This window comes from Heterodontus francisci, chromosome 1 (assembly GCF_036365525.1).
Source record: "Heterodontus francisci isolate sHetFra1 chromosome 1, sHetFra1.hap1, whole genome shotgun sequence".
Taxonomy (NCBI): Eukaryota; Metazoa; Chordata; class Chondrichthyes; order Heterodontiformes; family Heterodontidae; genus Heterodontus; species Heterodontus francisci.
In genome coordinates this window covers 262,320,226-262,464,404 of record NC_090371.1, presented here as the reverse complement: position 1 = coordinate 262,464,404, position 144,179 = coordinate 262,320,226, and positions in this window count along the sequence as shown.

Sequence of the window (144,179 nt, the reverse complement as noted above, 5' to 3'; positions counted from 1 at the left end):
GGACCAAACAGCTTAACTTCTTTCAATATTCAAACTATTTTTTAATTGTCTGATGGAATGAAATATAGTTCAATATAATCTAAATACTCTTAATTCCTATACAGATCCACTGGAGCTCTATAAACCAAACTAATTTCCTCCTGAGACTCACATAACAATATTATTCTGCCATGATGACATCTCCGTAATTTCTTACAGTCACAATATTAGCTTCACTTTCAGCTGTCATGAGCCTTATTATCATTTTAATTGAGATCAAAATATGTATTACTTAAAGAGAAAGGAACAAAAAGAATTATTCTAAACCTGTAATTTAATTTCAGAATTCACATAACATTTACATACCATTTTGCTTTTCTGGTCTACGATGTCAGATGAACTCTTAAATTAAACTGCGATTATTCAGTCCTAACTACTCATTATAGATCTTAATTATTAAGAACAGAAAATCTTAACCAAATTAATATTTCTTCTATGTTTGTGTGGTGTAATAAAAATCATACTTCATTGAACATGCTGGGGGAGAAAAAAAGAGTTTTTAAGGTGTTACCTTGATCTTGGCCCAGGAGGGGGAAGAAGAGCACCTTCTGGTGTTGTATTGTTTTAAATGTTTCAGTGTTGTTTTTATAGGCATACCTTAAATGGCTGTCCATCACCCAGACAGGATATGATGCACAGACCCCTGCAACCTCAAGGCACCCACTGCAGGCAGCTAGAGCAGTAACAACCAAGTAAAGGACCTGCCCAGTATTGTTGTGAAAGTTAGTATCTTCACTAAAAGAACCTTTTGGATTCACTGATCATGTCCATGAGAATCACATAACACCTGGCTCCACAACAGGCCTGAAGACTGCTATTGCCTCGTTTTAGCCACCCTACTATTCTCCACGCCCCCCCCACCCACTGTCCACTGACCTACTTGAGGCCCACAGATGAGACAGCCAACCCAACATGGACCCACACTGATTGACGAGGTATCTCTGGAAGCACAATAGGTGCCAGCAGCTCATTGCAATTATTAAAATGACAGCCCAGGCCCAATTCTGAGGGAAGCCTCTGGCCTCCAGCTTCTAAGGTGCAAGCCATCCTTTTTAGGTCAGAAAATGGGGCTGCAGCAATTTCTATCTTACTGTTTTTAATGGAGAGTATGAAATGTTCTAGATGGGAGGAAAGGAGTGTGCTAGGACCATTTAGAAATGGTCCCAAAAATTAAATTGGCTTTGCACTCTTAAGCCGAAATCTGTGCCTGTAGATCAACTGCAATGCTGACCCTGGGTGATTGGTAGGGTCTGCTCATTTTAATATCAATTGGCAGTTCTACAGTGCAAATCCCTTGTTAAATGAAATATAGTGCTGGGGTTGCTTAGCAATTAGAGTGCAGCCCCTCAGAAGCCAGATGTGGCTGAAGATTGCAGCAGATTGCTCCTGGGGAGCACCAGGTAAGTCCAAGGAAGGAAAGAGGGAGTGGTCAAGCATTACCTTGTCTGCCCTTGTCAAGTCATTGAACTTCTTGTTGCATTGGTCGCATGGGTACTCACCTAAAAAGATTATTCAAAAAACATAATTTCTTATGTGCAGGCTCTGAGGTCAGTCTCCAGGGATGTTCGGCATCTGACAATCATGATTGTGAAGACTGCAGCCCTTATTTGCAACAACATCACAGAAGCTTTTTTTTTTGCATTCACTTCTGAAAGATTGCTGCAATGAGATGATTCTGAAGCAAACCCTTAGGTTCTCTGAGGCCTCCACACTGGTTGAAGAGATAAGGGCAAGGATTAAAGTTCCGTTGTGGAAGGAAGATTCCCAAGCATGACATCCTCCAGGTCTGGAGTACGATGATTGAGATCATGAGCAGATTTCTGGCAGATGCCTCGGCCACCCAAATGAACTTTTGAGTTAAAATGGAAGACAGCAGGAAGGGTGTGGGAAGTCAAGTTGATCGATTTTAACAGAACTCCCAATCCCTCTAGGTCCATTCACACCCGGCAGGATGGGTTAAAATTAACACCTGTGAATCTGGAACTGGAGCTCCATGTTATCAAGAGGGGCTGAAATTAATTTAATTGAAAAAGATTTTGAGAGACAAGTTCCAGGCCTACAATAAAAGGTGTGTATAGTGTAGAACTAAATATTATTTAACTTGAGACGCATTTGAAGAACTAGGTGTTCAGGAACAACATTAACAAGGCTCAAGTGAGGCAGTAGATTGGAAGAATGCATTTCCACTCACCTTACCAATAGAAATGTTGAATAGACCTCTGCTAAAGCTGTATCAATGAATTTCTCTGTAGAAGAAGGATGTAAATGCATCGGAGGCGGTTCAGAGGAGGTTTACTAGATTGATACCTGGAATGAGCGAGTTGTCTTATGAGGAAAGGTTGGACAGGCTGGGCTTGTTTTCATTGGGGTTTAGAAGAGTGACGGGAGACTTGATTTAAGTATCTAAGATCCTGAACGGTCTTGAAAAGGTGGATGTAGAAAGGATGTTTCCTCGTGTGGGTGAGTCCAGAACTAGGGGGCACTGTTTTAAAATTAGGGGGTTGCCCTTTTAGGACAGAGATGAGGAGAATTTTTTTCTCTCAAAGGATTGTGTGACTTTGGAACTCTCTGCCTCAGAAGGTGGTGGAGGCGGGGTCATTGAATATTTTTAAGGCGGAGGTAGATAGATTCTTGATAGGCAAGAGAATCAAAGGTTATCGGGGGTAGATGGGAGTGTGGAATTCGAGACACAAACAGACCCACCATGATCTTACTGAATGCTGGAGCAGGCTCAAGGGGCCGAATGGCCTACTTCTGTTCCTAATTTGTATGTTCGTAACTGGATGGGGTAGTAAAGGGTTTGGTGATGCAGTGGGTTAATATAATATGCCTCCAACTCTGGAGCTTGGGTGTTTAATCCAGCCATGACTGATGAGATGAAAATTTCTTCTCCTTGGTGTCTGTAAAAGAATCCCAAGTTAAATGATTTGAACTGTCTGAACACACTTCCAAGTGGGTGGCCATGCTCCTCACAAATTGGGCCTAATTTAATGATTCCCACTTTTGAGTCAGGTCTCCGTGTGCACATTGAATGCTTGCATGCAAGACTGGGCACTGCTTGTGAGATTTCAACTTTTAATGTCATTTTCAAGTTAGAACAAGTGGACTAACCATGAGTTGTTTTCTATCATTAAAAATCTTAAACTTTTAAAACAATTCAGCTGGTCCACTGTACTGCCTTTAACTTCTAACCTTTGAAATTTCAGCCTCAAGTCAATCGCAGTTATACATAACTAAGGCTTTTGCACAATAAAAAGAACTTTGGCTTGGAACATCCTTAGAGCTGCTCCCAATATGCCACTGTTACTTTGTCGCGTACACCTGTAAACAGGGATCCCGTTGAGCTTCCGGCAAAGTAATGGCATTGAATTCAGAGCTGTTCCAAACAAATTTCTGGCCTTTTGAAAGAATTGCCTTCAGTAGAGTTATATTCCTCAACTTGTCCTCTGCACCCTTTGTGTAACAAAATAGTAAACCTGATCTTTATAAACAGCTTGCTGATTTTGTTACCTATAACCTAGAATGAATCTTACAGGCTTCTGTCAATCCAAAATTAAATGTATTTTGAATTGATGCATGACATGCAGTATAACCACACATTCATTTCTTTCCACAGGAAATAGAGATAACAATTCTCACCAAACTATATCAGATTTAAAAGGTTATAATTAAAACACAAGGAACTACATGTGCTTGAAGGGGTGAACTATCAAAGTGGCAATATCAAGAAGCTTAAATACCTGAATTCTGTGCTATTTACAGAAAATACCAATGGACAATATTTCATCCAGTAAAGAATGCAATGCGATAATGTGTTCACAAAGTCACTATAAGTATTGTTTCCAAGTGATGTGTTGATGTAATGCTTGTTACATGATAAAGAGGGCAGAATCTTCTGCTCCTAGAAATATTTCAGGCATCGGGACCATTTCCGGATCCCTATCACATACGGGTCAGAGGTGCGCCCACAGGGGGGAATCTTATGGGAGGCGGCCAATAAAGAGGTCACCTCTGCATTCATCATCCAATTAAGGATGGTGGATGGGTTCCCGAGATGGGAGCTCAGGACATCACAGGCCGCTCCAATGGAGGCCTGCAGCCCCCACTGCAAGACCAGTGCAAATGCTACAAGGGGCCACACTGAAGGAACGCACTGCAGCCGCTATTAACGACCATGGAGCACCTGAAAAGGTGAATGAATCTGGCCAGCGGTGACATCCATCTCCAATATATCAGGTCTTAAGGCAAGGCTATGATATGGGCAGTCAACAGCCTTGCCATTTACTGCTACTGAGCTGCTCTACAATGTGAACATTAACGATGCTCCAACCTTCCATTGTGAGGCAGCCTCCTGTCTCTTGCCGGGGGGTTGGGTGTCAACACAGTGCGCGATCTGTACGCCTTTCGCAAGATCACCTGGCACTCTGTTCAACTATTCCAAATTGCTCGTAAATTAGCCTAATTGTCTACCCTCTAATGCTGGATGGGCAGCTGCTGGCACTTTTATCCCACGTCCGGCAAAAGTGCACAGAGGTGGGAATGCATCGGGGAGCAGAACCGATGTGCAACTTTTCAAATTTACTGCCGCCCCCAACTCCAAATTTGCCTCCTCGGGACTGGCAAGATTCCTCCCATAGTGTCCAGCTGTTTGGAAATGTAATAACAACAACAACTTATCTTTATATAGTGCCTTTAACAGAATAAAACATGCCAAGATGCTTCACAGGAGCGTTTTAAAGCAAAATTAGACAATTAGACAAAATATAAAAAATAAAAAATATTAAATTGATATCTTATGAACTTTGGTATCATTCAAAACTGATTACAATGATTAACCTTTATGGGCTGAATTTTATGGGCCCCCTGAGTTGGGTTTGGAGGTGGGCGGGTGGGTGCATAGAATTGCAACAGAAGGCTCGTTGCCTCCCCATCGCAATGTGATTTTGTCGGGGTGGGATAGGCCAATGACAGCCTTCCAATCCAGAGGCCAATTAAGGCCCATAAGTGGCCTATGAACAATCACTTAAGGGCCTCTTCTGCCACCGCTGGGATTTAATTAGTAAAGTAATGTGACCTTCTGTGGGCTTGGGAGGGTTCCCACGGACTGCCCTCACCAGGTAAAGCTCTACCCCATAAACTCACCTTCCCCCTGCACTAAAAGCCCACTCTCCACCCCAAAGCCCTCATTGGGGCTGGCCAGTCTGGCACCAGCGACCCCGCCTCACCTACCAAAGTCTTAGAAGGGAAAGACGCAAATAACGTAAGATAAGAATCTCCTGAGGCCAGGGCAGGATCATCGACCAAATCTGTGAATGCCACAAGAGTAAGGTTTCACCAGAGAAACACACCAAACACAAGGGCAGAGAGGAAACTGAGAGAAAGGTCCGAGGCACGTCAAGGAAGACCAAGAAAAGGTGCCAATCTTATCACGGCAGAATATGCAATTGTTGTGGTGCATGTCCTCACTACAATATTTGTCCTGCAAGAGGAAAGAAGTGTAAAGCCTTTGGAAAAACAGGACATTTAGCAAGAGCATGCCAATTGAAGCCTACACAAGACATTAATAGAGTTAAGTGCCAGCAGGAAGATACATCTTTGTAGCACAAGAGATTTTTGATGCTCGCAACCACAAGTACTGACACCTACCCATGTGCAATGTGTTCATAGGCAATTGACTAAGAAGAAACGGTCAACATAATGTTTGCCCCGACATTCCAAGAGAAAACGGAAACTTCAATTGAACAAGCTGATATCTAAAATACTCTCCTATGGATCAGCCACCCCTCGACTGCTCCTAGGGATGATCCAAGTTGCTCTCAAATCCTCCCATGGGTCCACATGTCAGGCTGAGGTCCATGTTATAGACTCAAGCAAGGGAAATCTGCTAAGTTTTGAAATTGCCAGTGAATTGAAACTGTTCACAATCAACATCGTCAGAGAACAGAACTACCTGATGAAAGAAGATATCCTAAAGAAGTATCTACAATTTACACCTATACAGCCATACATGTACTCTGTGGAAAGCTTGAGAGGTAGAGATAAAAGTCAAAAACAGAGTATAAAGACGGATGCAGACCGACAGATACACACGAAAGATAGCAAGACAAAAGAAGGAGACAAAGTCCTGGTTCGGCAAGAGAAAGTGTTGAGAATTAGCTCACCATGGACCCAAGAGTACTTATGGTAGTTCAGAGAAAAGGAATCATGATCACAGTGAAGAAGGGAAACTACATTGTGAACAGAAATGTAACCTTCTTCAGAAAAACAATTGTAGAAGAAAGGGACAAAGATGAAGTTGATGACTTCGTGCCTGTGACAACTCAAGAAGCAGCTCAGCCAAATCGAGCACAGCTGAGATCGATACTGCAAGATCCACAGAGAAGATCATCGCGACATCATCGATTACCTGTCCAATTTAATGACTATATTGTGCATCGATGATGAAGGGAGCCAGGCGGAAAAACTTTTGGTATCGAGGGTGTGTGCCTGAAACGTCTCCCCTCCAAGTTTTCAAACTTCAGTCTGTAATGAGATGCATAGTCCAACCAAATTTTGTTCAATATAATTTTGCATGATTAAGTAGCTGGAGAGTAATTGTTAATTTTTAAAGAAAAGGGGGAAACTTTACATTTCAAGGAAGGGGGTAATGTAATGTAGTGTAATGGTGACCTCACTTTTGAGGAACTTTGCCTTCAAGAGACCAGGACACTGATGTAATTGATGACATCATCACATATGTAAGGAAGAGACACCATTTTGAGACACACACACACTTAAGAACCTAGCGCAACACTACATATGGTGGAATTATTTCATTATCTTGAGTGTAAAAACAAACACATTTTGCTGTGCTTTTATAATTGAATTTTTTTATGTGTTTATCCACTGGACAATATTTTTAATTAATTATATTATGAAATTCTTGAGTGTTCAAAACTTCAATCAGTTACGGTCAGATCTGGCAATGTCAATGAAGTGGCATTTAATCTCCTGAACCACAATAGATTGTGCAAACCCTTCCATGTATACTCTGCCTTGGCAATCCCTAAACTTCCTGACCCTTAGCAACCATAAGCCTTGCAGCTGCCTGAAATGTATTTGTATATTATGCTAATGATGTAATGACTGCTTGACAAAATCATCTAAATAAACGCTTCTTGAGCTATATGCTTGGTATCCATTGTCTCTGCGAGTGCCACCTGAATATATTGCAGAAAATGGCAATGAGGATGAGGTGAAAGTCTGTAACTATAGGCAGCAAACAGCAGTAGGGACTGCAGTGAACAAGGTCAGCCAGCTCCTGATGGCCTACCTGCTTGGATAACGGAGATTTTGGCTGGATAGTGTGAAGCTTGAGCCTTGAATTGTCTCCTTGAATGGGATGTGTATTAGATTCAAAGTGCTCATTTGAGTAAGAGAATATTTTCAACGAACAACTAAATTGGTTTATATGCCACTGTTACTGACAGCTGCAGTAAAGTGTTTACTGGGTTACTGTGAATTTGGAACTGTGACAGAGACAAATGGGTCTTTTTCATGTTGGCAAGCTGTATCTGCTGGAGTGCCACAGAGATCAGTGCTGGGACCTCAACTATTTACACTCTATATCAATGACTTGCATGAAGGGACTGAATGTCTGGTAGATAAATTTGCCCATGATACCAAGATAGGAAGGAAAGTTAGTTGTCAAGAAGAGGTAACAAGTCTACAAAGGGATATAGATAGGTTAAATGAGTGGGCAAAAATTTGGAAGGTGGAGTATAATGTGAGAAAATGTGAACTTTGGCAGGAAAATAGAAAAGCAGTATACGATTTAAACGGAGAGAGATTGCAAAACTCGGTTACAGAGGGATCTGGGTGTCCTGGTATATGGATCATAAAAAGTTAATGTGCAGGTACAGCAAGTGATTAGGAAGGTAAATGGAATGTTGGTAGTTATTGCAAAGGGAATCGAGTATAGAAGTATGGAAGTTTTACTGCAGCTGTACAGGACCCTGGTGAGACCACATCTGGAGTACTGTGACAAAAACAAGAAATGCTGGAATCACTCAGCAGGTCTGGCAGCATCTGTGGAAAGAGAAGCAGAGTTAACGTTTCGGGTCAGTGACCCTTCTGGAGTACTGTGTGCAGTTTTAGTTTCCTTATTTGTAAAAATTTGTACAATTGCATGAGTAGCAATTCAGAGAAGGTTCACTTAACTAATACCAGGGATTAAGGGCTTGTCTTATGAAGAAAGGTTGAACAGGTTGGGCCTACACCCATTGATGTTTTAGAAGAATGAGAGGTGATCTTATTGAAACATTTAAGATCCTGAGCAGACTTGATAGAGCGGTTACTGGGAGTGTGTTTCTTCTTGTGGGGGAGACTGGAACTAGGGGACACCGTTTAAGAAGAAGACATCTCCCTTTTAAGATGGAAATAAGAATATTTTTCTCTCAGAGGGTCGTTAGTTTGTGAAATTCTCTTCCCAAAAAGCAGTGAAGATTGGGTGATTGAATATATTCAAGGTTGTGTTAGATAGATTTTTTGATAGAGAAGGGAGTCAAAGCTTTTGGGGTACAGATAGAAAAGTGGAGTTGAGACCACAACCTGATCAGCCATGATCTTATAGAATGGCAGAGCAGGCTTACTCCTGCTCCTAAGTCCTATGTTCCATATGTGACAATATGGCTGTGCCCAAGGGATACATCAGAAGGCTAGGAACATATGAGAGGTAGAGTGCCATTCAGTTCGTATATTGAAAGAATGGACATGTTTTTCAGAACTAATAATAATTTGGAACTTGAAGGTAATAGTGAAGAGGTCAAGGCTCAGAATAAGGCAATTCCTGAGTGCCAGAAAGCAATTTTTCTAATGGAATTTGTCCCTAAAGTGTACAGAAAATGAACAAAGTTTTTCGCTCCAAACTAGGCAAAAGTTGTGCCATTCAAAACAATCATCACCAAGTGGGAGAAAGATTTCAGTCTTTGTACATTGTGGCAGTGAAGAATTTATCATTACTTTGCAACTTTGGCACATTCTTAGCCCATGCATTATGAGACAGACTTGTGTGTGGATTGGTGGATGAAGGAATCCAATCGAAGTTACTGGACACACAAAATTTTCTTTCTACGGAGCTAGCACCAAATAATGCTGAGGAATTTCATCCTATGTCAGTAACTAGTACAGCTTCTATCCACTGTCAGAAGGCTTCAGCCCAGCCTAAAGTAAATAGACCTAGTTAGAAGAATGCTCATGATAGAGGTATAAGGTGGAATTTTATTGGCTGTGCAAAAGCAGATTTGGTGGCGTGCAGGTGATATAATTACGTGGGAGGTGTTTTTTCGATTCCTGATGGCGGGATATTTTAGAGAAATTAAGTTGGCAACGTGTTTGCACATTCCAGCGTTCCCTCAGCACGGTGGCAGATTGCAGCTTTGCATTCATTTAAATAACATGAATACTCATTTCCCTACATATAGATACAATGCAGTCCTACCCTCCAGATTAAGTGAACGGCGAGTGCTATTCCCATGCCACCTGGTTCATGATTGTTTCAATGTGGCATGCAGCAGTTGGATTTGTGCAGTTGAGTCTCAGTTCTGTGCTCTTCTCGCTTTAACTCATCCACAAAACTAACACCAGCATTGAAATGGATATTTCCCTCCAGCAAGGATGAATCTTCTCAGAGGATGGCAGAGAAGGCATGGGGGTGAGTGGGGGTGGGGGGTGCTACATGGAGGATCAGAGCAGGATATTCAGAGAGGGAAGGGTGGAGTTGATTGGGTACATGGGGGATCTGGGCAGGTTACTCGGAGTAGGAAGGGTGAGGGGGAGGGGGGGAGGGTAGTTGGGAAGGGAAGCGTGGAGCGATCGGGTGCATGAAACAGCAGCGGAGGGTGGAGTAGAGCATCCAGAGTGTTGAATGGTTAATATTGACAGTGAAGATGCATTTTGTCAGCTGCAGGGGTGGTGGGTGGATTAGATTAATGCTGTATGAAGATACTTGGCAAGGGCCTAAACGGAGGGATGTGTGCTGTCAGCATTGGGGAGCTTCGGAACAAAATTAGGGTACTGGCTAGCAGAGGGAACAGTCAGTCAATGGGGGCAAATGGATTCTGTAGATGGGAGTGTGGAATTCGAGACACACAGATCAGCCATGATCATTTGAATGGCGGAGCAGACTAGAAGGGCTGAATGGCCTACTTCTGCTCCGAATTCATATGTTCATATGTTCTACCACAGAGGGCTGTGGAAGCTCAATCACTGAGTATGTTCAAGACAGAAATCGATAGATCTCTGGATACTAATGATATTAAGGGATGAGGGGATAGCGTGGGACAGTGGCGTTGATGTAGATGATCTAATTGAATGGCGGAGCAGGCTCGATGGACTGAATGGCCTACTCCTGCTCCTATGTTCCTGCGTGCCTATCTCCAAAGGGCTGGGAAAATTCAGCCCTATGTCTCTGTTTGTTAGATGTCCCCCGACACTAACGTGACCTACTTGACCGACTTTCACTGACTCTATCCAGTCTGCCATTTGTACTTTTTCCAGGGAAAATTGTGAGGAAAGGTGTTTAGTTCAGGGAAAAAGTTTTTTTACATAAAAGAGTGGAAAATAGGAATGACAGGACATGGAGAATTATTTTTTGTTACAAACTAGGATTATTTCAGTATTAAATTGTTTATGGTTAATACTTCAGTACCATGATAGGGTTCCCCTTCCATCCCACCAGCCTTCATAGTCAACGGATCATCCTCCACCATTTCTGCCACCTCCAGCGTGATGCTGCCACCAAACACATCTTCCCCTCCCCTTGCAGCATTCCAAAGGGACCGTTCCCTCCGTAACACCCTGGTCCACTCCTTAGTCAACCCCAAACAGCTCCCCCCTTTCCTATGACACTTTTCCATGCAAGTGCAGGAGTTGCAACACCTGCCCTTTTACCTCCTCACTTCTCACCATCCAGGGCTCCTTCCAAGTGAAACAGTGATTTACTTGTTCTTCTTTCAATTTAGTGTACTGTATTTTCTGCTTACAATGTAGTCCCCTCTACATTGGGGAGACTAAACACAGACTGGGTTACTACTTTATGGAACACCTCCATTCAGTCCACAAGCGCGACCCCAAGCTTCTTGTCGCTTGCCATTTTAATTCCTCATTTTGCTCTCACTCTGACCTTTCTGTCCTTCGCCTGCTACAGTTTTCCAATGAAGCTCAACACAAGCTCAAGGAACAGCATCACATCTTCGATTGGGCACTTTATAGCCTTCCGGACTCAACACTGAGTTCAATCATTTTAGATCATAAACTCTGCCCCTTTTTTTCCTTTTTTTGAGTTTTTTGCTGTTATGTCATTCCCCAATAAACACCGCCCCCCACCCCATGCTTCCCCCGCCCATCATTTCTTTCTTAATTCCTTTACTTTGCGTTCGGATGGTTGCTATACTGCCATCTACACCTCATCCAGACACATCTTTTGTTTCTTTATTTGGCTTTGTACTATGAAACCTTTTCTCATTTAATCTCTCCTGCCCTACTCCACTATCCCCCCTCCCCCTTTCACTTGCTTAAAACCTATTACATTTTTAACTTTTACTAGTTTTGATGAAAGGTCATCAACCTGAAACAGTAACTCTGCTTCTCGCTCCACAGGTGCTGCCTGACCTGCTGAGTATTTCCAGCATTTTCTGTTTTTGTTTTACTTCACTACTATTGTTGAGGTTTCACTAGCTTCACTAGCTTCATTGCTATAATAGTTACTGCAGCCTTTCATTCCTTCTGCCAATTTAATGATCAAGATTAAATCAAATAAAATAATCTCACTGGGCTATGGCAATATCAATCTATATTTTTATTGGGTCTGTAATTTGATCATCCTCACTTTATTCAGACTGATCCATTTCTTGCTTTTTGTCCTTAATTTTATTTCTTAAGTCCATATTTTCCACCATCATCTGGGAGGGCAATCTGACCAGGTCCTGGCCCATCCTCAACATTTTACATCAGTCTCCCCATTCCACCACTGCACAGAACCAATCACACTTCATGGGCAGAATCTATCTGGCCCCGCAGAGGCAGGGTTGGAGGTGGCAGTGGGAGCAAACTGTGGGAGTCACACGTTGGGTTGGCTCCCCGACACATTCCTTCCTCTGAGCAATCTTGCTGGAGGCATGGTCTATGTGGCAGCATCTACCGTCTGTCAACAGTAGGTAGCCAATTAAGGTCAATTAAGAACCCACTTAGGCCCAAAGTGTCGATGCTGCTGGATTCTCCTGGTATCGGACCAGCCGCACCCCACCCACCGCTGAGTTGGAATACTGGCAGCAACTGGAAGGCAGCCTCTCGGTGAGCAGCCAGAGAGCCATCAATCCCTCATCTCACTGGCCCCATTATTAAGCCACATGAATGCAAAGGACAGAGCTTGGGCTATGATCATTCCATGGAGGGATTTCCCCTCCACACTGTTGGCACTGAGAGCTGTGGGCCTTCTGTATTTTCAAATCTTAGGCTTCCAAGGGCACCTCCATCTTGCAGTGCCCTACACCCCCCACCCCCCACCTGCCTCAGCAGCACCCAACTCTCCTGGTGAGGCTGCTGTCCATCAAGTGCTACGGGCCCTCTGATTGGGACTCAAGCCTCGGGAACCCGCCCGCCGTCCTTAATTGGACGACGAATGCAGAGGCAGCCCCTTAATTGGTCGCCTCTCGGAAGATTCTCCCTGTCAGCTCCCCTCTGACCCATGCAGGGTTGGGAATCTGGAAATGGTCCCAACACCTGAAATATTTCAAAGTGTAAAAGATTCTACCCCATGAGAGCAAAAATGAGATTATATATCAGGCAAGACTGCAATTCAAACCCGATTCCTACTGCAGGACTGAGATACTCTTGCACTTCATAGCAATCAAAGATAATCAATTTTTCAGTGTGCCAAATCAAAATTACCTACAAATTTATAGTCCATGTACGTACAATGGACACACATCACTTTATTCAAAACATTGCAACAGCGAGTATTTCTGGTAAATTCAGTACCAATGAAGAGTTTTCACATTAAATTCAAAATTACTGACAGTTGTTACATTTAATTAGTTGAAATTGGGGTACCTAACAAATTGACCAGTTTTACATTGTTTCAATGTTAGTTCAACTTCAAAAATCTTGTAGTCCTACTTCGCAATTTGATATATCCTGAATCAGTTTGAGTAATATAAGGCAAGAGCTATAATATTGAAGTTAATATCCAACCTATAAAAACAATAGGGTAAATCTAATGCAATTTACTCCCCAGCACGGCCCCTGAAACTGAGCTTTAAGGCAAGATCTACAATTTCTTAAACATTTTTAAAATTTCTTAGTCGACAGTAAGGTCCTTCTATTAATTTCTTCAGATTTCAGCTGCCAAGTCTTTTCCTTAGAATTTAAGCTTCGGGAGCAGTTTCCAGACTGCAAGCTTCCAGTTGGAGAGTCTCGCTAGAGGCACTGAGTTTGAAAATTCCCTAAATCTTTTCAGTTAGAGTGCATGAATATTTTGCCAAAACCTTTACAGACGCAGATGAACTAGGTACAAACTTTTTGATAACATCTGCCGTGCATTCCTACTTTTACTGGGGAAAATAGCTTTAAGCCACCTTGCACAGGATGGGCTGAGGTTTAACTACGCACTGTATGAAGAATTTTTTTTTCTGTAAAAATTACAGTGTGGATATGCCTGTAGTTTAGAGATCAGTGCTACAGAATACAGTGTGGATATGCCTGTAGTTTAGAGATCAGTGCTACAGAATACATTGGACCAGGACTTGCTGCTAAAATAACAGCTTGTTGAGGATACATGCCGTTATTAATTTGCAAATCGGCCTGGTCATTTAGGCGTTTAAGGAATATGCTGTGAGTTGCAAATCCCTAGAAATTGCTGATCTATTTATACCACTCAACTATTTGCTTTGCCCAAACACCATCTTTAGCCTCCCCATTATTTTTAGGAACTTACTGGATTTGCTCATTAATTGCCTATTAGATGTTGAGAGGCTGAACTAGATGTCATCGTCTCAGAATAAGGAGCCGAGCATTTAAGACTGGTGTGTGGAGGAATTTCTTCACTCCGATGGTTGTGAATCTTTGGAATTCTCTACCTCAGAGGGTTGTGGCTCCTCAGTTGTTGTATATTCACAGCTGAGATAGATTTTTGGCCTGTCTGGGAATCCAGGAATATGGGGATCGGTTGGGAAAATGGAATTGAGTTCAAAGATCAGTCAAGATTTTATTGAATGGTGGAGCAGACTAGAGGGGCCATATGGCCTACTCTTACTCCTATTTGTTATGTTCTTGTATTAAACTCTCCACACAAAGTGAAGTCTAGTAATTAAGAGCATAGTACCCTTTTAAACAATATGACAATTGCTAATGACTGCCAATCAATGCCTCTGGCCCAAAAAGAAAACAATTGAAACGGTGGAGTCTCAATCCTTCAGGTTGAATTGTTCGGAGATTTAAAAAATTTAAAAATTGAACTTATTTTCTTACTCTTCATTTCTGTCTGTTTTGCCTCTCTCACCCTCTTAATCCAATCTTTCTTCCCCTCTCTATTTCCAGCACTTTGTTTTTATTTCAGATTTCCAGCATCTGCAGTATTTTGCTTTTATTCCCCTCTCTCTACTTTTCTTTCTGTATCTAAGTAGGCTCTAATTTACCCACTCTAATTCCACTTCTCTCTCAGTTGTTGCTCTATTTATTTCTCAGTCTTTAAATATCATTGTTTAAGGAGATACACTGTTGGTCCCACTATTCATTGAAGTCTCAGATGCCTCATTGCCCTCATCAGGCCTTCATTAGCTCACACTTGCAACAATTTAGAGTGCAAAAGTTTTTTGAGCTGAAGGGTGCAGGAAGAAGTCTAACAGTGTACACCATGTGATGCTCCACTCCAGCAAATTATGGCCTATTGTTTTATTTTGTTTGGAGGGGAATTTTTAAATAAATGCATCTTTTTAACCTAACAGCTTTCATCTGTTGAAGTTAAGTCGTTCCATTTTATTTCACTCTGCAGAGACCTGGCTCCCTCTCACTAGCACAGCAATCAGTAAAATCCTGAAGCTTGCTTTCAGAATCAGCTTAATGCTAACGACAGCCTGCACAGAATGCTGAAAGCAGAACGTGGGTTTTATTTAAAGATCATTACCATGATCGTGACCATTGTTACTGTAAGACAAATCCTGGAATTCAGAAAGGGCAGGTGTTCACTGTCAGCCAACTGCCAATCAAAGTCTTGCCAGTGGTTAAATGTCGGTTCTGCTCTGAAACTCGCTCCTTCTCCAACTGAGCTGCAACAGTCGGATGATTCTGCCTTTTTTTTTGCTCTGCTGATGTTACCAATTTAAATTCCGTGACCGGTTAAGTTTTGGGGGTTATCCTCTGTGCTGCTATTGCTGCCCAACTCCTGCATCCAAAAATAATAGCACACAATAGTAAACCTTGTACCACGAGGCTTTCAGAGTAGCTCACATATGTATGAAAAATTTGCAAGTTGCAAAAAAAGTCAATTTGCTCTAAGATGCTATCAGTGTTCTCGTACATTGATGCCCATCATCATAAAGTCATGGGCCTAGGATTTATTTGCCCATTGTGAGGGCAGTGTGCTGTTAACATGCACTAGTTGCAAAAAAGGGGCTCAGTGCACTGCGCAAATGGAGTGGAATCCCCTGTGATTGATAAACCATTTCGGGTGCTCATGTGAAACATGCAAATAGAGTGCATGCAATCAATGGAAATGTTGCACCATGGGGAAGCCTGCCATGCGGCGAAACCTAGTGCATTTTCATCCTGTACAAAAGAAAAATACTGGGGATGCTAGAAATCAGAAATAAAACAAGAAAATACTGGAAGCACTCAGCAGGTCCGGCAGCAATGGTGGAAAGAGAAACAGAGTCAACGTTTCAGGTCAATGATCTTTCATCAGAACTTTCTGATCTGATGAAAGGTCATCGACCTGAAATGCTAACTGTTTCTCTCTCCACAGATGCTGCCAGATCTACTGAGTATTTTCTGCATTCTCATCCTACTTCACTCTCAATCGCAAAGGAGCTGCAAGTGTTTTTCTTGGTGCAGACAGCCTCAGTGACCTCCCTCTTGTATCAGTGCACTGCAAGCTATGAGATGTTGCAACTGACACCTGAAAGAAGCCTGTGGCGTAAAAGTTGAGTCCAAGGGTGATCTTAACAGTTATAGGCAGTGCTGTCAAGGCCTTGGTTTGAGGCTGCAGTTGTGGCTGCAACAGCTGACATAGCTCAGTAACAACCTCCTTGGTAAAGCGAAGGTGCCTTGTACGTTGCTCATCACTGAAGTTGAGGTAGAAGAACTGCTGCCTGAAGCTCCTCTGTGGATATGGCTTCCTATTGAGTGTTGTCCTCTTCCATCATCTGCAGATAGTCTTGCTATGTGACAACTTCCTTGATGCTCCCTCTGTTGATCTATTCTTAGAGACTGCCCTACCAGACCTCTCATGCTCACAGGCAGACAATCTGTGAGGCAAACAACAAGAGCAATGCAAAAACAGTCAAACCTCTCTGTGCGCAGAGAAAGTGAACTCTGAAGAATCATTAAACATGGCATAAAATGCCTAGAAGTGAAAGTGTAGCCAGTAGTGAACAAGCAATTAACCTGTAAGTACTTCATGATCCTTTTAAATATCGCTGGCAAAGGAGCCTTCATGCCAGTTAGTGTTCCGTTGTGCGAAGCGATTCGGAGGGATGGCCCAAAATGCTGACTGCGTCCCTGCATGCAGGACCTGACCCTAAAATTCTGGCGTGTAAACCTAATGTGAACACGAACTGCTACACAAAATGGTGGGCTTCTTGGAGATGTGCGTGTGCATCAAGCCCTTGATCTTGGGTCTTAAAAAGGCTGCATAGTAAAATGTGTACCATGCAGTGCAATTTCTAAGCCACAGAATTGTACAGCACTGAATGAGGCCACTCAGCCCATCCTGTTCATGTTGGCTCTCTGAAAGAGCCATCTTCTTCATCCAGGTTCTCTGCTGCTGGGGAAAATACTTTCTCTTCTCCTATGAATGTGTTAATAAATCTATTTTTTTTTTGGTTGCATTCGATGTCTATCAATAAAAATGGTGAGTGCTCTTGGGTTTGCTTTGTTCTACACAGATGTATAAATCATCTGTGATGTCCTTGTCATTCACAGTTCCTCTGAAAAACAGAAAAAATATAATTTCATATAATTGCACTTTCTCACATAGTGAAACAAAAATAAACTGGATATGAAAAAAGCAGATTCTCTAAAGAAAAGCAGGATAAGCTCAAGATATTGGATTTTAAAACAGCACAAAGTCTTTGTGAGTATATTTTGGAAATATTGACGTATAGATTGATGATATGCTCCATTTTGACGAGTTACTTTGCTATAATGATTAATGCATCAGTCTTTTTTTAATCTAGTTTTGTCCAATTGTACTGACTCCTATTTGTGAAATGAATATTCTTGCCATTTTCAGTTGTTGTCTTCCCACTGTTCTTTGTTCCCTCCCAAATGCAATTTTTTAGGATCTTTCCACGTGCCCTATCATGAATTGAGGAATAAGCAAAAGCCCAGAGTCTTTGGTTCCGATAAGAATGGTACAGAAAAGTGATACTGTTAAGTATTATGAACTGCCCCGTGTCAATATGAGGGGTGGCGTATGAAAAATAATATGAGAATACAACAAGCCAAAGGGGAGTTAAACTCTCAAGCAATTATTCTAAAAGCTGACACCGCGCCTTGAACTTGACAGATTCTTACAAGTAGCTACAAATACCGAAACAGCTTATTAAATATAAGGCCGTAATATTCAACCACATGGGTAAGTCTCTACATAATTCACTTGACAATGACATGGTCATCGTTTGTGTCTGAAGACTTAAGTTCATCTGACACTGATGATTTGTCAGTGAGATGAGTTTTGTCTATGGGTAAGTTAATCCTTTTAAAAACTGAAGAATTTTTATGAGTGGAGAAGGCCATTAGGCCAACACTATCCCTTTCTGACCTATCAACCGATTTGCATTCTCACCATATTTTCTAATCCATTTGCTCTCCAGGGATCTAATTACCTCTTGATCTTATTTATAGTCCTAGTAATTGCTATGCAGCTAAGCATTATAGTGGCCTGCAATATGGGGAAGCTGGTATAATGCTCACTTAAGCATCCACCAATTGCCAAACTTGTTGTGAAGCTGTTAAGGATATTTTGTATTCATTTTCAGGGTGTGAATGTCACTGGCAATCAGGCATTTATTGCTCATTTCCATACAATAGAGTGGCTTGCTCGCCACTTCAGAGGGCAGTTAAGAGTCAATCATGTTGGTGTGGGTCTGTAGTCGCATCTAGGCTTTTACAGCAATTCGATAGCTTCATGGTCACTTTGACTGATACCATCATTTTATTTCTAGATTTTTGACAATTAATTTCAAACTACCCTGGTGGAATTTGAAAGATTTTTGGATTTTTTTTTTATTCCTGGGATATGAACACTGCTGGTAAGGCCAGCATTTATTGCCCACCCTTAACTGCCCCTGAGAAGGTGGTGGTGAGCCGCTTTCTTGAACCGCTGCAGTCCATGTGGTGTAGGTATACCCACAGTGCTGTTAGGAAGGGAGTGCTGGGATTTTGATCCAGCCACAGTGAAGGAACGGCGATATATTTCAAATCAGGATGGTGTGTGACTTGGAGGGGAACTTGTAGGCAGTGGTAATCTCATGTACCTGCTGCCCTTGTTCTTCTAAGTGGTCATGGTTACGCGTTTGGGAGATGCTGTCGAAGGAGTCTAGGTAGGCCTCTGGAAGAAAAGTTCTCAAATATAAGCACTACACGACCAGACCATGCCACACATAAGGCATGTCATAGCTTTGTTGTGGTGGTCACTGCTTGCATCATTGTTTGTTAAAGACAACGTGACACAAATTGTAGTCTTGCATTGCACATGGGGTCCACTTCTACTTTCCATGTGAATATAAGTCAGGTTCTTGCTTATTTGCTGGGACTCTGAAGGGAAAGTTGATTTCAAGGAGAAAATTCATTGCAACAGGGATTACTATCAGTGATCCCCAGGCACACGACTTAGCAAAGAAGGGTAAGCAGGAGTCGAGAAGGATTGTCAGAGATGTCAGCTAGCACCACCAAGCAAGCCTTTCACCATTACTTGACAGATTCTAAGTCCTTCCAGATCTTTCATGACCTTGCATGTTCTCTTCCCCATTAAGGTTGTTACTACTGTTAAGGTGCATGCAGCACACAGACTTTGGTGCTCCAATAACATGGCCCCAATGCACCTGCGAAACTTAGATCAGACCTGACAAAAAGATCAGGCACTAAGGTTGTATCCCAGTGTAATGCAGTTCTGATGTGCTATGCCTAGATTCCCCATGGCCAGCACTGCGAGAGGAATATTGGTTGTATTAATTCTTGCTAAAGTGTGCATTTTAGTTGCTATAATTTTTGTCATCACATGGTTCAATTTTTTCATTAAGATTGGTAAATTCTCTTGTCTAGCACAATCCAAGTAGTAATTATTTTCTGAGGAATAGTAACTCATCACCTGGCAGATGTGCAGATGGTGCTTGTGCAACAAGATCAGGTCAGAACAAAAGGAAAGGAATTACTTTTCTGCGATTAGAATTCAGTATAACAGCAAGTCTCTCTCGCTTTCAATTTCTTTCCAACATAAAATGCAGCCAAAAATGAGAAACTGTTGGAGAATTTCCTATGCTCACCTGTTTAACCTGGTTGCTGCCTACAACAATACCAGCAAGGAACCAGCACAGCCTAATGGCGGACACAGCATGAGTTAAAAGACAATTCTATTTTTGACACTTGTGCATTCATTGTTTGTCAGCAAGTGAGACTAAGTCAGATCTTCTTGGATTACTGAAAAAAGTTGCGCCAGATAAGGCACACTATTGCCTTTCTTTGCAGTTTAAAAACATGAGAGGGGAGAAAATGTACCCATCTTTTTAGGTGTAGCATGGGGATAAAATGTACCAAATTCCCAGTACTGGCTCTCCTACCCCAGGAGGCCTGAAGTACCTTCAAAGACACTTGGATTGGGCGATTTTCAGGCATCCCTGATAAATGTGTAAAACAAACGTTCAGCCCTTTGTATACGTTAGTAGGGGCTTAAAAACTGTTTTGGAGCTGATATCAATCTTCAATGGAAATGAAAATTGGAAGAGAGTGCAATAGACTGCCAATTCACTATCAACTATTTTACACTAATGCACAAAGTTAAAATCTACCTCAATGAATTTACTGTAGCAAATGGTGATAGTGCATCACAATTGAGTAAACAATGACCTTGTATTATGCAAAGTGCACTACAACCTTGATTGATTTGTTTACAAATACCTAAAACTGTTGTGTCATTTGATAATTAATTTATCAGGTCAAAAATTATGACTAGCTCCTCTGGCCTGTCTTTCCTCTCACTCTCCCAGGTAAGGAAAGGTTTGCCAGCAACTTTTTTCATTGCGATTTTCCCTGTAAAGTTTTAATTGAATTAATTTTTCAGAATACTTTTCAGAGAAGGCTAAGTTTAAAAGAAAAAAGTACTTCAGGCAACTTAGATATTTGGTCAATTTAAAAATGCAAAGAAGATTCAGTATTGAAATTTATGCCTAACATGTTTCATTCTTCCAAAGTGATTAAGGGGTGAGGGGTGATTTTCATGTCACCACTATCCTGTCTGTGCCTAAACTGAGCAGTTGTGGAACGTAAACCAAACAATGAGCAGTTGTGCTAACTTGCTGCTGGGTTAGGACCAACCCCAATTTTCAGGAGCACCTGCATCCTTTGGCCAGAGCTCACACCAGGAGATTAATACATATATGAAGATCAGATGGCAGGACAAAATACCAGCCACTGAGGTGCTCATCTGAGCTGGCATGCCAAGCATCCAACCATATTGAGACAGTCACAATTGAGATGGACTGCTCTTGTAGCCAGAATGCCTGATACTCGCATACCAAAGCAAATCTTCTATGGAGAGCTCAAGTCTGGGATGCACTCTCATAGCGGTTAAAGGAAGCACTACAAGGACACTCTGAAGGCTTCATTTAGGAGTTTTGATATTGACCCTGAGTCCTGGGAGAAGCTCGCCCAGGATCACTGCACTGACGTAATCAAATAAAAAAGATGTGGCCTCCTTTGAAAGCAACTGCATATCAGAGGCAGAGAGAAAATGCAAGGAGAGGAAATCCTGAGCCAGCAGCTCATCCAAAACTCAATTGTTTTCATAGAATCAAAGAATCATAGAAAGTTTAAGCACAGAAAGAGGCCACTTGTCCCATCTTCCGTGCCAGTCGAAAAATGATCCACCTATTCTAATCCCACCTTCCAGCATTTGGTCCGTAGCCCTGCAGATTACGGCACTTGAGGTGCATATCCAGACTCCTTTTGAATGAGTTGAGGGTTTCTGCCTCAACTACCCTTTCAGGCAGTGAGTTCCAGACTACCACCACCCTCTGGGTGAAAAAACTTTTCCTCATCTCCCCTCTAATTTTTCTACCAATCACTTTAAGTCTATGCCCCCTCATCAGTGACCTCTCTGCTAAGGTGAATAGACCCTTCACCTCCACTCTATCCAGGCCCCTCAAAATTTTGTAAACTTCAATCAGATCTGCCCTCAGCCTTCTCTGTTCTAAGGAGAACAACCCCAGCCTATCCGATCTTTCCTCATTGCTGCAGTTTTCCAGTCCTGGCAACGTCCTCGTAAAATCTCCTCTGTACCCTCTCTAATGCAATTACATCCTTTCTGTAATGAAGTGACCAGAACTGCACACAGTACTCAAGTTGCGACCTAACCAATGAGCTATACAATTCCAGCATAACCTCCCTACTCATATTCTATACCTCGGCTATTCCATATACCTTTTTAACCACCTTATTGACCTGTCCTGCTCTCTTCAGGGATCTGTGGACATTCACTCCAAGGTCCCTCACTTCGTCGACACTTCTCAGTATTTTCCTGTTAATCGTGTATTCCTTTGCCTTGTTTGACCGCCCCAAATGCATCACCTCACATTTCTCCAGGTCGAATTCCAGTTGCCACTTTTCTACCCATCTGACCAGACCATCAATATCTTCCTGCAGCCTATAGTAATCCTCTTCGCTATCTACCACACGGCCAATCTTTGCATCATTTGCAAACTTCTTGATCATACCCCCTACATTTACGTCCAAATTGTTAATATAAACCACAAAAAGCAGGGGACCCAGTACTGAACCCTGCGGAATGCCACTGGAAACAGCCCTCCAATTGCAAAAACACCCGTCAACAATTATCCTTTATTTCCTGCCACTGAACCAATTTTGTATCCACCATGCTGCATTTCCCGGGATCCCATAGGATTTTATTTTTTTAACCAGTCTGCCATGTGAGACTTTGTCAAAAACCTTGCAAAAATCCATGTAGATCACATCAACTGCAGTACCCTCATCTATCTTCCTTGTTACTTCTTCAAAAAATTCGATCAAGTTGGTCAAACAAGATCTTCCCTTAACAAATCCAGGCTGACCATCTTTGATTAATCAGTGCCTTTCTAAGTGACAGTTTATCCTGTCTCTCAGAATAGATTCCAATAATTTGCCCACTACTGAGTTTAGACTGACTGGCCTGTAATTATTCAGTCTATCCCTCGCTCCCTTTTTAAACAGAGGTACAACAATTGTCAGAGAATACAGCAGGATATAGATCAGTTGGAGACTTGGGCAGAGAAATGGCAGATGGAGTTTAATCCGGACAAATGTGAGGTAATGCATTTTGGAAGGTCTAATGCAGGTGGGAGGTACACAGTAAATGGCAGAACCCTTAGGAGTATTGACAGGCAGAGAGATCTGGGCATACAGGTCCACAGGTCACTGAAAGTGGCAACGCAGGTGGATAAGGTAGTCAAGAAGGCATACGGCATGCTTGCCTTCATCGGTCGGGGCATAGAGTATAAAAACTGGCAAGTCATGTTGCAGCTGTACAGAACCTTAGTTAGGCCACACTTGGAATATTGTGTGCAATTCTGGTTGCCACACTACCAGAAGGACGTGGAGGCTTTGGAGAGGGTACAGAGGAGGTTTACCAGGATGTTGCCTGGTCTGGAGAGCATTAGCTATGAGGAGAGGTTGGAAAAACTGGGATTGTTTTCACTGGAACGACGGAGGTGGAGGGCCGACATGATTAGAGGTTTACAAAGTTATGAGCGGCATGGACAGAGTGGATAGTCAGAAGCTTTTTCCCAGGGTGGAAGAGTCAGTTACTAGGGGACATAGGTTTAAGGTGTGAGGGGCAAAGTTTAGAGGGGATGTGCGAGGCAAGTTTTTTACACAGAGGGTGGTGAGTGCCTGGAACTTGCTGCCAGGGGAGGTGGTGGAAGCAGATACAATAGCAACGTTTAAGAGACCTCTTGACAAATACATGAATAGGAAGGGAATAGAGGGATATGGGCCCCGGAAGTGCAGAAGGTGTTAGTTTAGGCAGGCATCAAGATCGGCGCAGGCTTGGAGGGCCAAATGGCCTGTTCCTGTGCTGTACTGTTCTTTGTTTTGTTTTTTGTTAGCAGTTCTCCAGTCCTCCACCTGTATCCAGTGAGGAGATATCTGGCACTGGTGATTTATCAACTTTCAAGGATGCTAATCCCATTAATACTTCTTCTCTCCCCATGTTTATCACATCCAATACTTCACACTCCTCCTCCTTAACTACAATATCTGCACCGTCCCCCTCTTTTGTGAAGACAGACGCAAAGTATTCGTTAAGAACCATGCCAACATCTTCCACCCCTACACATAGGTTACCTTTTTGGTGTTTTATGGGCCCTACTCTATCCTTAGTTATCCTCTTACTCTTAATGTATTGATAAAGCACCTTTTGGCTCACCTGAATTTTGCTTGCCAATATTCTTTCATGCCATCTCTTTACTTTCCTAATTTCCTTTTTGATTTCACCCCTCCACTTTCTATACTCCTCTCGGCTTTCTGTTGTATTGCGTTCTCGGTGGTGGACATAAGTTTTCCTTCTCTGCCTTATCTTACCCTGTAAGCTCCTTGCCATCCATGGGGCTCTATATTTGGCCATCTCACCCCTTTTCTTTATGGGAACATGTTTATTCTGAGCCCCTTGAATGTCACCTCTGAATGCCTTCCACTGTTCTGACACTGATTTATCTTCAAGTAGCTGTTTCCAGTCCACTTTCGCTAAATCACACCTCAGTTTAGTAAGATTGGTCTTGCCCCAAATGAGAATTCTAACTCCTGTTCTATCTCTATCCTTTTCCATAATTTTGTTAAAACTGACTGAATTATGATCACTACCACCAAAATGCTCTCCCACTGCGACTCCTTCCACCTGCCCATCTTCATTTCCTAAAACTAAGTCTAAAACTGCACCCTCTCTTGTTGGACTTGCTACATACTGGCCAGAAAAGTTCTCCTGAATGCACCTCAAGAATTCTGCTCCCTCAATTCCTTTCACACTAAGACTATCCCAGTTAATATTGGGGTAGTTAAAATCCCCTACTATTACGGTCCTATTGATCTTGCACTTCTCAGACGTTTGCCTACATATCTGCTCTTCTAACTCCCTCTGACTGTTTGGGGATCTATAGTACATTCCCAGCAGAATGATTGCCCCTTTTTTGTTCCTTAGCTCAATCCACATGGCCACATTTGATGAATCTTCCAAGATATCATTCCTCCTCACAGCTGTAATAGTTTCCTGGACCAAAATTATAACTCCCCCTCCTTTCTTATCCCCTTCCCTATCATGCCAGAAAACCCTGTAACCAGGAATGTTGAGCTGCCATTCCTGTCCCTCCTTAAGCCATGTTTCTGTAATAGCTATATCATACTGCCACATGTATATCTGTGCTCTCAGCTCATCTGCAATATTTGCTATATGCCTTGTATTGAAATAGATACCCTTGAGCACTGCCAAACTTTTTTTTATTTTATAACCTTTGCTTCCTCTGTCTTCCAGACTCATCCATTAATTTGCTGCCTTCCATTTTCATTTCTGATTTTGCCCCAACTGAGTCTACCCTCAGGTCCCCAACCCCCTGCCAAACTAGTTTAAACCCTCCCCAACAGCACTAGCAAAACGTCCTGCAAAGAACTCAGTCCCGGCTCTTTTCAAGTGCAACCCGTCCAGCCTGTACAGGTCCCATTTCCCCCAGAGCCGGTCCCAATGTCCCAGGAATGTAAAGTCCTCCCGCTTGCCCCATCTTTCCAGCCAAGCATTCATCTGTCTATCCTTCTATTTCTATACTCACTTGCGTGTGGCACTGGGAGTAATCTGGAGAAGACTACTTTTGAGATCCTGCTTGCTAATTTCGTACCTAGCTCCCTAAATTCTGACTGCAGGACCACATCCCTCTTTCTACCTATGTTGTTGGTTCCAATGTGGACCACGACTGCTGGCTGTCACCCACCACCTTCAGGATGCTCTGCAGCCACTCAGTGACATCCTTGATCCTTGCACCATCCTGGATTCACGTCTGCGGCCACAGAAACGTCTGTCTGTTCACCTGACTATTGAATCACCTATCACTATGGCTCTTCCAGTCTTCCCTGTACCCCACCCCCCTCCATGCAGCTGAGCAACCTGTGGTACCATGGACGGCTCTGGCTGAACTCCCCAGGTGAAGCATCATGTTCCTCAGTATTCAGAACTGAATACCTGTTGGAGTGTGAGATGCACTCAGGGGTTTCCTGCACTACCTGCCTGATTCTTTTTGACTGCCTGTTGGTCACCCATTCCCTCTCTCCTTGAATGTGGGGTGACCACATCGATAAACGTGCTATCCATGTAGCTCTCATCCTCATGAATGCAGTGCAGTGTCGCCAGCTGCTATTCAAGTTCCAAAACCTGGAACTTAAGTTGCCGCAATTGACAACACTTCCTGCACAAATGGATCTCCAGGATATGGGAAGCATCCTTGAGCTCCCACATAGCACAGGAAGTGCACTCTTGAGGTTGAAGCACCCCTGCCATTCCTTTATTTATTAGTTGACCCTTTGCTACTGCTAAAAGAAAACCTTCCCAATACTTCACCACCTTAGAATTGTTAATAAAACCTTACTAGTTCTAATAAATCCTAATGATAAATACAGTTCACTAGTTAAAATAAACCTTACTCAAAAAGAAAATATAATCACCAGCTGCACACTTGTTCCTTATTAGAATTAGAATATTACAGCGCAGTACAGGCCCTTCGGCCCTCGATGTTGCGCCGATCATCTGACCTACACTATTCCATTTACATCCATATGTCTATCCAATGACCACTTAAATGCCCTTAAAGTTGGCGAGTCTACTACTGTTGCAGGCAGGGCGTTCCACGCCCCTACTACTCTCTGCGTAAAGAAACTACCTCTGACATCTGTCCTATATCTTTCACCCCTCAACTTAAAGCTATGTCCCCTCGTGTTTGCCATCCTCATCCGAGGAAAAAGACTCTCACTATCCACCCTATCTAACCCTCTGATTATCTTGTATGTCTCTATTAAGTCACCTCTCCTCCTCCTTCTCTCTAACGAAAACAACCCCAAGTCCCTCAGCCTTTCCTCGTAAGACCTTCCTTCCATACCAGGCAACATCCTAGTAAATCTCCTCTGCACCCTTTCCAAAGCTTCCACATCCTTCCTATAATGCGGTGACCAGAACTGCACGCAATACTCAAGGTGCGGCCTCACCAGAGTTTTGTACAGCTGCATCATGACCTCGTGGCTCCGAAACTCGATCCCCCTACTAATAAAAGCTAACACACCATATGCCTTCTTAACAGCCCTATTAACCTGGGTAGCAACTTTCAGGGATTTATGTACCTGGACACCAAGATCTCTCTGCTCATCTACACTACCAAGAATCTTCCCATTAGCCCAGTACTCTGCATTGCTGTTACTCCTTCCAAAGTGAATCACCTCACACTTCTCCGCATTAAACTCCATTTGCCATCTCTCAGCCCAGCTCTGCAGCCTATCTATGTCCCTCTGTACCCTACAACACCCTTTGACACTATCCACAACTCCACCGACCTTCGTGTCATCCGCAAATTTACTAACCCACCCTTCTACACCCTCATCCAGGTCGTTTATAAAAATGACAAACAGCAGTGGCCCCAAAACAGAACCTTGCGGTACACCACTAGAAACTAAACTCCAGGATGAACATTTGCCATCAACCACCACCCTCTGTCTTCTTTCAGCTAGCCAATTTCTGATCCAAAGCTCTAAATCACCTTCAACCCCATACTTCCGTATTTTCTGCAATAGCCTACCGTGGGGAACCTTATCAAACGCCTTACTGAAATCCATATACACCACATCCACGGCTTTACCCTCATCCACCTGTTTGGTCACCTTCTCAAAAAACTCAATAAGGTTTGTGAGGCACGACCTCCCTTTCACAAAACCGTGCTGACTATCGCAAATGAACTTATTCTTTTCAAGATGATTATAAATCCTGTCTCTTATAACCTTTTCCAACATTTTACCCACAACCGAAGTAAGGCTCACAGGTCTATAATTACCAGGGCTGTCTCTACTCCCCTTCTTGAACAAGGGGACAACATTTGCTATCCTCCAGTCCTCCGGCACTACTCCTGTCGACAATGACGACATAAAGATTAACAACAACGGCTCTGCAATCTCCTCCCTGGCTTCCCAGAGAATCCTAGGATAAATCCCATCTGGCCCAGGGGACTTATCTAAAATTATTATTAATACTGACTACTTTTAATACTTATACTTATTAATTTGCATTTTACTGGTGGTGGTGAGGCCTCAGGGTGGCCCCCTCGCCACTCGGCGGCGGAGCCTCAATCTAAATATGCTAATGACATTAATAAACTATCACCTGGTAGCGACAGCCATCCCATGCTGATATTCCGGCTGGTTGCCAGAAGTCCCGTGCCTTTGGATCTTCATTCAGAAATCCGAGGCGTGACACTGGTGGGAGGGGAGGAGTGAATCTTTCAGAGCGGAAGGGGAGGAGAGATGCAAAAAGCAATGCAATTGGTTGCGGGAATGCTGGGAAGGCGTTCAGGGTCAAAGGGAATAAAGTTCGGAGGGAAAGGTCGTGCGTGAAAACTCACTTTTTTGGGGGGGATAGGACAAAAAAAATGAACGGATTATTCATGGGGGAGGGGGTGGGAGAGGGGATTGGAAGTGTTAATGAAATTTTATTTCAATTTTGCACCAACCTTGTTTCTTTAAACATTTAAATGACACTGCAGGGCTTGAAGCCCTTTAAAAAAGGCGCGGCGGTGCCGGACGCCATTGCCGGGGATGCAGCAGCCACCCACTCTATGTCATCGGGGTGGTTGCTCTGCCCCCTCCATTTAAATGAACCCCCGCGCGAAATATGGTGGGGGCTCAACAACAGCGCATCCGCGCCTGAAGACTGCCGACAGCAGAGTGCGCCACTGTGAGTTGCAGCGCGCTCATAAATTTCAACCCATGGTCTTGCTTGTTTCCCATTCCTGCAAGAAAAAACAACTCCCCTTTCAGGTTCTGCTGCAAGCTGTTAAGGATTGGTTGCACTGTCTGATTTCCTGCCTCCTAACCACATTATCATTAAGACTGACCAACAAAGTTACATAGATCCCATGTGGATGCCTACCTAATTAAGGTATGAAACAAAAATTGCTCCCTGTGGTACTTAAATTTTTCTAATACCTAATCCCTTCAAGATTATTAGATGCTATATCAATAGCACTTAAATGTGCAAAGCCTTGGCGATCATTTATTTAATTTACAATGAAAACTTTAGTTAATCTTGTATTGTAGAATATATGATTAGATGAATTGAAGAAGATATCATTGTGTTATAAACATGATAGCAAATACCAGCGGGAAAAGTAAAAGTAATTGCATTTGAAATTCTCTAGTCCAGGCAATATCCTTGTAAGTCTCCTTTATGCTCGAGAAGAGAGCATGAGTACGAAGAGTGAACACGGCTCCGAGATTTTCCAGCCCTCCCTTGGAGGCCTTAGTCAAGGAGGTGCAGAGGAGAGATGTCATCTATTGTAAGGGCTTGGGAAGCCCTCCAGACAAACTTTAAGATAAGCTATGGCAGTCAATACCAGGAATGTGGATCCAAGGACTTGGACGCAGCAGAGGAAGAAGTTCAATGTTCACACAAGTGATCAAGTGTATGTATCTTCAAATGCCATATCCCACCAAATGCAACACCAATCTCACACATTGCTCAATGCACTACACTCCCATTACTCACCTATCTGCAATTTATATCCATCACAACTCATACCCAACATTCATAGCTTCACCCCACATTCACTTCTTACAGCTTGCATACACGGGCAGCTATTCAACCATGAAAGACACGTTACCCTAACATATTGCACCATACTCACTGACACATTTCCCTCTCTCTTGTAGGACATGATGGTGCATAAACAGAGGCAGCAACACCTAACCAGCAGGATACAGACATGGCTGCATGTCCTTACCCCCATGGAGGAAATGGTGGTTGCTATCACTGGAGTGGCCAGGACTGATGTTGTGGCCAGCAGAAGGGCTAAAACCATCAAAGCTGATAGTGTGCTGATATCTAATCCTCTTTCTCACATCCCACGTCCCACTCACCCCGCAATCTCTTCTGATGTACAAGCATCATATGGTGTAAGCATGCACCTCTTGTTTTGCCCCCCTTCCTTCACCACAACTCTAGCCTTGTGCCTTTCACCCTTTGGATACTGGAGAATTACAACCTGGCCAGGCAGTGATAGAAGAGAGAGGTGGAGGATCAGGAAGACAATGATGAAGAAGAAACACCGTCACTCACTCCTAGGCTTGCAACCACCAACTCAGATACTGACATTTTGCATACTTTAGAGGGTAGCTTAGAGGCAGGATCTGCACCACGTGGTGAGATACCAGGCACAAGTGGGCTGTAGCTAGGGCAGGGGACAAAGGAGCACAGGTGCTGGCGGCCACACATGAGTTCCGCAGAAGTTGGCTGATATATATGCACAATGAAATGCTTGTTGCATTGGGAGACCTGCCAAAAAGCCTGCAATCAATGTCAAAGAGCATGGAGGAGTCTGGCACAGGGCTTTGCACAGAGCTTGGAGCCCATCTTTTTCATCTTGGAAGTGGTGGCCAACTCCATGAGAATACTTACAGACCCAACCATGGCGCAGGGTCTGATATCCAATGTCTCAGCTTCTATTGTAGCACAAGTAGAAACCACCCAATATCTGAGTGCTGCAGTGGAAGCTCAAAATGCTCTTATGCAAGCTTAGCTCCCTGACATGAAGACTCAGACTGCTGCCATCATAGCTGTGAATACCAGTGTTCAAGGGAACTTGCAGGATTTCACATCAGCCCAGCAATCTGTCCTCCAACATGTTGCTAGAATTGCTGAGGTGCCTCCGCATGTGAGTGGCACTGTAGTTCACAAACCTGCTGTCGTTTCACAGGTTGACAGCATTCATCCTCCCACCACTGCGACTCCACCGGTGTCCTTGTTGTTGCCTGTCAGCCAGCCCATGCTACTGCCAAGAATGGTGCAATTCAAAGCAGGGTCTTCTAGGGCTAGAGCTGCTTAAGGTTGTACTGCAAGTCTTTCTGCAGTCTCCCACACAGGAAGTCAGCAGCCTTCCACCAGCCATACTGCAGCACTGAATAGGAACACTAGGACAGGCAAAGGCACACAGAAGATGGGCACTAAGGGAATGAACAAGGGCGATTATTTGACTTTTGTATGCCATGTGGTAATGTTTGATTTATAAATTTGGTTTGGAATATTTGTTTTATGGTTGCTTTTGTTTTAACATTGTGGCCAAGTGCACACTCTGACGGTCAATAGCAGAGGGAAGGTAAGGTGTGGGATCATTGGTGAATGGGGTATTGGAGTTGTGTTTACTGGTATCATACTCCGATGAGTTGGTGACAGATAGTCAGGCCAGAAAGGGGCTGTGTTGGTTGCCTCCTTCCTTCCTCCTTTGCCTCTTCCTCCTGCGCCTCTTTTGCCTTCATCTCTTCCTCCCCCTCATGATCTTCAGCCTCCTCAGCTGGTCACCATATCGCTGGTGGCAAGGGTAGTGCCCTCATGATGATGAGGTTGTGCAGCAAGCAGCAGACCATGACGATTATTGATCCAGACTCTGCTAAGTACTGCAGTGTTCCTCCAAAACATTCCAGGCAGAGGAAGCATTGCTTAAGCACACCAATGACCTGCCTGATCACTTTTCATGTGACAGTAGAGCTTTCATTATATGTATGCTGCCCACGTGTGCATGAGTTGTGCACTGGAGTCAAGAGACATGTGGTCAGCAGTTAGCTCTGGTCACCCTTTATCCACGCTCTATTTTGTTATGGGAGGTCAAAGGCAGATTGTATAGTGGAATGCAGCAAAATGAAGGTATAATGACTACTGCTATGGTACTGGCATTGATCTACATGATTTGTTTTCCATGGTTGCACAGCAGCTGGATGTTGAGGGAACAGAATCCCTTCCGGTTGCAGTATATCTCAGACTTAACATACAGTGCCTGCAAACCCAGTTAATGTCACCTTGCACCGTGGGGAAGCTTGCAATCTTTGCAAAGCCATACTGCTGCTGCTATCTGACGAGAGAATGAAATGTATTCAACTTTCTTGCAATACAGATCCTCAGTGACCTCCTTTACACAACAGTGAACAGCAAACTGGGAGTTGTTGCAGGTATCACCTGCTCCAGCCTGGAAGGAGCCAGTTCATAGCTACAGTCAACTTCACAGTCACTGGCAATGCTATCTGTGCCCTGCTTTGAGGCTGCAGTAGTGGCAGCAGATGGCAGATTTCAGTGAAGACCTCTTAGTGAAGCAGAGACATCTAACATACTGTTTCTTGGTGAGGTACATGTAGGTGAATTGCTCCCGGAACAGTTTGGCCAAGATTTTACAGGCCCCCCTGAGGCGGGATCAGAGGTGAGGGGGCACGGAGAATCGTGGCATGTGACGGGGTCGGCAGTGGGATGGCAAGCCCATTGCCTCCCGTCATCCAGTGATCTTCCCAGGGTGAGATAGACCGATGATGGCCTTCCCGCTCAGAGGCAAATTGAGGCCCTTGGGTAGCCTATTAAGGGCCAATTAAGAGTCTGCCCACCACCGCTGGGATCTTACCAGCAGCGGGGAGGAGGATCTCTGCCGCATGGGTGGGGGGAGGTCTTGTAAAATGAGGCACCCTCCCTGCGGGCTTGTGGGGGTGTTCCTCCTTCGTGGGCAAATTGTGACCTCACCTCCTACCCCAATAACCTTTCACCCGCTTGCTTGTAAAGAATCTATCTACCTCTGACTTAAAAATATTCAAAGACTCTGCTTCCACAGCCTTTTGAGAAAGAGAATTCCAAAGACTCTCAAAGACTAGGGGGAGATGGTGGCATAGTGGTAATATCACTGGACTAGTAATCCAGAGGCCCAGGCTATTGCCCTGAGGTCATGGATTCAAATCTCTATGGCAGCTGGCAGAATTTAATTAATTTTTAAAAATCTGGAAATGAAAGCTAGTCTCAGTAGTGGTACCATGAAACCATCGATTGTCATAAAAACCCATCTGGTTCACTGAGTCCTTTAGGGAAAGTAATCTGCCACCTACATGTGACTCCAGACCCACAGCAATATGGCTGACTCTTACAGAGCAGAGAGGTCAGTGACGAGGGGGCATAAAGTGATTGGTAGAAAAATTAGAGGAGAGGTGAGTAAAAACCTTTTCACCCAGAAGGTGGTGATGGTCTGGAACTCGCTGCCTAAAAGGGTAGTTGAGGCAGAGACCTTCAACTCATTCAAAAGGAGTCCGGATATGCACCTCAAGTGCCGTAAGCTTCAGGGCTATGGACCAAATGCTGGAAGGCGGGATTAGAATAGGTGGATCGTTTTTTGGTCGGCATAGACACAATGGGCCGAGTGGCATTTTTCTGTGCCTTAAACTTTCTATGATTCTATGATTCACAACCCTCTGAGAGAAAGAAATTCTCCTCATCTCTGTATTACATGGGCGACCCCTTATTATTAACCAGTGTCCCAAAGTTCTTGATTCTCCCATAAGAGGAAACATCCTTTCCACAGTCACCCTGTCAAGACCCCTCAGGATCTTATACATTTAATCAAGTCACCTCTTACTCTTCGAAACTCCAGCGGAAACAAGCCTAACCTGTCCAACCTTTTATCATAAGACCATCAGCCCATTCCAGGTATGAGTCCAGTAAATCTTCTCTGAATTGCTTCCAACACATTTACATCCTTCCTTAAATAAGGAGACCAATATTGTACACAGTTCACCAATGCCCTTAATAACGGAAGCATAGCTTCCTGACATTTGGATTAAATTCCCCTCTCAATAAACGATAACATTCTCTTCGCTTTCCTGATTACTTGCTGTACCTGCGCACGAAACCTCTGCAATTCATGCACTAGGACACCCAGATCCCTCTGCATCTCAGAGCACTGCAATCTCTCACCATTTAGATAATATGCTTCTTTTTATTCTTCCTGCCAAAATGGACAAATTCACATTTTCCCACGTTACACTCCATTTGTCAGATCTTTGCCCACTCACTTAACCTATCTATATCTCTTTGTAGCTTCCTTATGTCCTCTTCACAATTTATTTTCCTACCTATCTTTGTGTCATCAGCAAATTTAGCAACCGTATCCTCGGTCCCTTCATCCAAGTCATGTATATAAATTGTAAAAAGTTGAGGCCCCAGCACTGATCCCTGTGGCACACCACTTGTAACATGTTGCCAACCAGAAAATGACCCATTTATGCCTGCTCTCTGTTTCCTGTTAGCTAGCCAATCTTCTATCCATGCCAAAATGTTACCCCCTACACCATGAGTTTCATTTTCTGCAATAACCTTTGATGTGGCGCCTTATCAAATGTATTCTGGAAATCTAAGTACAGTGCATCCAGTGGTTCCCCCTTATCCACAGCACATGTTACCTCTTCAAAGAACTCCAATGAATTGGTTAGACATGATTTTCCTTTCATAAAACCATGTTGACTCTGCCTGATTACTGTGAATCTTTCTAGATGCCCTGCATAACATCTTTAATAATAGCTTTTAACATTTTCCCTAAGAAAGATGTTAAGCTAACTGGCCTATGGGTTCCTGCTTTCTGTCTCCCTCCCTTTTTGAATGAAGGAGTTACATTTGCTATTTTCCAATCTAATGGAACCTTCCCTGAACCTAGGCACTTTTGGAAAATTAAAACCAACTCATTAACTATCTCACTAGCCACTTCTTTCAAAGTGAAGTCCATCAGGACCCGGGGACTTGTTAGCCCACAGTTCCAATAATTTGCTCAGTACCACATCTCTGGTGATTGTAATTTTCTTGAGTTCCTCCCTCCCTTCCATTTCCTGATTTACAGCTATTTCTGGGATGTTACTTGTATCCTCTATAGTGAAAACTGATGCAATTCATCTGCCATCTCCTTATTTTCTATTATTAATTCCACAGACTCACTTTCTATAGGACCAAGGCTCACTTTGTTATCTCTTTTTAAAAAAAAATATCAATAGAAACTATCTGTTTTTACATTTCTAGCTAGCTTTCTCATGTACTCTAATTTTACCCTCCTTATCAATCTTTTATTCATTCTTTGCTGGTTTTTATATTCTGTCCAACCTTCTGACCTGCCACCCATCTTTGCCGAATTGTATGCTTTTTCTTTAAGTTTGATACTATCTTTAATTTTTTTAGTTAACCACAAATGGTGGGTCCACCCCTTGAAATGTTTCTCTCTTGTTGGAATTTATCTCTTCTGTACATTCTAAAATATCCCCTTAAATGTCTGCCACTGCATCTCTATTGACCTACCCCTTAACCTAATTTGGCACTTCACCTTATCGCTACTTTCATGCCCTCATAATTGCCCTTATTTAAGTTTAAAATACTAGTCTTAGACCCACACTTCTCTCCCTCAAACTGAATGTAAAATTCATATCATGATTGCTGCTGCCGAGGGTCACCTTTACTATGAGCTCATTAATTAATCCTATCTCGTTGCACAATACCAGGTCTGGTATAGCCTGCTCTCTGGTTGGCTCCATTTTGGTGTGCATGATACTTTTGCGAAAGATTTTGGATTGAAAATAAGTGATCCTAATTGATCATTACAGTATTAAAAAATTTATCGAACTCGCATTTAACCAACTTACAAATCAAATACTGAATTTGAATAAAATACATGAATAACCAAATTAGAACTTGGCCCCACTGGATAAGGTAAACATGCAGAACTTAACTTTCTTGCCAGAGGAAAACTGTGTCACCTTAAACTTGGTGTAAATATACAGCCTCTCCCACATCAAAGTACAAATGAATTACTTTTCTGTTCATCTATACAATATTCTACTCATAGTCCCTTGGAGATTTCTCAAGTCAGATGTTTCATTTGTTTCCTCATTGTCCCTATTGGATATTGTCTTGACATCTGTTCTCCCTTAGGGGAGTTAGGTCTGCAATTAAAGCAAATAAATAAAATCAAGTTTACCATTGGTGCCATTTCACTGCTTCATATCTGTAAGTGATTGCCAGAACCCTCCCTTTAATATCCCTATAGAGTGCTCTAAATCTATGTGGCTCAATATGATTGGATTAGATAGATAGGGAAATACTGACTAACAATTGTATGGAATAAACCCACCGGAAGACTGGAGGATAGCAAATGTTGTCCCCTTGTTCAAGAAGGGGAGTAGAGACAGCCCTGGTAATTATAGACCTGTGAGCCTTACTTCGGTTGTGGGTAAAATGTTGGAAAAGGTTATAAGAGATAGGATTTATAATCATCTTGAAAAGAATAAGTTCATTAGCGACAGTCAGCACGGTTTTGTGAAGGGTAGGTCGTGCCTCACAAACCTTATTGAGTTTTTTGAGAAGGTGACCAAACAGGTGGATGAGGGTAAAGCTGTGGATGTGGTGTATATGGATTTTAATAAGGCGTTTGATAAGGTTCCCCACGGTAGGCTATTGCAGAAAATACGGAAGTATGGGATTGAAGGTGATTTAGTGCTTTGGATCAGAAATTGGCTAGCTGAAAGAAGACAGAGGGTGGTGGTTGATGGCAAATGTTCATCCTGGAGTTTAGTTTCTAGTGGTGTACCGCAAGGATCTGTTTTGGGGCCACTGCTGTTTGTCATTTTTATAAATGACCTGGATGAGGGTGTAGAAGGGTGGGTTAGTAAATTTGCGGATGACACGAAGGTCGGTGGAGTTGTGGATAGTGCCGAAGGATGTTGCAGGTTACAGAGGGACATAGATAGGCTGCAGAGCTGGGCTGAGAGATGGCAAATGGAGTTTAATGCGGAAAAGTGTGAGGTGATTCACTTTGGAAGGAGTAACAGGAATGCAGAGTACTGGGCTAATGGGAAGATTCTTGGTAGTGTAGATGAGCAGAGAGATCTTGGTGTCCAGGTACATAAATCCCTGAAAGTTGCCACCCAGGTTAATAGGGCTGTTAAGAAGGCATATGGTGTGTTAGCTTTTATTAGTAGGGGGATCGAGTTTCGGAGCCACGAGGTCATGCTGCAGCTGTACAAAACTCTGGTGCGGCCGCACCTGGAGTATTGCGTGCAGTTCTGGTCACCGCATTATAGGAAGGATGTGGAAGCTTTGGAAAGGGTGCAGAGGAGATTTACTAGGATGTTGCCTGGTATGGAAGGAAGGTCTTGTGAGGAAAGGCTGAGGGACTTGAGGTTGTTTTCGTTGGAGAGAAGGAGGAGGAGAGGTGACTTAATAGAGACATATAAGATAATCAGAGGGTTAGATAGGGTGGATAGTGAGAGTGTTTTTCCTCGGATGGTGATGGCAAACACGAGGGGACATAGCTTTAAGTTGAGGGGTGATAGATATAGGACAGATGTCAGAGGTAGTTTCTTTACTCAGAGAGTAGTAGGGGCGTGGAACGCCCTGCCTGCAACAGTAGTAGACTCGCCAACTTTAAAGGCATTTAAGTGGTCATTGGATGAAAATGGAATAGTGTAGGTCAGATGGTTTCACAGGTCGGCGCAACATCGAGGGCCGAAGGGCCTGTACTGCGCAGTAATGTTCTATCTGTTCTATGAGTGACTTCTGGGTCAGAAATCACATGTAATGAAGCAGATGTTGTTCATTGAAAACATTAACGGTGAGATTGTTCTTGACCAGTAGCACAAAGATGGCTCATAGTAAATTGGCAGCCTGTTTTACAGTAAGTCTAATTTTGTTTTCCATTGAAGTCAACATTGTTCAAATGTCTTCACCCTCTATTTTCCATTGCTGTGTAATTAGTCATAGCCTTTACTACTTGCCACTGTCTTGTTAGAACGATCAAGGTTTTGTTTACAAGTTTACTTCAATGTGGACTTTTTTATAGTCTGAAAAATAAAAAGTATGGAGGGGCTCATTATGACATAACCTTTGTACTGGATCACGCAGAGAGCCAGCATAGATCAGATTGAATAAGAGTGGCCAACCTAATCTGGTGTTTATAAAGAGATATTGACTTTCACTATGTTGAGGATTTAACATGGTAAAATGTCCCAAGGCCCTTCACAGGAACATGGTCAGACAAAAACTGACATTCTGCCCAAGAAGGAGACATTTGGACAGGTGACTTGGTCAAAGAGGTCAGTTTTAGGCAATTTCTTAAAGGTGAAGAGAAAGGTGGCGAGGACAAAGGTTCAGAAATGGAAGTCCAGAGCTGAGGGCTTAGATGGCTGATTGCATAGGTGTCAGTGGTGGAATGAAGGAAGTGGAGCATGCACAAAAGTCCAGAATTGGAGCATTGTAGAGCTGGAGGATGTTACAGAGATAGGGAGGTCGCTATAGAGATAGGTTGAACAGTAACACTTCTTAAAGTCAATGGAAAAAAAGTCAGAGTTTAAAACAAGTTTCCAAGTCAATGTTGCCCATTTTGCATTGCCACCCGGTATGAATTTTCATCCCAAAGTCTTTGGAAATCAGTCCTTATGAAAAGGTATTTTGTCCTGCCAAATGATGAACAGACAATCTGATGTTACTACTTGTTTTCAACAAACAAAGATCAACTTTGCATCTCCTTTGGCTTCATAATTACTATCTCCTTATATCCTGTATATCCAGTGCCTAACCCAAACTTTAACCTCAAGCATTCTGCTTAATAGGCACCCTATCTACTGGCTTAAACATCCACTCCCTCCATCATTGAGTACCATAGTTGCAATGTGTACTATACACGGGATACACTGCAGTAACTCACCAAGCAAACTTCAGCAGTGCCTCCGAAATGCACAACCCCCACCAACTAGGTGGTCAAGGGCAGCAGGTGCATGGGAGCACCATCATCTTCAAACTCATCTCCAAATCAGGGTTAATGCTGAAGACAGTGAGAGCAACCCCTTTCACTGTAAGAGTCATGATGTCATAGTCACATGAGGTTAGGCTGGAGAGAAGAGAGAGCAGCATGAAGGATGCTAGCTTAGGAGGCTTGATGAGAGTGTATATAGTATTATGTATATAATAAATAGTTCTTAGTTGACCTTATCCTGAGTCTGAGACTTTCTCCAGAACCTGCTCTGCTCCTAAATACAACAACAACACACAACAATAGCCTTTCCTTCATTGTTATTCGGTCAAAATCTGGGAACTCTCTACCTAAGACCATTGTGGGAGCGCCAACACCACATCGACTGCAGCAGTTCAAGAAGAAGACCCACAACTACCTTTTGAAAGGAAACTAGGGATGGGCAATAAATGCCAGCCTTGTCAGTGATACCCATATCCTGAGAATGAATAAAAAAAGAGCAATTGCTAGTTTTCCTGAGTGAGATTGCTAATTTCGAGTTGGTTATGTGCGATGGATTGATACCCATTAAGAACCAGTTGAATACTACCTAAACTCTTGTTAAATAGCAGCATTATAACAAGTCAAAGAAATTATTTTCAGTCGATTAGATTGGGTTGAATTCAACCTCAGGACCCAGAGCTGAAGGATTATTCTGCTAACTCATCTGTATTCAATTCTAATGATGCTTTGATACCTCCTCCGCAGGTAGCAATTCTCCCAATTGATCTCTGCACTAATTGGCATTTTCCTCCATAAAGGATTCTTGGGAAAGTTATCTGTACACATTCACCCTCTATTCCTAACAGGGAACTTGATTAATAAAAAAGCATGTTATTCCTACATGCTCCACTTTCATCATCATCATCAATTGTCCTGGTTTGTGGCAATTATAGCTTTTTTTCCTGTCACTCAGTTGCATAAGCTTGTCTTGGCTGAGCGGACAATGTCAAACGTACCTGCTATAACCTGTATGCTATCTAAATCAGATAAGAGTTGTTTTTATTATTCGTCATTTTTGTTGGATGAACCTTTACTCAGTCTCTTGTCCCTGACATTTATAAAGAATGAATTATAATTTACATAATTACTTATAATCTTAAGTATTGGGGGATAACTTGCAACACTGACTGATGGTGTCTTGTTCCGCTGTTATACCAGCATGAAATTCCCGCTCAATTACATCATGAATGGTGCAATGCATTGGAGGCAATATTCATGACCTCACTGAAGCTGAACGAGTATAATCTACCTGTCTGGTGGAAACTGGGCATGTGCACTGTTAAAAACCCCAGGTCATTTATATGCTGTGCGGGTTGACCTACCACATTTTCAGCTCCTTTCCTGAGTAGGCATTAAGGACACCCATCCAAAGTTGGTGGGATTTTTTTAATCATATGTAGGTCAGGTCCTAAATATATAAATGGGACGGCAATGTTTACTAGGCGACATGAAAAGAAAGCGACAGTGAGTTTTCCACCAGGCTAGCCCAGCGATGAATTGGATTGGGGTAGAAGAAGTTCAAAAAGGTAAGTTTTCATCTTGTCTTTACTTTCCTTATGAGGCCAGAAGGAGTCGGAGTGCTCCTCTGGGAAATTGAATATTGGGTGTGTTGTATGTTTAGTTAGTCTAGCTGGGAGAGATTACTGCGTTTTCGGTAAGTTTTAACAATAACTTGTTGATTACATACTAAAGAACTATATACAGCTTTATAGAAGTATGACTGACTCCTTTGATGCCATGCTGCTTCTTCTCCTCAAGTCTCTCCTTTCATGAAAACGTGCTATGCTGAATGATGATTTTTAATTCATTGGTTGGAAACCTACATTAAACAATCAAAAGGAAAGCTGGAACCCTAAATTCAACTTTTAAAAAGACAGCAGCCAAGATGCCACTGCAATTTGCATTGAAATACCTCACATTCCAAGATATCGAGGCGATGACGCATGTCTGAACAAGCTCTCATCCAGAACAATGGCTTGAGCAGTTGCATTCATCTTCTGGTATCACCCTCATAAGCAAGACATTCAAAGCCAACTTGGAACATCAACCCTAGAGGAGACAAACCTCCAGGGGGTAACCGTTGAAACAATAAGACCTGAGAGATATTGAAATTCTTAGACTTGGATCTCATTAAAATGAAAAAGAGAATACACTGAGATAATCATGTGACAGTCTCTCCAAGTCTGTGTGAAAATCTGGAGTTCCTTTTGAACACATCAGACAAGCTTTGAGGGCTAATCAGTGCAGGACTCCAGTGGGGTTGTCTCTTCCTCTCTCTCTCTCTCCAGGTAATCCTGTAAGTTTCAAAACCTGTCTGCGGACTGCAAAACATCCAAGTCTATCATTGCTGCAGACAGAGACTCTGGAGAGAAAACCATCTACATTACTGTCTCCAAGAAAACCCTGAACCAGCTGGTCACCTCTACCAATAAGAAACCTCAGGACCATGAATTCTGCAGGAAGACAACTGAATTACCACACTCCACAGAGTGTACATTATTTTATTTGTTATGGACTCTAATCCAACAAAAGTATCCTTCTTTGCTCTGTAACCTATTTGTGTGTGTGTGTGATTGTCGCATGTGTGTGTATGTCTGTGTGTGTGAAAGTTGGAGTGGAGCTTATTATTTTTTCTTAGATCAGGTTTTGACTAAGTACAATAAACTAACCTTTTGTTGAAACTAAAGAAAACTTGTCCAATTGGTTCTTTTATGATCAAAGCACATAAAGGGTAAAACATTCACTGAATTGGTAAGCACATTCACTGTTTAAAAGAAATAAAACCTGTTGCGGTCAAACAAGGAGGGGATGAGAGGTGAGCCTTTTAACCCATCCTCACCTAATCATAACATTCTGTTACGACCAGGTGATAAAGAAGTCTAAGGTTCCCTAAGGTCCTACTATAACAGGGTTTTATTTTTAAATACACTGTTTTTAGCTACCCCTTGGTGAATCCTTGTTCACTGCTTTCCAATTATAAGGCAAAGAAACCAGCACAAACAGGATTTCTTAGCTTTAAAGAAGAAAAGTTGAAATTTATTAAACTTAAACTGTAAGTCAGTTAACACCTACAGATACATGACACACCCACGCTCGCATGCATACGCAATACACAAATGCAAGAGACAGAACAGAGCAGAAGAAGTTTGAGGCAATATCTGAAGAGTTGTTGTTAGGGTTCTTTGAGCTCACTGTAGAGTTCTTGATTGTAGGTAGATTTTGCTTTTCGTTGGGGCCCAGTATTCTTCTTAAACCTTGTTCGCTGTAGGAGACTTTTCCCTCTTGGGGTTCACGTGTCTTCAGTGGATTTAGAGGCTTGGGAGAAAGAGATGGGAGCAGAGAGGAGTGAGATCTTCTCAGTCCAGGAGCAAACAGACACTGTGCCTTCAAACTCTCTGTGGCCAGTTCAAAAGAAAACCCTGGAACAGCCAGGTAATCATGTGACCAGCTGGTCTAACCAGTCCTGGCCCGTTGTGGATTGTATCCTCCTTAGCAGGCCCTGGAATGCTTATCCTCGCCTTCGATGTCTGTTAGTACATACATTTTTTTTTCCAGCCACGGCTGATCTGTTTAACAAATCATTTCCTCGCTCCAACAACAGTTGAAAATCAATATTCATGACAAAATTGATGTGCCTCATTCTTGGCAGGTGGGGGCCTAGCATGACAACACTCATGTGATCTCTTACAGCATCATAGTGGGAGGTGTTACTCACACTGTCTCAGACATTAACTCTTTCAAACCCTTATACTACATCTCCCCAGCCCCCCAAGTCTTTGTCCACATTTTTGATATACATTCATTTTTACTTTTACATACTACCCCATCTCCCCCCAAGTCTCTGACACCACAGATTCAATTTTTCAGAAGGCTTCACAACTCTCCCTGATTGTGTTGTTGTCAGACTCGGAAGATCAGTAGTCTTTCTCTGAACTCTTGTTTCTTGACTTGGATGGCTTTCATTGAGTATCATTTTGTCTATATCTGAATTTCAGGTTTAACATCTGGTTCATCCAAATGTGTGACTGATTGATGCTTTCATGAATAGAAATAAGATTTCTCCTGTTTCTTCTTATAGTACCTTCTGAGGTATGTACAAAATAAGATCACTGCTGATCATCATCTCTCTGGATGATTACACCTTCTCTGCCTTGGTCTCATACCCATTACTTTTGTCCTTCCATCAATTTGGGTAGGTTCCTGGCACGATATCTTCTATTATAGTAATAAGCTTGTTGTTTTATGATAGGACTGTGTCTTGAACTCTCTGATAATCCTGGACTTCCAGCCCTGGAAGTCATTTTTTGGTATGATGGGAAGTTGTGTTTTGAGCTTCCTTTCCATCAATTGTTCTGATGGTGCTAATCCACACAGTAATGGAGTAGATCTCCAGTTTAGGAGTGCCATTTTGAAAATCCTAATTCCTCTTTAAGAATGCTTTGCTATTTATGACTCCACTTTCAGCTTCACCATTTGATTGAGAATATCTAGGGGAATTTGTAAGATGTACAAATCCACAGTTTCCGCAAAACTTGTGAAGTAGTCATTTGCAAATTGTGGACCATTGTCGGAAACAAACTGGTCAGGTATATCTCGTGTTGTAAAGATCTCCGTTAAAGCTGGAATGACTGTCTCGGTAGTCATTGTGTACAAACATTTGACTTCGATCCACCTGGAAAAATAATCAGGTAGATTTTCCCATTAAACATGAATAGATCCATCCCCAGATGTTCCCACTGGCTCGAGATAAGGGGTTCCCTCTGGTATGGTCTGTATATTGCACTTACCTGGCAATTAAAAATCATTTCTTCTGTATCTCTTGATATTCCCAGCCACCACACAGACAACTGAGCCCGTGCTTTGCATTTTGTGATACCCATGCGGCCTTGGTGTACTTTTTCCAAGATGTTTGCCCTGAATGAGACTGGAATCACCATATACCAGCAAATCATCCATAATAGTAAAGTGATTTCTGTACTCAAAGAGGATTTTTATCACTGTTCCACTGGGATGCTGCTGTGGTCAACCTTGTGTGCAATATTGGCAGATATGGATGCATTCTTCATCTTGAATCTGAGCATGATGAATTTATTGGAGCTTTTTTGAGCTTGCCGGCCACTCTGATGCAGTGAACTGAGAATATAACTCAATCTCATTAATAAGATCAACATTCTGTTGTGTAGGATGGTCAACAGTAGCTCTGGTCAATGCATCTGTTGTCGTTTGCAGCTTGCACTGTACCGCTTCATACATGAACCTCATTAGCCTCAACCAGTATCTCTGGATTCTCAGGCATTCTTGTGAGTTCATTTTCATCAAGTAAGGAAACTAGGGGTTATAGTCTATCTCTATGACAACTTTTAAGCCGATGATATAATCTAAGAACTTTTCGCAAGCTCATGTGACTGCGACACCTTCTTTCTTATGACGGCGTACCTTGTCTCAGGCTCAGACAATGCTCGGGACACATAATAAACCGGTCTACAACATCCATCTGGCTGTTCTTGAAAAAGGACTGCTCCTAACTCTGTAGATGAGGCATCTGCTGCAATTGTTGTCGGTGGTGAGGCGTTATAATGCACTAAGATATCTGGGGAAATCAGCATTTCCATGATCCTTTGAAATGCCAGCTCCTGATGTGCATTCCAACACCATGCTTGAGGTTTCCTTAATAGTTGTCTTAAGGGTTCAGTAAATTGCACTAGATTGGGTACAAATTTTGCCAACCGATTAACATTCCAAGGAATCATTGAAGATCTTGGTCAGAAGTAGGAATTAGGAATTCACTAATGGCTCTTGTGTTTTGCATGTCTGTTATTATGCCTCTTGCTACTAACAATGTGCCCAAGGAAACAAATAGATGTTTTCGAGAATTCACACTTTTCATTAAGTGTCAGGCCGCCTTCTTGTAGACAATTCAAAACCATCTAACCTTCAGGTCATGTTCTACGACTGATTCACTATGGACTAAGATGTTGTCTATATGGCATATTTCTCCTTTAAGGCCCTGTAGAATGTTCAACATAGTCCTTTTGAATATTTCCAGTGCTGATGTTATACCGAATGGTAAACGATTAAAATAAAATCTTTCCAATCGAGTGATGAATGTTGTCAATAGCCTTGACTTCTTGTCCAAAGGAATTCGCCAAAAGCCACTTCACATCCAGCTTTGTGAACGTAGTACTTTTGGAACACTTTGCCAAGCTTTCATCTCCTGAGGACATTCGATGAACTTCCCTTGCCATAGCATTGTTAAGTTGAGTTAAGTCTACAAAAATGCGAAGAGTACCATTAGCTTTAGGAACTGCAACCATTCCAGGGCACCATTCTGTAGGTTTAATGACAGGAGAAATGACTCCCATCCTGGTCATCTCTTCTGGTTGAAGGTGGATTTGCTCCATTAGTGGGTGTGGTATCTTCCTAGCTGTGAAAGACTTACAGGCTCAGCATCGTTCCACAAAGTAATACTATATTTGGTCTTAAGTCTTCCTAGACCAGTAAACAATTTTGGAAAGTCTTTTTGGAAGTGACTCCTGGATTCTTGCTGCCCAACTTTTTCCACTTTCCTGATAAGATTAAGTTCTGTACAAGCTCTTCTACTTAAAAGAGAAAAATCTTGATTTGTACAACATACAGTGTTTCCAATATCTGCTTTCCATTGTATTGAAGTGTTGCCTGTAGCTTTCCCTTGACTTGCAGTTCAATCCTTCCTGGACTGTCTAACTGTGTTTCTGTTGGTTGCAAGCAGTGCATTGATAACCATGGTACTTTGCCTGATAAAACTGTTACGCTTGCTCCAGTGTCTAGTTTAAAGTTGCTGATGTATCTGTTGACATATATATTGGCAGCCCAGACTGCACGATTAGTGTCATTGATCTCACCAAGGAAGTTTTCTGATTTCTCTTCTGATGGAGATCGTTTAACTTCATTAATAGTTCTATGCATGAAGATTGTTCCTTTAGAACCTGTTAAAGTAGAGGTTTTACTTTGGCACATCGTCCCAAAATGGCTAACTTTCTTGCAGTGAAAGCATTCTGCTTTGTTTGCAGTACACTGTTCACGCCCGTGGGACGTTTTGGCACCACAGCACTGGCAGGGTTTCATGGCATCTTGTATTTTCCCTCCGAAGTGAATCTTCTTTTCTGGTGCTTCTTTTACAGTCCTGTGCTTAAGGAACTGTATGGTCATTGGAAGTTTCGTGGACCATGGTTTTTCTTCACCTCTCAGGATTGCTCTGTGCTGCTTACGGACCTCTGCTTGCCTCATCAGTTGTATTGCTTTGCCTAGGGTGAGGCCTTCCTCAGACTGCAATATATCTGATAGGGACTCATCAGCAATACCTACTACAATGCGGTCTCGTATTAATTCTGACTTTAGGTCTCCATATTTGCATCCTTCAACTAGCCTGTAAATGTCATTAATAAAAGCATTTACAAGTTCACCTGGTTTCTGGACCCTTCTGTTGAATTTGGCTTTTTCTAGAATATTGTTACTCCTCAGTTGAAATAATTATCAAAGGCTTTTAAGACTTCTTCAAATTTATCTGATGTCTCATTACTGCCTTTTCTTGCAATAACGTAATGTGTTAACTTGTTCTGCTTCAGACTTGCTGTCTAATTTTGAAGCCATTCTGTAACTCAAAAGTCTTTCTCTCCAACATGAGCAGTTTTGAGTTTGATCTGATCCTTTCATGTGTCCAGACCTCTCTGGTAGGGTAAAATTAAGATCCATAGCTTTTCTAAGCTTCCTAGGTAGTTTATTTTCTGTTTTAAATTTTCCTTTCCCTATTGGAGGTTTTCCCATGCTTCAGCTCGCTCTAACTCCCACTGCAGTCACTGTCTTTCCCTGAGAAATCTCTCTGCCAAACTAGGTATTTAATATTATTTAAACAATCTCTTCACTCCCTTCCCCTGGAGTATCGAGTAATTGCAGCTGTTTTTTTTACTTTTCTGGTTTGCGTTTGCCGGGTGTATTGGCGCCGACCTGGGATCCGCTCTTGCTAGGGATTTGGTTTTCCCGATGTCGACTCTGTAGTGTTCCATTAAAAACAGCTTTCTACCCTTTTTAAGGGTTTCTCATCAGATCTCTGACTGCTGCTTGGTTCTCAGACTCGAAGCCTGTGATCACTGGACTGGGGATTTCTCTCACAGACCACTACGCCTCTGTGGTGCAGCCTGAATGCCTCTGCACGCTGACTCCCTGACTCTCCAGGCCTCTTCTTCGTCCATGGAGCAGCTCTGGAACTCTTCACAGCCTCTTCTTGAGTTCTGCAATTTTGCTGTTTTGGAGTTTTGGTGCCACTGTTCTCAAGTATAACTATCCAACTTTCTTTTTTTCAACATTTCTTGGGTGCTGTACGGCAAGAACCGCTGCTGTTCACCATATTGTATACTTAGTTAGTCTAGCAAAAAGAGATTGCTGAGTCTTTGGTAAGTTTTAGCAATAACTAGTTTATTACGTACTAAAGAACTCTCTACAGCTTTACAGAAGTATGACTGCCATGCTGCTTCTCCTCCTCAAGTCTTTCTCATGTGAACAGTTACATCATCATAGTGGGAGGTGTGACTCACACTGTCCCAGATATTAACTCTTTAAAACCCTTATACTACAGGATGGAGTGTGCAATGGGCGGCCATACAAAGCCACCCTGTTTTATTTCCATGCCCGAGTCAAATTTCACCCACTATATTTCTTTAAGCAGAGAATTTTTTTTTCTTCTGGAAATTGATATTTTTGGTAGTAGTTAATGATATTATCAGCTGGCTTTTTTTCAAGGAATGCTCAGCTGTTGTCTCACTGATGCTTTGCTGTACTCTGTCTTTCTGTTGATATGGTCCAGAAACTCTAGAAAGTACAAATTGTTCAAATGACATAGAGTAGCTGTAAAAATAATAAAGATAAGAATGATGTTGGATCTCAAGGTATAGAGTGCGATGTGACTGGTACAGTAGTACTACCATTTCATTTTCCTGATAGGGGGATATAAAGAAGGTAGCATGTAACATATAGGGCTGAATTTCATCAGCACGCTGCCTTCGTTGGCGGCGCGCTGTGAAAGTGCCAGCCTTCCGACACAGAAGTGCCGCCACCTAGCCCCCGCGATATTATGCACAGGGGCTCATTTAAATAGAGGGGGTGGAGCGACCATCCCCGATGACATAGAAGGGGCAGCTGCCTCGTCCCCGGCAATGGCATCTGCCGCTACCTCGCAGGTGCTGGCGCCATTTTTAAAGGGCTTCCAGCCCTTAGAGGACATTTAAATGATTAAAGGGACCGGTTCTTTAATAATTTAAATAACAATTTGTCCACATCTGCAATCCCCTCTCCCACTGCCTATTCCCCCCACAAAAAATTAGTTAGCAGTAATGACATTTCCCCCCCGAACTTTATTCCCTTTGACCCTAAACCCCTTCACACCATCCCCACACCCAATGAAAAAGGTTTTCCATGCTTCTTCATCCCTCCCGTCTTGTTAACTTTATTCCTCCCCTCTCCCCACCAGTGTCTCGCCGCAGAAGTCCGTACGGAGTTCCGAAGGCGCACAGGTTGTGATCGGCGGCAGTAAAATTGGCATGGGACAGCCAGCGGCAGCAGATAGTTCATTTGCATTTAATTTCTGCTCATTTAAATATTTAGATGAAGGCCCCGCTGCAAAGCGGTGGGGAGGCCGCACCGAGGTCCGCTGCCAGTAATATGCAGCGGGCCCTTCTCAATCTCGGGGTCGAGGTGGGTCTGTCTCCAGTGAATTTTACAGCCCCCCAACTGCGACCCATGGCATAGAGGGGCTGGTAAAATTCCGCCCATATTATACACAATATTTATTTGCTTGAGAACGATTGTCCCATAAGGCAATAAATATTCTCTACAAGTCAGCATAAAAATTAGTGACAAAACTGCAGTTTGTCACTCCCCCAAGACTGCCAAGAATATCAATATTTGTTCATCAGCTGCAGTTAAGACTTTTCTATGTTGTAGATGGTTGTCAGCAGTACTATAAGGGTATTGAGAAGGTGTTGGTATTGTCTGCATCTGAATTGCACTGTATCCAGATGAAGTGGTTCTCATTATTCAGTGAAAGAAAGGTATTAATAAACAGATAACAATCAGAGATTATGACTGATTAGGAATTTAAAAAGGCATTTTTGGTTCAGATGAATATGTACTTGGGATTGGACAGAAAGATTTCTGTGATTACAATTGTTCCCGAGCTTACAAAATGATACTGGGAATTGAAAAATAGCAGGCTGCCACATTCTTCCATATGCATTTCATAATCCATGTACAATATTTGAATAATTCACAAGCCAGTAATCAGTCATGCTTGAATTCATTTATTTCATTAACATGAGTAGAATGAGAGTGAAAAGGGAAACATTTTATTTAATGAAACCATTGAAAAGAGTAAGACATGTTGAAGTGTATTGCGTGTTGTCACAATATTTCAAGAATCAGCATCACACATTTCAGTTGAAGAGGTCAAGGATGTTTTTGCCCTTTTAGGAATCTATTATTGTAATATCAGGAATTGTAAGAGTGGGAGCATAGGCACTCCTTGGTGGATCAGCAATTGTATTCAGTGCCTGCAAAAAGGAAGGTCTGGTTCAATTCCCAGTCTGGGCTGACTTGGTAGATCTCAGCTAAGGGCTACAGTTGGTGCGTTACAATTGGCACCAATATTCCTGGGTTAGCTAACTCCTGTTAGCTGTGAAGTGACCTTTGCTGGAAGAATGGTGTGTATGAACTGTTGAGGACATCATCCGTGTCAGTGGTAATGACCATGTGATTAAATAGGTTCGGAGACACAATGCCAAGGCTCAAGTAAACTATGGACACCTGGGCAAGATATCAGAGTGTAACTAGCAACTGTGGGATTGCACCAAAACAGGCTTGATTTTAATTCTGTAAGTGAGTGGGTTTTGGGTTTTGTGTGAGTTAATATCTGAACCAACACCTTCAGGAGGCGAGGAGAGAGAATTGATTACAAAATGAGAGGGTAATTGAAATATATTATTTTTCTTAATTTATAGTGGAAAAAGAGCTTCCAATGAATAGGATCTATGAAATTTCATTATCAGAGGACAAAGAACACAGATACAGAATTCTAAAACTTTCACACTTTGGATGATGTTGCCCTTTGCCAACAGTTTGTTTTAAATTCATTCATGGGATGTCAGCATTGCTGGCAACACCAGCATTTATAGCCCATCCCCAAGTGGCCTAGAGAAGGTAGTGGCAAACCAGCTTCTGGAACCACTGTAGTCCATGTGGTGTAGATACACCCACAGTACTGTTAGGAAGGGAGTTCCAGGAGTTTAACCCAGTGACAATGATGGAATGATATATTTTCAAATCAGGATGGTGTATGGTTTGGAAGGGAACTTGCAGGTGACAGCGTTCCCATGCGCCTGCTGCCCTTGTTCTTCTAGGTGGTAGAGGTTGCAGGTTTGGAGGGGCTGTCGAAGGAACCTTGGCAAATTGCTGCAGTGCATCTTGTAGATGGTGCACACTGCTGTCACTGTGAGCTGGCAGAACAGGCAGTGAATGTTTAAGGTGGTGGATAGGATAGCGATCAAGTGGACTGCTTTGTCCTGGATATTGTCAAGCTTCTTGAGTGTTGTTGGAGCTGCACTCAACCAGACAAGTAGAGAGTATTCCATCACACTCCTGACTTGTGCCTTGTGGATGGTGGAGAGGCTTTGGGGAGTCAGGAGACGAGTTACTCACCACAGAATTCCCAGCCTCTGACCTGCTCTTTAGTTTAGTTTAGAGATACAGCACTGAAACAGGCCCTTCGGCCCACCGAGTCTGTGCCGACCATCAACCACCCATTTATACTAATCCTACACTAATCCCATATTCCTACCACATCCCCACCTGTCTCTATATTTCCCTACCACCTACCTATACTAGGGGAAATTTATAATGGCCAATTTACCTACCAACCTGCAAGTCTTTTGGCTTGTGGGAGGAAACCGGAGCACCCGGAGAAAACCCACGTAGACACAGGGAGAACTTGCAAACTCCACACAGGCAGTACCCAGAATTGAACCCGGGTCGCTGGAGCTGTGAGGATGCGGTGCTAACCACTGCGCCACTGTGCCGCTTTTGTAGCCACAGTATTTGTATGGCTGGTCCAGTTAAGTTTCTGGTCAGTGGTAACCCCCAGGATGTTGATGGTGGGGGACTCAGCAATGGTAATGTTGATGAATGTCAAGTGGAGATGGTTAGATTCTCTTTTGTTGGAGATGTTCATTGCCTGGCACTTGTGTGGTGCGAATGTTACTTGCCACTTATCAGCCCAAGCCTTGAATGTTGTCCAGGACTTGCTGCATGCAGGCATGGACTGGTTCAGTATCTGAGGTGTTGTGAATGGTACTGAACACTGTGCAATCATCAGTGAACATCTCCATTTCTGACCTTATGATGGAGGGAAAGTCATTGATGAAGCAGCTGAAGATGTTTTGGTCCAGGTTATGACTCTCTGACTCGATGAACCTGAGAAACCCCTGCAGTGATGTCCTGAGGCTGAGATGATAGGCCTTCAGCAACCACAACCATCTTGCTTTGTGCTAGGTATGACTCAAACCAATGGAGAGTTTTCCCCTTAATTCCCATTGACTTCAATTTCGCTCGGGCTCCTTGAGGTCACACTGGGTCAAAAGCTGCCTCACTATCAAGGAGTCACTCTCACCTCACCTATGGAATTTAGCTCTTTTGTCATGCGGTCTGGAGCTGAATGGCCCTGGAAGAACACAAATTGAACATTGCTGAGTAAGTGCCACTTGACAGCACTGTTGATGATACGTTCCATCACTTTGCTGATGACTGAAAGTAGACTGACTGGGTGGTAATTGTCCAGATTGGATTTGTCCTGCTTTTTGTGGACAGGACATACTTGGGCAATTTTCTACATTGTCGGGTAGATGTCAGTGTTGTAGCTCTACTGAAACAGCTTGGCTAGGGCACACTAACTCTGGAGCACAAGTCTTCTGTACTACAGCCGGGATGTTGTCAGGGCCCATTGCCTTTGCTGTAGCAGGTGTGTTCAGCCGTTTCTTCATGCCATGTGAAATGAATTGAATTGGCTGAGAGCTGGCATCTGTGATGCTGTGGACCTCAGGACGAGGCCAAGATGGAACATCCACTCGGCACCTCTGGCTGAAGGTGGTTTCAAATGCTTCAGATTTGTCTTTTGCACAGCGCTGCTGGGTTCCCCCATCATTGAGGATGGGGATGTGTGTGTAACATTCGCACTACACAAGTGCCAGGCAATGAACATCTCCAACAAAAGAGAATCGAACCATCTCCACTTGACATTCATCAACATTACCATTGCTGAATCCCCCACCATCAACATCCTGGGGGTTACCACTGACCAGAAACTTAACTGATCCATTGGGTGTGAGATCATTTAGCTCTGTCTATAACATCATCTGAAAACACAATGCTAGTTTTTATATGTATGCTGATGACACCCAGTTCTACCTCATCACCACCTCTCTCAACACCTGCACTGTTGCTAAATTATCAGACTGTTTGTCCGATATCCAGTAACGGATAAGCAAAAATTTCTCCAATTAGATATTGTGGCGATTGAAGCCATTGTCTTCACTCCCGCTAAAAACTCTGTTCCCTAGATACTGACTCCATTCCTCTCCCTGACAACCGTCTGAGGCTGAACAAGACTATTTGCAACCTTGGTGTCATATTTGGCCCTGAGATGAGCATCCAATCACATATCGGTGACATCATTGAGACTGTTTATTTCCACCTCCGTAACATCGCCCGACATTGCTGTCTCAGCTCGTCTGCTGCTGAAACCCATATTCGTGCCTTTGTTATCTCCAGACTGGAGAATTGCTAATGTTGTCCCCTTGTTTAAGAAGGGTAGCAGGGATAATCCAGGTAATTATAGACCGGTGAGCCTGACGTCAGTGGTAGGGAAGCTGCTGGAGAAGATACTGAGGGATAGGATCTATTCCCATTTGGAAGAAAATGGGCTCATCAGTGATAGGCAACATGGTTTTGTGCAGGGAAGGTCATGTCTTACCAACTTAATAGAATTCTTTGAGGAAGTGACAAAGTTGATTGATGAGGGAAGGGCTGTCGATGTCATATACATGGACTTCAGTAAGGCGTTTGATAAGGTTCCCCATGGCAGGCTGATGGAGAAAGTGAAGGCGCTTGGGGTCCAAGGTGTACTAGCTAGATGGATAAAGAACTGGCTGGGCAACAGGAGACAGAGAGTAGCAGTAGAGGGGAGTTTCTCAAAATGGAGACGTGTGACCAGTGGTGTTCCACAGGGATCCGTGCTGGGACCACTGTTGTTTGTGATATACATTAATGATTTGGAGGAAAGTATAGGTGGACTGATTAGCAAGTTTGCAGACGACACTAAGATTGGTGGAGTAGCAGATAGTGAAGGGGACTGTCAGAGAATACAGCAGAATATAGATAGATTAGAGAGTTGGGCAGAGAAATGGCAGATGGAGTTCAATCAGGGCAAATGCGAGGTGATGCATTTTGGAAGATCCAATTCAAGAGTGAGCTATACAGTAAATGGAAAAGTCCTGGGGAAAATTGATGTCCAGAGAGATTTGGGTGTTCAGGTCCACTGTTCCCTGAAGGTGGCAACGCAGGTAAATAGAGTGGTCAAGAAGGCATACGGCATGCTTTCCTTCATCGGACGGGGCATTGAGTACAAGAGTTGGCAGGTCATGTTACAGTTGTATAGGACTTTGGTTCGGCCACATTTGGAATACTGCGTACAGTTCTGGTCGCCACATTATCAAAAGGATGTGGATGCTTTGGAGAGGGTGCAGAGGAGGTTCACCAGGATGTTGCCTGGTATGGAGGGCGCTAGCTATGAAGAGAGGTTAAGTAGATTAGGATTATTTTCATTAGAAAGACGGAGGTTGAGGGGGGACCTGATTGAGGTGTACAAAATCATGAGAGGTATAGACAGGGTGGACAGCAAGAGGCTTTTTCCCAGAGTGGGGGTTTCAATTACTGGAGGACACGAGTTCAAAGTGAAAGGGGAAATGTTTAGGGGGGATATGCGTGGAAAGTTCTTTACGCAGAGGGTGGTGGGCACCTGGAACGCGTTGCCAGCGGAGGTGGTAGACGCGGGCACGATGGAGTCTTTTAAGATGTATCTAGACAGATACATGAATGGGCAGGAAGAAAAGAGATACAGAACCTTAGAAAATAGGCGACATGTTTAGAGAGAGGATCTGGATCGGCGCAGGCTTGGAGGGCCGAAGGGCCTGTTCCTGTGCTGTAATTATCTTTGTTCTTTGTTCTTTGTTTTGTTCAGACTTGACTATTCCAACACATTCCTGGCCAGCCCGCTGCAATCTTCTCTCTGTAAACCTGAGGTCATTCAAAACTCTGCTGCCCATGTCCTTACTCACACCATGTCCTGTTCACCCATCACCCCTGTTTTTGCTGACCTACACTGGCAGGGCAGCCATAAAGGCGGGGCTAAAGTGTGGCGAGTCGAAGAGACTTAGCAGTTGGCAGGAAAAAAGACAAAAGCGCAAGGGGAGAGCCAAATGTGTAACAGCCCCGACCAACAAATTTTTCTGCAGCACCTGTGGAAGAGCCTGTCACTCTAGAATTGGCCTTTATAGCCACTCCAGGCGCTGCTCCACACACCACTGACTATCTCCAGGCGCTTTCCCATTGTCTCTCGAGATAAGGAGGCCAAAGAAGAAGACACTGGCTCTCAGTTGAGCATTGTTTTGATTTAAAAATTTTTATCCTTGGTTTTGAATGCCTCCATGGCCTTTCCCCTCCCTACCTCTTTAATCTCCTTCAGCCCCAAAACCCACAACCCCCAACACCGCCCCCCCCCCTCCCCCCACCAAGCCCCCAGCCGAGATATCAGTGCTTCTCTAATTCTGGCTCCTTGAGCATCCAATGCTCCACCATTGGTGGCTGTGCCTTTAACTGCCAAGGCCCCAAGATCAGGAGTTCCTTCCCTAAACACGTTCGTCTCTCTACCTCTCCTCCCTTCTTCAAGACATTCCTTAAAACCTATCTCTATGACCAAGCTATTGACCATCTGCCCTAATATTGCCTTGTGTGGCTTGATGTCAAATTTTCCTCATAATAGTCCTGTGAAGAGCCTTAAGACATTTTATTACTCAAAGATGTTAGATCAATAATAGTTCTTGTTCCTGAAAAGGTTATATTTTATGTTATTTTAGACCTGACCTCTATTCCACAATGCCAGCGATGACTATTATCACAAAATATATTACGTATTGTGTTTTGCTTGGAAAAATTGGTTTGGTTTTCTGTTACCTGGTGGTTCCATAAAATATATCTGCCAAGTTATGGCTCTAATGCTAGTGCATCATTTTACCAAGCACAGTGATAGTAATGTTAGAAGAAATGGAACTTAATTATAACCAAAATAAAATATAAACAATTCCACATTTGAAAAAGAACTTATTGAGCCAATTAAAGATTTATACATGGTTTACGTTATTACAGAGTGGAAAATTGTAAATAAGACAGAAGTGGAGACTGATAGCTTAAATCTTACTTCAAAGAGAAGTGGTGTATCACCTTGTTATGGATATGGACAAAACACTAAAATCATCTATTTTGTACTAAACAAAGGGTTCACACCGCAGATAACATTCTGGGATGGAGAGAAATGTAACAAATAGCTCCATGATGTCAACAGAGGTGGAATACTCCTGTCAACAGGCTGCAAAACATATTTAACTGCTCTTTTCCTAAAGAAAGTTTCAAAATTTGCACTGATTATTAACCCCAATTCATGTACCTCTGAGATCTTTCTGGTTACATTTTTACCTATCTTCTTATGAATACCATGGTCTCTGAAGCAGCACTGTATTTAGGAAATCTACCCTTATACAGATTCTTGTGCCATTACTCAACTTCAAAAACAGTGTACTAAAGATGAGGACTGGAATTAGTGGAGATGAGGCTCTGCAGCTATTTGTTCTTCAGTGTGTTCTACTGCTGCCCATGCAAGTGTGTGACTTGCAGCATCAGGAAGTGAGGCCACCCAATGAGACCTCTAACGATTGAGCACCATAACTAGCAGGAAATGAGTCTCCTGATGCCTCTAACACATCAGATGGGTGATAATCCAAATGCACTAATTAGACAATCACAGCATAATAGCACAGAAAACACAAAAGGCATGCTCCACAGAGTTGCAGATGGTGCTTATTGTGCAATCCACATGCCTGGAAGTAGGCCACAAAGACAGCAAGGTAGCTATCTGAACTAACAGAAAGTGGGGGTGGGACGCCATCATGGCCAGCAGCAGCCCTCAGGAGTGCTGTGGAGCTGGAAATTAAAATAGCCCAGCCCTCATTTCTGGAGCAATGGCTGAGTTGCTAACTCACACTGCTGCTCACCCACTGAAAACTGGCCTGAAGTTAAAATCAGGTTTATTATGATTTCAGGATGAGCATTTTGCAGACTTATTCTGCTTCTTCCTGCCCTCAAAAGAAAATTAGCAAATTTTACCATGATCTGCAATTTGGATTTTGCTCTCAAAACATCAGGTTACATCATTTTGCACTTAGTATTGCGCAATGGCAACCCAGGGTAGCACATATACGACTATACGAATTAGGAGCAGAAGTAGGCCATTCGGCCCGTCGAGCCTGCTCCGCCATTCAATAAGATTATGGCAGATCTGTTTCTGTCTTGAATTCCACACTCTCATCTACCCCTGATAATTTTTGATTCCCTTGCCTAACAAGAATCTATCTACCTTTGCCTTAAAAATATTCAATGACCCCCTCCAAATATTTTTCCTCGATTAGAAGTTGCTAAAACTAAACATTCCAGCAATATGTGCAGCTCATAAAGCTATGGTTAGACAAAATGAAAGCATACTCCTAAATCTCCTGTGGCATTCCTCATAGTGAGTCAGAGTATCAGGTAGATGTTTAAAAGATACGCAACAAGTGATAGTAAGGTAAGTAGATTGTGTGGTAAAGTGTTCTATTTTATTGGGAAATGTGAGCCAGAAAAGTGTGACAGATTCTTTTCTACTATAGGTTGAAGAAAAATGTGACACTCATTGTATGAAAGATTTCTAATTTATTTTTAGTGAATTTCCTTTTGTGGTGAGCTAAAGATTACCTTGTTGTGAGGATTAGAGGAAAGTTGCACATGGCCACTGAAGGGATTTGGATAGAATTTGTGAGAAGTCCTCAGAGACAGTAAAGTAAAAGATACATTTGTGCAGGGGATCCATTCTTCAAAGGAACATGGATCAGAGATATAGCCACAACATCCCAGCACTAATTTTCTGACCTGTCTCCCTTGAAGTGTGGCTAGTCACTGGGAGTGGTGGATTTCCCCTGAACTACGTTTGATTGATTCCTAGAAAATATTTATACTGGGGCCAGAAATCCTGAGATATACTCAGATGATAGAAATATGACAAATTCAGCAGTGGCTCCCATTCCGGGGCCTGCTGGAGTATCTAGGATCAATGTGGGTCAATTAGGAACATAGGAACAGCCCTTCGAATCTGTTCCACCATTCATCTGATTCAGTTCAGATACAGAAACCATTGCAAATACATTTTTCAGATAAACTCCACTTTTGTTGGCTAATGGGAGTTAGGAAAGGTTGCTTGGTTCTGTACATTCTCTCAGTCACCTTCACACTACTTTTAAGAACCTGATTGAAAATAATCTTTGCATTGACCACAAAACAAAAACAATGTCAATGTTTTGGAAACTATAATAAATCTCTCGGAACCCAAAGGTTTAATCATGTCTAATCCAATTTTCACTGATGTAATGAGTACCTGATGAAGATCAAACAACTGGGGAAGTTGATAGAAGGGCCAAGCTTACTGTATTTTTATTTGCCGCCATTTGTGCCACAATAATCAGAGAGTAGCTGCAATGAAGTAATGTTAAGATGGCAGATTCAATGGCAGCTGAGCCCACAAATGGATAGTTAAATAGCAATCCTGAGTGGCGTGAAACAGGGCTGTGTTCTCGCACCTACACTGTTTAGGATCTTCTTCTCCCTGCTGCTCTTACATGCATTCAAGTCTTCAGAAGAAGGAATTTTACTCCACACAAGATCAGGTGCAGGTTGTTCAACCTTGCCCGTCTAAAAGCGAAGACCAAAGTACAGAAAGTCCTCATCAGGGAACTCCTCTTTGCTGATGATGCTGCATTAACATCTCACACTGAAGAGTGTCTGCAGAGACTCATCGACAGGTTTGCGGCTGCCTGCAATGAATTTGGCCTAACTATCAGCCTCAAGAAAACGAACATCATGGGACAGGACGTCAGAAATGCCCGATCCATCAATATCAGTGACCACAGTCTGGAAGTGGTTCAAGAGTTCACCTACCTAGGCTCAACTATCACCATGTCTCTCGATGCAGAATTAAACAAGCGCATGGGAAAGGCTTCCTCTGCTATGTCCAGACTGGCCAAGATAGTGTGGGAAAATGGCGCCCTGACACAGAACACAAAAGTCCAAGTGTATCAAGCTGGTGTCCTCAGTACCTTGCTCTACGGCAGCGAGGCCTGGACAATGTACGTCAGCCAAGAGCGGCGTCTCAATTCATTCCATCTTCGCTGCCTCCGGAGAATCCTTGGCATCAGGTGGCAGGACCGTATCTCCAACACAGAAGTCCTCGAGGCGGTCAACATCCCCAGCATATACACCCTACTAAGCCAGCGGCGCCTGAGATGACTTGGCCATGTGAGCCGCATGGAAGATGGCAGGATCCCCAATGACACATTGTACAGCAAGCTCGTCACTGGTACCACACCCACTGGCTGTCCATGTCTCCGCTTTAAAGAAGTCTGCAAACGCGACATGAAGTCCTGTGAGATTGATCACAAGTCATGGGAGTCAGTTGCCAGCTATCGCCAGAGCTGGCGGGCAACCATAAAGGTGGGGCTAAAGCATGGCGAGTCGAAGAGACTTAGCAGTTGGCAGGAAAAAAGACAGAAGCGCAAGGAGAGAGTAACAGCCCCGACAACCAATTTTATCTGCAGCACCTCTGGAAGAGTCTGTTGCTCTAGAATTGGCCTTTATAGCCACTCTGGGTGCTGCTTCACAAACCACTGACCACCTCCAGGCGCTTACCCATTGTCTCTCGAGACAAGGAAGCCAAAGAACAAAGAATATCTGCAATGGGGAGAGCTGTTGAGCTTTTAAAGTTCCAATGCATTGCAGAAATATTTAAACAGGTAATCATCTTGAATTCCCTCCTTAAACATCTCCATCTCTCTACTTCTTTCTCTCTTCCTTTATTACACTCCTAAAACTTACCCCTTTGACCAAGCTTTTGGTCAATGATCCTAATATCTTCTAATGTGGCTGAGTGCCAACTTCTGTTTGATAATTGCTCCTGTGAAGTGTTTTGGAATGTTTTACTATGTTAAAGGGCACTATATAATTACAAGTTGTTTTAGTTGTAGAAAGACTGAACCAAGCTATTTATGTATTAATTCCTATTTGTCTGTTTACCCTGATATGCAAGAAACATACTGGGCCAGATTTCATTCTATTTGCGCTACAATGTCCAATATGGTAGTTTGTGCCGCAACATGAGTATACTCATTTTTTAGCAGGATGGAATGACAAGTACAATCGTCATTTAAAATACTTAATGCTTGATGAAACATGTGTGCAGCTACACACGATCTACTTCGCTTGTTTGTCAACACCAAGTTTGAATGGCAGTAGGAAATAAAATGAAAAGGGGGTACAAATTAGGGTCAGGAATTCCTTCCTTGAAATAACAGAGAGCAGTTTTATTCATTCTTCATTCCATCATCTCCAAAGTCCCAATCAAGCTGAAAACATGGAATGCCAATCTGTATATAAATGTTATTGTGTGAGCCCCACCTAATTAGCAGTAGTGGGCTGCTAAATCATACTTTCACCACTAAATAAGGGAACAGAATTGACAGATAATATCTGATGGCACTAATATAGTGCTGCTCAATTATATATTCTACATTGTGTTTTAAGCATCAGTGGGAGTCGCAGAAGTCTGATGCTATCTCCAAATAAACTTAAGCTGTACACTGATCTACAAGGAGGAGTAGGTAACTAATTAAGTTGAGAACAGGATTCGTTATGATGGGCGAGATAGTCACATTTAAAGATCAAGGTAATTTTAGCAGTCTAGCAGCACTATTTGTAAAGTATTGTAATTAAAGTCAATACAATAGATGTGATTCTACTCCAGATTGAAACTGAGAGATGACTGACAAGTCGACTCATTATTTCACAGGTGAATTGAACATAATTACATGCTGTAATATTTGATGCAATGAATTTTTCTCGTGGATCAGGTTGATTGCCCACTGAATTCAGGTGGTGCAGTGAGTTAGCACACTGCACAATCATATCTGGAAACTGGATTTAACTTCAAAGCAAAGTGTGGACATCTTATTCATATGTTGGCTGCCGTGTGCTATTTTTGGATAATCAAATTATTGGAATTTCTATGACTGCCAAGATGGCTGAATTTCTGAATGCCGTGGAGTATTTTATGGCACAGAAGAAGGCCATTCGGCCCACCAACTCCATGCTGGCTGTCCGCGGAGCAATCCAGTCAGTCCCACTCCCCCGCTTGAGCCTATAGTTCTGCAAGTTTATTTCCTTCAAGTGGCCATCCAATTTACTTTTGAAATCACTGATTGTGATTCATCTCTCCCACGATCTACCTAAGATGTCATGTAGCTCATTTGAATATATGGACATTAAGAATCAGTGATGCTGCAAATTTGAATTTTTGGTATTTATCACCACAATATACAAGTGGATGTGAAATAGAAGGTGCTAGTGAGGATCAGCTGACACTAGTGAAAATTAAGAGATCAAAGCCATCCCACACTCTCTGACTAGAAAGACACTAGCCAAACCATTGCTGACCATTCTTCAGTCACCACTGGCATCCAAAATGAGCGTCAGGGCAAAAGCCGAAGAAATCACCAAGTGACAAGGCAAAGCAAAAGCCAACACATGCAAGGAAAGCACAATTGCCATAGAAGATTGAGTTTGCATCAAATGTCCAAATTGCAACCAAAAGCTCACGTTGCCTCTATCATGACCGAAGCAGATGATGCAGATGCTCGGTACCAATGCTTATCTCTTGCATGACAGCACCAAGTGGAATACGAGACACTTAATTGCAAGCAGACCTGGAGATTCTGACAATAGTGATTACAAGGATGCATTTCCTTTTCTGATTAGTGATCGTTGGTCATCTATCTCAACAAGACGATTGTGCTGAACCACAACAACATGTTCATCGATCTCAGGGCCTTCGCAGGAGACCTCCACACCTTGAAGATTATTTGTGTACTTAGAGTAACAAACCTTAAGAAATTACTCACTATATACATCTTTGATGCTTATTCAGGTTTAATTCTAAAAAAGCTCCTTAGTCTATAAGGGGGAAAATATATTGTGCTCGATTGTTCAGTGATTGATTGTTCTGTACTGTGTAAGACTGCTCACTATGCTGTTAGTTAACCCTGTTAGGCCAGACTCCAGGCGGCCTTTGCGGGCACACAGAAATTGTCAGTCTAATTTCATCATTTTTGGGGTACAAAACATAACAGTGGTCCCATTTAAATAAAAATCTTCTAATACTCCCTGACACTGAGCAAGATCGATTGCCTGGCCAGTAGGCAGGAGTAGGAATTAGGAATCTGGGGACCCAAGGAGATAATTTCAGTTAACTACAGAAGATCTCTGTAATATCAGCCTGAATGATGTTGATGCCCTTTTCTGCAGAGATGGGGAATTGGTCCATTTTGGCATCATAGCAAGGCAGCAACAAGATAGGATTCTCCAGTTTCATGGGTTGCTTACTTTCCCAAAGTTCAGGATGCAGTGGTTGGTGTCCACATTGCTTTGTAAGCACCCATTTATAATTCCCTGCTACTTTCTCAATAGTAAGGGTGTACGCTCTCTGAATATACATACTTGCAAAGGATCCTATATGGCATTGTGATATTTGATGGAAGTTGCCACAATGCATTCATCTTTCAGAATTTGGCCTTCCCTGATCTTTTCAAGGAAGAAGCTTAAGTCAAAGCTAGGCTTGAGGGTGACAAGAAATACACCTTGCCGCCATGGATAATGATTCATTAAGAGTTGCAAGAACAGTCGCACGGGAAGTTTACAATGAGGAACAAATCTTTACCAGAGTTGTCATTGAATCAGTTCTTAAAGAAATGCTTCTGCTGCCTTGACAGGCCAAAAGGGGCACAAACACATCCTCCCAGTGCCCCCAACCCTCCGTCACCCTGAAATATCTATAGCTTGTATAGTGTCACTGTGAGCCAGAATTGGCTTGGGCCAACAGGTAAGCTGCATTGGAAGGCCTGATTGGTGTCTGTAGCTCACCGGTTTAATGCAAATGAGGCCCAGGGTCCAATTTTGATCAGACCTCAGGCCACCATTTTCAGATTCTCGTATAATCACACCATCCATTTTGTGTCAATACTGACACAAATTGAATTTCTTAACCAGCGATCCATTTCCAAGTCCCTTGCCTTGATAAGCAAAAAAAATGCACAGTAAAGCTAACACGATATAACACCCAAACATACATGAAATTGTTGTAATTGTTGCGAACAGTTACATTTTCTTGTTTTGCTCACAGTGTTACGTTCAGCTCCTGATCTTGATTCCATTTTGGTGCTGTAGAACACTGAACTCTCATACACTGCAACAGAGGAATGAAAATAGAATGTATTGATCACTACTTCTCCAAGAGATTACCATCGAACACCCCCACCTTACCCAAAAATATCTTCCTACTAAAATTACTGAAATGGACAGATAACTGTTGCCAATCTTGTTGCATTAGATCATCAGCTAATAGCTTCCCCCCACACACAAAGAGCTGAGTGTATTTGAATCTGTAAGACCAGTTAGGGTCTATGACGATGTTATTAAAGTGCGCAAACACTCAGTTCCACTCACCAGCACTCTCATTGTGAGTGTAATTTTAATCAGTAACCGGAAGCAGAACTGGAACTGATTGCATGTCGACTGTAAGGTCTGCTGTCACAGTAACCAATTGGAAATCCCCTTCATTGTTAACAGGACAGAAAGACAAAGGACACCAGCACTTCAAAACACAGTGCTGATTAAAATGAAAGTGCAGGTGAGATTCAGGAAAGAGACAGGGGATATTATAGCGTCAGATGAAAATTTTAGGATTAGTTTATCATGCTGTGACAAATATGACAATTTATCTTCTCTAATAAATATTGATAAATTGTTCCTGAGTCTGTGCAGTATACAAGCCTTGAAGATAAACTAGCAACAAATACATAACCCTGACTTATGTCAGCCTTGACTCAGAGGTAGATCATTTGCCTCTGAGTCAGAAGGTTATGGGTTGAAGCCACAGTCAAGACACATGAGCACATAATCTAGGCTGATACTCCAGTGCAGTGCTGAGGGAGTACTGCACTATTGGAGGTGCCATCTTTCAGATGAGATGTTAAATAGAGGCCCTATCTGCCCTCTCAGGTAGGTGCAAAAGAACTTACGGCACTATTCAAAGAAAGCAGTAGAGATCTCCTAGTGCCCTGGCCAACACTTATCCCTCAAATAACACCTAAAACAGATTGTCTGGTCAAGTAATTCATTGCTGTTGTGAGATCTTGCTGTATCCAAATTGATTGCCAAGTTTCTCTGCATTATAACAGAGACTATGGGGGGAATTTTATGCTAGTGACAGCTCGACATCAGGAAAACCGACACTGAGATCCCCGTGTCCCCTCTTCTACGGAAGGTCCGCCGAATTTAGTGCCAATTAGGCACTTAACTGGATAGTGGCTGGCCTTCCATTGGATTTAGGACCTCGTGGCTGCAAGTCCCGATCTTGCAGAGCTGCCGGTCAATCAGAGGCCTACAGCTGCACCGCCCCCACAGAGGCAGTGGCTGTTGCTGTAGCTGCAGCGACCAGACACTGAGGAGCAGTGCTGGGACCAGGCTTAAAGTAGGTCAAGGTGGGGTGGGGGTCGTGGGGGAGGGGCTTCGGCGGCAAAGGGTGGGGGTGTCTCTCAGCAGGCTCCTTTGATCAAGGGACCCCCACCATCCCGGAGCCAGGAAGCAGCCCGCAAGTCTTTTTTGTGCAGTACCTCCCGTGCAGTGGCAGGAGAGCATATAAATTCCACCCTACACTTCATTGGCTGTAAAGGGCTTTGGGACACCCTGAGGACAATATGAAAATACAAATCTTTCTTTCTTTACTATATGACATTGGTGTGTACCAGGGATTCATGCTTCCAAAACTATAGAGCAAATTACAACTAGTTTCTCAAGATACAAGGCAAACATTCGCAGTACAAAGGACGTCATGTGTTCCCTTAAATAAACACAGCACACAGCCTTTTTAAAGGGAGAGACAGGATAAAAGAGTTTCAAATGCATCCAGCCAATTTCCAGTAAGTTTCCCATCTAGTGCCCATGGGTCACCAACAGTGGGGCAGTAGTGTAGTGGTACCATTACTGGACTATTAATCAGCAGGGCTGGACTAATGCTCTGGAGACATGAGCTCAGATCCCACCATGGCAACTGATGGAGATTAGATTTAATTAATTAATAAACCTGAAATAAAGAGCTCATTTCAGTAAAGGTGGTGATGAAACTACTGGATTGTCATAAAAATCCATCTGGTTCACTAATGCCCTTTAGGGAAGGAAGTCTGCTGTCCCTAACTGATCTATCCTACATGTAACTTCAGACCCACAGAAGTGTGGTTGACTTTGAACTGCCCTCTGAAATGGCCTGGCAAGCCACTCAGTTGTATCAAACTGCTACAAAAAAGTCGAGAAAGAATGAAACTGGACAGACCACCTGGAATAGATCAAAGCATGGGAAACGACAAAGACAAACCCTGCCCAGTCAACCCTGCAAAATCTTCCTAACTAACATCTCAAGACGTGCCAAAATTGAGACAGCTGTCCCACAGACTAGCCAAGCAACAACCTGACCTAGCCATGCTCACCAAATCATCCCTTACACAGCCAATATCCCAGACTCCTCCATCACCATTCCTGGATATGTCCTGTTCCACCGGCAAGACAGGCTCACCAGAGATGGCGGCACAGTAGTAGAAGTCGGGAGGGAATGACTCTGGGAGTCCTCAACATTGACTGCAGATCCCACGAAGTCTCATGCCATCAGGTCAACCATTGGCAAGGAAACCTCCTGCCGATTACTGCATATCACCCTCCCTCAGCTGATAAATCAGTACTCCTCCATGTTGAATACCATTTGGAAGAAGCACTGAGGATGGCAAAGGCACAAAACTTCAATATCTATCACCAAGAGTGGCTCAGTAGCACCACTATTAACAGAGCTAGCCAAGTGCTGAAGGACATGCCTCCCAGAGTGGGCCTGTGTGAGGTGGTGAGGGAAACAATATGAGGGAAAAGCCTACTTGACTTTGCCCTCACAACCCTACCTGTTGCAGATGCATCTGTCCATGACAATATTGGTAGCAGTGACCGCAGCACAGTGCTTGTGAAGATGAAGTCCCCTCTTCGCACTGAGGATACTCTCCATCATGTTGTGTGGCACTATTACCATGCTAAATGGGATAGACTCAGAACAAATCTAGCAGCTCAAACTGGGCATCCATGAGGTGCAGTGAGCCATCAGTAACAACAGAATTGTATTCAGCCACAATCTGTAACCTCATAGCCCAGCATATCCCCCACTCTATCATTACCATCAAGCCTGGGGATCAATTCTGCTTCAATGAGGAGTGCAGGAGGGCATGTCAAGAGCAGCACCAGGCATACCTAAAAATGAAGTGCCAACCTGGTGAAGCTACAACACAAGACGTTAAGCAGTGAAAGCAGCATTTTTAAAATTTTATTTTTTTATTTAGAGATACAGCACTGAAACAGGCCCTTAGGCCCACCGAGTCTGTGCCGACCATCAACCACCCATTTTTATACTAATCCTACACTAATTCCATATTCCTACCACATCCCCACCTGTCCCTATATTTCCCTACCACCTACCTATACTAGGGGCAATTTATAATGGCCAATTTACCTATCAACCCGCAAGTCTTTGGCATGTGGGAGGAAACCGGAGCACCCGGAGGAAACCCACGCAGACACAGGGAGAACTTGCAAACTCCACACAGGCAGTACCCAGAATTGAACCCGGGTCGCTGGAGCTGTGAGGCTGCGGTGCTAACCACTGCACCACTGTGCTGCCCACAGATAGCTAATCGCTATCAATCCCACTGCCAATGTATCAGATCAAAACTCTGCAGCCCTGCCATATCCAGTTGTGAATGATGGTGGACAATTAAACAACTAACCAGAGGAAGAGGCTCCACAAACATCCCCATCCTCAATGATGGGGGAACCCAGCACCTCAGTGGAAAAGACAAGGCTGAAGCATTTGCAACCATCTTCAGCCAGAAGTTCTGAGTGGATGATCCATCTCAGCCTCGTCCTGAGGTTCTCAGCATTACAGATGCCAGTCTTCAACCAATATGATTCACTTCATGTGATATCAAGATATCAGTGCTGAACACACTGGATACAGCAAAGGCTATGAGCCCTGAAAACCTTAGTACTGAATACTTGGGCTCCAGAACTAGCTGCACCCCTACCCAAGCTGTTCCAGTCCAGCAACAACACTGGCATCTACCCAACAATCTGGAAAATTGCTCAGGTATGTCCTGTCCACGAAATGCAGGACAAATTCAACCTGGCCAATTACCGCACCATCAGTCTACTCTCAATCATCAGCAAAGTGATGGAAGGTGTCATTGACAATGCTACCAAGTGGCACTTACACAGCAATAGCCTGCTCATCAATGGTCAATTTGAGTTCCCCCAGGGCCATTCCACTGCAGACCACATTACAGTCTTGGTCCAAACATGGACAAAAGAGTTGAGGTGTGAGTGACTGCCCTTGCCATCAAGGCAGCATTTGACTGAGTGGCATCAAGGAGCTGTAGCAAAACTGAAGTCAATGGGAATCAGGGGGAAAATTCTCTATTGGTTGAAGTCATACCTAGCATATAGGAAAATGGTTGTGGTTGCTGGATACTAATCATCTCAGCCCCAGGACATTGCTGCAGGAGTTCCTCAGGGTAGTATCCTAGGCCCAACCATCTTCAGCTGCTTTATCAATGACCTTCCCTCTATCATAAGGTCATAAGTAGGGATGCTCACTGATGATTGCACAGTGTTCGGTACTATGCACAACTCCTCAGATACGAAAGCAGTCCATGCCCGCATGCAGCAACAGCTGGAAAGCATACAGGCTTGAGCTGATAAGTGGCATGTAACATTCGTGTCACACAAGTGCCAGGCAATGATCTTCTCCAATAAGAGAGAATCTAACCATCTCCCCTTGAAGTTCAATGGCTTTACCATTGTTGAATGCCCCACCATCAATATCCTGGGGGTGACCATTGACTAGAAACTTGACTTGACCAGAGACATAAGTACTATGGCTACAAGAGCAGGTGACAGGGTGGGAATTCCAGGGCGAGTAACTCACTTCCTGACTCCCCAAAGCCTGCCCACCATCTGCAAAGCACAAGTCAGGAGTGTGATGGAATACTGTCCACTTGCTTGGATGAATACAGCTCCAACAACACTCAAGAACCTGGATACCATCCAGGACAAAGCAACCCGCTTGATTGGCACCCATCCACTACTGATGCACAATGGCAGCAGTGAGCCATATGCTACAGATAGGTACCGACATGCTGCACCATGGACATTTGACAAAATCATTGACAGTCAAGAACATGGGGGCTGATCTAATGCCATCAAAACACAGTCCTATTTAAAACACATTTCTCTCTATAAAGTAGCTAAGCATACAAATATCAATGGAGAGGAGCACAACTGTATTAGTTAGCTGGCAAGAAAAATAGTATGCAATGCCAATGCGAATTACTTTTTTTCACTGAATAGAGCTAGCTATACCATGTCATGGGGTGATAGAGCAACCTTATCAGAGGACCTCTGTGGATTCACAGAGTGTCAGGAGTGCAAATTCAACCAATAAACCACAAAACTCAAGGAGACGAGTGTTAGTGTGGTTATTGAGGTGAGGCAGAAGAAAAATCAGCAATAGGAAGATGGACCATTTTTCATACTGCTGTTATCACAAGACAATTTAACCCACAATGGTCAGTGTTTGTGTAACTTCTCCACCTGCTTGTAATATGTGTCTGAAGACAGGGCAGCCAACAAAAGGGCAGTAATCTCCAAATAAGGAGAATTGTATAGGGTAGAGCAGCTAGTACTTCAAAAGAGTCATGTAAAACAGAAACGCAGAGTGGGGCAGGAAGCGACAGAGATATTAACAGTAGGTAACCAAGACTAGTTTATTCATCTTGACAGACTGTTAAACTAGGTCCTGGATTTTAAAATACAGCAACAACAGAATCTCTCATGGTCAAAATGCCATTTGGTCACCAAAGCTAGTGACAAAATTAGATAAACACAATTACAAATAAAGAGCACCCTTCAGTTCCTCCAATAAAGTTATTATCTTAAGTTTAATTATGTCTATATCTCAGTCTATCACTGTCAATTCCGATTCAGCTCTGGCAAGATAATGATAGGCAACACGCTTTTCTGCAAATAGTTGAGCAGTTATTACTGCATGTCTTATTAAATTACAAAATGTTTAGTCACTATCTGTAAGATTGTTCTCCAGACTAACCAATTTATGTCCAAGACAAACCTCTTACCTATTAGCAAAGGTGCACTTTTAACGTAAAGTGATACAGACAACTTTCAATTGACATTGGCCACTCAGGTTATCTGACCTCAAAATGGAAAGTAAATAATGCACATTGCAGTTACTGATCTTTGACATACTTGTAAAACTTGTCCTTTAATTTAATTCACAGCAAAAAATAATCAGTTAATGACTGTTTGTAATATGGTCATTGAAACATAATAAATTTTAATATGTCTTCCCCAACTGTTTTTAAAACTGCAAATGCAGCATGGATTTTGTTTAGGAATCATAGAACGTTCATCGTAGATTAAAGTTTATTAAAGCTATCCATTACATTGTATTTACTGACTATTGTATATGGGTCAGCAGCGTCCTGTGTTCACCAATTTCACTTAGCCTCATTACACCATACCTTTGTATCCATGAGGATCATACAGTGCTGCCTTATGGAGATCCCTTTGATTTTCTTGCCTGTTTTCCCCTGAATACAAGTTCTGGAACAATGTGATTCCAAATGGCTAGCAGTAGAATTGTGACATTTATATGGAAACATGTAACTGAACTTGTCTCCCAAATGAAAGTAATGTGTGCTACAGTGTAGAAATTGAGACATTCCCTGAGTAACTTTGGCCATTTCAAAATTAGTTTACATAACACCAGCCTTTAAACTTGTGTTTTAAAATAGCCCAGCTGCTAAGTTATTTTAAAACACAAAGTTAAAGGCTTGGAGCAGGGGTGTCCAACCTTTTTGAGTGGGACTACATTACAATTTTTTCTTACGTAGGCAGCCAGTGAGTCAATTTCAGAAAGATTATTAAGGCATTAAAAAATTATTTTTCTATGAATCAAAATAACAGCAAATGTGCATTTTCCTGAAGAAGCTATAAATGAGGAAATTAATTTATTGACTTATTTTCTCATCACCGTGTTGGACACAGATTTAGTAAGATATTTGGGTTTTTCTTGCTTTCACAAGTAGTCATTGTCTAGCTGCACACTTGTGTTGGAATGTGGAGCATTTCAGATAGATGTCCATCTGTCAGGAATGATTTTGATTGCTTTCTCTCCCTCCTCTCTCTCTGTCTCTCTCTCTCTCCCCCTCCCTCTCTGTGCCCCCTCTCTGTGTTGTCCCTACTGTGTTGTTCCCCCCACATCTCCCCACTCTGTGTTTCTTCCCCCTCCCCCCGTGCTATCCCTCCCTCTCTGTGTTGTTCCCCACCCCCCTGCCGTTCTCCCCTCTGTGTCATCCCTCCCTCTCTGTCATCCCTGTGCTCTCTGTCCCTGCTCTCTCTCTCTCTCTGTCCTCCTTTCTCACTGTCCCCACCCCCCCCCCCACTTTGTCCTCCACCTTTCTCTCTCTGTCCTCCCACCTCTTTCTCTGTTCCCCAGCTCTCTCTCTCTGTCCCCCACCTCCCTCTGTCCCCCTCTCTGCCTGCCCCGCTCTCTCCCTCCACTTTCTCCACCATTTTCTCTCTCCCCCATTCTCTCTTCCCACACTTTCTTCTCCCACCCAGTCTCTCTCTCTCTCTCTCTCCCTCTCTCTACTTCACTCTCTCGCTACCACCCCCCTCCACACCCCCCCAACTCTCTGGGCTGGATTTTCTCTCCCAGGCATCGGGTCCTGTGGCGAAAGATGCCTGAAGGTGGCTCCAGATGAGGGCCGCCACGGACCTCGACGCCATGAGGGCCTGGCCCAATCATCCTGGCCGTGATGAGGCTCTGTGGTGGCCCTCCCACCGCTGGGCAACAAGGCCTCAATTAAAATATTCAAATCAATTAAATGAATATATTTAAATATACTGCGATCTTGTGTGTACGCCGCGATCTTCGGCCCAGCAGCCAGCCCTCCCACGTCTTCAACCCCCCCCATCTGGGGAAACGTGGCGCCACACTGGTGGGGAGGGGACTGGAGGTAAGATTTTCAGTCCGGTGGGGGGGTGGGGGAGACGGGTCAAATAAACATATTGGGTGTAGGGGATGGTGGGAAAGGTGGACCTATAAACTACTTTTGTAGTTTGTGGGGGGAGAGGTCAGATGTAAAAGGTAAGTATTTTGTGGGAGGCAAGGACAAATAATTGTTATTGGGGTGGGTGGGAAAGGGTTGTTATAAACGTATTTATTTAATTTTGGCGGAGTTAATTATTTAAAAATTTAAATGTGCTGGCAGGGCTGGCTGCCCTTTAGACATGGCGCCAGTGCCTGCACACAGGCAGCCGATGCCATTGCCGGCAGTGGACAGCCCGCCCCAGCCACTTAAATTAGCTGCCGCCTGGGAGATTGCGGGGGTTCTTTGCGTGCAGCCTGCACAGGCGGGCAGCCATTTTTTGAGCAGCGGTGATCTCTTAAAATCCAGCCCTCTCTCTCTCCCCGTCACTCTCTCACTCTCTCTCTCTCTCTCTCTCTCTGTCTCTCCCCCCACCCACCATCACTCTCTCTCTCTGTCTCTCTCTGTGACTGATGCTGAGAGCAAGAACAGAGCTTTTAAACTTCAGACAGCTTTGTGGTTTTCCGGCAGACTTCAAAAAAAAATTGGAACCTGCTGGAAAACCCCAAAACTGTCCAATGTTCAGAAGCGCCGTTCTGCTTTAGCATCTGTCAGCTGTGAAACTGAAACTTGCGTTTTGTTTTAAAAGCCAGTCTGAAGAAGCCAATGGGAAATTTCTCATCCATGAAATTACCAGTCACAGATCTCAAAATTGTTTGCCAAGGACATTGGTGTCCATGACGGACACATTGCTGTTCACTGCCATATACAAGATGCACTGCAGCAACTCATCGAGTCTCCTTCAACAGCAACTTCCAAACTCACGTCTTCTACCACCTAGAAGGACAAGGGCAGCGGACGCATGGGAACACCACCTGCAAGTTCCCCTCCAAGCCACACACCATCCTGACTTGGAACTATATTGCTGTTCCTTCACAGTTGCTGGGTCAAAATCGTGGAACTCCCTTTCTAACAGCACTGTGGGTGTATCTACACCAGATGGACTTCAGCAGTTCAAGAAGGTGGCTCACGACTACCATCTCAAAGGCGATTAAGAATGGGCCGCAAATGATGGCCTTGCCAGCAATACTCACATGCTCACACCTCATGAAAGAATAAAATAAAAGAATGTAAGTGAGATCTGGGCCTTTAAATGACTCAGGCCTCTAGCTGGCAAGAATGGTTGGGCAGTTGTCCTGCTCTTCCCACTGCCTGCCTGTTCTTCACCAACTGTTAAAATCAGTCCTAATGTACTCTCTCTACACTGGAATACAGGGATAGTTGTTAATTTCTCTCCACTAGTCTGGTGAATAATCTCCAACCTCACAAATTTTATATTTAATGGCTCCAGTTCTCAGAATCAGCTGAACAAGTGCATCAATCATTAAACACGTCATCCAGCCATTTAGAAAATCTAGTAATAGATTTATCCTTTTGAGATAATAAAATTGATTGCACGGCCCACTGAGAAATGCAACATAATCAAATTATTTTTATTGTCTAAGTCATAAATCTCATTAAATTGATCTAATGCACTTAGTGTGAAGACAAGGTGACTTAAACATGTAGCTAAGAAATCTGAACACTTGGGGACAGACCCACAGCAAGGCTAACATTATGCAATCATTCTATTTAAATCTGGATCATAGAGAGGTTTGCTGAGTGATGTGTAAATTGGAGCAGATAGTGTAATGGTTGGCACCTTTAAGAGTGATGCAGACCAGGCTTTTCAGCCTTGATGTAAGAGCCTCAGAAGCCTGAGGAATGCTCAGCAACTTATTTTCCCAGCACATCCTAAAGTGCCACCTTATTGCCTCCCAAAATGTGGTTGAAGCACCTAAGCAGCGTTCCAAGTACCCAAGTGCCCAACTCAAATAGGAATTTCAGGATAGACCCGCATGTCTAAGATAACTCTGCTCTGAGATGGCTCTCCCTTTGTGTTTAGGGCTACACTCTCCTTGTTGCTCCTACTTTTAATTGGCCTCCAACAGCCAATTCTTGAAAGGGGACTTCGGTTTCACCACAGAAAAAAGAATTGTGATGCTTCCAGTGCAGCCTCCCACCCTCCCCTGGCTGCTGGACCCTCACATTCTGGCCCTTGACTCCCATGATGCTCCCAGCTCATGATGAATTATATGTTTGGAGCAACACAATATTTAAATGAGCTGACCTTGCAATCTTGTGCAAGGTCAACTCACTGATTGCAGAAGCATGCAGTGCTGGAACCACATAACAGCCTAGTGTCGTCAAGTCAAACCCTAAAATGAATTGGAAGCAACCATGCCTTGCGAAGGATATATTAAACCTGTATACACTTTTTTTTATGAAATGTTAATGCCCGGAGGCACCAAACCTCTCTTTATGCATGTACACTGCATTTACCCTATCCTGCATTTCTGAAGCACCTTTAACAGCATTATTTTATGAAGAAACTTCATAGAAAATGGAAGCCAAGTGGCAGTAGAAAAATTACTGGAATTGCTGAAGGTATGATCAGAAGTGTAGGTTTTAAGAAGACTTTTGAAAATGGGGAGTGAAGTAACAAAGCAAAAAGATTTAGGAAGAGTGTTCCAGAGACTGGGGCCAAGATAATTGAATGGTCTGCAACTGAAGGTGGAGTAGAGGAAGTGGGATGCAGAACAGGCCAACATCGAAAGAATGAATGGCACATAGGGTTGGAGCAATTTGCAGAGAAAAGATGCAGTGAGGCTATGGAGAGGAATTGTATGAGAATATAGATTTGAGTTACATATTTCTCTGCAACGCTGGTGAAATTTGTTTGTGTGTGTGTGCATGTGCATGTGTTATGCGGGCAGAATTTAATGTGGTCATTTAAGGTGGGTATGATGGTGTGGGGGAATCGAAAATTGCATTGGAGCTGCCCACCCAGAAATCCAATCCAGTGACATTGTTTCTGGATTATGTCAGCAGCAGGAAAGCACCCTGGTGACATTGATGCCTCGATGAGATGAGAAGGTATTTTAAATTGCTCCTCCATCGTCTGCTCATGGCTGCGCATGGCCTCTGTCATTTTCGCCAACTCACAGCCTCTCTCTGCAACTCCAGGATGCCCCATGCTGTCGACACCAGAGGTTTGTCATCAGCCTGGGTCTCAGCATGGGCCTGACCACCGATAGTCCTCTGACTGTCAGAGGCCTCGTCTGTCTCAGTCTCAGCCAGGCACATATGTGGCGCTATCACCAGCTTGTGACCTTAATTCTAATGCCGAGCACTGCCCCACCGAGGTGAAAGTATCTGTACTGGTGAAAGGTGCAGAAGTGTCCTGGGATGGTGAACAACTGTCCCCCTGTGGCTGTGGTCTCCTGCACATGCTGACCTGCATGAGAGAACACAAACATGCATGGGTTAGGCTGTGCAGACCTCATGATGTCAACCATACATGATGTGGTTCATCATAATTAATGAGTATGTCAAAGGAAGCCAATTCTCACACTGTTGCACAGGGTCTCCAGACTCCATGTCCGAAATTGCATGGCTGCCCTGGATCCCTCCAGTTCTAAGGCCTTTTCCTCAGTGGCGGTGGGAAGATACAGATCAGGGACTTCTCTGTCTGTCCAGGCCATCTCCCTCGTATTGTGGACCCTCTTGTCCTGCAAGAGGAAGGATGGAGATTGGCAGAAAGATCAACATGACAGTTCTGCTAGTTTCAGACCCTTGTTCCCTGCTGGGGGATCTGATCTGATATCTCTCATGCTGACACATGCTGTCAGGGGAGTTAATGGGGGTGAGCTACGCTACGAAGGACGGTGGCCTGCAGCTGAGATGCAGCCATGCACCTGTCAGGATGAGGTCCTAACCTCGCCCCTCTGCCATTGACATAATAGTGCTACCCTCCACATGTCGCACTCACTCCCGTGTAGTGACATGTGTCGTATAATGTGATATACTGGACATTGGGTTGTTACTGGGTTAAATATGCTAATCATGCTGTATACCTCATCACAAGAAGTGATGTAACATCATATGTGTGGATTCCTCTTGTACAGGTTCAGAAGATGTAAGCAATAGCAGTAAGACATGTTTTAAAAAGCTCCCGTTTCTTCTAACCCATCTGACTCTTCAGATATTCTGTACTAGACTAACAGTAAACATAATATTACATGTTAGCAACATTAAACTAGAATGATGGAAAGGTCTCTACCTTTACTGGAAAGCTTCAAAAATGTCGCAGGCCTAAATTAAAGTGAGGAATGGGCCAAAGTGGTATTGAAGATTTTCCAGGTATAGCACCATGTCTGGTCTAGCTATGAAACTGAGCAGTGAGCAGGTCAGTATGCTGTTGTATGCAATGGGTGACAATGCAGATGATATTCTCATTACACAAAGAATCGATGAGGATAAAGCCATGTATGACAAAGTGATCAAAGCACTCAATGCATATTTCAATTTGAGAAAGAATATCATCGTTGTGCGCACCAAATGTCAAGGAGAAAATGTGGATGCATTTATAATCAACTTATGCAACCTTGCAGAAGGCTGTGAGTATGGTGGTTTGAAGGACAAGGTGATCAGGGATAGAATTGTTGTCGGACTGTTTGATGATGCCTTGTTTGATCACTTGAGGTCAAGAGATGATCTAACCCTAGAGAAGGCAATCCAACTGAGCAGACAAGCGGTCAGAAAACAGAATCAATCCTTGGTCCAAGGTGGCAGGGAGTGTTCTGTCGCAAAGGTAGACAATTCAGTTGAGTTTGTTATGCATAAGAAAGGGAAAGATGGTGGTAAAAAGCAAAGGAGACAGGAGGATTGTCTAGCAGCAGCCCAGACTAACTGGCAGAGACAGGCACCACCAGGAAAACTGTCCCGCCAAAGAGGTCGAATGCCATTCGTGCAGGAAGAAGGACTACTTCCAGGCGGTGTGCCGTTTCAAAAAGTTGGTATAGAACATACATAAAGGGAAACCTTTGAAAAGTGGGAAGATCCCGAGTTCATTCACAATGTTGAGATACCTTTTTTGGCAGATCCGGGAACCAAGTGGGAGTTGCTGGAGCGCAGAGATCCTTCTAGAGGGAAACAAGACACATTTTAAATTGGAAACTGGAGCAGCAGTTTCAGTTCTTTCCGTTGCCGAACCATGGTTGGAGAGCCAGGCTCTTCAGCCATCAGGCAAGAAATTATACGGATCAGGAAATACAGAACTTAAAGTCATCGGCGAACTGAAGGCAATCCTCCAATATCGGGAAAAAGAAATCACAGAAACACTGAATTTTGTTCAGCTCTCGACATCGGGCTCTGTGGCGGGGTGGGGGTAGGGGGCCGAAGGTTGCAGCAGCAGCGGCCCGCCACAGAGTCCCATGCCGAGATTGCCGGGCCGGATCTTCCTGGAGGCGGTGAGGCTCTGTGGCAGCAATGGGACCCAACTTTAAATATTTAAATAAAGAACATGAATAAATTAACTGACCATTTATTGTGATCTCGCTGGTTGTCCGTGATCTTGCGTGTGGCTGCCGGAATTCACGCTCCTTCACTTTCCCGTCCAGGGAAAGTTGGTGCCAATGAGTTGAGGGGGGGGAACAGGATTTTTACTGTTGTTTCGGTGGGGGCATCAAATCTGCACGTGAAGTGTAGGGGAGAGGAGGAAGGGGTGACCTCTACACTTTGTACAGTTGGGGGGGGGGAAGGTCAAATATAAAATACAAGTGTTTTGGGTCGGGGGCAGAGTGGAAGAACTGAGAAGCAGAGAAGATCAGCCTATAAATTTTAGAGCTAAATTCCCATGGCTGTTCACTGGACTAGGGAAGCTGAAGAGAAAAACCTAGCTGTTGTCAATGAGCCACTTCATCAATTGTTAATACATGACAATACATGGTGTTGGGAGGAATCACAACAGAGATCTTCTGAGAGAATAAAAGAAATGCTGATATCATCTGATATGGTCGCTCACTATGACCCAGAGCTACCCACTATCATCACAGCAGATGCATCTTCTCCAGGACTGGAAGCTGTACTATTTTAGATAAAGACCGATGGAAAGCACAGACCAGTTTACTACGCATCCCATTCACTGACAGACTGAAAAGAGATATGGGCTTGTGAAAAGTTTGCAAACTATGTTATTGGTCTTCATTTCAAGATAGAAACAGACAACAAACCATTGGTAACTCTCCTAAATACAAAGGGGTTTGCAAAGATGCCTCCAAAAGTACAAAGATTCAGACTGAGGATGATGAGATTTGATGCAAAGGCAGAGTATGATCCAGGAAAATGGCAGATCACAGCTGATGTTTTGACTTGTATCACAGTGGCAAAACCTAAACAAAGTGCTGTATCCCTTATCGAAGAGGTAGAAATCTTTGCATTGACAACAACCATAACTCTACCAGCGACAACTCATAGACTGAACGAAATCAGAGGTGCACAGAAACCTGATGAAGAATGCGCACAAATCAGAGAGTACTGCGTCAAAGGATGGCCAGCATACACGCCACACAATCCTATTCTCAGACACTACTATGAACAGAGAGGACATCTCAGTGTAGTTGAGGATTTACTCATCTGTGAAGAGAGATTGGTCATTCCGAGAGTTCTGTGATTAGGCAAAGTACAAAGATTGCATCAAGGACATTTGGGCATCACAAATTGTCAAGCCAGAGCAAGAAATTCTGTTTGGTGGCCAGGTCTCTCAAAATCATTGGAAGAGATGATATTAAGATGTACTACTTGTGCTATTCATCATCAGGAAACAAGAGAACCACTGATGTCATCTTCCTGTCCATCAACACCATGGGAATGTCTTGAACACAGTGGTAAAATATTCTTGATTGTAGTAGACAATTACTCAAGGTGGATAGAAGTTAAACAACTGCAGGGTCATACTTCTGAAGCAGCAATTACATCATTGAAGGAGATATTTGCAACACATGGAATCCCAGACATTGTAATTTCAGAAAATGGACCGCAGTTTGCCAATGAATACTTTAAAGAGTTCACAGTATTATATGGATTTGTTCATACCACCAGCTCACCAAGATACCACCAAGCCAATGGTGAAGCTGAAAGAGGAGCATTCACAGTAAAAGCATTGCTGGAGAAGAATGAGGATGTTCAAATTGCACTCCTGAGCTATTGTTCAACCCCACTCCAAAATGGTTTAGCCCCATGTGAACTCCTAATGGGAAGAAGATTGAAAACCCAGCTACCTACTCTCACACATACACACATGTTACAAGTAAGAGTTGAAGACTTGGAAAAAATGAGGGAGAGAGAGGATTAGATTAGAGATACAGCACTGAAACAGGCCCTTCGGCCCACCGAGTCTGTGCCGAACATCAACCACCCATTTATACTAATCCTACACTAATCCCATATTCCTACCAAACATCCCCACCTGTCCCTATATTTCCCTACCACCTACCTATACTAGTGACAATTTATAATGGCCTGTCAACCTGCAAGTCTTTTTTTGGCTTGTGGGAGGAAACCGGAGCACCCGGAGAAAACCCACGCAGACACAGGGAGAACTTGCAAACTCCACACAGGCAGTACCCAGAATCGAACCCGGGTCCCTGGAGCTGTGAGGCTGCGGTGCTAACCACTGCGCCACTGTGCCGCCACAACAGAGATTGTAATATTGTAATATATAACAGGACAGAGATTGATCTGATTAGAGGTGGAATCATGACAGATGTCACAAAGCCTGAAACCTACCAGACATCCAACTAAGAGAGCCATATTGGATCTGAGACCAAAATTGGTACAGAGAAGTGGCAGACTAGACAACACATCCAAAGTCCTACATTGTCCAGACAGAGCATGGTATGTTGAGACGAAATAGATGTCTGTTGGTGGCTATACAGAAGCAGCCTCCTATCCAGGGAAATCAGTTATCTCCAAAATCTAATGGACCAGAGATGCTGCATTCATCCACCAATCCAGATGACAACCTGAATGAGGAACTCGAGTCATCTACCAATTCCCCTCTTGCACAGCAGAGTCAGAGAGACCACTCAGAGAACTTGAAACCTCAATCCCCTTCAAAGAAGAGGACTCATTATGGTAGAATTATGAAATCGCCACAGTGATTGTCCATGTAAAAAATGGAAGTCAATGACCTGGTGGAAGACGTAATATAATGTGGTATACTTGACATTGGATTGTTACTGGGTTAAATATGCTAATCATGCTGTATACATCATCATGGGAAGTGATGTAACACCATGTGTGTGGCTCCCTCGTGTACAGGCTTAGAAGATGTATGCCATTGTGGTAAGACATGTTTAATAAAGCTCCCATTTCTTTTAACCATCTGACTCTTCAAATATTCTGTACTAGGCTAACAGTAAGCAGCATATTACAACATGAGATCCCCAAAAAAGCAATTGGTGTGGAACACTCACCCTGACAGAATGCAGGAGGTCATTGACCCTCTGCCTGCACTGGACCCAATTGCGCTGGGTGACCCCACAGCTGCTGACCTCTTCTGCGACCTCCACCCAGGCTTGATTGGTCAGGTGGAAGAATATCTTCTTGCCATCGCTGGTGAAGAGAATCTCTCACTTTTCCCTTGTAGCCTGAAGGAGAATCTGCAGGGAGGCATCACTGAACCATGGAAGCACCGTTCGTCTTGCCTTAGCCATCATTTCCTTGCCCTCCCAGTCATGCAATCTTTAAAGCTGGACCAAGCTGCCGATGAATCTATGGCGGGAGTGAATGCAGGGCTGGGAGGCTTTTAAATATGGCACCAGCACATGCACCGGAGTCATCTAATGCCATAATTAGCGACTCTTGTCCTGTCCCCGCCATGTGATTGGGGGAGCATCCAATATACAAGATGGCTGTCCGCCGCCTGATTGCGGTGGTGTAGCCACCCACGTGACAGACAGGAACGGCGACCATTTCCGACAGCGAGATCATTAAATTCAGCCAGCATGTGTGTGCACGTGTGTCTGTCTGTGTGTGTTGGGAGCAGATCAGGGACAAAAGATACTAATCTTGTGGTTGCCTTCTACTGCAGACACTAGAATTTGAGCCCCTAGCATTTCATTAAAGTCCTTGGAGCTATCTTACTAACTCCATCAGAAATGAATAACATTGCAAGTCATGTTTATCTGCAAATTAGCACTTTACCATCTAAATCTAAAATGTTGAGAATTCAGGAGAGGAATTCAACTAATAGACATGCATAAAGTGGGCGTTTGGCCTCCAATTTTCATGTAACAATCTGCCACAACCGATGTGCACCAAAAGCGCACAACAGCAGATGGCATACATTTTAGTTATCCAGTGCGTCCACCTGAAACCAGTGGGAACTTAATGAATATATCAATGGGAATTTAATGATTATATGTTAATAAGGGCCTTACGCTTGTTTAATAACCCTTTGGCCAAATCCAACTCCCTGTGTGCTGGATTTGCCCATTTTTAAACTTGCCTACAAATCATGGGTTCGAAGACTATTTTAAGAGTTCCTCAGCTGCATTCAGATAAGCATGTCTTTGATTTAAGTTGCTAATGGGCTTTTATGTCCATTTAAGACTACGTTGCTTTTTTGAATTGAGCACAAAGATTGTTGCAAATTGGCTCTGCGTGGCAATCTTTGGCCTGGGGCTTCAGCTTAATCTTTCTCTGGCAACTTGGATGTGTTGGTTGTTCTGTCATTGAGGCAGGAGGATGAGGCGAAAGAAGAGCAGTAAGCACAAGGGGAGAGTCTTGCAGCTGTTTGGAGAAGAGAATGAAGGAGGGGATGAAGGAACTTAGCAGTGAGCTGAACACCCGTGTTGATTGGGGATAGACCTTTCCACTGCTAAATAGGTTCAGTATTATGCCTGTTTAGCAGCCAAACAAAAAACGTGCAACGCTTACTACTTGCTGCACCCTTGCCCACAGTTAAATGAGGAATAAAGGCCGGGAAATTGGTTTGGGCTGCTATCGATTACAAAATTCTCTAACCTTCTTGTGGTTATTGGTTTGCAAACAGCATATTTTGTCTATGATGGACAAGGCAATACTTTTTGGGCTTGGCAGTAATTTTGTAATGTTGTGTGAGGTTTGCCAATGATGACTTGCATTTGGCAGTGTCAGTCTGAGATGTGAAGGAAAATCCCAATCAGAAGAACCAAACTCCTTCCAACAAATTCTGAAAGAGCTAATAAGCTAATAGTTTACAGCCAATATTAGTTTTGACTCTTTTAGTTACACCCATAACAAATTCAAGAGATGTCTTTTTTTCTTGCTTACAATGTCCTAAGAAATTGAAAGTCCTCTGATTTGGGAGGAGAATAACATATAAGGTAGGCTTACTATACTAACTACACCCAATCTCTGGCAAGTTGCATAACAATGCACAATTAATCCAAGATTCTGCGAGGATGGCTGTTTTGTCCCTTCAAGAAGAGGGACTTTCAGATCTAAAACTGCAGCTGCTAGAATTTGCTGGAGCAGGGCATCTCATGGCATAACCTATTCAACATATTCCTGGACCCTTCAGCTCAAAAGTGTTTTGCCCTGTAAGCTCTTGAAAGTATGATTTGATAACAGGTAACAGGGCATCTGGGACCTTGCTGAGTAACGGGACCAACAGTGAGATTTAAAGATTGAAAAATAAAGTGAAGGAGTGTAAATTCAATGTTAAATCAGATACAAAAAGAGAAATCTCTCTGCCTCTCTTTCTGCTTTTAAGACGTTCCTCAAAGCCTGCCTCTTTGACTAAGCTTTTGGCTATCTGCTCTAATATTGCCTTATGTGCCTTGTCATATTTTGCTTTATAACTCTCTTGTGCAGCGCCTTAGGACATTTTATAATGTTAAAAGCACTATATAAATACATGTTGTTGAGAGGGATAGGAAGATTGGATTAAAAGAAAGAGAAACAAGAGGCAGGACAATAAATAAAAAACACATTTGAAAATTTAAAATTTGATGTTTTTATAATCTTCAACAACAATTCACTACATGTCGGAATGCAACTCCACACTTTCAATTTTTTACTTTCTGGTCCAGCAAGGTTAATTAACAGTCATTGACTATTATCACATTGTTAAAGGGCTTATGCTATTAACTATCAGACTTAACTTTCCGTGTTGAGTAAGTTAATGTGCAAATGCAGCAACTTCATGAAACTCATAGGGTGGTTAAGAAAGCGATTTTCATAAACATAACAGTGTGGCTACTTGCAATTCATGACCTATCTCTTCCTTGCCACAAGTTGCTGGCTGATTTGCACATTAACAATGGTGTGCATCACCAACAGGTCATTACTTTTTCTGCAAATTGAAACTCATTATGATACCTGGAGTAGCTGTTCAATCATTCACAAGGTTTTATTAGTGAAGAATTTAGCCTGATGAGGATTCTGTCATCACCTCGTCTGTCGGCTTCTCCATTTTTGAACTAAATGAAGAAAGGTATTGTCCAAAATAAGGAGGCTCCACTCAATGTTGGAGTTGTTGTGCTTTATTGCAAAAGTCTAATTGTTCAGACCCAAAGTACTCCCAATAAAAAAAGTTAATGTAATATGTTTGGTAAAGAAATGAATTGTAGCTGGTCAGTCTTTAACTTTCATCCTTCAAAGACAGGCCTTCCAACATCTGAGAAATGTTAAGATTCATCTTCAAATGAGTAAGACCGAGTGCAAAGCCCATTTAAACAGTTATTACTGTGCTTGCTTTTCAGGAGTGAGTTACATTCAAATAGGTCACATGTTAAAACCAAATGCATGAGTGAACGCAAATATATGAGACTTGACAAGTCTGTAAGACCCATTCTGCACACTGGTTTCCTCCCACATTCTGTCCTGCAATTATAAGGCTCCTGAGTTTACTTCAAATCAGACTTTCAGCCTGTGAAGACTACTTATTAATTTTACCCATTAGAGGAACTTTTATCCTGTCATTTTTACTTTATTTCTCTGTGCTCCAATTGACAAATGTAAATTTCTTACAAAAAAATATTGATGGAAAGCTGCTTGTTCCCACTGAAATGATTTTCTTGCAAGTTGCAAATAGTGCTTTGAAGAGATCATAAATAAAAATAAAGACTCGATTTGTGAAGAGAATAGTCTCATTTATTGCTTTCACACTGGACAAAATGTAATTGTCTCCAAATGTCGGCATGCTTAGATGAGGTAGTTATCAAGCAAAATGATTCAGGGAAGATATTTCACTGCTAGTACTGCCACCCAATGACACCAAATCAATCTGCTTACTAGGGTTGATATCTTCCTTCACTACACTGTGCTCCTGGGGAAGTGGGGTGTGGGGGCGGAGTGGTGCAGAGGTGCAGGCTGAGGGAGTGGTTGAAAGAAATGAGAGGGAAAATTTCCATCTCACTGCCACTCCACTTTCAGGCACTAAAGGAAGAAAAGTCTGGTGCAATTCAGAGTTTGCTTGGTTACGGTCCACTCGATTTTTGAGTCTGGCTTGGAGTGGATGGCCGGAATTTTATGTTGGGTGGGAGGCCCCGCCCACTGACCAGAAAGTCAGGGGAGAGCCCGCCTCCATCGGGCCTGGGGAGTCATGCCAGGATTTTAAGATCCTCAGGCTCTTAGTTAGACTTGGGTGGGACTTCCACCTCTCTGAGTTGTTGGCCAATCAGCGGGCCGGCAGCTCTCAGTCCCAGCAGCATCACCAGGAGCAGTGACCACTGCTGGGACTGCACCCAGCCGACAGCAGAATCGTTTGGGGCCTCATCGGGGACAATCGGCCAGGCCCGCTAAGGCAAGGGGTGTTGGTTTGGAGGGGGGAAACTCTATTTCAGTGGGGGCGGTTGGGGCTTCGGGGGGTAGAGCCTCCGTGGGGTACAGGGTGCCTGATCAGGAAGGCTCATTCCAGCCTGCACGGAGGCCACCAGGTTTTACTTGGCAGCCTCCTGTGGGACCGAACACGTCCGCCGGCCGCTCGTAAAATACTAGCGGCGGTGGGAGTATGCACTTAAGTTGCCAATTTGATTGGCCTGGGGCGGGCGGGCTGTTTTTCACTGCTGCTGCCCCTGGTAAAATTGCAGAGGGGGCGGGAAGGCATCAGGAATGGCATTTATAAATCCCCCTGCCACCAGCTCGCTTCTGTTGTGGGGGGTGGGCTGTAAAATTCTGGCCGATGTCTTAAGCTTCCACTTGAAGCTGGTGGGATATTCATCGATGTATTGAGAAAGTGGCATAGAAGGACTCTGCAATATTTTCAGGCCTGGAAGTATGCTGGAAGTTGAGCCTCCAGCATCCTAGTTAAACCTGATAGGGACAAGACTTCAGGTGAATCTACATGCAGGAGGACATTTTAAAGGTCTAAACTTTCATTAGTGCATTAGGCCTTTTATTAGCCTTTCTTGTCATTTTTTTGTTGCCAGCAGGCATGTGGAATTTCATGAGCCTTCATGCCAGGGGCAGTTATTTATTTTGACTCAACTTCCTTTTATTGATACCAGAAGGTTTGCCACCAGGAGTTCTTCAAGCTAATGCGTTCAGAGGAAAAGAGGACCAGCAGAAGGGTGCTTGGTAGATCAGGTTGCCTGATGGATGCTCCGTGCCCCCTGAGCCCTGCATCCACGGCCTAATATTTGCAGAGAGAGATAGCATATCTATAATTGGCAGATGTTATTTGTGGTGGTTCCTGTTTCCAATGATGGCTCTGCTAATGGACCATCTGGTAGTATCACAATGAGATGTGAATGCCTGTCTAATCCTTCTGCTGTAAGATTCTTCAAATACCTCCTGATCACAGCATGCATGAAAGAAACTATGCTCAAGTGATCAAAAGCCAGCCTTGTCTCTTTGGCTACACCTGTCAAAATATCACCAACTATTTCTGCAGTCCCTGGCAATGTCACCTGGGAATGCAGAGGGGAAGAAGCCGAACTTTGCCATCAGCTGCAAGGGTGCCAACCATGCAGCGCAGAGCTTGCACATGTGCAGGGTCAACTGCGGCCTAAAACTAGGCTGCACCTGCAAGCAGGTCTGCTGCAGTGCTGACCCTATGGGATGGTGGTGTATAAAAACCTTCCTCAGAATCAACAGATGCAGCACCATCTTGACTTCAACAATCATGAAAATAAGGCCAAGTTCTGGACTGCATGGTCACTTATAGTCCAAATTGACAGTTCCAGGTGCTTAGGTACCTCCCAGATGCTAGAGTAAAAGACATTTCGCATAGAGCAGAAAAGAATGTGCAGAGAGAGGGAGAAAAAAACAGTTACTGTAGTCTGTGTGGGAGCCATTAATGTAGATGAAGTCCTGCAAAATGAATTATACATGGTAGGGAAACAAAATTAGGAGGAGGACTTCAAGGGTGGTAATCTCAGAATCCCATGACTGGAATAGAGAAGGAAGATTAGGGAAATCAACGCATGGTGAAAGCCTTATGGGGGAGATTTAATCTGTCAAGGTAGGTGGGTTTTTGTGCGGGCAGCAGATTAAAACAGCTGAAACTCTCATCAAGTTAGGAAGCTGACAAGAACCCACTGACTTCGACAATTAACAGGAGCACTGTCATTAGCGGCTGGGAAACCACACAATGGACACGTGGGCCTGAGATTTAAATATGTAAAATGCTCATTAGTGCTCCAAACACAGTATTCTGAATTTAACTCAGTACATGTAGGTTTCCTGGCTCCCTGGAACTCGCCAGGATAAAACAAAATGAGGGGGGATTGACAGGGTTGAGCAATTTAGAGGTAAGAAACGCTTTTAATACTGAGATCTGAGCCCTGTTTCTTTGTCTAAATTGAAAAGCTTTTGCACGCAGGACTTGGTCTGAGAGTGTGCTTTCACTGCTTAGAAGATAATTTCCAATACATTGGAGGTAATTTCTGTTATCTTGGAGATTTTTGCCTTTGATTTGCACTTCCGAGCTACCAACCTTCAGATCAGCATGGGAACCACTTCTGCAGTTCTACCTTGGACCTCAGAACAGGAACAAGTGGAGCAGCATCAGCAACACCAACAGTTGCAGGAGCAGCACCAGCAGGGGCAGCCTCAAACTTTTCCTCAACCACCTGCAGCTCCGCAAGATAGAGGGAATGAGCACAAAGTTCCAGCTTGCAGGAGGTGATAGCCCCAACATAGGATATACAGGCAGAGTACTGACTTCCTGGATATGGCTGAGCACAGTGCCTTAGGAGACTCCAGGTTTCCTGTCAGGTGATCACTAACATTTGCAACTTCCTGCAAAAAGACCTGCTGCCAATTGGACTCGGTGGGCATGCATTGCCAGTGACTGTCAATGCACCGACACAGTGGCACAGTAGTTAGCACCGCAGTCTCACAGCTCCAGTTACCCGGGTTCAATTCTGGGTACTGCATGTGTGGAGTTTGCAAATTCTCCCTGTGTCTGCGTGGGTTTCCTCCGGGTGCTCCGGTTTCCTCCCACAGCCAAAGACTTGCAGGTTGATAGGTAAATTGGCCATTATAAATTGCCCCTAGTATAGGTAGGTGGTAGGGAAATATAGGGACAGGTGGGTATGTGGTAGGAATATGGAATTAGTGTAGGATTAGTATAAATGGGTGGTTGATGGTCGGCACAGACTCGGTGGGCCGAAGGGCCTGTTTCAGTGCTGTATCACTAAACTAAAACATAAGAACTAGGAGCAGAAGTAGGCAATTCAGCCCCTTGAGCTTGCTCCGCCGTTCAATATGATCATGGCTAATTTCATCTCGGCCTCAACTCCACTTTCCTGCCCATTCTCCATAACCCTTCAACCCATTACAAATTAAAAATCTGTCTATCTCCTCCTTAAATTTACTCAATGTCTCAGCATCCACCGCACTCTGGGGTAATGAATTCCACAGACTCACAACCCTTTGAGAGAAGTAATTTCTCCTCATCTCTGTTTTAAATCTGCTACCCCTTATCCTTAAACTATGACCTCTCGTTCTAGATTGCCCCACAAGAAGAAACATCCTCTCTATGTCTACTTTGTCAATTCCCTTAATCATCTTATATACCTCAATTAGATCTCCTCTCATTCTTCTAAACTCTAGAGAGTAAAGACCTAAACTGCTCAATCTCTCTTCATAAAACCCCTCATCTCTGGAATCAATCTAGTGAACCTCCTCTGAACTGCCTCCAGTGCAACTACATCCCTGCTCAAGTAAGGGGACCAAAACTGTACGCAATACTCCAGGGGTGGTCTCACTAATGCCTTGTACAGTTGCAGCAACACTTCCCTACTTTTATATTCTATTCCTTTAGCAATAAATATCAAAATTCCATTTGCCTTCCTTATTACCTGCTGTACCTGCATACTAGTTTCATCGAATCATGCACGAGGACACCCAGATCCCTCTGCACTGAAGCACTCTGAAGTTTCTCTCCATTTAGATAATAATTTGCCTTTTGATTCTTCCGACCAAAATGGATTACCTCACACTTATCCACGTTAAACTCCATCTGCCAAATTTTGGCCCATTCACCTAACCCATCCATATCCATTTGTAAATTTCTTATTTCTTTATTGCAACTTACTATCCACCTATTTTAGTGTCATCTGCAAATTTGGCGATAGTACCTTCTATCCCTGCAGCCAAGTCATTAATATAGATTGTAAATAGTTGGGTCCCAAGGACCAAACCCTGTGGCACCCCACTAGTTACATCTTGCCAGCCAGAAAACGACCCATTTATCCTGACTCTCTGTTTTCTGTTGGTTAGCCAATCCTCTATCCAAGCTAATAAATTGCCAAGGTCACCACAGCCCTTACTTTCTTCAACTCAGGTTCCTTCCAGGGATCTGCTGAGGATATTTGTTGAATCTTGCAATCTACTGCCCACAGTGCATCTCACAGGTGACTGATGCCATATCTGCTAGAGCCGCCACTTAAGTGCACTTTGCAACTGATGAGGCCAGTCAAAATGAGCAGGCGCTCAGATTTTCTGCTCTGGCTGACTTCCCACAGGTTCAAGGAGTCATTGACTATACACATGTGGCAATCAAGGAGTCCCAGATCACTCAGGAGTCTTCATTAACTGAAGGGAATTCCATTCCATTCCTGTTCAGCATGTCAATGCAAGATTTCCAGGGAGCACATAATGTATTCATACTGCGCCAGTCAAGTCTCCCAGAGATATTCATACCTCAAAGCAGAGTCAGTGGATGGCTCCTTGGTTGATGACACCTGTCAGGAGCCCAAACACTTACACCCAGGAAAGGTACAACAGAATCCATGGGAGCACAAGAGCTGTAATTGAGCAAGCGATCAGGATGCTAAAGATGCAATTCAGGTGTTTGGACAGATCTAGGGGTGCCCTTCAGCTGCCAGAATGGTAGTGGTCTGCTTTGCACAACATTTCACAGCAGCAAGGACTAGAGCTACAGGAAGAGGAAAGTGATGAGTGCTCTGCATTCTCAGAGGAGGAGGAACAGAAGAAGGAGGAGATGGAGGAGGAGGAGCCTAATGTGGCAAGGGCATATAGCTGCACAGATAGTTAAGGGGGATGTCTAGGACTGTTTGATTTAGACACGTTTCACCTAAGATGAAGCAGTGCAGCCAGCTGGCACACAAACCTTGAACCCAATGTGCCCCCTGCCCCCAGAACAAAGCAGTCCCACAATCAACAGTTTATCCCTCGACCAGACTCTTCTTTAACATCTGTTATACCATCCTTCACAAGGCAGAAGGCTACTTGGCCAAGGGGCAGACAAAAATGGGTTGATGGGCTGATGGAGCTTTGAAATAAACTTTACGGTTCATAATCATGAAATATAAATGTGACACTTTAACACAGTGGTAAACATCCAAGTGAATGCCCTTGTGCAATGACAAATCCTTTCTCTTACTTTTCCTACTGCTTTTACATGGTCTAACAGATGTGGTTTCAGCAGATCTAGAGGCAGGCTGCCCGTTTTCCCTGCTGTGATTGCTCAGTTGCTCTTGGCTGACATCCTCTGGCTTTGAAGCCCATGAAGACCCCACGAAAGACTGGCCCACCTGCACCTGTGCAGGGACAGGTGGCATTGGGACCAGAGGCAGCATGTGGGATTTGGAATGGGGGTGAAGTGGGGGGGGGGTGGGGTAGTTGTGCAATGGGTCAGAAGTAGCAGTACTTTGAGCAGAGTCCTCACTTCTGTATCCCCTTTCCCCATCTTCCTTCTCATGGACCACATGTACTTCCCTGCTAGTCAAGAGCTGGAATGCACTTTGCTCCACTTCAGTGAGGTGCTGAATGGCAAAGGCAAGGTTTTCTTCCATCCTGCGTAAGCTGGCAGACTAGGTTTGCAGTTCATTGGTCAGGGCAAATGTGCACTCGGTTGCCTGACATGCCTGTTGCTGCGGCAGGTGGCCCTCTTTCCATGGACATCAGCGCGAAGGCCTGAGACACCATAGCACTCATACTAGAGATAGACTCCTCCAATCTCTCCCTACTTGTGTGGAGTGTGGCTGCAAAGGCTGACAGAAGCTCATACATTTTCTGCCGCTACTCCAAAGTAGTTCTCTTCATTGAAGGCCCCTGAGGTTCAGCATTTGCATCCAGCTGAGCAGAGCTTGGAGGGTCCTGTGCCCTCTGATGGGGATTCGACACCCCTGTCCCTGTCTCCATCACCTGATCCTGCTCACTTGTGGTGTGTGATTCACCATATGACAATCCAACTGCCTGTCTTTATGCTGGTGGATAGTGTGCATGAATCTTGTAACAATGCATCCTCAGAGTGACCCCTATAAGGGGTGTTCATCCTCCTCCTGTACCACCTCCCGAGGGATGCTTGAAGGACTTGTGGGAGATGAAAGAAATGAAATAGAATTGGCAAGGTGAGAGTATTCTAAGTCATCATTGTATGCATTATCATATGTCATTGCCTGCTAACACCAAGCCAACATAGTGAGTGTTGTGTGCTGCGTGATACTTAATTCTGTCACTACATAGTTGGAAGACCTCAATCTCTCCATTTTCACTGGTCAGGTATGCTGAGTTCTGGCTTATCTCCATCATCTCCTCCTCTGCATCTGTCAAGATGGAGATGACTGAAGGGCCACCCCAGGTTCTCTGTCTCCGCCAATATTCTGGGATTTCTTCCCTGTCAGGAGAGAAAGAAGAGACCTATATTTTGAGAGGATGGAAGGACAACATTTGTGGAGGGTCACTGTGAGGAATAGGTGTGACATTGCAATGTGGTGAGAGCGAATGTCAGTGGTGACTGGTGAGATGGGGATGTGAGGAGCTACCTCGACAGAGAGGGATGGGTGCACCTGCATGGTAGGTTGGGATGAGGAGTAATGTGCAGGAGAAGGATAGAGAAGACAGAATGAGGTGACTTGCACTTGAATGTGCCATGCCACTCACCTTTCCTGTCCTGATTAGGCCACTAAGGCTTTTGCGGCCCTGTATCCCGGGGCGAGGCAACACACTCCAGCCACTGATTTCCTCTGCTGCTGCCAACCATGCCTGCTTGTTTTCAGTGGCTGCCTTCTCTCATTCACTGAGAGCAGAATGTCCCTGTGGAGCCTTACAGCTCCAGAGACACCTCGGTGAAGCGAGGTGCAGCCTTACCACATTGAGCCTCCAGCTGAGCAGGTTTTGACTCTGTTTACCATCATTCAAGTCTGATCCTCACTGGGCCCCTTTAAATATTGAGCTGAAAGAGACTGACGGGGGTCGACATTACTCCCTTTAATTGGTCGGAAACCCAGAAGTCAGACGGTTGGGTTAAAAAGTCACCGGCAAGCGCGCTACTGAAACCTTCTGGTCCCCGATGTGCTGCCAGCCTCCCGCCATTGAGAGTGGATCTGAAACTTAAAATTCAGCCTGTGGTCTCAGGAAGAAGAATTCTAATTTGGTGGGCATTGGCATGAGTTCTGGGACAGAACTCACAAGGATTGTGAACAGAGAGTGTACTAATATACTGGCAAAAACATTAGAGAAAGAAGTGGCAAGATATTTAAATTAGGAAGCAGGAAGGCACTGGGAAGTTAAAGTTAATTGAGATCAGTCAATAGTGAAAGGAGAGATAGGTGAGGATCATATTCAACGGAAACAATTTGACAAGAAGGATATCGAGCAGAGGAATAAAATCAAATGGACTAGTTATACACGAGGAAAGATTCAAGTAAAGGGAAGGGGGGTAGCTTTGACAAAAAATTATGGGTGAAGGAGTAAAAAGGTGAAATATTGGCTAAAATGCAGTTATTGTAATGTGCAGAATGTAAGAAACAAAATGGTGAAACTGGAAGCAATTATTTTACCTGAAGATCTCGACTTAATATCAACAAAAATCTGGCTGCAAACTATAATGGAAAACAAACATGGTGATATATATATTTAAGTAGGATAGAAAAGATAAGCATGGGGTATTGTGCCAATATGGACAAAAGAGGGAAGTAATACTGTGGAGAGTGTTGATGTAGACAACAAAGGGATATCGCCAGATATTGAGCTCTCCAGGGCTGTGTGCTGGCTATGGACTGTTTCAATATGAGAAGGTCTAGCCAGTCCCCAGGCCCTGTCAAGCAAGGTTTCTGATCTCTGTGGGGGTGGGGGTGGGGTGCTCACGCTCCTCCTGGCCGAATAAAATTAACCCTAACTTACATTCTGGATCCTCTTTGACCCAACTGCTAGCTCATACTGGACAGCATACACACAATACTTCAATTGGACCCCAATTAAAACCTGAACAAGCTGTAGAAATGAAACCACCGTACTTCATTTAATACAAGGCAGTTTTCAGAGAGTCTCACTTATTTATTTAGAGATACAGCACTGAAACAGGCCCTACGGCCCACCGAATCTGTGCCAACCAGCAAGCACCCAGTTTATACTAACCCTACAGTAATCCCATATTCCCTAACACCACTAGGGGCAATTTACAATGGCCAATTTACCTATCAACCTGCAAGTCTTTGGCTGTGGGAGGAAACCGGAGCACCCGGTGAAAACCCACGCGGTCACAGGGAGAACTTGCAAACTTCGCACAGGCAGTACCCAGAATCGAACCCGGGTCCCTGGAGCTGTGAGGCTGTGGTGCTGACCACTGCACCACTGTGCCACCCTAAATATTCTGAATATTTTTTCTGAAAATCCAAAAGCAGCTATCCCCTTAGCTGATGGCCCTCTTCAGTGGCTGTGTACTTGGAGGACTATGTACTTGGAGGACTATGTACTTGGAGGAACCTAGCAAAATGGCAAGGGTCACTGCAACTGCAATAATCGGCTGGTAAATTCTTGCACTCCATTTTGAGGACACTACCACCCTATTTCTGTTTGGCAGGAGTCCTGAAAATTTGGCATGATGGAACTAAGGAATCTCAGTAAATTATTGAAAGAGAAGCCTATACTATCCCACCCATTCCCCATTCAATCACTTTATAACCTTAATAGATGCTTCCATAGTGCCAACAGAGCCAACTACTTGACTCTTTATTAAGCCCTAGTGCATTCTCAAGTGACCTTCGAGTTAGATTACATGGATTTTACTGGTTCATTCGAAGCTTTCTGGAAGTAGTTCCCATCATAGGACATTATTTCATTAAAACCAAGAATGTAACTACCAATTAATTTAATGCATGCACACATTTTTAGTTTCCGGGTCATTTGTTCTGTATTAATGGTGTACTGCTTCCCGGAGAGTGGCATTTATAGAAATGTTGTGTTTCAGCGACGCTGGGCTTATGCCCAATGTCACTGTATTGATTGATGCAAAATTGAACCAGTAGAGAATACAGATTTTTTTTTCAGATTTTATAATATTAGTGCAAGGTGATTCTTTTTGATCCTTGGCATTTATGACAAAGCCCTTCATCAAATGTTCATAAATGGTACCTGCACACCTTTGCTTCAATATGTATTAGAAATATCACTACTGAAATGGCTGCTTCGTCAGTCTACCTTTGGAAGGAATGGCAAGCAATTTGTGCAGAAAGCTCTTTCCCTCTTGACACAATTAAGAGTCCCATTGAACCTGGACAAGCTATAGAAATGAAACCACAGAACTTCATTTAATACAAGGTAGTTTTCAGACAGTCTCACTTCTGAATATTTTTTGTGAAAATCCAGGAACAGCTGTCCCACTTTGGTGCTCAAAGCCGTATCCGAACAAAGATTACTCTTAGGGCTTTTGAACTGAAGATCACACATTTGTTGTCGTCCATGTGATGTCTTTTGAGAGGTATATTTACCTCAGTTGGCAGTCCCTTAAGCACATGCGCTGTCACAGTAGGTGACTGCTCAACCTGAATAATGATGGAAGAGGAAAAAATGTTATGGAATTGGTCTGGTATAAAACAGCATGGAAGCAACTAATCAAGCTGACAGTTTGTATGTGCTGTTCCTTGAAGCATCACAGAATGAATACAGCACAGAAGAACATTCTGTCCATCGACCCATGCTGCCTCTGCAAATGTAATCCAGCTAAGTCCACTCCCTGCCCTTCTCCATAGCCCTGAATTCTTTTTTTCTTCCTACCAAAATATATCACTTTGCACTTCTCCATGTTAAATTTCATCTGCCATGTGTCTGCCCATTCCATTAGCTTGTCTATGTCCTCTTAAAGACCATCACCATTCTCCTTACTGTTCACTTTACTTCCAAGCTTTGTGTCATCTGCAAGTTTTGAAATTGTGTCCTGTGCACCCAAGTCCAAGTCATTAACATATGTATCAAAAAAAAATAAGTGGTCCTTTTACTGACCCCTAAAGCCTGGCTACCCGACCCGAACACGACGAGACCCGACTACATGTGCCGGGTTCGGGTTGGGTCGGATCTATATTCCGAGTTCAGCATTCGGGCTCGGGTCAGGTCGGGCTGGACAACTCCTTCTGCAGGAATAGCCCGCTGCCGGACAGATGAATGCTATTCGTGTCAGGTCAGGTCAGGTCAGGTTGGGCGCGAAAATAAATTAAAGGACTCGGGCCCAGGTCAGGTTCAGGTTGGCTGTGGTCGGGTTGGGCCCAGGTCGCGTTTTAATTTTATACCCGAGCCAGACATTACTGACTCCTGGGGAACCCCACGATATACCATCCTCCAGTCTGAAAAACAATTGTTCACCTCTATTTTCTGTTTCCTGTCAATCAGCCAGCTTTGTGTCCATGCTGCCACTGTCCCTTTTATTCCAAGGGTTTCAACTTTGCTGACAATCCTATTATGTGGCACTTTATCAAATGTCTTTTGGAAATCCATATACAACACATCAACTGCATTGCCCTCATCAAGCATCTCTGTTACCATCTCAAAAAGCAAAATTTGCCTTTAACAATCCACACTGGCTTTCCTTGATTAATCCACACTTGTTCAAGAGACTGTTAATTTTGCCCTGGATTATCGTCCGGGATTTCACGGGACCCGGCAGGAAAGGGAAGGCGCAAGTGGAAGTGGGTGGTGAAGGCCCTCCTGCTCTGAATCCCATTCCCATAGCAATCTTGCACGGTGGCCAATTAATGGTTGGCAGGCAGGGTAGCTGGCCACTCAGCGGCTGGAGGCTGGCTTTCAGGTGGCAGCCATGTCATCACCTGATGCGGGTGGAATTGTTGGAACCATGTTTGAAAGACAGCCAGCACCTGAGCCCTGAGGCACACGTCCCTTGCTGCAGCTCTCATCCCTGAAAACATTCTCCAAGGACTCAGGCCTGCTAGCATCCAGCTGCCAGTGACCCCCTCCAGCAACCAGCTGCCAGTGACCTCTGCAGCATTCAGCTGCCAGTGACCTCTCCAGTATCCAGCTGCCAGTGACTCCTCCAGCATTCCCTGAAGACGCAGGAGAAACGTGCTTGTCGGCATGGCAGAAGCAAGATCCTGGGTGGCCCCACGGTTCAGTGATGACTTCCTGTATGTTCTCCGCCAGGCCACTCGGGCAAGGCGGGTGGTCCTCTTCTCTAGGGACAGAAGGAGGAGACCTCCCCACCTGACCAAACAACCCTGGACAGAGGTTGCAGAGGAGATCAGCAGCTGTGAGGTTGTCCGAAGAACCTGGCTGCAGTTCTGCAAGCGCAGGTCAATGATCTGTGATCTGCAAGGGTGAGTACACCACTGGGTGCCCTTTGGAAGGCGGCAAACGGTGAGGGAGCAGATGGTGGGGATGAAGAGCCCTCCATGTCAATGGAAATGGGTGGAGGCTGCGCATCTCCTTCGTAACGATGGGCTGCAGCTCTGTCTAGGGGAGTGAGCCTCGCACTGCCGACCCTTGCCAGATGGCTCAGGGGAGAGATCCAATGGCACATGCATGGCATTGGCCCCAGACACAGCAGAAAATGTGCAAATTGATTAGGCATTTTGTTTTCTCTAACATTCTTCTTCCATGTTCCCACAGGAAAAGAGGTCCCAGAATGTCAGGGAGAGGAGGAAGATGAGAAATCTGATGAACATCTGCAGAATCCCGAAAGACATGAGGTGCTGCACCGAGGGCGCAATGAGATAGGTGCAAGAAGGCTCAGGAGGCTCTTATACTCAGTTGTTTCACCTGAACCCCTACCGCTGCAGCCAAGCAGTTGAATAACGCATTCCAACCACACTAATGCCACTTACCTCTGCTCTTAGCCCACAGCCCCTCAGCCACTAGCAACTGGTGCTTCAACAATGTGCAACGGAGGAACACACAAGCCCTGGCCACCCCCAGCCAGCCCTTGGGTCGACCCAAACCACTCTTGCAGTGACAGAGAGTCACCGACTATGGATGAAAACTTACATAAACCAAATCCAACATTTAATACAGAAATCATCTCACACAAGCAGAGAATCTTTAACTCGCCCTTCACCCATGAGGCCCATGTAAATCTAGTGCTTTAAAATTATTTTATGTGCTCCTATCTGGTCCTTCGCCTTTCGCTGCCAGCTGTGGTGGAGGCAGGCTGTGGATCTTGTCGCACTGTGGCCTGGGATGGCCTTGGTGGCCATCCTTTGGCTGCCTGAGGCCTGCTGGGCTCAGGCATGCGGAGGAGCTCCTGCACAGGTGCAGGACCCTCCTCTGTCATTGCGGCAACTTGAGGTGCTGGTGTCACTAGCAGAGGGGCTGAGGAGTTGCTGTCTGCTCTTGGAGTGCCCTGAGAGAGGCTGCCGTTCCTCCCTTGTAAGGCACACTTGCACCTCCCTGTTGACCTGAGAAGGACAAGGACCTGCTGGAGACTCCAGGTGCCTCGTCCCTCTCTCGCCATGCCACTGCTCGATAGAGCTCATGGACAAGGCGATGGCGTGCAGCTCAGTGCAAATCTCCAGCATCCACTGACTGGCCTGCTGGATGTGGCTTTCCATCAGAGTTGCCAATTGCTCAATGGACGAGGTTATGTGCTCAGACGAAAGGGGGATCACACCATTCATGGCCTAGATGGAGTCCTGCACTGTCCAAGCCAGGGTGCGCAAATCCTCTGGAATCCCCGCCAGAGCTTCACGCACCTCGCACTGGACTTCCAGCATCTGACGCCCCATGGATGACTCCAGAGGTACGTCATCAGCCTGGGGCTCAGAATGAGCCTGGCCTTCCACACTCCTCTGTGTGTCAGAGGCCTCAGCTGTCACAGCTGATCAGGTGTGTGCTGCTCTCACCAGATTGTGACCCCGTTTCTACTCATGAATGCATACTCATCAAGGTGCAAGAATCTGCGCTGGTGGAGGGTGCAGGGAATGTGGTGATGCTGCACCTTCTGAGGTCCCCCCCACCTCTTCAGAGGTGGACAATTGTGCCCTGGAAATGGCAGCTCTCTGTTCTTGTGATTGACCTGAGAGACAGCACAGAATGATCAGCTCTCCTCACCCCTCCAGGCAGAAGCCCACAGATTGACCTTCATCTCACATTGATGTCTGTTCTTTGGAGGACATTTGAACATCATGTCTCATGATCGCCTGAGGCTTCCCCCTCATGCCCACTGATGAGGCGACTCACCCTCCTGCGAGTGCACTCTAGCTTCACCGTTTGTGGAGTGGCTGCCATGATAACCTGCCAGCTCTAGAGCCTCCTCCTTTGTGGGCATCAGGATGGTGATCACTGGGAGTTTGAGGGGCTCTAGCTAAGAGCAGAGGTAGGTGGCATTGGTGTGGGAGAAATGCAGTTCATTATTCAACAGGTTAGTTGCAGTGGTAGGGGTCAGGCAAAATGATAAAGAGCCTTCCGAGCCTCCCTTGCAGTTATGTCATTGCACCCTCCATGCAGCATCTCATGTCTTTCAGGATTCTGTAGATGGTCATCAGATTCCTCATCTTCCTCCTCTTCTGAGGACTCTTCATGCTCCACTAAGCCCTCATCAGCCAAGGCTTCCCCCCTCTGCAGCACCAGATTGTATAAAGCACAACAAACAACCACTATCTGGGAGATCCTTGCTGCGCATACTAAAGTGCCCCACTGGAACAATCCAGGCCTCTGACTCTCATCTTGAGGAGACTAATGGTCTGTTAGATGGTGGCGCAGGTTGCTGCTTGGCTCATGTTGTAGCATTCCTCAGCCTCCATCCTGGGGTTCCTCACAGGTGTCAGCAGCCATCTTTTCAGTGGGTATCCCTTTTCGGCAAGTATCTATCCTTGAAGGGGCACGGGGATGGGGTGGTGGTGGTGGTGGTGGTGAAAAGCTGTGGAACCTAGATAAACGCTGTGGCTACTACCAGGGTACTGTGCACACACCTGCAGGGTCCATTGGTGGTCGCAGATGCGTTGCATATTGAGGGAATGAAATCCCTTCCAATTAATGAAAGCCGTTGGCTGGCCTGCAGGAGCCTTGATTACCATGTGCGTGCAGTCTATCACACCTTACACCTGGGAGAACCCTGCCATGGCAGCAAATCCTCTAGCTCTCTGAGCAAGTCTGCATCAGTTTGGTAATGAATGTACTGGCTGGCCCTCCTGAAGACAGCATCTGCCACCACCTTGTTGTAGTGATGAGTGGCTGATTGAAAGATGCCACACGTGTCTCCAGTGGGCTCCTGGAATGAAACTGATGCATAGAAATTTGGGCCACAGTGACAGGTCACAGGTATCAGCTGAGCAGACCTGTAATCAGAGCCCGCATCCTCCACAATCATGGCAGAGTGGTCACTGCCTCTTGGGAGAAGCACAGTATACGGTGACACTGCCTCTCACTGGAGGTAGCTCCTCCTCTGTCTGTATGCCCTTGCTGCAGGGTACCTTCACCTCTGCGCTGAGGCCTGCTTGCGGTCCTCTGTGCAGCCTCTGCCATTTCCCCATCAGGAGGTTGCCCCTGCAAGTGACCAGGAGGTTTCTGCTGTCCTGACCCCTGAGCCCGGATCTCCCCCATCTAAGGTTCTCCTCCTCACTGGGGGACCCTCCCCTTGGAATGAATGATGCCCATGGCACTTGGGCACTGCTACCCTGACTTGCACACCCTGCCAGTAATGCTCCAACCCTTCCCCCCTCTCTGGCCCTTCTCTAGTGAGCCCCCTGCCAGAAGCACAATCTCATCAAGAGGGCCTCTACTCCAAATCAATGACTGTCCAACTCCTTTCAACTGAATAAGGAGAAAAGCCTTACTCCACAGTTGCCAAGTGCAGCAATGGCAACAGCTACCACCTCATTGCCACTCTTTAAAGGCTGCTGAGGCTCCAATGCCCCATGTCCCCTTTGCGCTTACCATTAAATCTGGACAGACCTATTAAATCGTGATCAATTGCCTCATTAACAAACTTAAATGGCTTTCAATTGCTCATTTTGAAAACGCGAATGGCGTCCCCATGTGTCTTCCTGTCTGCCACTGATAAAATTCGGCCAAGGCGAGATGGCATCGGGAGGCCATGCTGATACAATTTTACAGCCCTTCGCGGCTCTATCACGATCCACTTCTGTGTTGTTAAATCCGGCCATCCTTTCTGGAAGCTTGCCCACCACCAAGGTTAAACTGACTGGTTTGTAGTTGCTGGGTTTATCCTTACACCCTTTAATGAACAACAGTATAAAGTTTGCAATTCTCCAGTCCTCTGGCACCAACCCCATATCTCAAGAGGATTGCAAGATTATGGCCACAACTCTGCAATTTCCATCTTCACTTCCCTCTGTAGCCTAGGATGCATCCCATCCAGACACGGTGACTTATATATCTTAAGTACAGCCAGTCTTTTCAGTGCCTCCTCTTTAACAATTTTTAGTACATCAGTATCTCAACTACTTGCTCTTTGACTGTGGCTTTGGCAGCATCTTCTTCCTTGGTAAAGACAGATGCTAACTCCCATTTATACCTCAGCCATACACACTGCCTCCATCTGTAGATCTCCTTTTTGGATGCTAATCAGCTCCACCCCTCCTCTTACTTCCCTTTTACTAGTTATATGTCTGTAGGAGTCCCTTTTAAATTAGCTGCTAGTCTATTCTCAAGCTCTCACTTTGCCCCTCTTATTTCCTTTTTCACTTAGCCTCTGACCTTTCTATAATCAATCTGGTTCACACTTATATTATCAATGTATGACATCAGTCATACGTCCCCTTTTCTGGTTCATCACTCTCTCTTTCATCATTCAGAATTTTCTGGTTTTGGTTGTCCTACCTTTCCCCCTTATGGGAATGTACCTCGGCCGATTGTTCCTGAACCATCTCTTTAAAGGACACCCATTGCTCAATGAATTTGCTTGCCAATCTTTGATTCCAATTTGCTTGGCGATATCCATTCTCGACCCGTTGTAATTAGATCTTCTCTAGATTGTTCCTTGCCCTTTTTCATAACTAACATAAGGCTTATGATACTATGATTACTGTTCCCTAAATGCTCCCCTACTGGCACTTGCTCCACTTGAGCCACCTCATTCCCCAGAACCACTTTTTTTAACTCTAACCAAATAGATTCTGTCCTTGATCCCTCCAGGACATCCTCTCTTTCTAATATTGTAATATGCTGCTTAATCAATCCTGCCATCCCCTGCCCCCTTTCTTTCCTAAGCTTTCCTGAACACCCTATATCCAGGAATATTTAGTACCCAATCCTTCCCTTTTTGGAGCTATGTCTCCATTATCACCCTCAACTTTTTACAATTTATATAAATGACTTAGATGAGGGGACTGAAGGTGTGTTTGGTAAATTTGCTGATGACACAAAGATAGGTAGGAAAGTAGGTTGTGAAGAGGACATAAGGAGGTTACAATGGGATATAGATAGGTTAAGTGAATGGACAAAGACCTGGCGAATGGAGTATAATGTGGGAAAGTGGGAAATTGTCCACTTTGGCAGGAAGAATAAAAAAGAAGCATATTATCTAAATGGTGAGAGATTGCAGAGCTCTGAGATGCAGAGGGATCTGGGTGTCCTAGTGTATGAATCGCCAAAGGTTAGTATGCAGGTACAGCACATAATTAGGAAAGCTAATAGAATGTTATCGTTTATCATGAGGGGAATTGAATACAAAAATAGGGAGGTTATGCTTCAGCTATACAGGTACAGAACAGTCATGGGATGGTGCATCCTCTGAGTACTCCTCCTCCTCAGAGGTTGACAGCTGTCCCCTTTCTGGTTGAGTCTCCTGCAGATGCCGACTTGCATGACAGAACATGAACATGTGTGGGTTAGGCTGTGCAGATCTCGTCATAGCAACCATACGTGATGTTGATCTCCAGAAGTGAACTGTATGTCGATGGAAGCAAATCCTCACTCTCTTGTGTGCAGAATCCAGACTCTTCATCTGATATGGAGCAGCCACCCTGGGTCCCTACCAATTCTAGTTCCTCCTCCTCTGCTGTGGAGAGAGGTTGAAGATCCGGGATGCCTCTGTCAGTCCGCGATGTCTCCCTCCTGTTAATGTCCCTCTTGCCCTGCAAGTGGAAAGAAGGAGATAGTCAAATTTGGCTGAGAGATCAACATGACAGTTCTGCTAGTGTCAGCCCCTCGTCCCTTGCTGGGGTATCACATCTAGCTCATGCTCATGTCCGCTCTCAGGGGAGTTAATGGGGTGTGAGCTGTGAAAGAAGATGACTTACGGCTGAGATGCTGTCATACAACTGTCAGGATGAGGTGATGCCTAGTCCCCTTTGCCATCGCTGTCGTAGCGCCTCCCTCCCCATGTCCCACTTCCTCCTGAATAGCCACTTGTAATCACTAAAAAGGAGAGAGGTGTGAAGCACTCACCATGGCAGAATGCAAGACGTCGTTGACCTCTTGTGGCACTATACCCAGTTCCGGGATGTGACGCCATGGCTATTGACCTCCTCAGTGATCTCCATCCAGGCTTGCCTGGCCAGGTAGTAGGGCCTTTTCCTGCCATCTCTGGGGAAGAGGACCACCCACCTTTCCCTTGCAGCCTGGAGGAGAATCTTGAGGGATGCATCGCTAAACTGTGAGGCCACTCTGTGTCTTGCCTCTGCCATACTGCGGGGTCTGCCTTGCAGGGGCAGGGGATCCAGAGTCTCTGCAACACAGATCGCTGTTTTGGAGAGCTAGCATCAAATGAGTGCAAGGAAGCAATACAAGCAGGGCTAGCAGGCCTTTAAATATGGTGCCAGCACCTGTTCCAGAGTGATCTGACGCAATATTCAGCATCTTGCATCCCATCCCCGCTGTGTGATTGAACAGACCGTCGCCTCCATTATGCAAAATGGCGACCGCCACGAGGTTGTGGTGGGGTGGCCACCCATGTAACTAATGGGAATAGTGCATATTTCCTGGTTTGCTTCCAGGACCCACAGCAGGCTCACTAAATTCAGCCCAATGTTTTCTTTCAGTTGCTTCCAAATCACAGTTTTAAAACACACAGCTCAAGAATAGAGGCAGATCAGCCGACACTAAGAAATGTACTAATATTTCCCTTTACAACATTCAGATGAAGACAATCTCTTTTGGACTATTTATCTTTCCCCTCAACATACAGTGGCCTAGTTTGGGAGGGAGGAGTTGGAACTATATATATATTCCCTGGTGGTTCAGTGATGGCTGTCTTTCTGATCCTCAGAGGTCTAGTTAGTTGTAGTAAGGGTATTCATGAAAATCTCTGGTGGTGTAGATTCTACTGCAACTTTGCAAGTACTCAAATTTAACCACTCCAAATAGAAGGTATAGCTAACACTCAAGTAAGTTGATTATCCATCTCTAGCCAGATGTTATGCTGATTTATTCTACTTAACACAAATGATTTCAGTTGAAAATGCACAATTTATTTTGTGATATTCTGCTTGGGAATTTAAATAAATAGCTGTCTTAAGTTTGCAGGCCAAATTTCCTGTCTGCTGCTTTCAGCAAAAATATAGACATGAGTAAATAATAAGAAAATGATGCTGACAGACAGCATTAATGGGGGAATCAGTTAATTCAACTCTGCTGCCCCATCCCACTCCAAATGGTTCTCAAATATAAACAGTACTGAACAAAGAACAAAGAACAGTACAACCCAGGAACAGGCCATACGGCCCTCCAAGCCTGCGCCGATCTTGATGCCTGCCTAAACTAAAACCTTCTGCACTTCCGGGGTCCGTATCCCTCTATTCCCATCCTATTCATGTATTTGTCAAGATTTTTTTGGTTTTTTTTTGTTTTAGCGACGTTTAAGAGGCACCTTGACTGAGAAGAACTGGTGCTTTCTCGTTAATGGCCAACCATTAAATATTAGAGCAGAATCACAAAGTTCAATAGAAAAGCAAATGTCTGAATTCAGGTAAAACAAGGCATCAATACAAGGAAGGATGTAAGTGCTTTGGAAGCAGTTCAGAGAAGGTTTACTAGATTAATACCTGGAATGGACGGGTTGTCTTATGAGGGAAGGTTGGACAGGCTGGGCTTGTATCCTTTGGAGTTTAGAAGAGTAAGAGGTGACTTGATTGAAACATATAAGATCCTGAGGGGTCTTGACAGCGTGGATGTGGAAAGGATGTTTCCTCTTGTGGAAGAATCTAGAACTAGAGGTCACTGCTTAAAAATAAGGGGTAGACAGAGATGAGAAGAAATGTTTTTCTCTGAGAGGGTCGTGAGTCTTTGACACTCTCTTCCTCAAGGCAGTGGAAGCAGAGTCTTTGGATATTTTTAAGGCAGTGTAGATAGATTCTTGATAAGCAAAGGGGTGAATGGTTATTCGGGGTAGGTGGGAATGTGGAGTTGAGGTTACAATCAGATCAGCCACGATGTAGTTGAATGGCAGAGCAGGCCCAAGGGCCAAGTGGCCTACTCCTGCTCCTACTTTGTATGTTCATGTGTTCGTATCCGTGAGCTTGTCAAAGTGTACAATATCAATGCATCACTGCAGCAGTGAATAGCACAGAATTTGTTTTCCCCTCAGAGTAGAAGTGCAGCAGCAAGCATTTGGTATCTGACAGCGCCGAAAGCGGAGGAAAAGGAGAGAGCAGCCTGGAAGTGCAGGGCACAAACGACACCTAGGAGGTTTTAATCCAGGCAGCCGTGCTGCAGAGCATCATGCTACTTGAAAACAACTGAGAAACAAAACATGCGTAGGTGCAGCTTAATGGGGAGTCTATGATTGATATGTGTCATCTGGTACAAAAAGACCTGAAAGAATAATCTAGCATCTGTGCTGTACCACCAATGAGACTGGAGGTCCTCACTGTACTCAATTTTTCTGGCACAAATGATTCCAATAATCAGCAGGGGATATCTCAGGAGTCAGCCTCTTTACCATGCAAAGCTTTCTTGAGACATTTACTTATTTTTTTTTTTATTTAGCGATACAGCACTGAAACAGGCCCTTCGGCCCACCGAGTCTGTGCCGACCAACAACCACCCATTTATATTAACCCTGCAGTAATCCCACATTCCCTACCACCTACCTATACTAGGGGCAATTTACACCAGCCAATTTACCTATCACCTGCAAGTCTTTGGATGTGGGAGGAAACCGGAGCACCCAGCGAAAACCCACGCAGACACAGGGAGAACTTGCAAACTCTGCACAGGCAGTACCCAGAATCGAACCCGGGCCCCTGGAGCTGTGAGGCTGCGGTGCTAACCACTGCGCCACTGTGCCGCCCTTATGTGTAAAGACAGTTCATCAACATCCACATGCAGCTGAAAGATAGATGAAACTTATTGTCAAATTGGTGGTTCGCCTAATGGGCTAACATTGACTGTGTGTTTGTAGCTAATTATGTGCCAATTAATGGCAGAACAACATTGAAAGAGATATCATTGAATGCATTGAAAATGGTATGCAACTCTCACTCAAAGATTGTCCAAGTGCAAGCAGAAGCAGTTGCAGTGAAGTATTGTGTTATGGTTGCATGGGAGACATGGAAACAGAGGGAGAGAAGGATTGGCAGTTGTGGGACTAAAGTAGGGTAGTGCAGGATTGTGCATGAAATTAGAGAGATATGAACAGGATTCATACCTTAAAATAAAAGCAAAATACTGCGGATGCTGGAAATCTGAAATAAAAACAAGAAACGCTGGAAATACTCAGCAGATCTGGCAGCATCTGTGGAGACAGAAGCAGAGTTAACGTCTCAGGTCAGTGACCCTTCTTCAAAATTGGCAGATATAAGAAATGTAAAAGATTTTAAACGTGTAAAGTGGGGGTGGGGCAAGAGATAACAACAGAGAAGGTGTTGACAGGACAAGGTCACAGAACAGCTGACCAGCAGGTCATGGAGCAAAGGCAAACAATTTGTTAATGGTGTGCTGAAAGACAAAGCATTAGTACAGATAGGGTGTTAATGGACTGAAAATTGAACCGCCACAAGCACAAACATGAAAAAAACAGTGAGTAAGCACAGTAGAAAAAAACTGAACAAACTAAAATAAAATAAACGCAAAAATAAAAAATAAAAAAATAACTAAAAATAAAAGTAAAATGGGGGGCCCGTCATGCTCTGAAATTATTGAACTCAATGTTCAGTCTGACAGGCTGTAGCTTGCCTAATCGGATTCATCCCTTAGCAGCTTTGGAAGTCATTACACTTTTTTCCCGTATCTCTGCCAGGTGCTGAAAACAATGGCTGGAATTTTATTATAACAGACCCACACACAGTGGAGAGGCCAGTCGCGGGTTAGGAACCCATTTGAAATTGAAGTCAGCTTTGCTGTGGCTCTTTAACTCAACCACGGCATTAGCATCCCACTTCCGGGTTTCCCGACCAATCAGAGAGGGCAGTTGGGATGACATGCTGAATCTATCAAAGGAAGGATTTCTAGTTAAAGGGACCCAGTGAGGGATCAGAATAGCTGAACTGTACATTGACTCCAATGGCTTCAGAAACCACAGGAATGGAAAGGAGATCTGGGAAGGCTGCCCCCATGTCTCAGACTCTTTACTGGAGGCCCTGCTGTGAGATGTGAAGGGCTGAAGGCAGGTGATGTTTGCCAAGGATGGAAGGAAAAGTCCAGCCTCTCCAACCAAGCATTTATGTGCAAAGACATTTCATCAACATCCACATGCAGCAGAAAGATAGATAAAACTTCATTGTGTGTTTGTAGCTAATTATATGCCAATTAATGGCAGTACAATATTGGAAGAGATAGGAGTGGATGGAAGTGGCAAGGGTATCAACAGCAGCAGTGAGATCCCTTGAACCTGAAGACAATGTCCCAAAAGGTTCAAAGATCATACGAGGGCAGAAAAGGTGAGGGGCTTTAACCCCACTTCTGCTCACACCCGAACCTGCCTCCCCTTGGCAGTTAAAATTCTTCCCAATGTTTGTGGCATTTACTTGTTCTAGCACCTTTTTAAAAAAACTTTAATTATTGGTATATGGATGTCACTAGCATCCTATTAACCCTTGAGAAGATGTTGGTGGGACTTCTTAAACATCTGCAGTCCATGTGGTGAAGATACTCCCACAGTGTTATTAGGTAGGGAGTTCCAGATTTTTGACCAAGCAACAATGAATAGCAATATATGTCCAATTCAGATAGGTGTGTGACTTGGAGGGAAACTTGGAGGTGTTGATATTCCCATGCACATGCAGGCCTTGTCCTTCTGGGTGGTGGAAGTCACAGGTTTGGGAAGAAGCCTGAGCAAGTTGCTGAAGTGCATCCTGTAGATAGTACACATTGCAACCATGGTGTGATGATGGTGAAGCAAGTGGATAGTTCTCAAATTGTGGCTGAGAAATTTGCTTAGCTATTTGGTGGCCATCATTGGAGAAGAGGACTACTAGCTACTATGAACATCTCCACTGCATCATCTGAAAATTTGAGATTGTGGCTGCAGTCACCTTTATCAGTGATAAAACTTGTGAAAACAAGTTCAAGTATCTATTCAATGGAAAATAGACCTTCTCTTTTAGAGCTGCAGGCTACCCATGAAGTCAGCATCTGACTTCTCTGCAGCAGAGCTAGTGTGCGCTCTCACCCTCAACCTGTGGCATCCGATCTCCCTGCCCTAAATACAGCACACTTGTGCCTGGTGATTCACCATGTGAAGACCTGTCCATTAGTCTATCTTTCAAAGTACGCATGGTATCAATCTCCGAGAAGATGCTTGTTAAAGTCAAATCGAGTGATGGTTCATCTTCAGGAATGTTGGTCTCCTCTTCCTGAACTGGCAGAGGAGCATGCACATTTTCAGCACCTGAAATGAAAGAAAGGGACAAGAGTAAGCTTTTACTGTGAAGGGAAAGCAGAGTAGTGGTTGTTGAAAGTAGCTGCAGTTCATAGCATCATAGAATCATCGACTAGTACAGCACAGAAGGAGGCCATTCAGCCCATTGAGTCTGAGGTGGCTCATTTGAAGAGCAATACCCCTCTCCCCTGCTATTTCCCCATGTCCCTTCTTTTTTTACTCCTTCAAGTATTTACCTACTTCATTTTTGAAGGCTACTATTGAATCTGTAGTCATCATCCTATCAGGAAGCTCATTCCAAATCCTAACTGCTTGTTGTGTAAAAATGTTTTTTTTTTCATGTCGCCTCTAGTTCTTTTGCCAATCACCATAAATCTGTGCCCTCTGGTCATTGCCATTGCAAACAGTTTCTCCTTATTTATTCTATCTAAACCCTTCATGATTTTAAACAGCTTTATCAAATCTCCTTTTAGCCTTCTCTGCTTTAAAGAGAACCGCCCCAGATCTATCCATGCAGCTGTAATCTCTCATCCCTGGAACCTGTATGGAAAGGGTTAACAGACTGGCTGCAAGCTCAGAGTATTGTTTGTTGTGTGGAAACCAGATGGGTGCAATACAGCGCAAATTGATAATTACATCGACACGTGTTAATTGCAGTGATACTGCTAGATTGAATAGGATAATTTGAATTGAATATAACTGTTAATCGTAGTAATAAAAACAAAAAATGCTGGAAATACTCAGCAGGTCTGGCAGCATCTGTGCAGAGAGAAGAAGAGTTAAGGTTTCAGGTCAGTAACCATCAGAACTGGGAAACGTTAGAAATGTAATAGGTTTTAAGCAAATAAAGCAGGGATGGGGCAAGAGATAACAAAAGGTAAGATATTGATAGGGCAGAGGGTCACAGAGAATAACTGGCCAGAAGATCATGGAGCAAAGGCAAACAGTATGTTAATGGTGTGCTGAAAGACAAAGCGTGAGTGCAGAGAGGGTGTTAATTGACAGTAAAATGAACAGCTGCTCACTGTGTGTAGTTTAGTCTCCCTATTTAAGGAAGGATATACTTGCATTGGAGGCAGTATAGTGGAGGTTCACTAGATTGGTCCCTGGAATGAGAGGGTTGTCCTGTGATAAGAGGCTGAGTAAATTGGGCCGATATTCTCTGGAGTTTAGAAGAATAAGAGGTGATTTCATTGAAACTTACAAGATTCTGAAGGAACTTGACAGGGTAGACACTGAGAGGTTGTTTCCGCTGATTGGGGAACGATCATTTAGGGCAGAAATGAGGAGAAATTTCTTACTCAAAGGGTGTGAAAATGTGTGAATCTTTGGAATGCTCTCCCTCAGTTGGTTATAGATGCTCCATTGTTGAATATATTTAAGACTGGGATAGACAATATTTTGGTCTCTCAGGGAATCAAGGGATATGGGAATGGGTGGGAAAGTGGAATTGAAGCCCAAGATCAGCCATGATCATATTGAATGGTGGGGCAGGCCCGATGGGCCATATGTCTACTCCCGCTCCTATTATGTTCTTATGTCCTCCTCATACTTCCTACCAAAATGTATCACCTCTCCTGCATTGAATTTCATCTGCCATCTATCTACTCATTTCACCAACCTGTCTATGTCCTTGTTTCTCTATTTCTATCTTCCTCATTGTTTCATGTCATATGCAAATTTCAAACTTGCGCCCTGTACCCAAAGTCGAAGTCATTAATGTATATCAAAAACAGCAGTGGTACTAGTACTGAACACTGGGGAGCTGTATACTGTATACCTCCCTCCAATCCAAAGAACAGCCATTCACAACAACATGGGCTGAATTTTATCAGCCAATTGATGCCGTAGGTCGCGGCGGGGAGGCCTGTAACATGCTAGCAGGAGCCCGCCTCAACCCACGACGCTGAGAAGGCCCCGCCGGATATTAGCAGCGGCTTGGTGGTGGGGCCGTCATTTAAATATTTAAATAAATAAAAATAAGGTGCAAATGACCCACACCAATTTTATGGCCGCCGAACGCAACTCATGCGCCTTCGGAACTCTGTACAGAGTTTTGATGCGAGAAACTGTTGGAGAGGCGGGAGCACTAAAATTATCAGGGCAGGGCGGACGGAATGGGGAAAATGTTTTTTGTTGGCTGTTGGAATGGTGGGAAGGGGTTGAAGGGCAAAAATGATGAGGTTTGAGGGGGAGGTTTGTGATGTCAAAACAGTTAATTCAGGGTCGCTGGCCCTAAAATAGATATTGGGGGGTGGGCTGAAAGGGTCTCCAGGTTCCAATAAATTTTTAAAATGAGGTTTTAAGCAATTTCCCCTTTAAATATTAAAATTACATCTAAGGCCATTGAAGTTCTTTAAAAATGGTGCCGATGCCTGTGCGCTGGCACCGGACGCCGTCGCCGGGGACGCGGTGACCACCCCTTCTACGTCATCGGGGGCGGCCACTCCGCCCCCCTATTTAAATGAGATCCCACACATAATATCACGGTGGCTCGGTGGCAGCACTTCCGTGTCGGTAGTGCGGCGCACGGATAAAATTCAGCCTCTTTTGTTTTCTATCGCTTAGTCAATTTTGTATCCACGCTGCTACTGCCCCTTTTATTACCATGGGCATCAATTTTGCTAACAAGCCTAATGTGTGGTACTTCATCAAATGCCTTTCTATACACAATATCAACTGCCCTGCCCTCATCCACCCTCTCTATTACCTCATCTGTTTCGTCTTCATGTTGTTTTCTGGTTCCCAGATGTTGGAAAGAATCACACTTTAAACTTGGAAAAGGCTGGAATCGGTCTTGTTTATTTCAGTACTATGCTTTGTGCTCTAGAACCTGATTCAACTGGTTCTTGTGTTACATATAACATGAGGGGGCGGCACAGTGGCGCAGTGGTTAGCACCGCAGCCTCACAGCTCCAGCGACCTGGGTTCAATTCTGGGTACTGCCTGTGTGGAGTTTGCAAGTTCTCCCTGTGTCTGCGTGGGTTTTCTCCGGGTGCTCCGGTTTCCTCCCACAGCCAAAAGACCTACAGGTTGGTAGGTAAATTGGCCATTATAAATTGCCCCTAGTATAGGTAGCTGGTCGGGAAATATAGGGACAGGTGGGGATGTGGTAGGAATATGGGATTAGTGTAGGATTAGTATAAATGGGTGGTTGATGGTCGGCACAGACTCGGTGGGCCGAAGGGCCTGTTTCAGTGCTGTATCTCTAAAACTAAGACTCCCCAGTGTAGCCATAAATGAGGCCCCCCCACTGGAACACTTACACATAACAACTAGTTCCTGGCTAATTAGTTCCTAACACTTTACAGATAGTATAACAATGTGTACATATATAACATCCCTCTTTCTTTAAAACATAATGCCCCTATATCAATATAACTGTCAACATAAATAAAGAAGATTATCATCCGACTTGTGGAAATAATCTGAACCCCTTTTTAGAGTCTTTTATAGCCTTTATTTTTTTTAGATATTATTCGCGGTATCGCTTGGGTGGTAAAATGTTGTGCCTCCATCTTGTAGATTTGGCATTTGTTGCTCTTAGTGGTGAGTTGGCATGTTGTACAGGCGATGTTGTGTCACTTGCTGGTGATGTTGTTAATGTTGTCTTGCTGGATAGTGATGTTTCCGGTGTTGTTGATGGTCTTTTCTGCTGTTCCAGCTCAGGTGTGGGTCAAATGTGGATTCTGTTCCTTCTCATTTGGTTACTGGTTTCGGTCTCAATGATATATGATCTTGGAGTCTCAGCTTCACTAACAACTTTTGCTGGGCTCCAGGTTTTCATGATTGGATTCTGTACGTGTACAGTTTGTCCTTTCTAAAGCTCAGGTAGGGATTTAACATATTTGTTGAAGTTTTGCTCTCCTCTTACCTGTGCTTCAGTGAATTGTTGTCTCACTTCCTCCTGAGGATGTATTTTGCTTGGCAGAGTTGTCTTATATTTTTTTCCATTTAACAGCTCTGCAGGTGATTTCATCTCAGCCTTGAGAGGTGTGGATCGGAGTGACAATAAGCGAGGTTTGGGTCTTCCTTCATCTCTTGGCATTTCATAAGTGTTTTTTTGACCGTCTGGACATGTCTTTCTATAAATCTGTGCCCCCATGGGTAGTGTGGTGATGAGGCGATGGTGTTGAACCCATACTGGTCAGCAAATTCCTTAAATTCTCTGGATGTAAATTGAGTGCCATTGTCACATATTAACCTTTCAGGAATCCCTTGCTCAGTGGACAGAACTCGTACTGCTGAGATTATTGTTGTGGCTCTCAAGTCTTTCATCTTCTGGATAAAAGGGAATTTTGAGTAGTAGTCTGCGACTATGAGATACCATTCTTGATTTATGAGTGAATAAATCGCCTTCTACAGTATGCAATGGTCTGGGTGGTACTTCAGTAGCTATCATCTCCTCTTTCTATTGTGAGTTTCTGTACTTCTGGCGTACATTGCATGTAGACACCATATTTCCGATATCTTTGAATATGCCTATCCAATACACAGCTGATTTGGCTCTGAGCTTACACTTCTCCGTTCCCAAATGGCCTTGGTGTATCTTTTGGAGAAGTTCTTCCTGCATTGTTTTGGGTATGATTATTCTGGATAAGGCCAGCAGAACACCATCTTCTAGTGAGACGTTATCTCTGATGGACCAGAACAGCCCTATTGCTGGCTGTGTGTGCTGTATCTTATCAGGCCATCCCTGGATCACTTTCTGAGATAGCATCTCTCACTCCTTGTCTTTGCTGGTCTCATCTCTAATTTGACTCAGTTTTGGTGATGTTACATTCACTAGGTGATGAATCTTTATGCCTAGGTCTTCTATCTCATGTTTCCCCTGTGGTGACCTCCGAGATAGGGTGTCTGCCAGCATCATTTCTCTTCCTGGCTTATATTTCAGAGTGAAATCATAATTCTGAAGCCTCAAGAATAACCTCTGCAGTCTTGCTGGTGCTTTCCATAGATTTTTCTTGTAGATCTGCTCCAGTGGACGATGATCACTCTCCACTGTGAACTTTCTCCCATAGAGATATGTGTGGAACTTCTCACATCTGTACACGACTGCCAAAGGCTCTCTCTCTATGTTGGCATATCTCGTCTCAGCTGATGTCAGAGCTTTGAAAATGCTATTGGCTTCCCTCTTGTACCAGGGCTTCTCCCAGTCTTTTGTGGCAGCATCTACTTGCAGAGTGATAGGTTTCTTTCTGTCGTAGTATGACAGGCGTGTCTCCTTGCATACTACCTTTTTGAGATTGTTGAAACGCCTGTCATGTGACTCTGACCACTGGCACTCTATATCTTCTTTCATCAGCTCCCGCAGGTTTGCTGCGTGTTCCGACATGTGCGGAATAAAGGAGCTCATGTATTGTGTCAAACCAAGGAAACTTATTAACTCTCTCTTATCTCTTGGGGCTGCCATTGCCAAGATGACTGATATTCTTTCAGGGCTCGGCTTAACTCCGTCAGGTGTGTACACCATTCCGAAGAACTGGCATTCTGTAACTTTCACAATGCATTTATCTGCGTTTTGCTTAATCTCAGCTTTCCTGATTCTCTCCATGGCTTCATGTAGATGGTTGTCATGATCTTTTCCATCTACACCATATATCTGGATATCATCAGCTATGCCAACTGCTCCTTTGCATCCCCTGTATGTCTCATCTACTTTCTGTTGGAATACATCTTGGCTCACTTTGAGGCCAAAGGGTAGACGCAGGAATTTGTACCGTCCAAAGGGTATATTGAATGTTGTCAACAGTGAAGATTCTGTGTTTAGCTTCACATTCCATTGGCCATTTCTGGCACCAAGCTTACTGAAAACCTTTGCCCCTGCCAGTGCTGGTATCTTCCAATGTTGGAATAGGGTAATGATCCCTCTTTATTGCTTGGTTAAGATCTTTGGGATCTAGGCAAATTCTTAGCCGTCCATTTGGCTTTTCTCTCACCACGATGGAATTTACCCAATCTGTAGGCTCTGTGACTCTAGCGATCACCTTCTTTTCTTCCATTTCTTGGAGCTCTCTTTCAAGCTTTCCTTTTAGTTCTACTGGTACTTTACATGGGGGATTAATCACTGGTTTCATCGCTGGGTCAATAGTGATATGATACTCAAAATCTTTGAAGCATCCAATCGTCTCATCAAAACACTCTGGATACATTTGTACCAGATCTTCTTTGCTTCTTATTAGAGGGCACTTTTCAATGGGTGTACTATCTACAACCCTCAGTGTTGCCTCCTTCACCTCATGGTTTACTGAGATAATCTGCAGCTCTTCACAACTGCTCAACCCCAGGATAGCTGGACCATCTGTTTCTGTGACGTACAACATACAGTTAACATCTTTTCCTTTGTGTGTCCCTCTGAATTAGGTTGTTCCTAGTTGTCGAATTTCAGTTCCCCCGTATGCTGTTAGCATGACGTTATTTGGTTTCAGAGCACGTTCCCTTGGATAACCATTTTTCTCCAAATTTTCAGGAAAGATCTGCTGGTATAGTCTAAGCGGGATGATGTTACTCTGAGCTCCAGTATCAATCTTCACCTTCAGATTTATTGTTGTGGGCTTATTTCTCAGCCTCTTCTTGATCTGAATGGTTATGTGAATTTCTTTTCTCTGGGAACTGTCACATCCAGACATTTCGTGCAATTCTATGGTTCCTATGTCTATCATGTTCTCAAACCCATTGTCATCTTCCAGGATATGGATGTTTTGGTTTCTTTCACTATTCCTTCGCCCTGTTACTCTGGCTCTGATCACTCGTCTACCACCTTCTTGCCTTGATCTGCACATCTTTTCCCAGTGATTGGTCTTTCCACCAGCTCTGCAGATTGATCCATATGCAGGACATTTCCTTCTATCTGTCAATTGTCCACAGCTCTTGCATGTCTTTCTCTCTGTTTGGTGTACATTCTTTTGTTGTTGTTTCACTGCATCGACCCAGCTACCTGTCTCTTGGCTTAACTGAAGGCTAGCTATTTGGGAGGTCAGAGTCTTCATCTGTCTGTTTGTGGCTTCATGTGCTCTGGCAGTGTCTACAGCCTATGATATTGTGAGCTTGTCCTGTCCAATTAGAGCTTTCTGTACTTCAGGATGTGCAGAACCCAAATGAGCTGATCTATCAGCCATTCATCTGTGTCCTTAAATTTACATTTTCTGGCTGAATTTTTCAATCTTGCTACAAAATTGTCAATAGGCTCACCTAATTCCTGTCTGAGACCTTGAAATCCATATCGGTATATCCTATGATTTGATTTTGGCTGGAGATGGGTGCTGAATCTTTCAAAAGTTTTGTCTGGGTTTCTGCTGTCCTCTTCACTTAGGTCCCAGCTGTTAAATAAATTTGATCCTTTTATCTCCAGCCCACAGAAGGATATAGCTGACCCTCTCTTTTTCACTATTGCCTCTTAGGAAACTACTGAATGCCAAATTGCACTTTTGTTTAAACTTCTCAAATGCCTCTATGACATCATCAGCTCCCCAATTCATTATGGGCAGTAGCAGTGCTTTCATTCCTGTCCCGGCTGACATTACGTTTTTTTTTAGAGTTTTCGCACGAGTCACTCAGTTTTTCTTTCTCCCTTTCTGGCACTAATTTGGGTCACTTTTCTCAATCTGATGCTTTTAAAAATGTTCTAGGTTTACTCACAGAGATTCGCTGCCGTCATGCTTCATTTTTATGCTGTTTTCTGGTCTGCAGATATTGGAAAGAATCACACTTAAACTTGGAAAAGGCTGGAGTCAGTCTTTTTTATTTCAGCACTATGCTCTGTGCTCTAGAACCAGATTCAACTTGTTCTTGTGTTACATATAGCATGACTCCCCAGTGCAGTCGTGAATGAGGCCTCCCACTGGAACACATACACATAGCTAATTAGTTCCTAACACTTTACTAATAGTATAACAATGTATACATATATAACATCATCTAAAAACTCATTCAAGTCAGTCAAATACAATTTGCCTTTAACAAATCCATGCTGGCTCCCCTCTATTAATGCATGGGTGTCCAAGTGATTATAATTTTCTCTTGGATTATTGTTTCTAAAAGCTGCCTCACCACCGATGTTAAACTGAGTGGCCTGTAATTGCCAGGTTTTTCTTTCTCTTTTTTGAACAAGGGAGTAACATTTGCAATCTGCCAGTCCTCTTGGACAACCCCTATATCGAAGAAGGATTGAAAGATTGCAGCCAGCACCTCTGTAATTTCTACCCATCCGTCCCTCAGCAACATAGGATTCATCTCATCTGGACTGGGTGACTTTTAGTACTGCCAACCTTTCTAGTAACTCACTTTGTATATTTTTACCTCATCCAGTATCCTGAGAGCCTCTCGCTTTGGCAAATCCTCTTCCTTGGTTAACAACGATGCAAAGTACTCATTTAGTACTTCAGTCATGCTTTCTTCCTCCATCAACACATAGCCATTTTGGTCCCAAATTGGCCCCAGCATGTGTCTGATAGCTCTTTGACTGTTAATTTGCCTATAGAAGATGCTTGAATTCCCTTTCATGTTAGCCACCAATCTATTTTCACACTGTCTCTTGGCCCCTCTTACTTCTCTTTTCATTTCTCCTCCATACTTTTTATATTCGGCCTAATTCTCCCTTATGTTATCAAACTGACGTCTGTCTTATGGCTCTTTTTTCTGCTTCATCCTACTCTCCAACTCCTTTGCCAAAGTATGAAGAAACCCTGTGCGATATCTCCTCCAGCATTGCCACTCACCATGGTCATGTCTCTTCCCATGCCCATGATGGCCAGCATGCTTTCTTCCATGAGACAGAGAGTGTGTAGGCAGCCTTGGCCTCCTCTGGTCGCAACCTCCTCTCACAAATTGTCTGTGACTTCCTGCAGGAAAGAATGGAGTGCGTTAATTATATAATTGTGGAATATTTGTAGACTGTGCCTGTTGTGGTCGAATAGTATATATGCTGTGAGGAAAGTGTAATGTTGGGGAAGTGAGGTTTGCAATAGTAGTGAGAGTAGGAAGTTCAGATTGTGTGAGTAGGAGGTAGAGTGAAGTCGGTGCAGTAATTGTCAGAAAAAAGGGAAGTAGGGCTGGAAAGAATTGTGAAATAATAAGCCTGCAGGTGTGAGGATAGAGTAGTTGAGACATGAGGTAAGATTTGTACCTTAACAACTCTAATAGCAGCTTATTTTGGTATTCAGCCATATCCTGGGAGCTAAGCCCCTGGTATTATCCTCCTCACTGACCTTTTCTCACTGGCAGCAGAACTGTCATCTAGAGAGTATTCTTTCCCTGTTCCCCACCCCCACCCAACCTCACCTCATCCCCGGGGGAGACAGATTCTCCCTTCTCCTGTCCACCAGCAGTACCTAGGCCTCCATCATTGCATCAGGAGACATTGATGTCCTCTCCAGAACTTTTGCAGCCATTTATCCTCTTGAAATTTTTCCCTGCTGTCTGCAACCTGAGCATGCTTCTCCTTTAAGAGATACTAGTTACCTTTATGTGAAGGCAGTAAATCTTGATTTTCCCCCCTCCCCACTGCCCACCACCACCACCCCCACCCCACCGTTAGACAGCTGCTAAATAGCACGGTTAGCCCTGGATGCATGCATTGCTCGTGATAAAAACTTTGCAGCACCAATTTGTCTTGGTCTCTGCCATCACATGAACAGGCACCTATACGAACAAACGAATTAGGAGCAGGAGTAGGCCACTCGGCCCCTCGTGCCAGCTCTGCCATTCAATAATATCATGGCTGATTTGATTGTAACCCTGACTGCACAATCCTGCTTACCCCCAATAACCTTTCACCCCCTTGCTTATCAAAAATCTATGTACCGCTGCCTTAAAAATATTTAAAGACTGTGCTTCCACTGCCTTTTGAGAAAGAGAGTTCCAAAGACTCATGACCCTCTGGGAGAAAATATTTCTCATCATCTCTGTCTTAAATGAGCGACCCCTTATTTTTAAAGAGTGACCCCTAGCTCTAGATTCTCTCACGAGGAAACATCCTTTCCATAACCACCCTGTCAAGACCCCTCAGGATCTTATATGTTTCAATCAAGTTGCCTCTTACTCTTCTAAACTCCAGCGGATACAAACCTAGCCTGTCCAATCTTTCCTCATAAGATAACTCGCCCATTCCAGGTATTAGTCTGATAGACCTTCTCTAAGCTGTTTCCAGCGCATTTACATCCTTCCTTAAATAAGGAGACCAATACTGTACAGAGTTCTCCAAATATAATCTCACCAATGCCCTGCATAACTGAAGCATAACCTCCCTATTTTTGGATTCAATTCCCCTCACAATAAATTATAAAATTCTATTAGCTTTCCTAATTACTTGCTGAACCTGCATCAGATGCACTAGGACACCCAGATTCCTCTGCATCTCAGAGCTCTGCAATCTCTCACCATTTAGATAAGATGCTTCTTTTTCATTCTTCCTGCCAAAATGGACAATTTCACATTTTCCCACATTATACTCCATTTGCCAGATCTTTGCCCACTCTGAAGAGTGTCCAGCTTTTGAATGTTCTTGCAGCTGCCCCAACTAGGCAAGTGGTAAGAACAAACAAAGAACAAAGAACAGTACAGCACAGGAACAGGCCATTCGGCCCTCCAAGCCTGTGCCGATCTTGATGCCTGCCTAAACTAAAACCTTCTGCACTTCCGGGGACCATATCCCTCTATTCCCTTCCTATTCATGTATTTGTCAAGATGTCTCTTAAAGGTCGCTATCGTACCTGCTTCCACCACCTCCCCCGGCAGCAGGTTCCAGGCACTAACCACCCTCTGTGCAAAGAACTTGCCTCACACATCCCCTCTACACTTTTCCCCTCTCACCTTAAACCTATGTCCCCTAGTAATTGACTCTTCCACCCTGGGAAAAAGCTTCTGACTATCCTCTCTGTCCATGCCGCTCATAACTTTGTAAACCTCTATCATGTCACCCCTCCACCTCCATCATTCCAGTGAAAACAATCTGAGTTTATCTAACCTCCCCTCATAGCTAATGCCCTCCAGACCAGGCAACATCCTGGTAAACCTCTTCTGTACCCTCTCCAAAGCCTCCACGTCCTTCTGGTAGTGTGGCGACCAGAATTGCACGCAATATTCTAAGTGTGGCCGAACTAAAGTTCTGTACAGCTGCAGCATGACCTGCCAATTTTTATACTTTATGCCCCGACCGATGAAGGCAAGCATGCCATATGCCTTCTTGACAACCTTATCCACCTGCGTTGCCACTTTCAGTGACCTGTGGACCTGTACGCCCAGATCTCTCTGCCTGTCAATACTCCTAAGGGTTCTGCCATTTACTGTATGCTTCCCACCTGCATTAGACCTTCCAAAATGCATTACCTCACATTTGTCCGGATTAAACTCCATCTGCCATTTCTCCGTCCAAGTCTCCAACCGATCTATATCCTGCTGTATCCTCTGACAATCCTCATCACTATCCGCAACTCCACCAACCTTTGTGTCATCTGCAAACTTACGAATCAGACCAGCTACATTTTCCTCCAAATCATTTATATATATTACAAACATCAAAGGTCCCAGCACAGATCCCTGCGGTACACCACGAGTCACATCCCTCCATTCAGAAAAGCACCCTTCCACTGCTACCCTCTGTCTTCTATGACTGAGCCTGTTCTGTATCCATCTTGCCAGCTCACCTCTGATCCCGTGTGACTTCACCTTTTGTACCAGTCTGCCATGAGGGACCTTGTCAAAGGCTTTACTGAAGTCCATATAGATAACATCCACTGCCCTTCCTTCATCAATCATTTTGTCACTTCCTCAAAAAACTCAATCAAATTAGTGAGACACGACCTCCCCTTCACAAAACCATGCTGCCTCTCGCTAATAAGTTTGTTTGTTTCCAAGTGGGAGTAATTCCTGTTCCGAAGAATCCTCTCTAATAATTTCCCTACCACTGACGTAAGGCTCACCGGCCTATGATTTCCTGGATTACCCTTGCTACCCTTCTTAAACAAAGGAACAACATTGGCTATTCTCCAGTCCTCTGGGACCTCAGCTGTAGCCAATGAGGATGCAATGATTTCTGTCAAGGCCCCAGCAATTTCTTCCCTTGCCTCCCTCAGTATTCTAGGGTAGATCCCATCAGGCCCTGGGGACTTATCTACCTTAATGCTTTGCAAGACACCCAACACCTCCTCCTTTTTGATAATGAGATGACTGAGACTATCTACACTCCCTTCCCTCGGCTCATCATCCACCAAGTCCTTCTCTTTGGTGAATATTGATGCAAAGTACTCATTTAGTACCTCACCCGTTTCCTCTGGCTCCACACATAGATTCCCTTCTCTGTCCTTGAGTGGGCCAACCCTTTCCCTAGTTACCCTCTAACTCTTTATATACGTATAAAAAACCTTGGGATTTTCCTTAATCCTGTTTGCCAATGACTTTTCATGACCCCTTTTAGCCTTTCTGACTCCTTGCTTAATTTTCTTCCCACTGTCTTTATATTCCTCAATGGATTTGTCTGTTCCTAGCCTTCCAGCCCTTACGAATGCTTCCTTTTTTTTTGACTCGGCTCACAATATCCCACGTTATCCAAGGTTCCCGAAACTTGCCAAACTTATCCTTCTTCCTCACAGGAACATGCCGGTCCTGGATTCTAATCAACTGACGTTTGAAAGACTCCCACGTGTCAGATGTTGATTTACCCTCAAACAGCCGCCCCCAATCTAAATTCTTCAGTTCCAGCCTAATAGTGTTATAATTAGCCTTCCCCCAATTTAGCACCTTCACCATAGGACTACTCTTATCCTTATCCACAAGTACCTTAAAACTTATGGAATTATGGTCACTGTTTCCGAAATGCTCCCCCTACTGAAACTTCGACCACCTGGCCAGGCTCATTCCCCCAATACCAGGTCCAGTACGGCCCCATCCCTGGTTGGACTATCTACATGTTATTTCAAGAAGCCCTCCTGGATGCTCCTCACAAATTCTGCCCCATTCAAGCCCCTAGCACTAAGTGAGTCCCAGTCAATATAGGGGAAGTTAAAATCACCCACCACTACAACTCTGTTACCTTTACATCTTTCCAAAATCTGTCTACATATCAGCTCCTCTACCTCCCGCTGGCTGTTGGGAGGCCTGTAGAAAACCCCCAACATCATGACTGCACCCTTCCTATTCCTGAGCTCCACCCATATTGCCTCGCTGCACGACCCCTCCGAGGTGTCCTCCCGCAGTACAGCTGTGATATTCTCCTTAACAAGTAATGCAACTCCCCCACCCCTTTTACATCCCCCTCTATCCCACCTGAAGCTTCTAAATCCTGGAACATTTAGCTGCCAATCCTGTCCTTCCTTCAACCAAATCTCTGTAATAGCAACAACATCATAGTTCCAAGTACTAATCCAAGCTCTAAGTTCATCTGCCTTACCTGTTATACTTCTCGCATTGAAACAAATGCACTTCAGACCACCAGTCCCGCTGTACTCCACAAGATCTCCCTGCCTGCTCTTCCTCTTAGTCTTACTGGCCTTATTTACTAGTTCCCCCTCATTTATTTCACTTGCAAGGTGAACAAATTTTCCCAAACGGAATACATTTTCACTTTTGCAGCTGGTGTCCTCACAATTGTTCAGTTCTTGAATTTTTCTAACTGGGTCACACTTTGGAATGTTTAATATTAACTATTTAATTCACCAGATACTGCTTCATGCAAGCTTCATAAGCCAAGGTAGAAAAGTCCCATCATGAGTTCTGTTTTGTGTTACTATCGCCAGCTATTGTGGCAGCTTGTTTCCACCTCATGAGGTGCAGCGACTGGAAGAGTTTTCACTTTCTGGCCCAGCTGTCAATGAAGGAAACATGTAGAAGCCTGGCTAGAGATCTTATTGAACTCCATAGAAATTATCTAACTGAAGCAGGACATTTGCCCTAACAGGTACTGGTACTGCATTTACCCTCCACATGAGCAGTGCATTGTGACTTCAGTGGAACTGCTAGAGAAATGGCAGCAACCCATAGATTATGCCAATCTCTGCCAATTTCCTTGCAGTTTCTCCAGGTGTTATCGTCGGAGATTGGAACTGACCCCACAGAGTTACAGGACCATTATCTTTTGACATATAGTGCAAGTGTTTTCTTGGTGCATGTGCAATAAATGCAGAGAGGGGAACTGGGTAGTTATTCAGCGTGAATCCATTTAGTTCCAAGAGCTGTCTTAGAATCTAGCCCACACTGACAGAACTAATGTCCCCTGGCTGTAAGTAGTGGAGTGGTGGTGGTGCGGTTTAACCCAGTTCCTACTGCCCATACTTTAGCATTAATTGCCTTAAATTAGCAATTTCTGCTCTCAGGGACTGTTGGTGGCGGATGTGGGAAACAAAACAAAACAAAAACTATGGAACTGCTCTCATGAGTTAGGATTCAAGTGTGGTATTGTTATTGTAGACTTCATCTCATCATGCTACCCTGCCAGGCAATGTTTGATGCCTGCAATCGATGACTAAAACAGTAATTGTATAACAACCATTAATTATTTAGCGTGAATATTGTCACACGTACTGAAGTGTTATGGCCAGGTGAGGAGGGGGTTATAGTCACCCCTCTTGCCCTTCCTCTTATTTGACCGCAACAGGGTTTATTCCCAGTGATTGTGCTTTTTTTTCCTTAGTTATTCGTGAGATGCGGGCATCACTGTTGAGGGCAGCATTTATTGCCCATCCCTAATTGCCCTTGACCTCAGTGGCTTGCTAGGCTATTTCAGAGGGCATTGCTGTGGGTCTGGAGTCACATGTAGGCTGAACCAGATAAGGACAGCAGATGGGTTTTTACAACAATTGACAATGACTTCATGGTCACCATTAGACTAACTTTTTTTTAAATTCCAGATTTATTAATTGAATTCAAATTTCACCATCTGCCATGGTGTGATTTGAATCCATGTCCCCAGAGCAGTAACTGGGCCTCGCAATTACTAGTCCAATGACATTACTGCTACGCCGCTGCCTCCCCACTCCTGTGAGTGTTTTACCTTTTACCTTTACTGTGATTGGTTCTCGCACAATCGGACAGGTTTGCTTGAGTTGAAACAAGAAAGAGGTAATTTTATTATACTTAACAATCTAACCCCGATTTAAAAATAATAAAAAATAATTGCTACACATTCATGCACACATTCACACAAGAATCACACACATGCACATAGATTACAAAGGGGAAAATAGATTTAGTGGTTGGATTAGAACAAATGGAACAACTTAAATACACAGTCTGTGAAGTGATGATCCGGTAGTCTTCCGGCTGAAGCTCTATTCTTGAAGTCCTTGGCTGGTAAAAGTGCACTTTGCAGTTGGCCAACTTGGCTCAAGGCTTTCTTGGAGACAGATTTGCAGTTGATTCTCTTTCCCTGGTCTCTGTCTGTAGAAATCTGTAGGCTTGGAGGGATTCACAGTCATAGATGGTATATGGGGAGAGAGAGGGAAAGGGAGGCACACAGCCTTTTTCTGATGCACAGTCTGAATTACACCTTGTCTCTTTGACTGTAACAAAACTCCCAGCTTTTTCAGTGATGGACAAATAGTCACATGGTTCAATCCCCTTTGTGTTTAATGAGGTCCAAAGTCTCAAACCCAAAAGCTCTCTCAGGTGGTGTTGTCAGTGTTTACACCCTGGAGGGATATCTCCACTTATGAAAGCCTCGAGATGGCTTTGAATGTCCTACTAATGAGGATGATCTGGATAATCTGGTAGGCGGTGGTGTAGTGGTATTATCACTAGACTAGTAACCCAGAGATCCAGGGTATTTCTCTGGGGACATGGGTTCGAATCCCACCACAGCAGAAGGTGGAATTTGAATTTAATTAATAAATCTGGAATTAAAAGCTAGTCTAATAATGGCCATGAAACCATTGTCGATTGTTGTAAAAACCCATCTGGTTCACTAATGTCCTTTCGGGAAGGAAATCTGCTGTCCTTACCTGGTCTGGCCTACATGTGACTCCAGACCCACAGCAATGTGGTTAACTCCTACAAGCCCTCTGAAATGGCCTAGCAAGCCACTCAGTTGTACCTAACTGCTACGAAGTCAATAAAAAGGAATGAAACCGGACAGACCACCCGGTATCGACCCAGGCACCCGAAACAACAACGGCAAACCCAGGCCTGTTGACCCTGCAAAGTCCTCCTGACTAACATCTGGGGGCATGTGCCAAAGTTGGGAGAGCTGTCCCACAAACTAGTCAAGCAACAGCCTGACATAGTCATACTCACGGAATCATACCTTACAGACAATGTCCAAGAGACTGCAATCTCCATCCCCGGGTATGTCCTGTCCCACCGGCAGGACAGGCCCACGAGAGGTGGTGGCACAGTGGTATACAGTAGGGAGGGAGTTGACCTGGGAGTCCTCAACATCGACTCCGGATCCCATGAAGTCTCATGGCATCAGGTCAAACATGGGCAAGGTAACCTCCTACTGATTACCACCTACCGCCCTCCCTCAGCTGATGACTCAGTACTTCACCATGTTGAACACCACTTGGAGGAAGCACTGAGGGTGGCAAGGGCACAAAATGTACTCTGGGTGGGGGACTTCAATGTCCATCACCAAGAGTGGCTCGGTAGCACCACTACTGACCGAACTGGCTGAGTCCTAAAGGAAATAGCTGCTAGACTGGGTCTGCGGCAGGTGGTGAGGGAACCAACACGAGGGAAAAACATACTTGACCTTGTCCTCACCAATCTGCCTGCTGCAGATGCTTCTCTCCATGACTGTATTGGTAGGAGTGACCACTGCACAGTCCTCGTGGAGACGAAGTCCCGCCTTCACATTGAGGATACCGTCCATCATGTTGTGTGGCACTATCACCGTGCTAAATGGGATAGATTTTGAACAGATCTAGCAATGCAAAACTGGGCATCCATGAGTCGCTGTGGGCCATCAGCAGCAGCAGAATTGGACTCAACCACAATCTGTAACCTCATGGCCCGGCAAATCCCCCACTCTACCATTACCATCAAGCCAGGAGACCAACCCTGGTTCAATGAAGAGTGCAGGAGGGCATGCCAGGAGCAGCACCAGGCATACCTCAAAATGAGGTGTCAACCTGGTGAAGCTACAACACAGGACTATCTGCGTGCCAAACTGCGTAAGCAGCATGCAATAGACAGAACTAAGCGATCCCATAACCAACGGATCAGACCTAAGCTCTGCAGTGCTGCCACATCCAGCTGTGAATGGTGGTGGACAATTAAACAACTAACTGGAGGAGGTGGCTCCACAAATATCCCCATCCTAAATGATGGGGGAGCCCAGCACATCAGTGCGAAAGATAAGGCTGAAGCATTTGCAACAATCTTCAGCCAGAAGTGCCGAGTTGATGATCCAGCTCAGCCTCCTCCTGAAGTCCCCTGTATCACAGATGCCAGACTTCAGCCAATTCGATTCACTCCGCGTGACATCAAGAAACGACTGAAGGCACTGGATACTGCAAAAGCTATGGGCCCTGACAATATTCCGACAATAGTACTGACGACCTGTGCTCCAGAACTTGCCGCGTCCCTAGCCAAGCTGTTCCATTACAGCTACAACACTGGCATCTACCCTGCAATGTGAAAAACTGCCCAGGTATGTCCTGTACACAAAAAGCAGGACAAGTCCAACCTGGCCAATTACCGTCCCATCAGCCTACTCTCAATCATCAGTAAAGTGATGGAAGGTGTCATCAACAGTGCCATCAAGCGGCACTTGCTTAACAATAACCTGTTCAGTGACGCTCAGTTTGGGTTCCGCCAGGGCCACTCAGCTCCTGACCTCATTACAGCCTTGGTTCAAACAGGGACAAAAGAGCTGAACTCAAGAGATGAGGTGAGAGTGACTGCCCTTGACATCAAGGCAGCATTTGACCGAGTATGGCATCAAGGAGCCCTAGCAAAACTGAGGTCAGTGGGAATCAGGGGGAAAACCGTCCGCTGGCTGGAGTCATACCGAGCGCAAAGGAAGATGGTTGTGGTTGTTGGAGGTCAATCATCTGAGCTCCAGGACATCACTGCAGGAGTTCCTCGGGGTAGTGTCCTTGGCCCAACCATCTTCAGCTGCTTCATCAATGACCTTCCTTCAATCATAAGGTCAGAGGTGGGGTTGTTCGCTGATGATTGCACAATGTTCAGCACCATTCGTGACTCCTCGGACACTGAAGCAGTCCGTGTAGAAATGCAGCAAGACCCGGACAATATCCAGGCTTGGGCTGATAACTGGCAAGTAACATTCGCCCCACACAAGTGCCAGGCAATGACCATCTCCAACAAGAAAGAACCATCTCCCCTTGACATTCAACAGCATTACCATTGCTGAATCCCCCACTATCAACATCCTGGGGGCTACCATTGACAAGAAACTGAACTGGAGTAGCCATATAAATACAAGAGCGGCTCAGAGGCTAGGAATCCTGAGGCGAGTAACTCACCTCCTGACTCCCCAAAGCCTGTCCACCATCTACAAGGCACACGTCAGGAATGTGATGGAATACCCTCCACTTGCCTGGATGGGTGCAGCTCCAACAACACTCAAGAATCTCGACACCATCCAGGACAATGCAGCCCGCTTGATTGGCTGGGGGCTAGCGGGGGGTTGGGGGTGACCTGCTTCGGCATCTTTCTGGCGGCAGCCAAACAACAGCTAGTAGCTCAGTGGCACCACTGCTGGGACAGCACCTGCAAGAAGAGGACACAATGGATGAAGGGTGCTCACACAACCATATCAGTGGGGTCTGGGGGCACTGGGGCTAGTCAGGCAGGCCCGGTGATGGGCTGGGAGGTGTGAGTGTCATGGCAGGAGTATTGATGAGGGCAGTCATTGCCATTGCCGCCGGGGGTGGAGTCACCTTGGGTCAAAGTGCCGAATAGGAGGGATGTCCCTCCCCAGAGATCACTGGAAGTCTGCCAGGGTTTACCTGGTGGAGTCCCCACACTGCGGAGGGTGCTCCAGCTGCTGGTAAAACACCAGCGTCAGTGGGAAAAGGCCACTCAATTGGCCTCCGTGTGGCAAGATGGCATGGCAATGGGAAAACAATGGACACCCCACCTCTTGCAGCCCCCCCCCACCTTCACGCCATTTTATGAGCCCTCCCACCTCCCAGCCCACCCCAGAGGGTTGGTAATATCTTGTAAATAAAAAACTGATGCCGGTACAAGTGACCATGTTGGATTATTGTAAAAACCCAACTGATTGATGAATATCCTAATTAGAAGGAAACCCGTTGGTGGTTATTTTGGCCAAGGGAAGAAAACAGGCAAAAAATGGTTTCAGTGTAAATAAGACTAGCCTGTGACTTTGGTCCAATCTGCTGATTCCCATAATTTGAACATGCCTGGAGGAGTTAAACAAGAAACCTGCAGAGTTAGCACTGAAGTGCTGATTAGATGCAATAAATTTTCATGGAGCAGAACATGTGAGCTCCTTGCACCCACTTCCACTGAAGGTATGAAGTGTACTCACTGACACATGGTGGCATATCGCAGGATGAATCAGGGACTGAGGGAGAGGATGCACAGGCTCTCAGATGAGGCACTGGAGGTCCCTGTGGAGGAGTTCCAGAGGAGAAGGGATACCTTGTTCCCACAAGAGGGAAGTACACCACTTCGCCCTCCAGTCCCTCTCTTTTGCAGCAGCTGGGGCTGCTCTGCCTCTCCTCATGTCCTTGTCCCATTCCTCATCCAGACGAAATGGGACCCCTAACAAGATTCCCATGACCAAGCACTTCCTCTCTCCTGGTAACTCCTACAAGGTGGCCAATAAGGTGGAGTAGCACAGAACTTACTCCTTTTAATTGAACTCCTCAGAGAATTTGCAGAATAACTCTTGCTTGTGTTTTGGTGAAGTCTTGACAAAGTGTCCCAGAAAGTCTCCCAATGTATTTCGGAGGTCCTCTTCACAGCTCCAGCAACAATAACCATTAAATGGTGGGTATCCCTTTTAAGTAGAACTTCAAATCCACATTAACACCTTGTTTAGTCCCAAAAAGCTGATCACTGTTAGGAGAGAACATTAACACAAACGCTCGCCACAAAAATGTGGTGTAGCCCCCTTAATGAGTGCTAGCAGGTATTTTAAGTGGCAATCAGCTGTTTAGCCTGCCTCTGGGAAGCTGTTCCTATTTCAGTCTTCAACTCCTTTACCAAGATGGCGTCTTGCACTAAATGCAGCCTAAACCAGCATTTAAGCTTAGGATCCCATCTTGGCCAGCTTGGATGATCTTTAAGACCTGAACACTGAGAATTCCTGATTTTAATTGCTATGCTTTTGGCGGCTATGCCTTCAATTCCCTCCCTTAACCTCTCTACCTCTCCATCTCTCTTTCCTCCTAAAACCTATCTCTTTGACCGAGCTTTTGATCACCTCCTTACATGGCTCGGTATCCAATTTTGCTCGATAATGCTAGTAAAGCACCTTGGGATATTTTATTACCCTAAAGGTGCTATATAAATGCAAGTTGCTGTTGTTGTTGTTCAAAGCGCTGTCTGAAAATTGTTCCCATTGTCTTTATCTGGTCTGGTTTATACAAGACTAGTGCAACACCAACATGATTGACTCTTAACTGGCCTGACAAGCCATTCAATTGTATCAATACCATGTTCTCAAAGGCAACTCAGGTGGGCAATAAATAATGTAATGCACGCATCCTAAGAATTAATAAAACAAATCGGCAGAAGCCACTCCAGCAGCTCTGGCTGACAAGAAGTGGACCCAGAATTTAATACCTCCCCGTATCTTCCCGACAAATTTCATATTATATTTTTTTAAATATAGATATCATGGAATGATTGCAAGGTTGTAATCTCATCTACAGAGTTCAATGACAAACTGCTCTCAACCCCTCGATGAAATTATTACCTTGTAAACACTCCCAGTTATCCATTCTTCTTGATGTACATTTTTGTTTGATGAAGATGAACTATCAAGCTTATGGTGATTGTATGGGGGAAAAGAATCAGTACAGAAGATTTCCAGGTTTGGTCCAACTGGCAAACCGAATCAGCAACTGTTTTTTTAAAAGCAATTTTGATTTCAGTCCTTCACTGAAAACAATACCACAGTCCAGGCTGTGTATGATGAATTGTCCTACTCTAATTGTACTTTTCTTTTTTAAGGTTAGTTTAAAATTAACTCAGAAGTAAGATTTCCATCTGCTAGGTGGCAAGTTTCTGCACATTTATGTATATTTAAAATAAGGAAAAGCTGAATAGCATGAATGTTAGTCATCATTTAAGCTAGGCAGTAGCATTCACTTTCCTATGGATTATTTATGTCCCATTTTCTATGATGCTATAGATGAGAGAGCCAGGTGTGATAGTGAGCAAAGGACACCAGCTCAGTGTCCACAGGGACACATGGGACATTTTCTTCACACTTTCTGACAAGCAGATAGAATATCAAATGCTAATAGGTTATCGATTATGGACGGCTCTTGGGAATAGGTAGGATTTTGTTTCATAAATTACAGTAAGACAAAACAGCTAGAGCGAAAGCTCACTCACATTGCCATAAAGTTCCTGGAACTATTTGAAGACATTCGTCTGATGCCATATATTTCAGTATCCTGTGAAATTTTGTTAGAAAAGTCAATGCAGTGTGTCTTAAAACAAAATCAACTGGAGGTAAAGGTCCTTAATCTTAGTCTATCCAGTATGATGGTGAATCAATCCAAGGGGACTGTAAAATTTCTCTTATACCAATTTTCTGCTTTCAACTCCACTCGCTCTAATTTTACTTAATTTCTTTTAAATATTGATTTTTTTTTTCCCTTAGGCTTCATATGTATTTGCTGTTAAAAGAAATAAATGCAATGTAACATTGTTTTCCCAAAGATGTGAACAACTCTTCAGGATTGAACAAATATATTCAAGAAATTTTCAGAACTGGTAAAATAAAAAAAATGATATGGAAGCGATAAGGTAAGATATTGAAAAATAATGTCTTGTAAGACATTCTACTTTGTTTATAGTTGGAGGTGGACTTGGTGGATTTACAGCATTATCCCATTGTTGGCCCTCACTTTTCATCATTATTTTAATAAAAATTCCAAAAATTGCATCTAAAAATGTTGCATTTGTAATTTTTTTTGGAATAGACTATTTCAGAAACTGTCCCTACCTGAAAACTCTTTCATGCACAGATAGCACCCCTTAAAAATGATTTTGAAGGAAATAAATCATAAGATTCACAGTTGAAAAGGAAACAAAATAAAATCCATGAGTTATTTCTAGTTTGTGTTATCCTATACCAAAGTAATCAATGATATACTGCAATATGTACATGTGGCTGTGTTGAGGGTGAGCATTTTTCATGCTTCCACATGAATGAAGTCATGAGACTGCGGTCCTTTGAGCCTAAACTAATTTATCTGCAAGTGGTAAATGTAAATCTGCATGGCACTCTGTTCTCATAGAGATGCAATGGCTATAAGCACAAGTTTTATATACATCATCACAATAACTGGCTATTGTTGCCATTGCACAGCTGCTTACATTTTCATCCACAGGGCCCTGCGCTCTCCCAAATACCTGCAAGCAGTCTTCCCTACTGCAGTCATTCTTCAAATTTACTTGTACTCCATACGGTACCTTTTTCCTTACAGCTGTAAGAATACTTGATGTAACTTGACTAAATTTCTCTAAGCATGTTTTGCAAGGCCAAAAGAGACTTTTCAATGTAAAACAAACCTATTAAAAGCTGCAGGCTGCTTTTTTCACAGATAAACGAAAGCAACTGGTCTGTGAAAAAGATCACACTTTCAAAGCCATGGGGCTGAATTTTACGCCGCCCCAGCAGGTCGGATGGTGGCATGGGGGCGGCGTACAATTGAGCGGGAGGCTCTGGAAGGCCTACCCACCCCGCTTCCACCTCTGGTCAAGTTTACGGTGTCGGGCAAGGGGTGGGAAACGGCCTGCCCGCACAAGGACAATCAAGGCCCTTAAGTTGCCACTTAATGGCTACTTAAGGGCCCTCGCCCGCCTCCACGGGTATTTTACCCATGGCAAGCGAGCATGCTGGGGACGTGAAAGGCTACCTAGCGATAACAGTCAGGCGCAGGGTGCCCGATTGAGGGCCGCCCCCGCCTCCCAACCCATCACCGGAACCCAAGATACCCCCCTCCCCCCAAACGACCACTCCAGCATCACCAGGGAAGGACTGATCCCCCTGGTGAGGCTACCCCAACTTACCTTCCCTTCAAGGCTCCCTGGTGTCGGCTGGGCTGCAGTCCCAGCAGTGGCCACCACTCCTGGTGGCGCTGCTGGGAGTAAGAGCTGCCGGCCCGCTGATTGGCTGGCAGCTCACTGAGGCAGGAGCTCCTCCCTCAAACGGGTGGAAGTCCCACGTCGGTGGCAAATTCCCGTCCGCCTAAGGTAAAATCCTGCCCATGGAATGTTTAGTGAGAAGCCCAAGGGTCATAAATTAGGGCTAAAACCAACAAACAATCATATTTCAATGTTGTGGTTTGCTTTGTTGCAAAGTTAGAACTTCAGTGAAACTTTGTGGGCTGGATTTTCAAAACTGAATCAGGAATTCGACCCCTCAATGATTTACAGGTCCTGACCCCTGCGCCTCAGCTGTGTTGCCAACACAACATGATCCTCAAATGGTAATGTCCTAATGGGCAGGAGGTGAGTTTGCCACCCAATTAGTGGTGCTGAGCATCTGCAAGATGTTCCTGCCTGGTGCTGGAGGCAAAGGCAACTGGCAGCCATGATGTGCAGCTCTTCAGAGGGACAGCAGTTCCATAATTTAAAAAAAATGTCCTGCACTGGGCCCAGCCCAAGATCCCTGTGGGCTGTAAACATTTCTTCTTCAAACAACCAAGTTATCCCCTGTCCACTGCAAGCCTGGCGGTTGTGCAATACTGTGCACCAGACTGGTCAGGCTCACCAAATTCTTGTTGGAAAATTGCGTTGCAGAACCTTCCCCCCCCCCCGCCCCTTTAACAAGCTGCTAAAGTAGCTTAATGGCCCCTTAATTGGAGGCGGACAGCTTCCCCATTCCATCCCCACCCCACCACCCCCACCTCCCATCCTCACATTGAGAGTTGCAGACTTCCCCAGAGGCATTGGGTTCTGGAGATGACCCCAGGGATGACAATTTGTAAATCGCATCCTCATCGGCTCCTGACCCCACAGCCCTTTCAAAGTCTGGCCCAATGTTTCAATAAGTTTGATAAGAAATTAAACTGGATGAAATGCTCTGAGCTGAGATAAATGATAGCAGGTGAATTCGAACAAGGAAGCCCTAAAAGTTAATTTACAAATCGGGGACAGAAGTCACCAACTATGGGGGAAAAGAATGCCAATTCAACTGACTTAGGTGATGTTAAGTTTGCTTGAAAGCTGCAAGAAATTGGCACACGCTGACAGTGATTGATGGCGTCAGAGTTTGTCTTCTTTTGGAATACAGAGAAACTAACTCCACAAGAAGCTTTTTTTTTAATATGCTTTATCAGATTAACTCTGTTTTTCATTCACTGAGCAACAACTTGCAAGGAGTCGATGATTTGAGGGAATATGACTGTTTAATTATCTTGGTGGTCCTGGAATGTATGACCAGGAAAAAGAAGCTGCTGTTACATGTGCTGATGATCAAAAGGCATCTACAGCGTTTGAAAATGTTTAAGAAAGGTGGACAGTATCAAGGTGGGATTTAACTCCATGGTTTAAACTAAGAACCCAACATACTGAACAATTGCAGTCGAAGGTGGATTTTTACAGGACAGTATGACCCTGTCAACAGAACATCCTTCCCACCTTGGAAAGAAAAGTATAAAGATCATTGTAATGAATGAATATGTGCTGCAGTGGAGCAAGTTGGTCAGTTGCCAAATAGTACGATCAACAGTAGGTGACTGCTCACTTGGCGATCATATGCATAACTTCTTGTAACATATCTGTGACTAATGGTGTATTGCAATGCTAATATTCCTACCAAAGATAATAAAGACATTAGTGTTTAATTTGGGCTTTGAGTATTGTCTCATTATTTCATGTAATTCTTGTATGTGAACTGTAGAGTAACCTGTCAAGGGTAGAAGGTTATGTCTTACACAGCCCCTAAAACAGTCTGTTCCGCTCCCCTGAGAAGAGGAACAATTTGGTTAGTGGAGTCCCAACCTCCTCCTCTTTGCGTCCTCCTCCTTTTCTCTACACTGAGCTTACCTATTATTTTATTTCCTAGCATAGACTCTCCAAATAAGCCACCATCTACTATAGCAATTTGACAAAAGCAAAGTAATTACCAAATACATTTTTACAGAATTTATGAAAAAAGAAGGATGAACAGAGAACATTGGTGAGATGACACTCTACCATGGTAGTTAGGTCAAGGGTCCTCTGCAGGGTAGCAATATTTGCAGCATGGGGAAACGTTCTCTATTAACATTACCGCACCACTAGCTTGTATTTACACTTGTCTGAGTATTCGTGTGCAAGCATTTAATGCGGTTGGTTTTAACTTTTGTGCAGCTGACCAGCAGAACAAGCCGGCAGCTCAGCAATTCCAACAGTGAAGGTGCCAAAATGATTTTGAGGTCCGGGCTTCATTTAAATGGCACTGGTAAGCAGCCTGTCCAAAATGGAAATCCCAATATTACAATCCATTGCAGTATGTCTACAACAACAACTTGCATTTATATAGTGCATTTAACAAAGGAAAATGGCCAAGGTGGTTCACAAAACCATTATCATACAAGATTTGACACCAAGCCACATAAGGAGAGTTTAGGACAGGTGGCCAAAAACTTGGCCAAAACCTTAGGTTTTAAGGAGTGCCTCAAAGGAGGAGAGGTGGAAGGGTGGAGAGGTTTAGGGAAGGAATTCAAGAATTTAGGGCTTGGACAGCTGAAGACATAGTCGGTAATGGTAGGGTGAAGGAAATCAGGGATGCATAAGAGGCTAGAATTGGAGGAATGACAAGTACTTGGAGGGATGTAGATAGGGAAACTTGGAGATAGGAAGGAGTGAGGCCATGGAAAAATTTGAATCTATCACAGATAGATTCAGATGTAAAATACATAGATCTACCACAGATGCGGATTGGTCTCGGTCTCATAAATGAGCAATATGTGTGGAGGCTCTGTGTCATAAAGAGAGCCATTAATAAATTCTGCCATTTCCTGGCACTAGACCTGCAACCATGGGATAACATCAACAGTTGCAGTAAAAGCAATAGAAGACATTCAGTGCATTTGTGGTTTGCAGGTGTTCAACTATCTTGTTTCAACATGGTGGTAACAGCATTAAATTCAGTACTTGAATGCAGCAGGAGCAGGAGAAGCCACAGGTGTTTTGAAAAATGTGATATTCCCAGGATACAGGGCAACACTGACTGCAACTACATGGCTAATCAAACACCTGTAGAGTTGGTAAAACAACAGAAAAGATGATGAGTGCCCAAATGGAGATGTAGTCATTACCAAAGAACTCTGCAGTTTCCAAGAAGTACCCACAATGCCCATTTCTTAAGGGAATCATCAGGTCCTCTTTTATTTCAGGGAAAGAGGTGGGTCAAATGGATCAAGTGTCAGTAGGGGAACATTTAGGGATCAGTGATCATAGTATTGTGAGGTTTAGATTAAATATGGAAAAGGACAAGGAGCAATCTAGAGTATGTTATGATATCCATAGAAACCACCAATAAACGAAAAGAATCAAATTCACCAACTGACTCCAATCTAGGAAACCGCAAAACCAAATAGATGAGGACCAGAATTTTACGCCACCCGCAGGGGCGGGCTGAAGGCGTGGGGGGTGGTGTGCCATACCTGTCGCCTTCCTCTCCTGCTGTAATTTTATAAGGGTGGCGGTGGCGACAAAAGGCCCACCCACCCCAGGCCAATTAAGGTCCTTAAGTGGCCAATGAACTGCCACTTAAGGTCCACCTCCTGCTGCCGCTGGGTGGGCAGCTCAGGCCCCCCAGGAGGCCACTCAGTAAAACCTGGCAACCTCCCTACGGGCTGAAGGTACCCACTAGATTGGGTACACTGTGCCCAATGGAGGGCCGCCCCTGACAGCCCAACTGCCCCCAATGAAGTACATCCCTCCCCCCTCCCAACCGACCGTCCCCACTCCCCACTTTGCCTCACTGGGGCCCGGTCAATTGTCCCCAGCAAGGCCCCACAAACTTATCTTTTTTTCTGGGGCCAGTGTCCCTCTCGCTCCACTCCCTGGCTGCAGTAGCCTCTGCTCCCGGTGGTACTTGGAGGAGGGACGTCCTGCCTCAGAAGGGGGAAACTTCCGCCTGAGGCCAATTAAGGACCTGAGCCATGTAAAATCATAGCGTGGCTCCCAGGCCCGGCGGAGGAGGGCTCGCCCAACATAAAATTCCAGCTAAAATTTTACTTTAACACCCAAATCAAATCCAACATTCTCCCACAAAAGGAAACATCCTTTCCATATCCACCCTGTCAAGACCCCTCAGGATCTTATATGTTTCAATCAAGTCACCTCTTACTCTTCTAAACTCCAGAAGATATAAGCCTAGCCTGTCCAACCTATCCTCATAAGGCAACCTGCCCATTCCAGGTATTAGTCTAGTAAACCTTCTCTGAACTACTTCCAATGCATTTACATCCTTCCTTAAATAAGGAGACCAATACTGTACACAGTACTCCAGATGTAGTCTCACCAATGCCCTGTATAACTGAAGCATAACCTCCCTACTTTTGTATTCAATTCCCCTTGCAATAAACAATAACATTCTCTTTGCTTTCCTAATTACTTGCTGAACCTGCATATTAACCTCTTGTGATTCATGCACGAGGACACCCAGATCCCCCTGCATCTCAGAGCTCTGCAATCTCTCACCATTCAGATAATATGCTTCTTTTTTATTCTTCCTGCCAAAATGGACAATTTCACATGTTCCCATATTATACTCCATTTGCCAGATGTTTTCCCATTCACTTAACCTATTTATATCCCTTTGTAGCCTCCTTATGTCCTCTTCACAACTTACTTTCCAACCTATCTTTAGATTAGATTAGAGATACAGCACTGAAACAGGCCCTTCGGCCCACCGAGTCTGTGCCGAACATCAGCCACCCATTTATACTAATCCTACACTAATCCCATATTCCTACCAAACATCCCCACCTGTCCCTATATTTCCCTACCACCTACACTAGTGACAATTTATAATGGCCAATTTACCTATCAACCTGCAAGACTTTTGGCTTGTGGGAGGAAACCGGAGCACCCGGAGAAAACCCATGCAGACACAGGGGGAACTTGCAAACTCCACACAGGCAGTACCCGGAATCGAACCTGGGTCCCTGGAGCTGTGAGGCTGCGGTGCTAACCACTGCGCCACTGTGCCGCCCAATTTGTGTCATCAGTAAATTTATCACCCATACCTTTGGTCTCTTCATCCAAGTCATTTCTATAAATAGTAAAATGTTGAGGCTCCAGCACAGATCCCTATGGCACACCACTCATTGCATCTTGCCAACCACAAAATGACCCATTTATGCCTACTCTCTGTTTCCTGTTAGCTGGCCAATCTTCTATCCGTGCCAATATGTTACCCCCTATACCATGAGCTTTTATTTTCCGTAATAACTTTTGATCTGGCACCTTAACAAATGCCTTCTGGAAATCTAAGTACAATACATCCACCGATTCCCCTTTATCCACAACGTTACTTCTTCAAAGAACTCCAACAAATTGGTAAACATGATTTCCCTTTCACAAAACCATGTTGACTCTACCTGATTACCTTGAATTTTTCTAAGTGCCCTGCTACAATGTCTTTACTAATAGCTTCTAACATTTTTCCTATGGCAGATGTTAAGCTACCTGGCCAGAGACATGCTTTCTGTCTCCCCCCCCTTTTTGAATAAAGGAGTTACATTCACGATTTTCCAATCTAATGGAACCTTCCCTGAATCGAGGCAATTTTGGAAAATTAAAATCAAACATCAACTATCTCACCAGCCATTTCTTTTAAGACCCTAGACAAAGGCCTTTAAGTGGCCGTTAAGTGACAACTTAAGGGCCTTGAGTAGCCTGGGGCAGGCGGGCCGTTTCTCGCTGCCACCCTACGTAAAATGATGGTGGAGAGGCGAGCTGGTTGGGAAGGCGGGAAGGGTTCCCCAGGCCCCCAGCTTCATTTTACACCCACCCAGCCACCACCATCCCACTCTTTGGGGTGGAGGGGGGGGGCGTAAAATTCAGCCCATGGCCTGTTTATCATTTCCAATGTTAATCTCTTGTATTAATACCTTTCTTTCTTGCTGCCAGGGTTGCTGCCCAATTAGAGGCACTGAATCTGCTAGCAGTAGCCACTGCTGAGGCTGCAGTACAAGGATGATGCACCTTTGAAGATTGGTGAGGTTTTTGGGGGACGCCAGGTCAGGCAGGCAAGCCTTAGCAAATGGGGTGAGGGGGGCTGGGTCATGGTGCATCAGTGGTGAGTTAGGCGCAGGAGCAGCCATTGCCACCAAGGGTGCCTCCGTGGGCCATGGAGCACCGATCAAAAAGGGCCCTCCCCAGGAACCCACTGGGAGGCCACCATGGTTTACCTGGCACACTCCTCACGTGGGGGCGGGAAGTTGCCCTTAATTAGGGCCTTAAGTGAATCAATTGTCTGCCTGGTGGGTAGCTGCACTGTTAAGTTTCACACCACCTGCAATATGTCAAGACACCGGGAAGATGTCGGGCTCCCCTCCCAATACCTTCCCCCACTATTTTGCAGCCCCCTTGCCTCCCAACCCATCTCCAAAGGGCTAGGAAAATTCTGCCCTAACTTTCAAATCTTCGTTGTTTGTATTTGTCTGTTACCAGGTACTCATGCTTAGTTTTGTTCACAATGGTTATCCAAGCCAAATAACTTTAAAAACATTCTAAAGATTCCACACACTAATTAACCTTGCACTCCTGCAAACATAATGACTGAATACAGCTTCAAAGTATGGTTGTCTGTTGTGTTTAACGCTCTTTTTATGACAGTGAGCTTCATGGCTAAACATTCCATGGCCTTGAAAGTATTGTTTCTCATCACAGTCCAGTGGTTCTTGTTTATCCATGAAAAAGCAGTCTGTAGCTTTTAACAGGTTACTGTACTCTGAGAGCATACTGGTAAATTTGGTTAAGTTTCTCAGTTTTTAGTCTACATTCTAATAAAAGGCAGAGCAACCAAAGCCAGAGCTTCCTGTAAGATGAAACAAAAAATGGTGCAAATGACAGATGTCAGGTTGAGAACATAAGTAAGAACCAGGCTGAACATAGAAAATTTAGAGGGGAACTGTACAAGAAGATAAGAGGGGCAATGAAAATGAGACAAGACTGGCAGTTAACATAAAAGGGAATCCCCATATAATAAAAGGGTAGTAAGAGGAAGGGTGGGGCTGATTAGGGGCCAAAAGTGAGACTTATGGATGGAGGCAGAGGGCATGGCTGAGGTACTAAATGAATACTTTGCACCTGTCTATACTAAGGGACAAGATACTGCCAAAGTCATAGTGAAAAAGGAGGCAGTTGAGACAGTGGATGAGCTAAAAATTGATAGAGGAGCTACAGGAAAAGTTGACTGTATTTCAAGTAGATAAGTCACCAGGATTGGATGGGATACATCGAAGGAGGCTGATCAAAGTAAGGGTGCAAATTGTGGAGGCACTGGCCATAATCTTCCAATCTTCCTTAGATACGGGGATGGTGTCAGAAGACTGGAGAGTTGCAAATGTTACATTCTTGTTCAAAAACGCATGTAAGGATAAACCGAAAAACTACAGGCCAATCAGTTTAACCTTAGTGGTGGGAAAGCTTTTAGAAATAATAATGTGGGACAAAATTTACAGTCACTTGGACAATTGTAGATTAATAAAGGAAAAGCAGAATTTTTAAAGATCGATTGTGTTTAACTAACTTGTTTGAGTTTTTTGAGGAGGTAACAGAGAGAGTCAATGAGGATAATATTGTTGATGTGGTGTACATGGACTTCCAAAAGGCATTTGATAAAGTACCACATAATAGGCTTGTGTAAGACAGTAATAGCTTTACTAAAAATGAACCTCATGCTGAAGCATGACCAAATCACCATCATGCCTTGAGAGCTGAGGACAGTTCAATGGGAAAACCATTGGTTCCTGTTAAAACTTGCTGAACTGTCATATTCTGTAGTAATTGTGTTTTCCAAGAGAGTGCTATCAAATTGAACAGAGGAATAGTGTTCAGAGATGAAACATCTGTGTTTTAAATGTGTTAGCAGACCTTGAGAATTAACGAGCTTTGACTACATCAGATCAGACACCAAACTTATTTGGAAGAATGCCAACGCAGCCGAGTCCAGCCGAACATCAAAGGGTAAAAAACCAACCCCAAGCACCACCCATCCCCCAACCTGATGGAAACTGACTGAAGGAAGTTGAAAGAAGATAGACACTGCCAGGGTGGGCTTTTTGAAAAAAAAGGGCTATGTATGTGACAGGGTATTTTGGCCTAAAACAAATAGGGGTAGGCGGTGGTGTAGTGGTATTATCACTGGACTAGTAACCCAGAGAGACCCAGGGTATTTCTCTGGGGACATGGGTTCGAATCCCACCACAGCAGAAGGTGGAATTTGAATTTAATTAATAAATCTGGAATTAAAAAAAGCTAGTCTAATGATGGCCATGATACCATTGTCGATTGTTGTAAAAACGCATCTGGTTCACTAATGTCCTTTAGGGAAGCAAATCTGCTGTCCTTACCTGGTCTGGCCTACATGTGACTCCAGACCCACAGCAATGTGGTTAACTCTTACATGCCCTCTGAAATGGCCTAGCAAACCACTCAATTGTATCTAACCGCTACAAAGTCAATAAAAAAGAATGAAACCGGACGGACCACCCGGCATCGACCTAGGCACCGGAAATGACAATGGCAAACCCAACCCTGTCGACCCTGCAAGGTCTTCCTAACTAACATCTGAGAGCTTGTGCCAAAGTTGAGAGAGCTGTCCCACAGACTAGTCAAGCAACAGCCTGACATAGTCATACTCAAGGAATCATACCTTACAGACAATGTCCCAGACACTGCCATCACCATCCCTGGGTATGTCCTGTCCCACCGGCAGGACAGACCCAGCAGAGGTGGTGGCACAGTGGTATACAGTAGGGAGGGAGTTGACCTGGGAGTCCTCAACATCGACTCCGGATCCCATGAAGTCTCATGGCATCAAGTCAAACATGGGCAAGGTAACCTCCTACTGATTACCACCTACCGCCCTCCCTCAGCTGAAAACTCAGTACTCCTCCATGTTAAACACCACTTGGAGGAAGCACTGAGGGTGGCAAGGGCACAAAATATACTCTGGGTGGGGGACTTCAATGTCCATCACCAAGAGTGGCTCGGTAGCACCACTACTGGCCGAGCTCGCCGAGGCCTAAAGGACAGAGCTGCTAGACTGGGTCTGCGGCAGGTGGTGGGGGAACCAACACGAGGGAAAAACATACTTGACCTTGTCCTCACCAATCTGCTTGCCGCAGATGCTTCTGCCCATGACAGTATTGGTAGGAGTGACCACTACACAGTCCTTGTGGAGACGAAATCCTGGCTTCACATTGAGGATATCGTCCATCCTGTTGTGCGGCACTATCACCGTGCTAAATGGGATAGATTTTGAACAGATCTAGCAATGCAAAACTGGGCATCCATGAGGCGCTGTGGGACATCAACAGCAGCAGAATCGTACTCAACCACAATCTGTAACCTCATGGCCCGGCATATCCCTCACTCTACCATTACCATCAAGCCAGGAGACCAACCCTGGTTCAATGAAGAGTGCAGGAGGGCATGCCAGGAGCAGCACCAGGCATACCTCAAAATGAGGTTTCAACCTGGTGAAGCTACAACCCAGGACTACTTGCATGCCAAACTGCATAAACAGCATGCGATAGACAGAGCTAAGCGATCCCATAACCAATGGATCAGATCTAAGCTCTGCAGTCCTGCCACAACCATCCGTGAATGGTGGTGGACAATTAAACAACTAACTGGAGGAGGTGGCTCCACAAATATCCCCATCCTCAATGATGAGGAAGCCCAGCACATCAGTGCGAAAGATAAGGCTGAAGCATTTGCAACAATCTTCAGCCAGAAGTGCCGTGTTGATGATCCATCTCGGCCTCCTCCTGAAGTCCCCAGCATCACAGATGCCAGACTTCAGCCAATTCGATTCACTCCGCGTGACATCAAGAAACGACTGAAGGCACTGGATACTGCAAAAGCTATGGGCCCTGACATTATTCTGGCAATAGTACTGAAGACCTGTGCTCCAGAACTTGCCGCACCCCTAGCCAAGCTGATCCAGTACAGCTACAACACTGGCATCTACCCTGCAATGTGGAAAATTGCCCAGGTATGTCCTGTACACAAAAAGCAGGACAAGTCCAACCCAGCCAATTACCGTCCCATCAGCCTACTCTCAATCATCAGTAAAGTGATGGAAGGTGTCATCAACAGTGCCATCAAGCGACACCTGTTTAGCAATAACCTGCTCAGTGACGCTCAGTTTGGGTTCCGCCAGGGCCACTCAGCTCCTGACCTCATTACAGCCTTGGTTCAAACATGGACAAAAGAGCTGAACTCAAGAGGTGAGGTGAGAGTGACTGCCCTTGACATCAAGGCAGCATTTGACTGAGTATGGCATCAAGGGGCCCGAGCAAAACTGAGGTCAATGGGAATCTGGGGAAAGCCCTCCGCTGGCTCGAGTCATACCTAGCACAAAGGAAGATGGTTGTGGTTGTTGGAGGTCAATCATCTGAGCTCCAGGACATCACTGCAGGAGTTCCTCAGGGTAGTGTCCTTGGCCCAACCATCTTCAGCTGCTTCATCAATGACCTTCCTTCAATATAAGGTCAGAAGTGGGGATGTTCGCTGATGATTGCACAATGTTCAGCACCATTTGTGACTCCTCAGATACTGAAGCAGTCTGTGTAGAAATGCAGCAAGACCTGGACAATATCCAGGCTTGGGCTGATAAGTGGCAAGTAACATTCGCCCCACACAAGTGCCAGTCAATGACCATCTCCAACAAGAAAGAATCTAACCATCTCCCCATGACATTCAACAACATTACCATTGCTGAAACCCCCACTATCAACATCCTGGGGGCTACCATTGACCAGAAACTGAACTGGAGTAGCCATTTAAATACTGTGGCTACAAGAGCAGGTCAGAGGCTAGGAATCCTGAGGCGAGTAACTCACCTCCTGACTCCCCAAAGCCTGTCCACCATCTATAAGGCACAAGTCAGGAGTGTGATGGAATACTCTCCACTTGCCTGGTTGGGTGCAGCTCCAACAACACTCAAGAATCTCGACACCATCCAGGACAAAGCAGCCCGCTTGATTGGCACCCCATCTACAAACATTCACTCCCTCCACCAACGACGCACAGTGGCAGCAGTGTGTACCATCTACAAGGTGCACCGCAGCAATGCACCAAGGCTCCTTAGACAGCACCTTCCAAACCCATGACCTCTACCAACTAGAAGGACAAGGGCAGCAAATACATGGGAACACCACCACCTGCAAGTTCCCCTCCAAATCGCACACCATCCTGACTTGAAACTATATCGCTGTTCCTTCACTGTCGCTGGGTCAAAATTCTGGAACTCCCTTCCTAACAGCACTGTGGGTGTACCTACCCCACATGGACTGCAGTGGTTTAAGAAGGCAGCTCACCACCACCTTCTCAAGGAGATTTAGGGATGGGCAATAAATGCTGGCCTAGCCAGCGATGCCCACATCCCATGAATGAATAAAAAAAATAGTAATTGAGCTATAAGCCACTGTCGGTATACTATCTTATCCCTCCCTAGAATTACAGTATAAAATAAATTGTTAAAGACACTTTGGTGTTGCAACCATAGGGAAGGAGTAACTTGGTCAGTGACTAGAGAACTACAATCAAAATGAAGTTGACTGCTCTTGGGTGACTGTAGGCATTTTGCTTCTTTATATTTCGGACTATTTATTGTCAGTGCCAAGTGGTCATCCATGGTAGAGTATGAGTTCATATTGCATGTTTTCATATTTTTTAGTGAACCTAATAAAGTTGGCTAATTTATGCAGAAGTTTCAGTGCACTCCATTATTTCCTGTAATTCACTGTTCAATTCCTGTAAGAATAAGCAGACAAAAAAAGTTCTACATTTATTAGTTGAAACCCGAGGAATAAAAGGGGCAGTGGCAGCATGGATACAAAATTGACAGAGTGGCAGGAAACAAAGAGTAGTAGGGAATGGTTGCTTTTCGGACTGGAGGAAGGTATGCAGTGGTATTTCCCAGGGGTTGGTTCTCGCACCACTGCTTTTCTTAACATATATTAATGACTTGGACTTCGGTATACAGGGCACAATTTCAAAATTTGCAGGTGACACATAACTTGGAAGCATAATGAACAGTCAGGTGGTTAGTGGTAGGCTTGAAGAGGACATAGACAGGCTGGTGGGATTGGCGGACACATGGCAGATGAAGTTTAATGCAGAGAGGAATGAAGTAACATATTATGTTAGGAAGAACGAGGAGAGGCAATACAAAATAAAGGGTTCAATTCTAAAGGGAATGCAGGAAAAGAGAGGCCTGGGGGTATATGTGCACAAATAGTTGATGGTAGCAGGGCGGGTTGAGAAAGTGGGCTATATAAATAGAGGCGTACAGTACCAAAGCAGGTAAGTTATGATGAACCTTTACAAAACAATAGTTTGGCTTCAACTGGAGAATTGTATCCAACTCTGGGCATCACACTTTAGGAAGAATGTAAAGACTTTCGAGAGGGTGCAGAAAAGGTTTATGAGAATGGTTCCAGGGATGAGGGACTTCAGTTACATAATAAATTGGAGAAGCTGGGGTTGTTCTCCTTAGAGCAGAGAAGGTTGAGAGGAGATTTGATAGAGCTGTTCAAAACCATGAGGGGGCTGGACAGAGTAGATAGAGATAAACTATTCCCTTTGGTGGAAGGATCTAGAACCAGAGGACATGGATTTAAAGTGATTGTCGAGGAACCAAAGGAGGTAGGTTTAATTGTGGCTTTCAAAAGGGAATTGGATAAGCAGGTGAAGTGAAACATTTTGCGAGACTACAGGGAAAGGAGAGGGGAGTGGGACAATCTAAATTGCTGTTGCAGTGAGCCAGCATGAACTTGACAGGCTGAATAGCCTCCTTTTGTGCTGTAACCATTCTATGATTCTTCAATAGGTTGAAGAATTTGACTCTCAGCAAATATCAGTTGCTTGCTTGTTAGTTACACCTCTGCATAATTCCAGAATCCCTCAGAAAAAAATCTAACAGCAAAGCACGGTGGGTGGGGTAAGCAGAAACGTCATCTCGTAGATATTTGATGGACTGAAGCAAATGTTCCAATGTTTGGACTGCATGAGTGGGGGTGGGGAGGAGTAGCCCTTACAATGGCTGGAATTTTTAGTCGTGCGGGAGGCCTCGCCCACAGTCCAAAAAGTCGATGACGAGCCTGCCTCTGCCGGGCCTGGGGAGCCAAGCCAGGATTTCAAGCTCCCCAGGCCCTTAATTGGTCTTGAGTGGAACTTCCACCTCCTTGAGGCACGAAGTCCTGCCGAATGGAGCTTCCAGCCAATTAGTGGACCGGCAGCTCTTAGTCCCAGCAGCACGAGTGGGAGCAGTGGCCACTGTTGGGACTATACCCAACCATCGCAAGCAAGGTGAAGGACGGCCCCGGAAGACAGGTAAAGTTTTAGGGTCATGCCGGGGTCAATCGGCCGGGTATGGGCGAGGCATGGGGGCGTTGTTTAGGGGGGCGGGGAAAGTGCTGTGCATTGGGGATGGTTGAGGCTTTGGGGACGGCCCTCCATAGGCAGAGGATGCCTGATCAGGAGGATCCCCCCCGCCCCACAGCCCACAAGGAGGCCGCTTTGTTTTTACCAGGCGTGGTTCTTGAGGCTTTTGCCATCTGGCCGTCGAGGGTAAAATACCCGCGGTGGCGGGAGGAGGCCCTTAAATGCCAGTTAATTGGCCATTTAAGGGCCTTGATTGGCCTGTGGCAGGAGAGCTGTTTCCTGCCGCCGCACCCCGTAAAATTGCAGCAGGAGTGGGAGGGGGTCGGGAATGGCCCCCACCTCCCACTCAATTTTATGCACCCCCCTCCCCGAAACCAGCCCGCTCGTTTAGGGGCCATAAGATTCCAGCCAATATCCCTGAAAAACAGCTGGCAGAATGGTAGTGCTGTGCATAGCACCATCTGTCTGTTTGTAGGTGAGATCCAGTAACAAGCTTTGACAAAAGAGGAGGATGTTGACAAAGAGCTAGCAGAGGCAGAAAAGACATCGTAGTAAACAGTGTTGGTTCACCTGGTGACTATAGAACAGTTCTTCTCTTAAGGCACACTTTTATGTTTCACTTATTACTGCTGTTTCATTGGAAAATAGGAACACTGAAAGCAAGCTGTTACTCCAAATTTTAATGTAATACCTTGCTTATTAATTGAAAACATGTACGGTATGGTTAATGTAATCCACTGCTATGCATCAAGCTGCCAAACCACCACCACCCCCTCTCCTGTAACTCTCCTTTCCACCATACTTTTACTTAATGTCAGCTGAATTTGTGAAATCATGACAGTGAATCTCTCTATTATATTTTATCTTTCAATGTTATTCTTTTGTTGCTTGCTTTGCTAGTTTTCAACCATCTATTATTTCCCATCACATTACAAATGCAGCAGCTTAATGGATCACATCAGATGAAGTAAACTGAGACGTTTAAGCAAACTTGTCTGAATTTGATTGACAGCACTGCCGATCTACATATATAACAGCCTCCATTAGTGACAGTCCAGGTTTCTTATGGTCATCTTGATATCCTATTATGGCACCTTTTTGCAAGTCAGATACCTTGGGTTTGATTTAGATATTTGCACGTCAAATCGTTGGGAGGTGGACAAGGTGGTAAGAAAAGCTGCTGCAGCAAAGTTGTTGGGGAGACATCCCATTTTTCAGGTTATCCTTCATTAACATACAGTAGGTGAGCTGGCACCTTTTTGCAAGTCAGATACCTTGGGTTTGATTTAGATATTTGCACGTCAAATCGTTGGGAGGTGCAGCAAAGTTGTTGGGGAGACATCCCATTTTTCAGGTTATCCTTCATTAACATACAGTAGGTGAGCTGCCAGCGCAAAACAATCAATGACTTCTTGGACTAGGGGTCATCCTGCGATCTCTGCGTACCACAAAGCCCAACGCTCCTGCTTCTTAATGGCCCTGGAGAAAAGTGATGAATCCTTTTGCTCTAGTAACAGGGCATCCATCGCCTGCTAATACAAGCACTTGACAAACTGGCTGATCTTGCTACTATCCCGTGGGGCAGCCTGGAAGGAGTCAGAGACAAAGAAAGTAAGAGGTGCAGTGACCTTGACTGTTTACAGGCAGTGATGTGCTAACTCTTGCAGTTGCCTGCAAGTTTTCTTGTAGAATGTGACACAATTCTGTCACTATCTCCCTGGAGAAATAAAAAGCCACCTAACACATTGTTCCTCAGAGAACTATATGTACATTCTCCTGGGTCTATAAACTCTACTAGGAGTGTGAAGATTTCTCTGAACATGTATCCTTTCATTTGTTCTCCCTCCAGTTGCGGTTCTCATTACTACTTCCTCCTGCTCTTCATCCTCCCTGATTCAGATTCTGAAAATTTGCCCCCATGAAGGCACAGCTGCAATATCGAAAACACTTTCAGAGTCTAGAGCCTATCATAGAAAACCAGAACATTTTACTAACTTTAAGGAGCGGTTGCATGCAAGTTAGTGTAAGAAAAATCAAAGGGATCCTCTGAGGTAATGCTTCATGCACTTTACT